Source organism: Salmo trutta, chromosome 21, assembly GCF_901001165.1.
Source record: "Salmo trutta chromosome 21, fSalTru1.1, whole genome shotgun sequence".
Classification (NCBI taxonomy): Eukaryota; Metazoa; Chordata; class Actinopteri; order Salmoniformes; family Salmonidae; genus Salmo; species Salmo trutta.
The window spans coordinates 6,028,119-6,167,355 of NC_042977.1; the positions used below are offsets into that span (position 1 = coordinate 6,028,119).

The 139,237-nt window shown below is 41.6% G+C and overlaps 3 protein-coding genes across 10 annotated transcripts; 2 read left to right on the top strand and 1 right to left on the bottom strand.

Annotated features, from left to right (window-relative positions):
• Nucleotides 1-4,482: 4,482 nt before the first annotated feature.
• Nucleotides 4,483-38,112, bottom strand: LOC115156570 (polycomb complex protein BMI-1-B). 3 transcript variants are annotated; one of them, XM_029704031.1, is made up of 10 exons: nucleotides 37,987-38,112; nucleotides 7,133-7,264; nucleotides 6,904-7,000; nucleotides 6,647-6,702; nucleotides 6,502-6,552; nucleotides 6,265-6,373; nucleotides 6,109-6,151; nucleotides 5,878-5,976; nucleotides 5,543-5,623; nucleotides 4,483-5,203 (listed from the first exon to the last, which is right to left on the bottom strand). In XM_029704031.1, exons 2-10 carry the CDS (start codon nucleotides 7,242-7,244, stop codon nucleotides 4,883-4,885), a joined length of 969 nt encoding a protein of 322 aa, XP_029559891.1. In that variant the 5' UTR covers nucleotides 7,245-7,264; nucleotides 37,987-38,112; the 3' UTR covers nucleotides 4,483-4,882. The 3 variants fall into 3 exon arrangements, with proteins under 3 accessions (XP_029559891.1, XP_029559889.1, XP_029559890.1); XM_029704029.1 differs by lacking the exon at nucleotides 37,987-38,112 and adding an exon at nucleotides 10,739-11,087; XM_029704030.1 differs by lacking the exon at nucleotides 37,987-38,112 and adding an exon at nucleotides 9,008-9,207.
• Nucleotides 38,113-49,552: 11,440 nt separating this feature from the next.
• On the top strand, nucleotides 49,553-109,500 carry LOC115156571 (anion exchange protein 2). 2 transcript variants are annotated; one of them, XM_029704033.1, is made up of 24 exons: nucleotides 49,553-49,839; nucleotides 63,829-63,987; nucleotides 76,400-76,550; nucleotides 78,737-78,984; nucleotides 79,176-79,321; nucleotides 79,673-79,959; nucleotides 82,688-82,824; nucleotides 83,488-83,571; nucleotides 84,426-84,606; nucleotides 84,893-85,028; nucleotides 85,167-85,365; nucleotides 85,612-85,717; nucleotides 85,975-86,159; nucleotides 86,354-86,573; nucleotides 86,771-86,974; nucleotides 87,150-87,298; nucleotides 87,602-87,796; nucleotides 89,489-89,695; nucleotides 90,203-90,292; nucleotides 90,388-90,554; nucleotides 95,820-96,073; nucleotides 107,569-107,738; nucleotides 108,080-108,253; nucleotides 108,460-109,500. In XM_029704033.1, the coding sequence occupies exons 2-24, from the start codon at nucleotides 63,931-63,933 to the stop codon at nucleotides 108,535-108,537; spliced, it is 3,825 nt and encodes a 1,274-aa protein (XP_029559893.1). In that variant the 5' UTR covers nucleotides 49,553-49,839; nucleotides 63,829-63,930; the 3' UTR covers nucleotides 108,538-109,500. The 2 variants fall into 2 exon arrangements, with proteins under 2 accessions (XP_029559893.1, XP_029559894.1); XM_029704034.1 differs by lacking the exon at nucleotides 83,488-83,571.
• An 8,533-nt stretch (nucleotides 109,501-118,033) lies between these two features.
• Nucleotides 118,034-134,857, top strand: LOC115156572 (nucleolar transcription factor 1). 5 transcript variants are annotated; one of them, XM_029704038.1, is made up of 20 exons: nucleotides 118,034-118,203; nucleotides 121,443-121,527; nucleotides 121,858-122,039; nucleotides 122,229-122,312; nucleotides 122,462-122,617; nucleotides 122,880-122,944; nucleotides 123,149-123,269; nucleotides 123,414-123,524; nucleotides 123,826-123,947; nucleotides 124,307-124,448; nucleotides 124,781-124,822; nucleotides 124,944-125,057; nucleotides 125,481-125,642; nucleotides 125,970-126,098; nucleotides 127,183-127,268; nucleotides 131,141-131,330; nucleotides 131,655-131,702; nucleotides 133,235-133,378; nucleotides 133,983-134,075; nucleotides 134,280-134,857. In XM_029704038.1, the coding sequence occupies exons 2-20, from the start codon at nucleotides 121,467-121,469 to the stop codon at nucleotides 134,355-134,357; spliced, it is 2,130 nt and encodes a 709-aa protein (XP_029559898.1). In that variant the 5' UTR covers nucleotides 118,034-118,203; nucleotides 121,443-121,466; the 3' UTR covers nucleotides 134,358-134,857. The 5 variants fall into 5 exon arrangements, with proteins under 5 accessions (XP_029559898.1, XP_029559896.1, XP_029559897.1 ...); XM_029704036.1 differs by having other exon boundaries at nucleotides 118,035-118,203; nucleotides 124,944-125,081; nucleotides 133,986-134,075; XM_029704037.1 differs by having other exon boundaries at nucleotides 118,035-118,203; nucleotides 124,944-125,081; nucleotides 125,970-126,080.
• Nucleotides 134,858-139,237: the final 4,380 nt, after the last annotated feature.

Consider the following 139,237-nt stretch of genomic DNA (forward strand, 5'->3'; position numbering starts at 1 on the left):
TACCTGTAGGAGGTAGACCTACTGTCAGAATGATGGATCTTACATGGATGTACCTGTAGTAAGTAGACCTACTGTCAGAATGATGGATCTGACATGGATGTATCTGTAGTAAGTAGACCTACTGTCAGACTGATGGATCTGACATGGATGTACCTGTAGTAAGTAGACCTACTGTCAGAATGATGGATCTGACATGGATGTATCTGTAGTAAGTAGACCTACTGTCAGAATGATGGATCTGACATGGATGTATCTGTAGTAAGTAGACCTACTGTCAAACTGATGGATCTGACATGGATGTACCTGCAGTAAGTGGACCTACTGTCAGACTGAAGGATCTGACATGGATGTACCAGTAGTAAGTAGACCTACTGTCAGAATGATGGATCTGACATGGATGTACCTGCAGTAAGTGGACCTACTGTCAGACTGATGGATCTGACATGGAGGATGTACCTGTAGTAAGGACCTACTGTCAGACTGAAGGATCTGACATGGATGTACCCGTAGTTAGTGGACCTACTGTCAGACTGATGGATCTGACATGGATGTACCTGTAGTAAGGACCAACTGTAAGCCTGAAGGATCTGACATGGATGTACCTGTAGTAAGTGGACCTACTGTCAGACTTAAGGATCTGACATGGATGTACCTGTAGTAAGTGGACCTACTGTCAGACTTAAGGATCTGACATAGATGTACCTGTAGTAAGGACCTACTGTCAGACTGATGGATCTTACATGGATATACCTGCAGTAAGTATATCTACTGTCAGACTGATGGATCTGACATGGAGGATGTACCTGTAGTAAGGACCTACTGTCAGACTGAAGGATCTGACATGGATGTACCTGTAGTGAGTGGACCTACAGTCAGACTGATGGATCTGACATGGATGTACCTGCAGTAAGTGGACCTACTGTCAGACTGAAGGATCTGACATGGATGTACCTGTAGTAAGTAGACCTACTGTCAGACTGAAGGATCTTACATGGATGTACCTGTAGGAAGTAGACCTACTGTCAGACTGATGGATCTTACATGGATGTACCTGTAGTAAGGACCTACTGTCAGATTGAAGGATCTTACATGGATGTACCTGTAGTTAGTGGACCTACTGTCAGACTTTAGGATCTGACATGGATATACCTGTAGTAAGTGGACCTACTGTCAGACTGAAGGATCTTACATGGAGGAGAGAGTCAGCTTTGGCAGTGCGGAGAGCCTACATGACAGAGCCTACATGACACAGAGAAGAGCAATCTTCAAGCCTGACTGGTTAGGGTGAAGAAGATCATTCTGAGAGAGATAGTGAGAGAGTTGGTCAGACAGCACACTCAAGTGTTTTGGAAAGAAAAGAAAGAAGGGATACCGGTCTGTTGTTTTTGACGTCAGAGGAGTCGAGTGTTGGTTTCTTGAGTATGGGAGCAACTCGGTCCATTTTGGAGTCAGAGGGGTCAGGGATGCGTTGATGAGGGAAGTGAGGAATAGGAGAAGGACTCCAGAGATGGTCTGGAGAACTGACACCCACCAAAGCATCGTTACCCATCGCGCCACAAAAGCCGCGGCCCTTGCAACGCAAGGGGAAACTCTACTTTAAGTCTCAGAGCGATTGAAACGCTATTAGCGCGCACCACCGCTAACTAACTAGCCATTTCATATCGGTTACATGTACATGCAGGGTACACTAAATTAGAAGGGTTGCAGCCAAGGGGTGAGGAGCGTCTGTAAAGTCTAAAGGGAGGGGAGCGAACTAGGATAGAAAAACACACACAGTTGCCAAAGCTGCAAAAGAGTCAAATGAGATCATCTGAAAATAACAAGGTAAAATACTCAAGTGAGAGAGTGGTGTGGAGCCTTCCTCTCTTCGTAACAGTAACACCTTATTCATGAGACTTTGAGTGTTGCAGTACCATTCATAAACCTCTTATATTCAAAAAATATATTCAACATCAGTGAAGAGTAGTTTTCAAATTAAAATATTTGTATAATGTGCAAATACACTATCCACAGTTTTAATGGTGCTCTAATCTGGATTGTAGCCTACCTGTTTACAAATGTATCGCTGGGATATTTGAGATGTTTTAAAAGCTCCTTGTCGGCTTTGAGGTATATTTTTTGCTTGAAATGCACTAAGGCCTGACTGAAAAAAAAACAGGGTTGAGGGTTCAATTGAAATCTTGATTCACATCGGCTTGTTAATTAATTCAATAAGATGCCACGCTATGGGACACATATCAAAGTATACAGGCTATTAGAGGCATCGTTGCCTACTATGATCTATTCTATAGCCTAGTTTAACAGTCAATTTGGGGTAATTCACTTTGAAACAATGACTGCATGAATAGGCATCATAGACAATGTGAACTATGCCAATCATAGCCGCAGGAAGTAGTGTGGGGGGGGCACCCCTACTTCCTATGGCTATGATGCCTATTCATGCAGCCATTATTTCAAAGTGAAATGATGTGTAATTGCAGGAATTAATGTGCAAAAGCTCTTAAAGCTGTCTAGTCTAGCCTTATGTTTTTGCATTTGCCAATTCATGTCACTAGGCTAGTTAGAGCTTTCAAAATCATAATCCAAATCACGATCATTATGAAGTCATTTTCTCCCATAATTCATTAATTAGCCTAATTCATTAATGCACAATAAATGTTGGCTAGTCTTTGACCATTCTAATTCATTAGCCTAAAATGTTATAAGGACTTACAGTTGCATTCATGTTCGAAGGTGATTTTTTGCGACAGTGAATTGTGAAACAGGCATGTTTTTCCCGAACACGTGGAGATGTCTGTAAAAAATGAAGCCTATTTTAATCCGTTATCTTAATTTAGCTTAACTTCATTTGGGTTTAGTAGAAAACCTTTTGTAGGCATTTCTAAATCATGTCAATTGAATCGATGTCCTATCAATAGCCTATGTCTCTCTCCAATGATATTGTAGGCCTTTCAACTTTTAAATTTGCCGCAATGCCTTGTGCTAAAATAACAATATATTCTAATAATACTGTATGTCATTGGAAATCTGGAATCTGATTGATTGATTGCTTCTGTGGACAGGTGTCTTTTACACAGGTAACAAACTGAGATTAGGAGCACTCCCTTTAAGAGTGTGCTCCTAATCTCAGCTCGTATAAAAGACACCTGGGAGCCAGAAATCTTTCTGATTGAGAGGGGGGTCAAATACTTATTTCCCTCATTAAAACGCAAATCAATTTATTACATTTTTGACATGCGTTTTTCTGGATTTTTTGTTGTTGTTATTCTGTCTCTCTGTTCAAATAAAACTACCATTAAAATTAATAGACTGATCATTTCTTTGTCAGTGGGCAAACGTACAAAATCAGCAGGGGATCAAATACTTTTTTCCCTCACTGTAGATGTTGGAACATTGCTGCGGGGACTTGCTTCCATTCAGCCACAAGAGCATTAGTTGGTTCGGCACTGATGTTGGGTGATTAGGCCTGGCTTGCAGTCAGCGTTCCAATTCATCCCAAAGGTGTTCGATGGGATTGAGGTCAGGGCTCTGTGCAAGCCAGTCAAGTTCTTCCACACCGATCTCAAACAATTTCAGTATGGACCTCGCTTTGTGCACGGGGGCATTGCCATGCTGAAACAGGAGGGCCATGCTAAAACAAAGTCGGAAGCACAGAATCGTCTAGACTGTCATTGTATGCTGTAGCGTTAAGATTTACCTTCAGAGGAACTAAGGAGCCTTGCCCGAACCATGAAAAACAGCCCCAGACCATTATTCTTCCTCCACCAAACTTTACAGATGGCACTATGTATTGGGGCAGGTAGAGTTCTCCTGGCATCTGACAAACCCAAATTCGTCCTTCGGACTGCCAGATGGTGAAGCTTCACTAATCACTCCTGAGAACGCGTTTCCATTGCTCCAGAGTCCAATGGCGGCGAGCTTTACACCACTCCAGCCGACGCTTGGGATTGTGCATGGTGATCTTAGGCTTGTGCGACTGCTTGGCCAATTAAACCCATTTCATGAAGCTCCCAACGAACAGTTATTGTGCTGACGTTGCTTCCAGAGGCAGTTTGGAACTCGGGAGTGAGTACTGCAACCGAGGACATTAGATTTTTTACATGCTACGTGCTTCAGTGGTCCCGTTCGATGACCTTGTGTGGCCTACCACTTCACAGCTGAGCCGTTGTTGCTCCTAGATGTTTCCACTTCCTAATAACAGCACTTACAGCTGACAGGGAAAGCTCTAGCAGGGAAGAAATTTGACTAACTGACTTGTTGGAAAGGTGGCATCCTATGACGGTGCCACGTTGAATATCACTGAGCTCTTCAGTAAGGCCATTCTACGGCCAATGTTTGTCTATGGAGATTGCATGGCTGTGTGGTCGATTTTATACAATGGGTGTTACTGAAATAGCCGAATCCACTCATTTGAACGGGTGTCAACATACTTTTGTATAGTGTATATCATTAATTGAAATGACCATTTAACAGCAGTACCTACTGCAGATTTCACCCTTAAAGCCAAAACAAGCAGGTTGTGTTTATTAAATTCACCATTACATGTATGCAGAGGGCAATAGGCAACTTTTTTTGGTGTGTTGTGTGTTGACAAATGAAGTTGACGAAGCCAAAACCACATTTCAATCAACTACAGTATTTGGCAATTCAGTTATGGGAATTATTGGAATGTCCAGGTTTGAAATAAACGCGATTTCTTTTTCACATTCCAAACCACATGGCACATTACTGGGCTAGCCATTTCAAACCCGATCTGCAGATGCCATTGAGCAAATTCAATAAATCTTTCCAGTCTTTCTTAGACAAATGAACAAATATATTGTCCACATAGGATTATATAAAAATGGCAAATGTTTGAAACAATAATAAAAGTATCTACAGTCTATGTTGGCGTGAATGTCCGGGAAAGTCGTTTTGGACCCGCTTTTGTTAAGATACCGTTTGTTGAGGTGCCAATGCTGGAGAGGTGGGGGAAGTGGGTAAGCGATGATGAGTGGACAATTCTGTGGCTCTGACTGGGCAGAGATGAGGATGAGGTGGAGGCAGCTTCAGGGTCATTGTTCAGATGCTTGTCACCCCCAGTCCCAGAGTCATAGGATACTCCTCCAGCATGTTGTGTGGTTTTGGTCCCATTTCTTGGGCTGCTCATCTTCATCTTCTTGCAGCCTGTTCGTACCCGGTATTTCAATGGCAAGGGACCATTCTAAAACAAGTGAAGATTTTCGTAAGTTTATGGTGTACAGGGGACTTTTCTGTGACTTATAACCACATTCTCAGATGAGCCTCCTCTGAGCATGTATTTTAAGAATGACATCATGAGCTTTAAACAAGCAATAGAGATATTTTTTTAATAAATGTGTAAGCTCTCCAAAATACATGTGAACGTATTGCTTGGTAGAGAATCGAATTCATGAATGGATGCACCACTTCACAACCTTAAACTTCCCCCTTATAAATAAGGAAAACAACACAGCATATCATTTCAAGGTCTTATTAGAAAGAAGGAATTTGCATTTGTTGAAGTGCAAGGGTAAATGCTTACCCTTCTCCAGGTGTAAATGTGTGCAATGTCCATTAATGTGTAGTAATCCTTCAATGGTTCATCTTCATACATAACTTCTATCTGTGAACAACACATTTTGAGAGAAAAGATTAGGTGTGATTAATCATTTATATAAACAGTGCGAAACTCTAGTAAAAATCGAACCATAATCAATCAGTTGTATACTGTATTTTTTTTTAAGAAACAAAGTCGATTCTACGTTTAACAAATCTACACAATGTCTATACAAATGCACAACATTTCAGATAGGGTTCATTGTTCACTGAATTTCAAATAATGACATTAATAATCATTGATTAAATATCCGTAGTCACCTGATAGGTGCGTGGAATATCCATTTTACTTCGAAGGAATTTCCTCAGATGCATTATGGTCATGGCTGCTGGACATTGTAAGTATCGCTTGTCAATCATCTTCAAACAAACAGACAAAAAAAAGATAAGTTGAGTGGAGACATGATAAACACTGCGTTACTTTCAGCCATCTGGATTGACCCTGTATTTAAAAAGACACCAATACGATTTTCTTCGGGTTAAAACAATCACCTCTGTCTTCATATCCTTGACTTCACCGTCCTCCTTTACCAGCCTAAGAGAAAAGCAAAATATACAATTGGAAAAAGAGCAAAGAAATAATTGACAAGCATGGGGGTTGGCTGCATTTTTTAAGCATGCTTTGTGGCGGTTTGAAAGCGGCCTTACTTGCTCTGATGAAAAAATTCGATGGACAGGCTGATAATCTCATCGTCGGCTATTATTCTCTTTTCTTCATCTGCCACCTCCCCTCGCTCTTCATTTGATCCATTTCCAGCTACAAAATAAGAAACCAACCAAGTATTAAAGTGTGCCAATCCTCCTCTTTCTAATGATAAAGCAACATGAACATTGAAGTTGCAATGATATGCTTGAGGTGCTTCGACATTGATTCAACTTGTTTACCATCAAGAGAAGGATGTGCTGCATAGAAATCCCTCCTTCGTTTCATTTCATCTGCAAGCAAAATAATAAATAATTCTTCATGTATTATGATGGACTTGACATGTTACAAACCAACTTGAGGGGATGAACGGGAAAATGTACTGACCTTTGAAAAGCCCAGGTACCAACCTGTAAACAATGTCTTGAAGGGTCTTGTCAGACCTGAAATAGAATATTTAAAAAATAATTTCAGCAAATTGTATGATTCATTTCTGAGCCAGGGTTTACTTGGAAAAGAGATGTCAATATTGTAATGTGGTTTCGATTTATTAAGCCCCAAGTCTCCACATTCATATTCGAGTTAAAAAATATTATAGAACTTTAATTTATTGCCTTACAAAATGACATATATAGGCTACTCACCTAATATTCAAAAGGGGTTTCGTTTTGTGAACCTGGACATCACAAATTGGACAGAATTTGCTGGTCTCCAGATAACAAACAATGCACATTTTACAGACTGAAAAGACAAAATAAAACAATTTGACAACACTGCATACTTTAAGCCAAACGAATCAGTCAAAACTGTGGGCATAGACAGCAACTTGCATGGTGTGGTATTTTGAATGAAATGCAATTGACGACAACTTACATGAGTGTAAACACTCCACAATGGTGGTTGCGTCGATAAAATATCCACCGCACAAGACACACATCAAATGTGGATTCAGCTCAGTAATCTTGATTTTTGTTGTTCTGTGCATTGTCCTAAAATGGTAAAATCCTACAAGAAAGGATAAACAAATTACTGAATGGATACAGCGTAGTTTCGCAATCTGTTCAGAACACGGGCGGTGACAGGCCTTGAGAATGTAAAGCATTTATGTTACTGTTTTAATGTCTACCCTGCGAAAAACGAACCTGGACATTATTTTGATGACTTTAAATAGGTTAAACCAATATTTATCTCGCAGGCCTATTTATTATAGAATTGTATGTACCCTAATATCAATTGACCCTTTTATAATTGCTACCATGAATTTTGTTTCCCGCTTCCATTTCGATTTTTAGAAGTCTTCACTTCAAGCCAAGCGTTTGATTTATTTAGAATAGCCTAACTATCCCAGAAGCACGTTACAGAAATGTTGATTTCGATGCGGGGTAAAAAAATAAAATAAAAAAGAAGCAAACTGACAGCACATGCATAAGGCTACCTTTTCAAGTCCGGAATGTGAGCAAGTTAATTGGTTATAGGGAGATTTGGCCGATGATCAACTTTTTCCAAAGCTCAATTCATTAAAAAAATTGCTAGGTCTATAACGCCAAGCGGCAATATATTTAATTGACTTAAACACAATAAACAATCATTATTTGCCCTATTATTGGCACACGTTATGCAGCCTAAATTTGGAGTGCAGCCTACACTCTTAGAAAAATAGGTTCTGGATAGAACCCCAATTAGCCACATTTCATAAGTGTAGACTAAGCGTGCAATCCCGCGCCCGGTTTCTTGACAGGTTTAGAGGAACGTTTCCAACTAAATGTTCATATCTTGTGCTCTTTTTTATAATGGATCAATATGTGTATTATCAATATATCTTCGTAGGTAGCCTATGTAGGATACACTTCAAAGACTGGGCCTATAGTTTACATTGCATTGATAATTTACCTAATTGCCCGAGAGAAGGACTTTCGATTATTTTCAATATTATGCGATCATGCGACTTCAATGTGATGCGTTGTCATTATGGCGCTGTAAAAGATTGTAAGTAAAGTGTGTCCTGCGACGCAAACAGTGGAGTGTGAAGTACTGGCTATGCCTACAAACCGCAAGCTTGATCCGAAACAAGACGCAATAGGCTCTTTCATACCTCTTATGCATGGCCATTCTAAAAGAAGCACACCATAGCGTATCTGACGAGCACACAATGTGTGTTGGAAAATTGAGTTAAATATATACATTCCTACACCTGTCTAGAAGCTGGGAGCGCGCATTAGGCATCTCCGTATGTGCACATCATGCGTTCCAAGACAATAACTCACTGTAGGCTAGTTGTCAAATTAAATGTTGGACTAACCAATCATAATTGTTAAATCATAGGCTTACATATGTATCTACGAATTGTAGGCTATTGTAATGACTTCCTTGGCTGTAGCATCTACCACGGGCAGCTGATAATCAATAATGTTGATTTATTAAAAAACCTAGCCTATTCATCACACATGTCAATGATTGCGCAACAGAGTAGACTCGACAGAATATGCAGCACACTCGAAAATGGTGATTATTTTAACTATATGACCAAGCATGAATTATGACGCATGTGTCACACTATGTTGGCGCATGTTCACGCAAACATGTAAGTGTGATCGCCAGACCTACAAAAATCGCATGTCTCATTCTACTCAGCTATGTGTGTTAACTAAACGGCGCGCAATGGCTCAGCCCTCTTATCAACTCTAAAAGTTAATTCCTAAAATATCTGAACATTTAGTTGGACAAATCTCTGACCCGTCATACACCTACCTGTCTATATCGGGGAGCTCACATTATGCACGTAATCTCCGAATGTCCCCACTATCACGCGCCTCAAGACAATAGCTAGTTAGTTCCCTGTGATGTGAAAACGTAAAGTCATGCTTGTCCTGTGCTGTTGAACTACGCACCACATTGACTGTATAGAGCTTAACATGGCAACAACGAAATTGTAGTCATAAACGAAAGAAATAATCAAGCCCCAAATTACGCAAAAATGCACTTTCTTTCTCAAATGCCCGCAACGCGAGCAGACGACTAGACATATTTAATAGTAATGCTTTCCATGCCTTATTTCATACAAGTTGTATCGATTTTCAAATATTATTATGGGTCAATCCCATTGTTAGGTCTATAGACATGACTGATCGAGTGCAGAAAATTATAGTCTGTTTTTAATGCATTTATGAAAGTTGACCAACAAGAAACACGACTGACCTTATTATGGGTGGGGAGAAATAGGAGTTTTTTATTTAAATAATGAATAAAACGTGAAACATTTTGTTATTTATATGTTTTAGGCTTACATGTGAGTTTTTGCCTCAGCCTATTGTGTCAAACTATAATGTCATCACCGGAATAGGCCTACATTATTGATTGTGATGACATAGATAATATGGGCAGGCCTAATAATAGTAGCCTCGAGCCGGCCTATATTCCCATGTCCACAGCCGAACGAACATAAAAATATGACCAGGTCCTATCTGAAATCCAAACAAATATAATTAGCCGACTATTATTTCATAGCTAGATGATGAGCAGCACGTAAAAAAATATATATATCCCCAGTAGGCCAAGGCATTTATCTTGATTTCAAATGAGATTCGAGTGGTGCTCTGAATTGAGACAACATTTGGCCAATTGGTGATCCGAGACAAACTCTTGATCTTGTGTAGGCCAGGCTAAATTGCATTAAACCATACTACGACGAAGATACATTTGAAAATTATATTGACATAGCCTAATGAACGTCGAGGACCACACACCAATTGCGCAAAAGGTCGAGAATGGATCTCTAGTAGCCTACTCATTATTGATCAACAGAGAAAGACAAAAATGGCATTGATCTGAACAATCTTGAATGGTACCCATCGCATTGTTAATTATGTTAACAGCATTGTAAATGATCCCGTGATGTCATTTCATCAAATCTATTTATCAAATGATCCACGGCAATAAACCATCAATCGTTAAACTTTTCACAACACTTTTCAAGTGACTGAATAACATAACAAAACATAGCCTAGGCGAAATCCTGTCAACTTAATTACTCACCTACAACGAAGCCCATTTCTTTTCAATGAAAGACAGAATAAACTTATCTATATTGAAAACAAACGTGGCAATTTTGCCACAACGAGAAATCATATTTGATACCACTTTCATGAAAACAGCCTAATGAGCCTGTTGAGCTTGGTAGAATACATACTTATGTGGATGCGTCTGTGCGGATCTGTTAACATTGGCTGCTATGAACAGATCTGCGACCATGTTTCAATGTTGTAAGTCACGCGCTCCAGAAAGAACACAAATATAACCATTGAAATAATATAACGTTCTACAATCGTGTGTGCTTTGAGTGTCCATATGCCCGTGTGGTCCACTGCCGATGTTCACTATTAACCAGATAGCATTGCAAATGCAAGACCACTGCAGGCTATAACATTTAACATAAACTTGTATTTTTGCAAGTTAAAAACTAAAAGTTCAGAAAATACATACCTAACGGTTTATATCCCGTATGTGATGGACAATGAAAGTTACAAGTCGATCAGAAAAAAAATGAATGCAACCCAAGCGGCCATCTTGGAACGAGCTACAAATGCTGTTCAATGGCAGTGGCGAAATTCTCAACAAATAGAAAAAGATCACCGCGCGGAGAGTCAGAAACTTTACACAGATTCCGAACAGTGCCGGTCCAAATAGGTTATCGGTTTGCTCCGTGCTCGACCCCTATGAAGCAGTAGGCTATGCATAGAGCGGCACTTGATAGCAGTAGAAACTGACAGTGTTCCCAAAATGGCTTGCAGGCTAGTTCGACCGCCCCGCTGTATCACGTGGTCTCATTCCTCTAGGGTTGTATGTTGATGGTACCAGTGACAGAAGTTAGCTAACTTTCATATATTGATGTGTGGTCACACACATTTCATGCACTGGCTGGGTCTTTAGTCCACAACTCGTGGTCTACATGGTTTAGATTGTTTCCCTCTCACTCAAACATATTTAGGTGATGGTTTAAGATTTGTAAAAAAAAAAAAATGTAAAAAATCGAAAATGATTTAAGCTACAAAATGATTTAGAATTAAGTTATTAATATTGCTTTTATTATCGTATTTTAACCGGCCTAGGCCCACTTCATTTTAATTCTAACAACTCTTTAGACCTTTTCCCTACATCTCTAATTATAGAGCCATTTAACACCATAAGAGTGTAGGCTAAGGAAAAACGTTTCTCCCCATGGCTACTGATCTGATTTTGGGAGTCTTTCCATGATGATACAGGCGATTACACTGAAGGGCACCGGTTAAAATTGTTACCATGTTAAATGTGTATGCCGTTAAACATTCGTGAGGACCATTTAGGCATAGGAGGGCCCAAATACTTTTGCTTAATACATTGAACACGCCGATTCCTGATTCTACGGAATCATTTTGGCCCACTCGTGATTAGTGTTTGATGAACTTCGCCTATAGTGGAATAGCTATAGCATAATGTTGCATTGCCAATACATTCTGGTACTCACTCGTTTAATGATGGTAGCCTATATAGTCTATAGACCTATTTATGAGAAAAGCCTGGGAAACGCGCCTTTTTCTGCATCCCCCATTAAAAATGTAAACCCAACATTCTTTCACAGACTCATTGTTCATTTTCATAATGCATGTGATTATTGAGGGATTATCGGGCCATTAGGCCAATCATTTAAATGGTTCTACAACTGAGTTACATAGCCTTTGGATGACGATGAGACTTCCGATAGTGCATGTACACTATGAATAATTACAAATGTCATAGTGCTTATTGACATAGCCTACAACGTTTATAACCACTCAAGACGTTGGTGTGTTTGTAACAGTTTTACAACATAATTAAATCAATGTATTAGTTGTAGCCTACGGCATTATATGCATTCTTAAAAACCTACAGAAAAATCTATTAAATGGATAACGCGGAAGTCCCCTGAGCTCGTGGGTAAAACGGTTTCAACATTCTGTCCTTTTGATGTGGAAATGGGGACACACTGATTGAATCAATACTGCTTTCATGCCATCTCAACAAAAAACAGAAACAATCATTACAGCCAAACAATCATAAATCATATTTAAATTGTTTAAATTGTATCCTATGTGCTCATTCATTAACCAGTAGGCTATGATTAGCGCATAAAAATAGATGCATCTTTGCCAGCCGGCATAAGCTACACAAAACAAAAAGGGGGTTCTTTGCAGTGTGATAGTAATCTACCAAGATTCGTTTTCATCCGAAGAACCCCTTTTGGAAGACAAGGGTTCTTTGTATGGCAAAGAGTTCTTCATAGAACCTTTTTCATCCTATGAACCGTTTTTGGAATGAAGGGTTCTTTGATTGTTTGGAAAGCAAGAAGGATTATTTGGAAGGCAAGAAGGGTTTTACATAGAACCCTTTTGAATCTGAATAACATTTAGTTTGTATTTTGTTTCTTTCTTTTAAATAGTGCCTTAGCATGAGTGTTTTCCTCAGTGTTTAAACTTTAACATTAGGAGTTTGAGTAATCTGATAAACATTTATAAAGATAGGTATGTACCTATATCGGAATATTTGTGCATGTATTGGGTATTCCCTTAATCATTTTACATATACAGTACTGACATAGTTGATTTCTTTGCCCTGATTTCTGTCTTTCAAATTAGTATTTTCTGTGATTTTATTGAGCAAAGTAGGAAAATAGAAGGGAGTATGAGTGAACCAGAAGTGTATTGTATGGTACACAGCGAATTGGCCAGTTTGACCTAATATAGATTTTTCAGTGTAACATTTCTAGTGTTGATTCAGGAGTTTAACTAACGTAACACTCAGTGGTGTAAAATATCCCCAGTGTTGGTGTTAATAACCAGAGTTGAAGGTATGATTGTGTAATTCTTACTCTGTGTTTAGTAAAACACTCAGAACCACACCCATCATTATCATATTTCCCAACATGCTCTATTGCAAGTTGATTTTCTTAATTGTTTGTTTCAATATCTGTTTTTGCATGTACATTGATTGGTTGATTAATATTACACTACACAAAGATAAATAGATTAAAAAAAAAAATCCAATCTGTTAGTAGTTGGATTTATTGCACCTGTTACTGAGATGGTTGTTCCAGTTTAGACTATTTAGGTAGTCCCTTTACTCAATCTTCCCTACCAAAGCAGTCATTCTGAATGCAGGTTGTGTGTGATTAAAAATTCCAATTGTTGGATTTCCTCACTCTGGCTGGATTCCAATAGGAATTACACATCACTTTGCAAGCCAGCATAATGTGACTTGCAGGCCTGATGTGGCCTGTAAACCAGGACATTTCTATCACCACTGTGTTAGGTTATAACTTGGCCCTCAAAGAAAGGCCTTATGATATATGTATTGTCATAAAGAGTTTAATTCGAAAGACTAATACGGCTGGTGAAACCGTTCATGGAGGGTTCTAAGAAGAACCCTTCTGTTACGAATCCCTTTTAGCCCTGCAGTCTAGGGGGGAGATGGATACGAGACCCGTAACATAAATCATGCAAATTATAATAGTGACGAGTAACAGTGAGAACCAAAAACCACAGACAACTTAAGTTTACCGTCAAACTCTAAAGGTTTATTGCTAAACACACGGTAATGGGGTGTGAGAAAAGGGGCTGAGCTGGACCCAAGCAAAGAAACAATAATCAAAAACACCCCTAAGCTAGACTAGCCTATTTCAAGAACAGTTAGCTAACTAACCAAAAATACAGTGGGTGGTCCGCCCAGTTCTAACTAGGGTACTTAGACAAAGTATTCCTACGGGTAATGTATGCCCATGGGCGACTTGTCTTGGTACCCCCTTTTCCCACCAAACAAACAAACAGTCAAACAACAAAACAATACTCACAGGATAACCAGACAAATGTGACATGTAGTTGCAAAACAAAAGAGATCAATAGAGATATAGAGATAGACAGAGCTGGGGACAGAGAGAGAGAGCGATTGAGAGAATGAACACAAAGATTGATCTCGGGAGAAAACAACTGACCGGGTTTTTAAACCAAGGGAAAGGGGATGTGATAGGTGGAGGGAAAAGGAACAGGTGTCTTCTGTTTGGTGACTGATTGGGGAGTGATGATTGTCACCTGTGAGGGGAGAAGGAGAGAGAAACGAAACACACAGGATACTTGTATCTGTAACACCTTCAAAGATAAAAAGGGTTCTTGGTAGAACTGTTACTTGGGGGTTCTAGGAAGAACCCTTCAAAGATAAAAAGGTTCTCGGTAGATTACAGAATCTCTGCTCTAAAGCAAAACTAGAGGGTTCAAGGAAGAACCTTGAGAGGTTAATGAGGTTCTTGATAGAAGCCTTTACAGGAGGTTCTATGAAGAACCTGAAAGTTTAATACTGTAATTTTGTTTTACAGCAGAGATGCTGTAATATCGCTGACTGTACAACCATTAGGAACGTATTCCTAATATTGAGTTTCACCCCCTTTTGCACGCAGAACAGCTTCCATTTGTCTGGGCATGGACTACAATGTGTCGACAGCGTTCCACAGGGTTGCTGGCCCATGTTGACTCCAATGCTTCCCACAGTTGTGTTAAGTTGGCTGGATGTCCTTTGGGTAGTGGACCATTCTTTATACACATGAGAAACTGTTCACACTCTCAAACCGGTGTGCTTGGCACCTACTACCATACTATGGCCTGTTCAAAGGCACTTCAATCTTTGGTCTAACCCTCAATGGCACACATACAGTTGAAGTCGGAAGTTTACATACACCTTAGCCTACTATATTTAAACTCAGTTTTTCACAATTCCTGACATTTAATCCTAGTAAACATTCCCTGTCTTAGGTCAGTTAGGATCCCCACATTATTTTAAGAATGTGAAATGTCGGAATAATAGTTGAGATAATGATTTATTTCAGCTTTTATTTCTTTCATCACATTCCCAGTGGGTCAGAAGTTTACATACACTCCATTACTATTTGGTAGCATTGCCTTTAAATTGTTTAACTTGGGTCAAACATTTCGGGTAGCCTTCCACAAGCTTCCCACAATAAGTTGGGTGAATCTTGGCCCATTCCTCTTGACAGAGCTAGTGTAATTGAGTCAGATTTGTAGGCCTCCTTGCTCACACACGCTTTTTCAGTTCTGCCCACAAACCTTCTATTGGATTGAGGTCAGGGCTTTGTGATGGCAACTGCAATACCTTGACTTTGTTGTCCTTAAGCCATTTTGACACAACTATGGAAGTATGCTTGCGGTCATTGTCCAATTGGGAGACCCATTTGCGACCAAGCTTTAACTTCCTGACTGATGTCTTGAGATGTTGTTTCAATATATCCACATAATTTTCCTGCCACATGATGCCATCTATTTTGTGAAGTGCACCACCCTCCTGCAGCAAAGCACCCCCATAACATGATGCTGCCACCCCCATACTTCACGGTTGGGATGGTGTTCTTGGGCTTGCAAGCCCCCCCCTTTTTCCTCCAAACATAACGATGGTCATTATGGCCAAACAGTTCTATTTTTGTTTCATCAGACCAGAGGACATTTCTCCAAAAAGTACGATCTTTGTCCCCATGTGCAGTTGCAAACCGTAGTCTGTTTTTTTTTTATGCCGATTTTGGAGCAGTGGCTTCTTCCTTGCTGAGCGGCCTTTCAGGTTATGTTGATATAGGACTTGTTTTACTGTGGATATAGATACTTTTGTACCTGTTTCCTCCAGCATCTTCACAAGGTCCTTTGCTGTTGTTCTGTGATTGATTCGCAATTTTCGCACCAAAGTACGTTCATCTCTAGGAGACAGAACGCGTCTCCTTCCTGAACGGTATGACGGCGGCGTGGTCCCATGGTGTTTATACTTGCGTACTATTGTTTGTACAGATGAACGTGGTACCTTCATGCGTTTGGAAATTGCTCCCAAGGATGAACCAGACTTGTGGAGGTTTACAATTATTTTTCTGAGGTCTTGCTGATTTCTTTTGATTTTCCCATGATGTTAAGCAAAGAGGCACTGAGTTGGAAGGTAGGCCTTGAAATACATCCACAGGTACACCTTCAATTGACTCAAATTATGTCAATTAGCCTATCAGAAGCTTCTAAAGCCATGACATCATTTTCCGGAATTTTCAAATCTGTTTAAAGGCACAGTCAACTTAGTGTATGTAAACTTCTGACCCACTGGAATTGTGATACAGTGAGTTAGTTATAAGTGAAATAATCTGTCTGTAAACAATTGTTGGAAAAATTACTTGTGTCATACAGAAAGTAGATGTTCTAACCGACTTGCCAAAACTATAGTTTGTTAACAAGAAATGTGTGGAGTGGTTGAAAAACGAGTTTTATTGACTCCAACCTAAGTGTATGTAAACCTCCGACTTCAACTGTACACAATCTATGTCACACTTGTCTGACAGCTTAAAAATCCTTCTTTAACCTGTCTCTTCCCCTAATGTTTTGTACACTCAGTGTATATAAGATAAAGATCAGATTCAAATACGAATAGTCTGATAGGTGAGAATATTATCAAGCGATTGTCAAATTGGGAATAAGAGTACAGTTTGCACAAGAAGCAGAGCAGAGTTCATGCCTTTCATGTAACTTTTTTCAAATCATCATTAGGAGTCGCATCATGCAGCCTTAGAATGTGTTAGAAATCAAAACATATTGCCTAAGGTTTATCAAAACTAAAGTTGCATAGATAACTCTAAATTAAAGTGTAGGTAGCAAAAACGTAACGACATGTAACATATGGATTTGCATTAGTATACACATCAAAAAGTCCCAATGCAAAGTTACCTCACTTTTCTATTATTCAGAATTCCAAAGTCTACTGGTTTCAATTACATTTTCAGCCAACTTACAATTTATTGTTACAAATCAGCTTGCAAGGTTACTAGCTAACTCAGTGATGTGTATTCATGACCAATAAACAATATATTTTATTATCTTTCGTCTCTTTGTGTTTCATATTTTTCCTGCAATTCGCAAGAAGCTGAATATATCTCAACGGAGAAAGATTCCATGCGAGCGAAACAGTGCTCCTCTGTCTCAGTATGTGTAGCCCATCTGTCAGATTTTGTCTGGTCAAAAACAGTATGACATTGTTGACACCAGTAGCATTGACTGCAAGGGAAGCCAGCGAGCATTTGGGCTCCCTTGATGGAAAAAATATATATAGCCAATCAGCGTTGAGCTAAACGGAGTGAGCTCAACTGTGAATGGTCCTGGCACACCAAAAAAACATGGGGTGCCAATCCAAACAAAAGCAAAACATAATTTACTAAAAATGTGTTGCATCTTGTTGTGTCGTTTTCCTCCGGTGACTAGCTAGCTAGCTAGCTAGCTAAAATCGTCCCTTTCCTAAATTAGACATGGATGGAGATTTGGACTTGTGGTTTTACTTAATTCTCTGTACTGGCAAATGATTATAACGGTGATTCTGATCCAACCATAAATTCATACATTGTGTCCCTGGTCTGAAAGGCTAATGTTAACTCGTTTTCCATGAAAGGAAGTTAGGCTAGCGAGCAAGCATTTTAGCTAGGAAGCCAAAGACAACAAAAACTAAAAGCATATAATCTATGACAGAGTCATAGACCGTTTCGGCAAGATGAAAGAGAGGAGGATGCCATGTTTTTTGTACCTGCACACACACACACACACACACACACACACACACACACACACACACACACACACACACACACACACACACACACACACACACACACACACACACACACACACACACACACACACACACACACACACACACACACACACACACACACACCAGTAGAATGGACAACCACGTGATATTTAGCTTATGTTGATTTGACTAAATAGTTTTTAGTATCTTTTAGTTGTCACTGGAATAGACTAAGCATAGGTGATTTGATTTGATATTGAAATGTTGAAGTTGAAATGGTGCTGGAATACTGGAGGCAGCTCCTGTTTCAATTTCGAATTGCATTAACTCTCCGCTCGTGGTTCTAAATCAATGGTTGTTTAGTAGACCAGAAATGTCAGAAACATTAACTTGCTTGACCATGCTGTAGGTCATGTATGTCACGTCCTGACCAGTAAAGGGGTTATTTGTTATTGTTGTTTGGTCAGGACGTGGCAGGGGGGTGTTTGTTTTATGTGGTTCGGGGTTTGTTGGGATATGTGTTTATGTAGAGGGGTGTTTGGTTAGAGTATTTCAGGGTTTTTGGTTATGTTTTATATTTCTATGATCTGTCTATGTTGTGTATTTCTTTGTGTTGGCCTGGTATGGCTCTCAATCAGGAACAGCTGTACATCGTTGTTGCTGATTGGGAGTCATACTTAGGTAGCCCTGTTTCACCTGTCCCTTTGTGGGAAGTTGTTTTTGCGTAGCTGTGTGTGTGTGTGTGTGTGTGTGTGTGTGTGTGTGTGTGTGTGTGTGTGTGTGTGTGTGTGTGTGTGTGTGTGTGTGTGTGTGTGTGTGTGTGTGTGTAGCCTGCAATACTGTGCAGCCTGCAATACTGTGCAGCCTGTGCAGCCTGCAATACTGTGCAGCCTGCAATACTGTGCAGCCTGCAATACTGTGCAGCCTGCAATACTGTGCGTTCGATCGTTGTCTTGTTTTGTTTTGTTCAGTGTTCAAATAAAGTTAAGATGAGCACTCAACCCGCTGCGCCTTGGTCCATTACGTATGACGACCGTTACAATGTAACTGTTTGTTACATGCAATATGCTTTGTGGACTTCAACAGTTGCTCTCAGGTTTTGTGATGAAACAAAGGGTTGAATTTATTCTGCCACTGTCTTCTTACTGTCTCGGCCTTAGGCCTATATATCACTGTGGCAAGGCATATAAACAAACAGGTTATAGAGCAAACCACGCAATTCTCATAACCCATAGGTTGTAATATGCTTTTTATCCCCAGGCTTGGCTTCCCCTAGTGATTTTATCCATGCACCGCTACTGAGCTAACTAGCCTGCTAATGTTAGCCCTACTAGCCTGCTAACATTAGCCCTACCAACCTGTTAACATTACCTTAGCACTGCGTGGGCCAACCAGTTGATATCAACACCTAGCTTACAGCTACATTAAAGTAAACCAAAGTTTTGGAAATACATAACGACTTCTAACCAGTTATCAAATAATGTTACCGGTATATGCAGATATCTTAGCCAGCAAGCAAGCCAACCAGCTAAAGTTAGCTATTTTAGCCTGCTAGCTAGCCTAGCCAGCTAACTAGCCTAGCAAGCCAACCACCACGGTCGACATAGCTATGTAGTAAGCCAGAGAACAACTAGTCTAGCACAGGCAGGAACCTACAGAACACAGCAACAAAGAAGCCAGCAAACAGGGCTGCCAGGTCTAGCTAAAAATTCTATCCCAATGACCACTCAAACCCATCCAAAAGACCTGAAAACGACATTTATTTTTTGCAGCAAGAGATTTGCCACATTTATCCAATAAACCCTTTTTCCACAACGTTATATCGAGCCAATTAAGAAAGAATAGCGACGTAACTTGTAACGTAAATTCGTTTTTCAACAAAATAATAATTAATTATAAAGACATTTGAATATGTCACAAGAATGCCTGGATATAGTCGTTAGCTGGGGTATATTGGCCATATACCACAAACCCCCGAGGTGCCTTATTGCTATTATAAAACTGGTTACCAACGTAATAAAATAGTAAAAACGTTTTTGTCATACTCGTGGTATACAGTCTGATATACCACGGCTTTCAGCCAATCAGCATTCAGGGCTCGAACACAATTTATAATAGTAGATAAATCAATTTTGCACATGTACATAACTATAGATAAATCCAACAGGAGAGTTTGAGTGATGAAAGTTGGACAGAGGATCTCGAAATCTCTGCCCAAGAAACACTTGGACGAACTTCAAAAATCAAATGTTAGGCTATTGTGCTGTTATTATGTGCTAGATTTGCGAGAATGGCTTGTCATTTAGAGTACCACAGTATAAGTCATAAAACTCATAAAACCTAGCGGTCAAACAGGGAAATGGTTCCAATCGTTTTTCCACTATTCATTTTTCTCATAGGGGATATTAGAAACAATTAAAATAAAGGCTGTATTTCGTGTAGGCTTACCTTGTCGTGACGTTTTTATAACCATGTAAATCTCTCTCAGGCAAGGTGACTTTTAGCAATATATTCGCCTCTATTTACCCCCAACAAAATGACATAATTAGCTGGTGATGTGGCTATCATAAAGACCTACAAATACCATGATGATCTGGACGAGACTGCCGAATCGAGGCAAACGTACGAAACTCTGGATTAACCTTTTCACAAGTGAGTTCCAAATATCTCTAACGGTCTCCCCAGTGTGATTTTCTTTCTGCACCTGATGTTAGAATGCACTCACTGTTCCAAAATGTGATTGTTATGCAACAGGAAAGTTAATTGGCGCTACCCTCAAACCAAGGCATGCTGCCTGCTAATTATCAATAGGCTATGTTTCAACTTGTCAATTTCAAATTCTTTTCTAGCAAATTGTATTTTCTATAAGAGTTTGAATCGAGGTGTGTGACACCTCTTCATTAATTCACATATAAGTAGCCCATTTCACTGTTGTGGACAATTTATGTTTAAAGCTTTACTGAGCTGGACAAACTTCTCTCTTAGATGAGAGCCCAAACACTTACTCAGTGTTTCTCCAGATCAAGTACGCAGACATTTGCACATCTCTAGTCAGAACAGAACCTGCACTAACGTTTTCCTCCTGGAACATTTTTACGGCTGGTGCCTGCATTGCCTTCATTGTTGTTTTTTCCTTACTAATAATAACTTTGGACATGTGTGCGTTCCTATCAAAGTAAGTGCCTTTTTACGTTATCATTATAGTTTCTGTATATCGTGTTGTCGTTCTACTGTAGCACACCGTATGTCTGTATGGAGCATAATGTATTTACTGTTTGATTCACGTTTTCAAGTACTGGTGACAGTAGTTCAACATATTTATTGTATCATATGGTAAGCTACAGTGGCAGATAAATGAATAGGCCACTTGATGGCCAACAGATGCAAATGTATCATTCTCCACATTTACTGGCAGTTTCATTGAGGACTTTTCCCCATAACAGAAGCACTAGAGGGAGTTCCATAACTTCCATTTAAAAATGTCCACTCGCGCATCCTTCGATACCCAAAAACTGAGCATGCGTAAAAAACTCAGCTTGATACAGTTTTCCAAAATGCAAAGTCGACATTAAAATGGAGTTTAAACCACTTTGGGCTCTAGTGTGCCCAAAGCCATGTTTCCGTTTTCGCCAGTATTTTTTGATGCGCGTCAGTTCCGGCTTGTTAATATGTTTCATGGAAAAAGGGTTGGAAAGAAAAAAAGGTGTCTCCATAAGGACAATCTAAATAGCCCATCTACAACTGGTACAAGTTTTCACAACATGCGTGCCTGCTGCTCTGACTCCTCTGTCTCCTTTCACTCACATGACCAATAGTGGACTCAACTGCCTGATGCAGCGCTTTCTCAACAAACACTCCTCCGGCCCCACCCACCCACCCACCCACCCACTCACCCACCCACCCACCCACCCACTCACTCACTCACTCACTCACTCACTCACTCACTCACTCACTCACTCACTCACTCACTCACTCACTCACTACCTGATAGTCAGCAGGTCACAGTGAACAACTTAGAAGTAGCCCAAAACCTGCTACCAGCGACCAATACATTGAAAAGCCATGTCAAAAAAAAAGCCATGTCAAAGGAATTGTCCATAGACCCCCGAGCATTGAAGGTCCCCAAGAACACAGTGACCATCATTCTTAAATGGAAGAAGTTTGGAACCACCAAGACCCTTCCTAGAGCTGGCCGCTCGACCAAACTGAGCAATCGAGGGAGAAGGTCCTTGGTCTGGGAGGTGACCAAGAACCCGATGGTCACTCTGACAGAGCTCCAGTTCCTCTGTGGACATGGGAGAACCTTACAGAAGAACAACCATCTCTGCAGCACTCCACCAATCAGGACATTATGGTAGTGGCCAGACGGAAGCTACTCCTCAGTAAAAGGCACATGACAACCCGCTTGGAGTTTTCCCAAAAGCACCTAAAGTCTCTCAGATCTTGAGAAACAAGATTCTCTGGTCTGGTGAAACCAAGATTGAACTCTTTGGCCTGAATCCCAAGCACCACTTCTGGAGGAAACTTGGCACCATCCCTATGGTGAAGCATGGTGGTGGCATTATCATGCTGTGTGGATGTTTTTCAGTGGCAGGGACTGGGAGACTAGTCAAGATACAGGGAAAGATGAATGGAAACCTGCTCCAGAGCGCTCAGGACCTCATACTTGGGCGAATGTTCACCTTCCAACAGGATAACGACCCTAAGCACACAGCCAAGACAACACAGGGGTGGCTTCAGGATAAGTCTCTGAATGTCCTTGAGTGGCCCAGCCAGAGCCCGGACTTGAACTCGATCGAACATCTCTGGAGAGACCTGAAAATAGCTGTGCAGCGACGCTCCCCATCAAACCTGACAGAGCTTGAGAGGATCTGCAGAAAAGAATGGAGATAAACTCCCCAAATACAGGTCGCCAAGCTTGTAGCATCATACCCAAGAAGACTCAAGGATGTAATCGCTGCCAAAGGTGCTTCAACAAAGTAGTGAGTAAAGAGTCTGAATACTTTTGCAGTGGTGAAAAAAGTACAATTGTCAAACTTGAGTAAAAGTAAAGATAACATAATCAAAAATGACTCAAGTAAAAGTGAAAGTCACCCAATAAAATACTACTTGAGTAAAAGTCTAAAAGTATTTGGTTTCAAATATACTTACAGTAAGTATTAAAAGTAAATGGAATTGCTAAAATGTACTTAAGTATCAAAAGTAAAAGTAACACTATAAATCATTTCAAATTCTTTATTTAACCTGTTGAGGACAGACGTTCCACTAGCGGAACCCCGAGCCAACAGCCAATGGCATCGCACGGCGTGAAATACAAAACCAACTAAAATACCACAATTCAATTTTCTCAAACAATCAACTATTTTACACCATTTTAAAGATAAGACTCATTAATCTAACCACATTGTCCGATTTCAAAAAGGCTTTACAGCGAAAGCAAACATTAGATTATGTTAGGAGAGTACATAGACACAAATAATCACACAGCCATTTTCCAAGCAAGCATATATGTCACATAAACCCAAACCACAGCTAAATGCAGCACTAACCTTTGATGATCTTCATTAGATGACACTCCTAGGACATTATGTTATACAATACATGCATGTTTTGTTCAATCAAGTTCATATTTATATCAAAAACCAGCTTTTTACATTAGCATGTGATGTTCAGAACTAGCATACCCACCGAACACTTCCGGTGAATTTACTAAATTACTCATGATAAACGTTGACAAAATACATAACAATTATTTTAAGAATTATAGATACAGAACTCCTTTATGCAATCGCTATGTCCGATTTTAAAATAGCTTTTCGGCGAAAGCACATTTTGCAATATTCTGAGTACATAGCTCGGCCATCACGGCTAGCTATTTTGACATCCGCCAACTTCGGGGTCACCTAAACTCAGAATTACTATTAGAAAAATTGGATTACCTTTGCTGTTCTTCGTCAGAATGCACTCCCAGGACTTCTATATCAACAACAAATGTTGTTTTGGTTCCAAATAATCCATAGTTATATCCAAATACCTCCGTTTTGTTCGTACGTTCAGGTCACTATACGAAGGGTAACGCGCGAGCGCATTTCGTGAAAAAAATGTCAAAATATTCCATTACCATACTTAGAAGCATGTCAAACGCTTTTTAAAATCAATTTTAATGCGATTTTTCTCGTAAAATAGCGATAATATTCCAACCGGGCAACGTTGTATTCATTCATTCAAACACTGAAAGAAAAACATGGCGAGTTCTCGTGACCGCGCATCTCCAGTCTCACTGTCCCCAGGCTGACCACTTACAAACTCTGCTGCTGTACTTCGCCCAGAGACAGCAGACACCCCATTCCACTTTCTGGCGGCTTTAGAGAGCCAATGGAAGTCTTAGAAAGTGTCACGTTACAGCACAGATGCTGTAATGTCGATAGAGATGCAACAGAAAAACAACAAATTGTCAGAAAGGGCACTTCCTGTATGGAATCTTCTCAGGTTTTGGCCTGCCATATGAGTTCTGTTATACTCACAGACACCATTCAAACAGTTTTAGAAACTTTAGAGTGTTTTCTATCAAAATCTACTAATTATATGCATATTCTAGTTTCTGGGCAGGAGTAGTAACCAGATTAAATCGGGTAAGTTTTTTATCCGGCCGTGTTGGGGCTAGGGGTAGCCTTAATCCCCCAGTTGGGATTGCTAGCAAGGCGGGAAATTCAAAACATCAAAAATCTAATAATTTCAATTTCTCAAACAATCAACTATTTTACACCATTTAAAAGATAAGCATCTCCTTAATCTAACCACATTGTTCGATTTTCAAAGAGGCTTTACGGCGAAAGTTAGATTATGTTAGGACAGTACATAGCCAAAAAAGTACAAACATCCATTTTCAATTCAAGGACAGGCGTCACCAAAAGCAGAAAACCAGCAAAAATTATGCACTAACCTTTGACAATCTTCATCAGATGACACTCCTAGGACATTATGTTATACAATACATGCATTTTTGTTCCATCAAGTTCATATTTATATCCAAAAACAGCATTTTACAGTGGCAGAATTTTTTTCTCCCTCAAATGCTTCCGGTGGATCAGCGTTACAATTTACAAAATTACTATTCGAAAACATTGGTAAATTATAATATTGTCATTCAAAGAATTATAGATTAACATCTCGTAAATGCTACCGCATTGCCAGATTTCAAAATAACTTTACTGGGAAATCACACTTTGCAATAAACGGGGTCCTATGCTAAGAACATGCTAAGAACAATAGGCTAGGATATACAGGTTAGCACCATCTAATATCAATAATACTATTGTTAATAATCCCTTACCTTTGATTATCTTAATCAGAAGGCACTTCAGAAATCCCAGGTCCACAACAAATGTGGTTTCTTTTGACAAAGTTCATAATTTATGTCCAAATAACTCCAAATTGTTCCATGTTGTTAGGCGTTCGGTAGGCTCCTCAAAATGTAGGGGGGAGGAGTCACGACGAAAAGTAAAAAAAAAAATCTATTTACGTTCGTTCAAACATGTCAAACATTGTTTAGCATCAATCTTTAGGGCCATTTTTAACGTGAAACATCAGTAATATTTCAACCTGACCTCTCCTGTGTCTTGAAAACCGTTTTTGAAAAATGTCTCACCTCACATGCACGCGCAGGTGCGCACAATAATGAAGTGACGACATCCCAGGGATGTCAACTTCTCTTCCTTGTCATCCTGTCTCTGTTCATCATAGACGCTTCAAACAACTTTATAAAGATCGTTGACATCTAGTGGAAGCCGTAGGAAGTGCGAAATGAATCCTTTGTCACTGTGTGATCTATTAGCAATGACTCGAAAATAGTACAGCCACAAAATTCTCATTTCCTGGTTGTATTTTTCTCAGGTTTTTGCCTGCCATATGAGTTTTGTTATACTTACAGACACCATTCAAACGGTTTTAGAAAATTCAGAGTGTTTTCTATCCAAATCTGTTAATAATATCCATATCCTAGCTTCTGAGTTGGTGTAGGAGGCTGTTAAAAATGGGCACATATTTTTTTCTAAATTCTCAATACTGCCCCCTAGCCCCTTGATGTAATGTCCTTAAAACAAGTCAAAATGAGGCTCAGTAGTGTGTGTGGCCTCCACGTGCCTGTATGACCTCCCTACAACGCCTGGGCATGCTCCTGATGAGGTGGCGGATGGTCTCCTGAGGGATTTTCTCCCAGACCTGGACTAAAGCATCCGCCAACTCCTGGACAGTCTGTGGTGCAACGTGGCGTTGGTGGATGGAGCGAGACATGATGTCCCAGATGTGCTCAATTGGATTCAGGTCTGGGGAACGGGTGGGCCAGTCCATAGCATCAATGCCTTCCTCTTGCAGGAACTGCTGACACACTCCAGCCACATGAGGTCTAGCATTGTCTTGCAAATCCCGGGGGGGACGGGGGGGACACGACCCCCCCATCCTTGGAAAAATATGATTTGTCCCCCCCAATATATCACTGAAACATAACTATGCAATTTAAATAATATTAATAATACGCAATGAAAGCAATTGTGCTGATTATAGACACTTAATAGTGCATTTTTAAGTTTCAAAAGATTGCGACCCCCCCACCCTTTGCCTCACAATGTTTTGATCCACTGCCAGTTCCTTAGTTGGCAAGGTAACAGAGGGGTCGTATCTACTGTCTGAAAGGCACTCATTGAACGTAACTGACGTGAGGTTAATCCAGTCAATCGCGCACACACACTAGCTGAATATGCAGAGCTAGTGCGCAAATATTAACTATTAAGCTAGCTAGTACCTATTCCATTTATGTGGCCTCGTCAAAGATGGAATCTTTGCTATCGTCAATTTATTCCAAGATCAGCATGCAGATGATGTAAGTTAGTGCTTCAAAGTCCCTGCGATAAGGTTAGCGATAAACGGAAGTCCAAACTGAACAGAACTACACTCTCTTCTACCATTGTCTTAAATATATTTAATGGTCTCGTTGCAAAAGCTAAATTGTCGCAAGGGAACTTTTATTTATTTATTTTATTTCACCTTTATTTAACCCGGGTAGCAAAGATTATAGCAAACACCACTGAAACGGAATTGGTGCTCGCTAGCTTTGCAAATTCAGCTATTGTTGGAAGCCAGCCAATATGAAACAAACTATTAAAATTACAAAAGGTTGCAGCATATGTTGTGTAAATGGTGAACTCATACAGCTGTCAACTCTTGTCATTTTAATCCGTTTCACATTTGCTAGCTACCTTTTAGATCGAAGCCCAAATAGAATGATAAAAGATAAGATGATAGAAGCCCATCTCCTACTGTAAATAACCTACACACTGTGTGTGTGTGTAGCCAAGCCAGCCAGCCAGATAGAAAAATGGCAGAAAAATAAAAGACGGACATCAGAGTATTTTTCAGTACACCAAAACGCAAAGTAAGAACCCTAGTAGCCTAATATCTCAAAGACTAGTTGATAAAATGTTCATAAGAAAGAAATGAAATTCTAATGGAAATGTTTCACAATGATGTCATTAGGCAGAGCAGGAAACAGATGGCACACAGACAGCAGAGTTGTGGACAGATATGCAGGGACAGACTGGCAGGGACAGGGAGTCTCAGGTAAGTTTGTTGAGTCTTTGTTTGGCAACATTATGAAAGGTTCTCCATTTTTTTGACTTGTAAAATAGGAACATAATTGGAAAATGCCATGGATACCCCCACTCTCAACTTAAACTGGTGACTTAACTAAGATTTGTTAAAGGCAATGGTATTGCTGTTGTGATTAGTTGTGTAGTTTTGGGTACCGGTAGTTAGGAGTACGGCAAACACCTTATTTCTTTGGCTCCTCAATATACATTTACCATATTACAATGTAGGCTATGTGTTACAGCACTACTTTTGGTGTCCCCCTCAGGAATTGCTCTTGAGAAAATGTAATGTAATTGTCCCCTCCAAAGTTGATATCAGATTTTCGCCCCTGCATTAGGAGGAACCCAGGGCCAACCGCACCAGCATATGGTCTCACAAGGAGTCTGAGGATCTCCTCTCGGTACCTAATGGCAGTCAGGCTACCTCTGGCGAGCACATGGAGGGCTGTGCGGCCCCCCAAAGAAATGCCACCCCACACCATGACTGACCCACCGCCAAACCGGTCATGCTGGAGGATGTTGCAGGCAGCAGAACGTTCTCCACGGCGTCTCCAGACTCTGTCACGTCTGTCACATGTGCTCAGTGTGAACCTGCTTTCATCTGTGAAGAGCACAGGGCGCCAGTGGCGAATTTGCCAATCTTGGTGTTCTCTGGCAAATGCCAAACGTCCTGCACAGTGTTGGGCTGTAAGCACAACCCCCACCTGTGGACGTCGGGCCCTCATACCACCCTCATGGAGTCTGTTTCTGACCGTTTGAGCAGACACATGCACATTTGTGGCCTGCTGGAGGTCATTTTGCAGGGCTCTGGCAGTGCTTCTCCTGCTCCTCCTTGCACAAAGGCAGAGGTAGCGGTCCGGCTGCTGGGTTGTTTCCCTCCTACGGCCTCCTCCACGTCTCCTGATGTACTGGCCTGTCTCCTGGTAGCGCCTCCATGCTCTGGACACTACACTGACAGACACAGCAAACCTTCTTGCCACAGCTCGCATTGATGTGCCATCCTGGATGAGCTGCACTACCTGAGCCACTTGTGTGGGTTGTAGACTCCGTCTCATGCTACCACTAGAGTGAAAGCACCGCCAGCATTCAAAAGTGAGTGACCAAAACATCAGCCAGGAAGCATAGGAGCTGAGAAGTGGTCTGTGGTCCCCACCTGCAGAACCACTCCTTTATTGGGGGTGTCTTGCTAATTGCCTATAATTTCCACCTGTTGTCTATTCCATTTGCACAACAGCATGTGAAATTTATTGTCAATGTGTGTTGTTTAAGTGTTCCCTTTATTTTTTTGAGCAGTATATATATATATATATATATATATATATATATATATATATATATATATATATATATATATATATATATATATATATATATATATGCACACACACTGCTCAAAAAAATAAAGGGAACACTTAAACAACACAATGTAACTCCAAGTCAATCGCACTTCTGTGAAATCAAACTGTCCACTTAGGAAGCAACACTGATTGACAATACATTTATACACATATATATTCAGTTTCCTATTCCAAATACCATAGGCTAGACAACTACATTGCATCCATTCATTTAATTAATCTGATTTTTGTCTCCAAACAAAATTACGAAGAAGACAGTTTATATTATCACTAGACTATCCACATAGACACCTATTGGAATAATCATTACCCCTAGAATAATGTGAAGGCTTCATTGAGACCACCTCAATTTCATTCAGGATCAAACACTAGACTACTGTGTTGGCTATATTGTTTGATATAATTTAAGACTCTAGATTTCAGGAAATGGCAGTTACCGTTTTTTCAAAAATGCACACTACTCCAACTTCCTGCTTAGGAATTCATCAGCAACACCTTGTCAGGAAATCGTAGGGAGAGCCCTGATTGTACATTAAAACACTTTTCTAGGTAGTTTCTGTAGAGCAGCCATTCCCATAAGTCTATAGCCTACTACCATTCATACTGAGCATGGTTACGAATCAGATTAATATAATAGTTTGTTTAAAACGTTTACATGCGTTGCAAGAACAATTTCCTTAATAATCCTGTTTACATGGACACATGTGAAACCAGGCTACCTGATGGGACTTGCAGAAAATCGGCAATCACAATAAACGTTCTACGACAGTAACTACGTTATTTTTGCGAAGTCTATTTGATTCTGAGTTCAGACATATTTATTTGTTGCCATGTGTTCAATAACATTCCATTTATTCCATTCCCGCCAGTACTATGAGCCCATCCTCCCCAATTAAAGTGCCACCGGCCGCCTGTGGTCTCTTACCATACCACTAACCACTTCCATATGATTTGGGTTATTTTTTGCATAAGTAGAAGCTCATATGCAGCTCCAGAAAATTACACAAGAGGGCAGTGCTAAACTAGGGTTTTGCCTTTGGAGGAACCTTCTGTCCTGGGAGTTGTATGTGCCTGCAAAAGTGAACTTATTGACATAAATGGCAGGTGGTATTTCAGTGTTTATTGTAGCATTGAGTTGCTAAATGTGTTAATTCGATATAAGTGGGGATACATGTCCGCATTGTACCCACAACTGCATCCTGCATAGGAATTACAGCAAAGATCAGAGGCAATATCACCATAACTGATCAAATTCACGGCACTACATAAGACTGTAAAAAGAATATGTACGAAGCCATCAATGAAGTCACCCCATTATTTCCTATGGGAAGTCTCGGTGGCGAATTTGAAAATCACAAAGTGTCATTTTAGCGTGTCGCCATCTTGCTTCATGGGGGAGTTTTTGGAAACATCTAATGCTCAGTTTTAGCTACTCCAAGAAGGGATGTTGCAGTGTTGTCCCCTCTAATTGAGTATCTCAAGTTGAAGGCCAACCTGGGAACTGCAGGCTGCCAGTAGCAACTGAATTATCCTTAACTTCTTGAAATAATCGGTTCAAGGACATACATCTAATAAGAAGAAGTTGAAATGTTTCTAAATACCATTTCACCTGTGTGATTCTTCCAATGATCTACAGTGCCCTCAGAAACTATTCATACCCCTTGACTTATTTCACATTGTTGTGTTATAAGATGATGCAGGCACCACTATGCTTGAAAATAGGGAGAGTGGTATTCAGTAATGTGTTGTATTGGATTTGTCCCAAACATAACACTGTATTCAGGACAAAAAGTGAATTGCTTTGCCAATTTTTTTGCAGTATTACTTTAGTCCCTTGTTACAAAAAGGATGAATTTGTTCATTTGTAAAAATGTCTAAAACATAATTCCACTTTGACATTATGGGGTATTGTGTGTAAGCCAGTGAAAGAAATAACTAAATGTAATCAGTTTTAAATTCCGGCTGTAACACAACAAAATGTGGAAAAAGTCAACAGATGTGAATACTGGGTCCCGGTTGAGGCAGAATGCATGCAATTTATATGTCTTACCATCTCTGGGGCTACGAAACAGAAACAAAAAGAGACAAATACAAAAACATGTAGTTACTGCTTATGTATTTAGAATGATGTTACCATTACTACATGTCATGAGAGTTGGAGGGTTTAGTATTGTTTTTGCTTCAAGTTTGGTCCTTGCTTTGCCCTTCGGTGGGATGAGATCTGAAAGCTCCAGCTCAAGACAACAGCAAAGCTCATAATATAGCAGTTGTCACAAACCGAGCCTTATATTTGGTTTAGTATAATACGGGATTTTCTGAACTGAAGCCATTACCCCCAACGAACTCAGCCAACATGTATACTCTAACACTTAGACACAAACAACCATTGCACATTGGCCATATATGCACACAGAATTTAACTACCTGTAATTTCATTCCCTAGTATATCTCTGTGCAGCCTTATGAATAAGTGGAATGGTTCAGTTGGTGTGGCAAATGGCATTTTAGGGCCCACATAACAGGATGTCAATTTTAGAGCATAAAATTCACAGGAAGATATACAACGAGCTGGGTAAAACCCATTTTGGGCAACTGTGGCTTTGTTTGGCATCAGCCTCCAGTTTATTTAATTGGATAGTTTATTTCCCTCCCCCATTGTTGATGTTAGTTAAACACTCTCACAATAACCCACTGTCAGTGTAGTATTTCCCCAAGACTCTTGAAGCAATGCAAACTATGAAAAAAGTATAAATTACTAATGCCACTAAACGTCCACATCCTTTGACCAGGTTGTGATTGCTGGTTCTTGTATGGGAAGGCAAATAAAGATTTTTGAGAGTTTCCCCATAAGCCATGGCTTTGGTAAGTAGTTGTTCTAGTGTGGTTACCACATCCCCTTTTGAAATGGGAGTGCACTCATGACATAAAACTTTGGAAAAAACCTTGTTCCACTCTGATGGCATGCATATAAGCATAGCTTTTAAGACATTTGACATCTCACAGAGTGTGTCATTATTTCCATGAAAATGCAATCAAGTGCTGACATTAAGTAGCCTAAAAGAATAAAATGAATTCATGAATATTCATTTCAGATCTGTAAAGCGATGTCACCTTCATTTTTGTTTAAATTCTCACAAGACTTTCATGACTGATTGATATCACCGTGTTCACCATATAAATGTTGCCATGTTTACATAGAATTTTTGCAACCAGGAAATGGCAGAGCGATTTCTGCATATTGCACCTTTTAAAGGCTACTTTACACTTTACCCTGCACGTTTATTCTATTAGTAAAGGGATCTTACTTTATCAATGTTATAATGTTATTAGTGGTGTAGGATAAATGTTAACTCAAAAATGTACCTTGGAAAGTGTGAGAGCCTCATGTAAATGGAAATTAAGTTGTTTTTAACGGTGTAATGGGACACCGTTAAAACAAAGAAAGCACACCAACCCAGGAACTGGAGGGTTATTTTATACCTGTGAGAGACCTGTCCCAATAACAGCCAATACTTGATAAACCTTGTTTCCATTGTCCTGTCCTCCTACACCCTCAAAAAAAACATTTTTATATCACGGCTCAGGCTAAGACCCAGATGCAGACACAAGAAGCGGATAGTACGAGTCTCAGATATTATTACAGTACAAGGGGCAGGCAATCGGTAGGTCAAGGCAGGCAAAGAGTCGTAATCCAAATCAGAGTCAGGCAGGCAGGATCAGGGTCAGGACAGGCAGAAAGGTTAGAACTTGGAAGACTAGAAAAAGCAAAAACTAGAGCACAAAGAACACACTGGTAGGACTTGACAGGACAAGACAAACTGGCAACAGACAAACAGAAAACGCAGGTTGGAGACAATCACAAGACAGGGTGTGACAATTTAGTGTTTGGGATGTGTGTGGTCATTGGCGAACAATCATTTCCCACAGGAGTCATATAGAACACAGCAGGATCTCACAGAATTGGGAATAATCACTTTTTACCTCAAGTTTATTTCCAGGTGTTTTATTAAATTAGTATGACCACGTATGGATAATAATGGTTGTGTTCTTCTTTCTCCCCTTGTGCTATTGAGTCTTCCCCTGGGAGTTAAAATCTTACCAATTAATCCTACGTTCTTGCTTTCTTTCTCACTCACAGACACAGTTACACATGCATATATATATACACATACATTCTGAACCCACCGTTATATAGTTGCCCTCTTCAGCTTTAAACAGTCCTGTGCATCAGTGAATGGCAACAGGAGAACCTCTCAGACACTAGCGAGATCTGCCTAACTAAAATCAACAGCCTTAACAGAGAGATTCATAGGGTACAGATCTCCAATCAGAGAAACTTACACAACTCTCATAGGAGAACACATTTATCTACACTTTTCTTTCAATTTTGTAAAAAGTACACAACTTTGGCCGAATAACGATTGATCCGGTTCAGGCTTGCATGTGGAAGAAAATGCAAATAAATATTTAGGGGTGAGTCTCTTGTGATCTTATCATGTTGTCATGTTTCACTGTAAGGTTGCAGAGGGAGGTGTTTAGTCCCAGGGTCCTTAGCATATTGATGAGCTTTGAGGGCACTATGGTGTTGAACGCTGAGCTGTAGTCAATGAATAGCATTCTCACATAGGTGTTCCTTTTGTCCAGGTGGGATAGGGCAGTGTGGACTGCAATGGACATTGCATCATCTGTGGATCTGTTGGGGTGGTATGCAAATTGGAGTGGGTCTAGGGTTTCTGGGATGATGGTGTTGATGTGAGCCAAGACCAGCCTTTCAAAGCACTTCATGGCTACAGATGGGAGTGCTACGGGCGGTAGTCGTGTTCTTGAGCACAGGAACTATGGTAGTCTGCTTAAAACATGTTGGTATTACAGACTCGGAAAGGGAGAGGTTGAAAATGTCAATGAAGACACTTGCCAATTGGTTAGCGAATGCTTGCAGAACACGTCCTGGTAATCCGTCTGGCCCTGCGGCCTTATGAATGTTGACCTGTTTACCCACCAGTCGTTTACCCGATGCCGACGTAAAGGCTAATCTGAAGATGGTGCTGGCTAAGGCTAAAATTGGCGAGTGTAGCGGGTATAGTGATATTGTTATCAACGTCGGCACTGTCGTTGTCACGCTTGTGTGTAGGAACAGACCAAGGCGCAGCGTGAGTATCGTTCCACATCTTTTATTTGAATGTGAAACTTTGCAAGACAAAACAATAAACTATAAACAAAACACAAACTGTGACGAGAGGTGCAACATGCATTAACTCAAAAAGAATCTCCTACAAACACAGGTGGGAAAAACAACTACTTAAATATGATCCCCAATTAGACACAACGATGACCAGCTGCCTCTAATTGGGGATCATCCAAAAACCCCAACATGAAAAAACAGAAACTAGAACCAAACAAGTCCAGTTTTATGCCCCCTCGGGCTCGTGCAGTGGAGGAGATCTTCGTGGGCTATACTCAGCCTTGTCTCAGGGTAGTAAGGTGGTGGTCTGTTGATATCCCTCTAGTGGTGTGGGGGCTGTGCATTGGCAAAGTGGGTGAGGTTATATCCTGCCTGGTTGGCCCTGTCCGGGGGTATCGTCGGACGGGGCCACAGTGTCCCCCAACACACCCCTGTCTCAGTCTCCAGTATCTATGCTGCAATAGTGTATGTGCTGGGGGGCTAGGGCCAGTCTATTATATCTGGTGTAATTCTCCTATCTTATCTGGTGTCCTGTGTGAATTTAAGTATGCTCCCTCTAATTCTCTCTCCTCTCCCGGAGGACCTGAAGACTCCTGGCTGTCCCCAGTCCACCTGGTCATGCTGCTGCTCCAGTTTCAACTGTTCTGCCTGCGGCTAGGGAACCCCGACCTGTTACCTTGTCCCGGATCTCTCTCTCTCTCTCACACACACACACACACACACACACACACACACACACACACACACACACACCTGTTGTCTCAACCTATGACCGCTTGGCTATGAAAAGCCAACTGACATTTACTCCTGAGGTACTGACCTGTTGCACCCTCTACAACCACTATGATTATTATTTGACCCTGCTGGTCATCTATGAATGTTTGAACATGTGTTAGATTTCAAAAAGACTTTACGGCGAAAGCACACCATGTGATTATGTTAGGACAGCACATTTTCCAGCCAAGGAGAGGACTCACAAAAGTCAGAAATAGCGATTCAATTAATCACTTACCTTTGATGATCTTCATCTGGTGGGACTCCCAGGACTGCATGTTACACAATAAATGTTTGTTTTGTTCGATAATGTCCCTCTTTATGTCCAAAAACCTCAGTTTTGTTGGTGCGTTTAGTTCAGTAATCCAAAGGCACAAAGCGCGCTCTCAACATCCAGACGAAAAGTAAAAAAAGTACAATAAAAGTTCGTAGAAACATGTCAAACGATGTTTAAAATCAATCCTCAGGTTGTTTTTGTCATAAATAATCAATAATATTTCAACCGGACAAAAGCTTCGTCAATAGAAAAGGAGAAACAAGAAAGGCGAGCTCCCGATCACGTGCTGGACTCATGTCTGGAAATGTCCACTGTCCACTCATTGAAAGTGCTGTATCTCCCTCATTTTTCAGAGTAAAAGCCTGAAACAATGCCTAAAGACTGGCCACGTGTAGAAGAAGCCATAGAGATCGTGAACTGGGTCCTAAGTCTTTGTATGGTGGATAGGCTTTCAATGGAAAAACAGCCTTTCAAAATAATAGTACTTCCTGGATGGATTTCCCTCAGGTTTTTGCCTGCCATATCAGTTCTGTTATACTCACAGACATTATTTTAACAGTTTTGGAAACTTTAGAGTGTTTTCTATCCAAATCTACCAATCATATGCATATCCTAGCTTCTGGGCCTGAGTAGCAGGCAGTTTAATTATGGCACGCTTTTCATCCAAAATTCCGAATGCTGCCCCCTACCCTAGTGAAGTTAATAACATTTGCCCTTGTATTTCAAGATTGAAAAATATAATAACAATTGCATGGACCGAGCTAGCCTTTAAGGTCCCTCAACGCTCAAAGACAGATTCAATGGCTGTAGCATAGCATATTCGACTGAATGATTAACTAATAAAGATTTGAGAAATTATGAATAATAAGCGCATGCTTTTACCTGATAATAGACTACTAATGATAATATAACAACTTCAAATATCGAGCTAGTAACGTTAATTAGCCTAGGTTAACTTAGCTGACCTTCAATTTAGGGAATTCAGCAGAGTTCTCTGAGACATTTTTACAACTCATTGAAACTCATGAGCAAATGTTACCAAAAATCATAATAATAGGCCTGCATTACGGTAGGCAGCTAATTGTTAAATTACACTTTCCATCCTTATCTTGGAAGGTCACTGTCTCTGAGTGAGACGCTAGCTAGCCAATGGGAGCATAGTAGAACGCCCCTCTGAATAACAGGGCGTGGTTTTGGCTTAACTGCGCTGGGGAAAAGAAAGACGCATCCAGAACCTATATACTAGGCAGTGTCAAAGGAAGGCCCAAAAAATGGTCAAAGACTCCAGTCACCCAAGTCATAGACTGTTCTCTCTGCTAACAAGCGGTACCGGAGCTAGGTCCAAAAGGCTCCTTAACAGCTTCTACCCCCAAGCCATAAGACCTCTAAACAATTAATCAAATGGCCAGACAGACTATTCCCATTGACACCCCCCTTTGTTTTTACACTGCTTCTACCTGCTGTTTATTATCTATGCATAGTCACTTTACCCCTACCTACATGTACAAATTACCTTGACTAACCTGTACCCCCACACATTGACTCGGTACCGGTACCCTTACTTTTGTATTTTTTCCTTTAGTTTATTTAGTAAATATTTTCTTAACTCTTATCTTAAAACTGCATTGTTGGTTAAGGGAATTGTAAGCAAGCATTTCACAGTAAGGTCTACAAAATGTGATCTTCTAATCTACAATTAGACACTACCGCCATGTCAATAGGCTCTTTGGAAGGGTTGCCAGAAAAAAAACTTTTATTGAGAGCAACCAACAAATGTAAACATCATTGGCACTTGGATTGGAACCGGTGCTTTGGTCAGATGACATGAAAATAGAGCTCTTTGGCCACGCACCACAGTGGTGGGTTTGGCGTAAAAAAATATCAAGATTTTGCAATGGCCATCTCAGTCTCCGGTTTTGGACATCATTGAAAACCTGTGATTTGAATTGAAGAGGGCAGTCCAATAAGCACCGATGAAGGATATCAAAGATCTGGAAAGATTATGTATGGAGGAATGGTCTAAAACCCTCTTCAATTCCCCTCCATTCTCATAAAACATTTTAGAAAAAGGCTCAGTGACATTGTTCTCCCAAGGGGAGGGTGGTGGAGTGTTGAAAATAGGGGTGCCAATAATTTTGACACCTATCTTTTTGAGATTACTTGTTTAACAAAGCAATTTCTCTGAGCCGTTGTATTAGTATAAAATAATATATAAAAAATGTTTAGCAAACAATATAGCTCAGTATTTGTATTAATACTTTTTTACTGTCTTTTTTGCTCATCTTTATCAAGGGTTCCAATCATTTTGGACCTGACTGTATATCAATGTTTTTCTTCTTCTGCCATGCTGAACTTTTGCAAGTTTTAAAAACCATACTTGAAAATGGGATGGCACGCTATTAAAACATGCCCCTTACGGAATCTATGCACACTGACTAACTTGCGCATGCATGTATCTCAAAAAAAGTATTAGCAACGTAGATGAGCAATTAAAGCATGAAATAGTGACCATACCTCTGCAATTATAGTTTGCCAACGCACTTTTGTACATCGCGCTGTAACATACAATTTACCTTCTTTCAGCGCCCCAAAAAGTAATACTTCCAGGTCAACTGTAATATGAATACCATTTTAAAGCACAATTTCTCCCCTTTCCAGCAAAATCAATGACGAGACCTTCATACTGCCCATCTCTGCATGATTGAAGAAGGCAATGAGCTCCGTTGGGTCTTTTTAAAGTGTAACCTACTGTGTGATAGGGAAAGGGGGAGAAGCCGTGTGGGGAAACTGCTTTTTTCACTTGATCTGTCCAACTTATCACCTCTAAAATGTAAATAAAACACTATAAAGGATTTATATAATGTGTCATTACATACCTATTTGAAGGTTTGTGTTGAATTTGAATCGGATATTTAGGGTGGCGCTAAAGTTATCTTCAGAAGTAAACAGTGGCTGTCCCGGCTTTTGAGAGTCATGATGGCTTGCAGAGATGACGGAAAAAATGAACGCATTCAGTTGTACAATTGACTAGGTATCCCCTCCGCCCTTACCCGGTCACTATCCCCTTCTTGTTTTTAATCTGAGAGAAGCGCTACACCTGGTGGAGAAAGGCTGTACGACAGAATGAGTTGAATTATAAGTGCTTTACGTTAAGTCATGACACGTCATTATTTAACGTACAACTTTTTTCCGATACTATCGGGCCATTACCATGTCAATCAACGCTTGAATAGAAACGTAGTTCACACCCCAGATTTTGATGCCAACACAGTCACTACGGTCCCATTAGTTTTCCTTGCAGCCTCGTTGCGCAAATTTGTATTTGTAATTTGTGGAGGTTGCGGATTGGAAGTCATGAACAGCCTAATTATAGACACAGACTTTTGGATGTCCATGTAAGTGGGTTTGGATACTGCCTGTTGTTTTGGTTGGTGATGGTTGTGGACATTTTTTTATTCCACCATGACCGGATAATGTAATTTTCATTAATCTATTAAATGTCATGTTCAAATCTGGATTGTGTTACTCCATGAATTGGTTTTAAATAATTTTGAGATGATTTGGGCATGAAATGTACTACATGCTTAACGGGGAAATACTGTACAGGTGTCTGCCAAAATAAAGGAAACACCAACTGTGACGTGGTGAGGTTGGACCCAGGTGCAGAGAAGAGACCAGACGAGGAATCAGTGGTTAAGGATAAACATGAAATACTTTACTGAGAAAAAGTAGCCACAGGATCACAGTACAGTAGAAAAACAACACTACGGCTCAAACTCACTCAGGAAACGACCACACACGCTAAACAAATCAAACTTCTGCAAAGAACCACAGAAAACACACCTCTTTTAACAGGGACACAATAATGAAATAAGACACACCTGAGTCCAATAAAAAAGTCTCTAGGGCGGTCTCTGCCGCCCTCTGGTGTCAGAAGGAACCATGACACCAACAATGTCTTAATAGGGCGTTGGGCCACCACGAGCCAGAACAGCTTCAATGCACCTTGGCATAGATTCTACAAGTGTCTGGAACTCTATAGAAGGATGTGAAACCAGTATTCTACGAGAAATTCCATAATTTGGTGTTTTGTTGATCGTGGTGGAAAACGCTGTCTCAGGCGCTGCGCCAGAATCTCCCATAAGTGTTCAATTGGGTTGCGATCTGGTGACTGAGGTGGCTATGGCATATGGTTTACATCATTTTCTTGCTCATCAAACCATTCAGTGACCACTCGTGCCCTGTGGATGGAGGCAATATCATCCTATGGGAGCAAAGCCATAGTAGCCATGACCCTAAGCATGATGGGATGTTAATTGCTTAATTAATTCAGGAACCACACCTGTGTGGAAGCACCTGCTTTTAATATACTTCGCATCCCTCATTTACTCAAGTGTTTCCATTATTTAGGCAGTTTCATGTACTACCCTACAAAGGCAAAATGCAGTAACTATGCCAACAGTGAAACTGAGAAAAATGGCTTTACATTTTCTTTGCTAGCCAGCCACATATGTTGTAGGTAGATAAGTGATAATGCACTGATGTAAAATCTTATTATGAAGTAACTGTTATGCATATCAACCATGACCACCGATTTGCCTTGGTTTTTAGGTGGATTTTGTAGTTACTATTTCACAAGCAATTTTCTCTGAAACGGAACATAATTCAACCAGGACACTTTGTCACAAGATAAAACAGATACTACAAAGCCTGATTTCTGTATTGTTGGGCAGTTCACATAGGGAATTGGTCTGGAAATGCTAATGTTACTAATTGTGCTTTATGTTTTGTAACTGCTGTTCTGGAGAAATGACATTGCATGATGTAAAGTCTGTCCCCTTGGTCACCAGTATTATCTAATGGAGCACCATGCCCTGAATACATTGCCCTGAGTGGCACCAGCTTGGCTCTGTCTGTCACCATGGAAACCACTCTCATGGCTTGAGATTTCCCCTCATTATCACTGTTTGTGTTGGACTGACGCTCAAGTGAGTGTGTGTGTGTGTGTGCGTGCGTGGACTATAACATTGACTGCAGTCAAGGCCATTCTACACAGGGTGAGAGCATAGACAATAGGATAATTTAGCGTCTCTGGTCTTTAACTAGTCAGTCATGACATCCATAGATAACACTTTTTTTTGCACTGAAAAATGCCCAAAAATCCCTGCTAGGGGGAAATGCAGGTTTTAACTAATTAAAAAACAAAGAATATGATCGGTCTCTGTGTGTAAAATAAAAAGTGGTTAATGTGAACCTAAATCAAACCAAAAAAATGTAAGGAAAGCAATCCAATGTTATTTGTTGCCTAGACTTTACTGCAAATGACACTCAAGCCTTGAGAAAAAACAATACACTAATATTGCAGTTAGCCACGACAGCCTTTATAATAGAATGCTTGTGACCACACACATCTAAATATTGCACTTGGGAAAAAAACATCTTAAAGTTGAATGAAACAAAACACTATAGTAGACATCGATCAAGTGCACAAGGCTACATGTGTGCAAAAACTTTCACTGAGTAAAACATATAATAATCCCCAATCACTAACACACAAGTGTTACTGTCAAGTTGAAAACAAAAGCAATATCTTTGGGCTATACTGCACGTTATTACATTGTACACTTTCTGCCTGTGGACATCTGCTCTACAATGTGCCAACAGAGCATGAGACCCTTTGTTGGCATAACTGATCTCCTTCAGGCAGAGAGTACACCTGGCATACCCCTTTTTAGTGTGTTGTGTTCCATTCACCTCTATAGTGGCATCCAGCTAAAGCCAGGCCCAGCTCCAGCTACACTTGATCCCTGAATCCACTTGTTTATCCAGCAGCGCCAATTTTCACCTAATTCTCTCATTCTGAAAATTAACCACATACTGTAGCGGGAAAACATTAGTTCATAGACAGTAGTTAGTTTGTTAGCTGGTTAACATTTCACACAGATTGCCAGGGTCCAGTAAGCAACTAACGTTATAACTTGAGGAACGGCAAGAAGTCGTATACCAGTTAATACTCTAGATAATTGGTTAGGTTACTAACGTTAGCTCATCTGATGTTGTAATGTTAGCTAGCTAACGTTAGCTGTCTGACTTTATTGCCCAGCTGATTTTCACACCATAAACTAAATTATTTTCTCAGCTAAGTTGCCTAATGTTGCTCAACATTTCTCTGGCTAGCTAACGAAGAATTCGATCCAGCTAGCATGTTACTTAACAACGCTAACAATTCTTGTTCCACCACACTTTCTCCCTCACCTCAAACTTTCCAAATGCCAGTTGTTTTTCGGTTCCAGCTCATGAAGTACACTTCATCACCTTCTCACCTACCTCTTCTTTATCGTTCAGGGACGCGCTGCTCTAACTGGCAAACTGTCTTTCCACTCTCCGCTGTCTTTCCAGAGCGCACCCTGATGCTGTAACTAGCAAGTTGGTTGTCTCTTCTCTCTTCAGTCGCTTGCTGTGCTGCATTCTGTTGTTAAGGAAACAAAACGCTCCAAACTTTTCTCCTCGGCTCTACACAAATCACGTAGGTTACCTATTTTGGATTTAAAACGGCAAATTTCGCCGAAAAGGTGACTAGTTTGCATTCCTGGTCGATGAAGGGGAGGAGACAGGTTAATGAAAGATGTTTATGCCTTGAGACATGGATTGTGAATGCGTGCCATTCAGAGGGTGAATGGGCAAGACAAAAGATTGAAATGCCTTTGAACGGGGTATGGTAGTAGGCGCCATGCAAACCGGTTTGTGCCAAGAACTGCAACGCTGCTGTGTTTTTCACGCCCAACAGTTTCCCGTGTGTATCAAGAATGGTTGGAACCATTGGAGTCAACGTGGGGGGTGGAGGGGGTGCAACTCAATATTAGGAGGGTGTTCCTGTACACTCAGTGTACATCAGAATGGCACAATTTGTCAGCCATTTTAGCTGGGGCCTGATTGAGACGTCAAATAAAGCTACAATTCCAGTATATTGATACAGTGCCTTGCAAAACTATTCAGACCCCTTGGATTTCTTCACATTTTATCGTGTTGCAAAGTGGGATTACAATTGATTTAGTCAACAATGTACACAAAATGATCTGTTGTCAAAATGGAAGAAAAATTCATAACTAAAATATAGTCGTTGCTTAAGTGTTCAGCCACTTTGTTTCGGCAAGCCTAAACACTGTGTGAAATAATAGCGGTTGACGTGATTTTGAATGACTAACCCTTCCTCTGTCCACCAAACTTACATCTGTAAGGTCTCTCAGTCAAGTTTTGTATTTCAAGCACAGATCAACTACAAAGACCAGGGAGCTTTTCGAAAAGCCTCATAAAGAAGAGCAATGATTGGTAGATGGGTAACAATAACAAATGAGACACTTAATATCTCTTTAAGTATGGTCAAGTTAAAAATTATGTTGTGGATTATGTGTTAAACCACCCACACATCAAAGATACAGTCATCCTTCTGAACTGAGCTGCAGGACATGAATGAAACTGCTCAGGGATGTTACCATGAGGCCATTGGGGATTTTAAAACAGCTACAGAGTTCAATGGCTGTGATGGGAGGAAACTGAGGATGGATCAACAACATTGTAGTGACTCAACAACAATGACCTAAATGACAGAGTGAAAGGAAGACTACAAATATAAACAGAATAAAAATATTCCAAAACATGCATCTTGTACGCAACAAGGTACTAAAGTGATACTGCAAATCCAACACATCAGAGTAACTGCCTCCTTATTTTCAAGCATTATGGTGTGCTTGACATCAGCAAATACTGGGGAGTTTTTCAGGGTGAAAAGAAATGGGATGGAGCTAAGCACAGGCAAAATTCTAGAGGAAAACCTGCTTCAGTCTGCTTTACACTAGGGACTGGGAGAGGAATTCACCCTTGAATAACATACAACACAAGGCCAAATCTATACTGGAGTTGCTTGCCAAGAATGTTCCTAAAAGGCCAAGTTACAGTTTTGACTTAAATCTGCTTGAAAATCTATGGCAAGACTTGAAAATGGCTGTCTAACCATGATCCCTAACATCTTGACAGAGCTTGAAGAATTTTTAAAAGAATAATGGGAAAATATTGCACAATCCAGGGGTGCAAATATCTTATAGCCTTACCCAAGAAAACTCACAGCTGTATTTGATGCCAAAGGTGTTTCTCAGGGAGCTGAATATTTATGCAACAACTATTTTAGTTATTACATTTTTATTAGTCATAAAAAAATGCTAAAATTGTACTTCCACTTTGACATTACAGAGTATTTTGTGTAGATTGTTGACAAAAAAAAGACAATTAAATCAATTTGAATCCCACTTTGTAACACAATAAAATGTGAAAAATCCAAGGGGTCTATGGTAGGAAATTACAAGATGATGTTATAATACTGTTTATGCATCGAATAACTTTGATGAGTGCTCTCTCATCTGTGTCTGTGTGACTGAGTTGGGCCTCTGGGGCTTAATGCTGGCAATTGATTTACGATGCCTTGGTGATAGAACCTATAGCATATAGCATTCCATTGAATGATTAGTGTCTGTGAAATGCTGGCCTGCCAGGGCCAGGTGAACCCTCCCTCCAGTTTCTCTCTCACATGCAGATGAACACTGGACTTGTTGCATTAGTATCTGTGTGTTAAGGAGTGCGAAACTGAGAAGATAACTCTGTGTAAACAAGCAGTAAATGACCAAGAGACAGAAACCTGGCGCAATGTAAGTCTTGTTGTCTGTTGCTTGATAGCACAATGTACCTTTGTATAATTCTACACATCTGTTGTTTGTCATGAACATTCAGGAGGATGTACTTTGCTATAAAGAGCTATAGCCCAAATCTGCTTGTTGGGTTCTCAGCGATCAGGTTCGAGTGGTCGTTGACCAAATCCATTATTGCAATTGTTAATCGATAATAAAGATTGATTGTTTGAAGAAATAACAAAGTCTCTCCCTCTTGGTTAGAATTTCCACCACAGGTCTGAATATGTTTGCAAGGCACTGTATATGGTATGGTCTGTGATGACAGCAGTGTTTCCAATCAATGAAAAAATAGGCCTGTCATATGTGAGTTGATATCTCATGTCAATGTCATACTGAGTCAAGTCAAGTCAGATCTATCTTAAGTGTTGGGTCACAACACACTTAACATCATTAAAAATGAATTGTCGTGGAAATTCTACACCATGTCTTGGAAATTACCACAAGGGACACTCAAAGTCAATCTTAAATGAATCATTGTTTATTATTAGCACGCTGGAGAGGTTCCAACCAACTTAATGCACCATAGTGAACGTCTGTCAGAAGTTCTAACGAGGCAGTTCCATTTGATTATTGTATATACTGCAGACAAGTCATATTTGCATGATTTAGCTTATTCATAATTGATTAATCAATAACGCTTGCTTCATAAATGTGACCGACCAATACTGGTTCAAGCATGTGACAGACCAATACCTCACAAGGCTTCTTCTCTCCAACCTGAGACCTTGAAACTGAGATATCCCTTTCTCTAAAAAAGGTTCTGGGCATACTGCCAAATTGCAGACACTGATAGTGAGGATTTGTTCAATCAGTCACTTGCATGAACACAGAAATTGGTTTATAGAAACACAAACATAGAACATAAAAATTGGTAAATAGAAAAGCACCAAAAGAACAGTTTCCATCACAGAATAAAACTGATCCTCCTGATTCCTGCTTACAAGCAAAAACTATTCCTGCTTACAAGCAAAAACTATTATATTCCAGTCTGTTTTGCTAGCACAGACTGGAATATGTTCCGGGATTCATCCAATGGCATTGAGGAGTATACCACCTCAGTCATTGGCTTCATCAATAAGTGCATCGACGATGTCGTCCCCACAGTGATCGTACATACATATCCCAACCAGAAGCCATGGATTACAAGCAACATCCACATCGAGCTAAAGGCTAGAGCTGCCGCTTTCAAGGAGCGGGACACAAATCCGGACGCTTATAAGAAATCCCGCTATGCCCTCAGGCGAACCATCAAACAAGCAAAGCCTCAATACAGGATTAAGATTAAATCCTTCTACACCGGCTCTGACGCTCGTCGGATGTGGCAGGGCTTGAAAACTATTACAGACTACAAAGGGAAACCCAGACGCGAGCTTCCCAGTGACGCAAGCCTACCAAACGAGCTAAATGCGATTTATGCAAGCTTTGAGGCAAGCAACACTGAAGCATGCAATAGAGCACCAGCTGTTCTGGACAACTGTGTTATAATGCTCTCGGTAGCCGATGTGAGCAAGACCTTTAAACAGGTCAACATTCACAAAGCTGCGGGCCAGATGGATTACCATGACATGTACCCAAAGCATGCACAGACCAACTGGCAAGTGTCTTCACTAACATTTTTAACCTCTCCCTGACCGAGTCTGTAATACCTTCAGTTGAAGTCAGAAGTTTACATACACCTTAGCCAAATACATTTAAACTCATTTTTTTTATATAATTCCTGACATTTAATCCAAGTAAAAATTGCCCGTTTTAGGTCAGTTAGGATCACCACTTTATTTTAAGAATGTGAAATGTTAGAATAATAGTAGAGAGAATGATTTATTTCAGCTTTTATTTCTTTCATCACATTCCCAGTGGGTCAGAACTTTGCATACACTCAATTAGTATTTGGTAGCATTGACTTTAAATTATTTAACTTGGAGCAGTGGCTTCTTCCTTGCTGAGTGGCCTTTCAGGTTATGGCGATATAGGACTCATTTTACTGTGGATATAGATACTTTTGTACCGGTTTTCTCCAGCATCTTCACAAGGTCCTTTGCTGTTGTTCTGGGATTGATTTGCACTTTTCTCACCAAAGAACGTTCATCTCTAGGAGACAGAACGCGTCTCCTTCCTGAACGGTATGACGGCTGCGTGGTCCCATGGTGTTTGTACTTGCGTACTATTGTTTGTACAGATGAACGTGGTACCTTCAGGCATTTGGAAATTGCTCCCAAGGTTGAACCAGACTTGTGGAGGTTACACTTTTTTTTCTGAGGTCTTGGCTGATTTATTTTCATTTTCCCATGATGTCAAGCAAAGAGGCACTGAGTTTGAAGGTAGGCCTTGAAATACATCCACAGGTACACCTCCAATTGACTCAAATGATGTCAATTAGCGTATCAGAAGCTTCTAAAGCCATGACATCATTCTTTGGAATTTTCCAAGCTGTTTAAAGGCACAGTCAACTTAGTGTATGTAAACTTCTGACCCACTGGAATTGTGATACAGTGAGTTAGTTATAAGTGAAATAATCTGCCTGTAAACAATTGTTGGAAAAATTACTTATGTCATGCACAAAGTAGATGTCCTAACCGACTTGCCAAAACTATAGTTTGTTAACAAGAAATTTGTGGAGTGGTTGAAAATCGAGTTTTAATGACTCCAAACTAAGTGTATGTAAACTTCCTACTTTAACTGTACATGTTTCAAGCAGACCACCATAGTCCCTGTGCCCAAGAAAGCGAAGATAATCTTCCTAAATGATTACCGCCCCTTAGCGCTCACGTCGGTAGCCATCAAGTGCTTTAAAAGGCTGGTCATGGCTCACATCAACAGCGTCCTCCCGGATACCCTAGACCCACTCCAATTCGCCTACCGCCCCAACAGAGCCACAGGTGACGCAATCTTAATCGCATTCCACACTGCCCTTTCCCACCTGGACAAAAAGAACACCTACTGTATGTGAGAATGCTTTTCATTGACTACAGCTCAGCGTTCAACACCATAGTGCCCGCAAAGCTCATCACTAAGCTAAGGACCCTGGGACTATACACCTCCCTCTGCAACTGGATCCTGGACTACCGCACGGCAAGCGGTACTGGAGGACCAAAAGGCTCCTCAACAGCTTCTACCCCCAAACCATGAGACTGCTGAACAATTAATCAAATGGCCACCGGACTATTTACATTGACCCCCCCTCTATTCGATGTTTATTATCTATAAATAGCCACTTCACCCCTACTTACATGTACAAATTACTTCGACTAACCTGTACCCCCGCACATAGACTCGGTAGTGCATATAGCCTCATTATTGTTATTTTATTGTGTTACTTTTTATTATTATTTTTTACTCTATTTTTTTTGGTAAATATTTTCTAAACTCTTTCTTGAACTGCACTGTTGGTTAAGGGCTTGTAAGTAAGCATTTCCCGGTAAGGTCTAGACTTGTATTCGGCGCATGTGACAAATAAGTTTTGATTTGATTTGATGTTTTTTAGCTAGATGTTTGATTTTCCTGGATGTCATCCTTTTCAGTGACCTACTGTTTCTTGTGTGTAATTCTAAAAAACAAAAAAAACTATTGCTTGTTCTCAGCAGTATACCTAGTATACAATCTGAATACATGAATGTTTGAATGTTGTTTAACGTCTAATCAATAGTTTTTACTATTTCAAATATCTTATTTTCACTGTACACATAGCCTTTATGCATCTCAATCTGGTTTCTAGTGGGATAGAATCAGTAGCTACAATCCATATACAGTACCAGTCAAAAGTTTGGACACACCTCTCTCTCTAGGTTAGTTGAAGTAATTTTCTACAGGGTAGAATAATAGTGAAGACATCAATACTATGAAATAACACAAATGAAATTATGTAGTAATCAAAAAAAGTGTTAAACAAATCAAAATATATTTTATATTTGAGATTCTTCAAAGTAGCCACCCTTTGTCTTGATGACAGCTTTGCACACTTGGCATTCTCTCAACCAGCTTCATGGGGTATTCACCTGGAATGCATTTAATTTAACAGGTGTGCCTTGTTTGAAGTTAATTTGTGGGAATCCAATTTGTAAGTCGCTCTGGATAAGAGCGTCTGCTAAATGACTTAAATGTAAATGTAAATGAAATAATTTCATTCTTAATGCCTTTATAGCCAATCAATTGTGTTGTGACAAGGTAGGGATGGTATACAGAAGATAGCCCTATTTGGTTAAAGACCAAGTCCATATTATGGCAAGAATAGCTAAAAAAAAAGCAAAGGGAAACGACAGTCCATCATTACTTTAAGACATAAAGGTCAGTCAATGCAGAACATTTCAAAAACTTTGAAAGTTTCTTCAAGTGCAGTCGCAAAAACCATCAAGCGCTATGATGAAACAGGCTCTCATGAAGACCGCCACATGTAAGAAAGACCCACAGTTACCCCTGCTGCAGAGGAAAAGTTCATTAGAGTTACCAACCTCAGAAAAGGCAGCCCAAATAAATGCTTCACAAAGTTCTAGTAATAGACACATCTCAACATCAACTGTTCAGAGGAGACTGAGTGAATCAGGCGTTCATGGTCGAATTGCTGCAAAGAAACCACACTATAGAACACCAATAATAAGAAGGGACTTGCTTGGCCCAAGAAACATGAGCAATGGACATTAGACCAGGGGAAATCTGTCCTTTGGTCTGATGAGTCCAAAGAGGAGATTTTTGGTTCCAACCGCTTTGTCTTTGTGATATGCAGAGCTGGTGAATGGATGATCTCTGCATATATAGTTCCCACCGTGAAGCATGGAGGAGGAGGTGTGATGGTGTGGGGCTGTTTTGCTGGTGACACTGTCAGTGATTTATTTAGAATTCAAGGCACACTTAACCAGCATGGCTACCACAGCATTCTGCAGCGATACACCATCCCATCTGGTTTGCGCTTAGTGGGACTATCATTTGTTTTTCAACAGGATAATGACCCAAAACACACCTCCAGGCTGTGTAAGGGCTATTTGACCAAGAAGGAGAGTGATGGAGTGCTGCATCCGATGACATGGCCTCCACAATCACCCGACCTCAACCCAATTGAGATGAGTTGGACCGCAGAGTGAAGGAAAAGCAGCCAACAAGTGCTCAGCATATGTGGGAACTCCTTCAAGACTGTTGGAAAAGCATTCCAGGTGAATCTGGTTGAGAGAATGCCAAGAGTGTGCAAAGCTGTCATCATAGCAAAGGGTGGCTACTTTGAAGAATCTCAAATCTAAAATACATTTTGATTTGTTTAACACTTTTTAGGTTACCACATGATTCCATATGTGTTATTTCATAGTTTTGAAGTCTTCACTATTATTCTACAATGTAGAAAATAGTAAACATAAAGAAAAACCCTTGAATGAGTAGGTGTGTCCAAACTTTTGACTGGTACTGTATAACCTTGTCCGCATTTTCGAAACGTAGGTCATTGTCAGATTTTAAATAGCTGCAGTAGACAGTGTGTGTATGCAAATGTCTTTCGGCATGTGTCAATGTGTCATGTTTCACACTGTGTTTAACATTGAGTGAGTCTGTGTGTGTGTGTGTGTGTGTGTGTGTGTGTGTGTGTGTCCCTTATTGTCGAGTCATCTCCTACGGTCACATGCTTGTCAGAGGGCTAGAGGAGAAAGACTAACCGAGGGGGGATGGAATTTGGGGGAGGGTTTAAAACATTAGTTGGTGCTCAATGGTTGCGAGTGTAGAGTGTGCGTTTGTCAGGGTGAGTGTGTGCGTGTCGTGTGTTAGGGGGAGTGCAGAGACAAGACAGGAATACAGCACTAACCACAATCTCCCTCACTCTCTTTTGCGCTGCCTCTCTCTTCATCCCTTACACACACGTTCTCTCCCTCTCCATCTCTCTCTCACAAACAGATGCACACACTCCCTCTTCTCGGTGTTCTCTCCCTCTCACTGCCTTTCTGAATTCAGTGGGATTTGACTCTGTCACTATGATGTTTGCTGTTGCGAGAAGCTCTCTGCAGTGAGCACGCTGAGGTAAGCTCTGTCACTCTCTCTCACACACCTTGGTCACGTCGTCTGCTGCGAGCTCATAGACACACCGTTCAGACTTAACTCACTTTATACTCCTTGTCTTTTGAAGTGTTGTACATTATACACTAGCACTGTCTAGTGGGGATTCGCGGCAGTTATACTTATTGTTATGCTGCGGTTGAGACTCCTTGCTGTAGGCCTACCTACACTTACTGGGATAGGAGCACCCATTGTATAAGAGCATCCACTTCAATTATTTCAAAGTATGTGTTGCCTCTTTTAGCTCCTCTCCCTTAAACTCTACTGTCTTTCTCTGTTTGGGTTTCGGTGCCCGTTGTGAAGAAGAAATATCCTCTCTCCTTTGTAAATGGAAGCCTCTAAGAAGCGGTTGTAATGTTATCATGTCACACACTGTAGCGCGACACAGAGGAGGTTTTGTTAGAGTTTTGTCTTGCCACTGTGTGTGTTTGTGTGTGTGTGTGTCTGTGTGTGTGTGTGTGGGGGGTCTCTGTGTGTGTGTGTGTGTGTGTGTGTGTGTGTGTGTGTGTGTGTGTGTGTGTGTGTGTGTGTGTGTGTGTGTGTGTGTGTGTGTGTGTGTGTGTGTGTGTGTGGAAGGGGGTTGTGGATTCCTATCTCTTGAGTGAAGTGAAAGCAGAAGAAAAAATGGCAAGTGTTACTGACTTTTTTTATGACTGTTTCCTGTTGGATGGTAAAACATATTTCTCTCCATTTTGTGCCTATGAGCACTAGCTGAGTAACTTGAGTCTGCATCACTACTCACTCAGCAGGTCACTACAATACAGCTGTGAACACACAACATGTACTGAAGGGGGCGATGAAAAATCACGTTCTTTTGCAGCTTTCAATATGTCCTAAATCGCTCAATGTAGGCACTTCCTGTCTCTTTCTTTTCAATAAATGTCCCCCTCTCCCTTTTTTTCTCATTCTTTGAGAAGAGAGGAATGATAAGGTCTTGAGTTAGAGATGGTATCTAACTCATGACATCCACTATTTTGGAGAGATCAACGTTACCGCTTTGTGAAGCAAAGGGACATCTTTATGAATGATAATGACCAGTTAACGGATCATAATTATTCGTTTCTTGTCATTTTCTCTAGTCTATGGAGTGTCTGTACTAGCCTCTAATCTTTGGAGACCAAACTCTTATTTTACATAGTAAATCTTGCCGTTATAGAATATGCTTAAACTTTGATTTTTGTGTGTGTGTGTGACCTAGGCCCGTATTCTCAAAGCCTCTTAGAGTAGGAGTGCTGATCTAGGATCAGGTCCCCCGTTCATTTAATTATGATCTAAAAAGCCAACTTCTACTTTGAGACACTTTAAGAATACAGGCCTAAGTCACACAAACCAAAAATTACATTTTAAGCATATTCTATAACGGCAAGATTTACTTAATATGGGCCCTGATGAAGATCCATCTTGGATAGAAACGTTGTTGCAAAATTGGTGGTAGAGGAATAGCCCATGGGTCTTTATGTGTCTCTGCCTTATCATGACAATTTGTTTACCTTGGCATGTCTAGTGTCTTGCTGCTCTCTTGGGTCGCTAATACTCAAAAAGAACACTGCATTGCATAACCATAATAATACAACCTTGGTACTGCTAGTTAGCCACTTCGCCAGCAGGCAATAATTTACTTCTCCAGCCACTGTTCAATACTGGACGTATGCAGCTGGTGCAGTCACTGGCTGTTCAAGTGGAATAAGTGGCTCATGATGTTTCTGCATTCTTTCCATCACAGAGTGCTCAGCCAAGCTGAAAGTCAACGGAGGGGCATAGCAACTACAGCACTGTACGTGTGTGTTCGCACCTGCTTTTGTTTTTGGCTAAGGCATGGCATGTTCACACCGATTGTGTGTCCCAAATGGCATCCTATTCCCCATATAATGCACTACTTTTGACCAGAGCCCTGTGAACCCCCGTCAAAAGTAGTGCACTATGTAGGGAATAGGATGCCATTTGGTACGCTGTCCAAGTAAATCTAGAGGGCAGGCCAGGCCGGTCAGCTAGCTCTGATCAGCTTTGACAAAACTAGGCATCGTCAATTACCCAAGATGGTGGGAATGACGTGTACTGCAGACCTTATGAGGTCATGACCTTTATTCCACATGCACTAGTGGTTGCAGACGCTATTGAAAACTCTGTTTCGACAGGACAGGGATGGGAAATGGTGTAGACCAGGGAAACACTTTGAATGAACGAAATTAAAGCCCCAAGATACTTGGAGAGTGGTTCTTATCGGCAACCATCAAAGCAGTTACGCTTTTCAATCCATTGAAGGAAATGTTGCGTGTCTTTGTTGCACCCATATTTAGCCAATTTTACATCAGGGCTCACAATCCGATAGTCTGCCCCAGAGTGCGTGAATATCAGATGTGGTTTGCTGCTGAGTCACTGTCCTCTGTTACCTTGAGTCATACCGGTAAATGAGAGGAGCTGGGGAGACGTTTTCCATTTCCACTTCTCTGATATAGCCTAATCAGGTGTCCTACATACTGAAATATATATGGTAGTTGAATATATAAGCTGATGTACTAGCTGATGTTCAAAAATAAGAAGGGGATTCGCACACAACAGTTTTGTCAATTTGTGTGTTCGAATCACCCTTACATTTTTTTACTCCATTATTTATTGGTTGTATTCACCAACCAGACTACTTACTTTTTCTAAGTTTAAGGACAATTCCACAATAATGGAATTACTCTTTGACTCAGATTTGTATGCCAAACAAAAACCATTGATTTCAAACTTTATCAAACTGTGCAACTCTATGCATAAGGAATATTATGAACAATATACAAAGAACATTTCACAAAAACAGATTTACTGTAAAAACTGCAGATGCGACCACGTTTAAATATCTGTTCCGAATTACGATTCAATGATGTCAGCAGAAAGAATGGGGTGTCAGCTATGACATAACACCTTGAATTTGAAAAAAAATATTTGGGTTATTGAACTACAGTAGGTGAAGTGGATTTACATCTGGTAATGGAATTACATCATGGGTCCCTGAGCTGAACTATAGAGAAATGCATAATTATGGATATTAATATAATTTTCTTCATGGTGATCCTCGTATCCTGAATAGGTATACAAAGGTAGAAATATGCAATATCCCTCTTTTGCATATTTGGGTATTATTCTATTCTATTATTGTAATGAGCTCCGCCCCCAAACAAGACCACATTTGTTGGTCCAGACCAGACCAAATCTGAAACAATCAGACGTCCCTTGTTTCATAAGTTTTGACATCACATTACAGCACAGTAGAGTTCAATACAGTACAGTACAGCACAGGAAAGTAGATATGTTCAGTACAGTTGCATAAAACATCTTCATGAGGACTAATTTTCCCTTACCTAAGGAAATTGTTTAAGGGTGTGGCATATAGAGCCCATCTAACATTTCCTTAGGTAAGAGCAGAATTTAAGGGTTTTAAGGTAGTTTGAAGGCATGTACTGCAGAAAGAGTCTCTGGTTAACATGGAGATGACCTGATTCACTGACTGAATCACATTTATTTTGGGAGATCACAAAATAGAACTTCTACACTCAAAACTGGAGAAATAAATTGATTCAGAAGATCACAAATCACATTTCTTTTAGTAAATTTTTTCTGAACTTCTTTTTATTACTTTCTAGCACTAGCATGCTAACTTACAGAGTAGGTAGCTAGCCAGCTAGCTTTATAGCCATGGATTGTGCACCTTCCAATGTTTAGCTAAGTAGCCAGCTAGCTGGTGAAGGTTTTCCTTTTGAAACCAGGGCAGAGGAAAACAACATTCACCTCCACAAATGCTGTTTACATTGATATCTATACTGAATGAAGCACTTAAGGGACCTCATGGGCACCCTTAACTTTTTCACTTAATTTAAGTGGGAACTTCGGCAAAAAAAAAAATTGTGCAGCTGACTAAAGTGAAGGAAACTTGAATGGAAAAGATAAGGGGAAAATGTACTTAAGATGCTTTGTGCAACCGGGCCCAGTACAATAAAGTAAATTATACAGTACTCTACTCTAGTGTGCTGTACTGTACTGAACTGTACAGTACTGTACATTTCTTTACTGTACTGTACTGTTCTCTACTGTTCTCTACTGTACTGTGCTCTCCAAACTTGTGAAACATAAACAACTATGATTGGTTCAGATTTGGTCCGGCCAGGGCGGATTGACCACATTTCAACTACTTTTCAACGTCCATGGATGATCGGTGCTCAGTGTTTGAGGATGCTTGTTACGGTAAATGGAAAGAGGGTAGGTGGTATGTGTCAGGGTAGGTGTCAGTAAGAGCCGGGAGAGGTGGCATTAACTGGAGAGGAAAGAGAGAGAGGGAGCAGCAGAGAGAGAGAGAAAGGGAGAGTGAGAGGGAGGGGTTGTCCAGACTGTTTTAACAGCCTTGCTTTGACCACCAGATGACAGAACGAGAAAAGAAAGTTATGAGCTGAACATAACAGTATGCCAGTGTAAGGGAGGACACTAACAGGTGGCCCAACTGTGGTTTGTGACTACTATGATTTCCCATTGTAGCCATTTCAATTGCAGTAATCCCGTTAGATTCTTCTATAATTCTGTTACCAATTTGGTAACAGGATTACGAGTTATAATCACGTAATAATTCATAAAGAAACTTGATATCAGTCAAAGCACTAACTAATTGGTAGGTATACCTTTACTTGTTACTTCTGTGAACTTTCATTATCCTCCCTCCTCATGAGGGCGAGAAATTAGAAGATATCTTACAGATATGTGGGGTTTTGGTAACGGAATTACAAGGCACAAGCCAATGTTTCTTAAACGTACAAAAGGCGAATGATTTATCCAAAACAAAATCTAATTGTTTTTGATATTAGTTGGCAGGGGTCTTAACTCCAACATTATTATTTTTTTGATGTATTTATAATACCTTTTAAAACTATTTCAAAGCCTGAAAAATGCATATATGCCTTAATTTCTCAAAAATATAGCCAGACTCTTAGCTTTCACTTGACACCCAATTTGACATGCTACTATGAACTCTACGATGGTGCTCATGGATCCTTTTAGATGGAAATGCCCTTAAGTGCAACGTTACCTGCTTTCTTCAAGCTGATATACAGTACCAGTCAGAAGTTTGGATACATCTACTCATTCAAGGGTTTTTCTTAATTTTCACTATTTTCTACACTGTAAAATAATAGTGAAGACACCAAAACTATGAAATAACACATATGGAATCATGTAGTAACCTAAAAAGTGTTAAACAAATCAAAATATATTTTAGATTTGAGATTCTACAAAGTAGCCACCCTTTGCCTTAATGACAGCTTTGCACAATTGGCATTCTCTCAACCAGCTTCACCTGGAATGCTTTTCCAACAGTCTTGAAGGAGTTCCCACATATGCTGAGCACTTGTTTGCTGCTTTTCCTTCACTCTGCCGTCCAACTCATCCCAAACCATCTCAATTGGGTTGAGGTCGTGTGATTGTGGAGGCCAGGTCATCTGATGCAGCACTCCATCACCCTCCTTCTTGGTCAAATAGCCCTTACACAGCCTGGAGGTGTGTTTTGGGTCATTGTCCTGTTGAAAAACAAATGATAGTCCCACTAAGCGCAAACCAGATGTGATGGCGTATCGCTGCAGAATGCTGTGGTAGCCTTGCTGGCTAAGTGTGTCTTGAATTCTAAATAAATCACTGACAGTGTCACCAGCAAAGCACCCCCACACCATCACACCTCCTCCATGCTTCATGGTGGGAACAACACATGCAGAGATCATCCGTTCAACTACTCTGCGTCTCCCAAAGACACGGCGGTTGGAACCAAAAATCTAAAATGTGGACTCATCAGACCAAGGGACAGATTTCCACCAGTCTAATGTCCATTGCTCATGTTTCTTGGCCCAAGCAAGTCTCTTCTACTTATTGGTGTCCTTTAGTAGAGGTTTCTTTGCAGCAATTCGACCACGAAGGCCTGATTCAGGCAGTCTCCTCTGAACAGTTGATGTTGAGATGTTACTTGGACTCTGTGAAGCATTTATTTGGGCTGCAATTTCTGAGGCTGGTAACTCTAATGAACTTATCCTCTGCCGTAGAGGTAACTCTGGGTCTTCCTTTCCTGTGGCGGTCCTCATGAGAGCCAGTTTCATCATAGCGCTCGATGATTTTTGCAACTGCAGTTGAACAAACTTTCAAAGTTCTTGAAATTTTCCTCATTGACTGACCTTCATGCCTTAAAGTAATGATGGATTGTAATTTCTCTTTGCTTATTTGAGCTGTTCTTGCCATAATATGGACTTGGTCTTTAATCAAATAGGGCTATATTCTGTATACCACCCCTACCTTGTCACAACACAACTGATTGGCTCAAACGCATTAACGAAAGAACATCCACAAATTAACTTTTAACAAGGCACACCTGTTAATTGAAATGATTTCCAGGTGACTACCTCATGAAGCTGGTTGAGAGAATGCCAAGCGTGTGCAAAGCTGTCATCAAGGCAAAGGGTGGCTACTTTGAAGAATCTCAAATATAAAATATGTTTCACAATTTTTTGATAACACATATGGAATCATATAGTAATTTCATAGTTTTGATGTCTTCACTGTTATTGTAAAATGTAGAAAATAGTAAAAATAAAGAAAAACACTTGAATGTGTAACTGTCTCCAAACTTTTGACTGGCGGGGCAGGGCAGATTGGCCCGCATGCGTCGCACCAATAGCGTTAACCCGCTTGGTGGGAATTGTAACGAGGCTCATATGAGGGTTGCTACACTGCCCCATTCGAACACAATGGCCTCAGGGTTGCCATCCCACTTCTGACACCAATGTAGCTAATTTAGGGGGTAGTCCCAACCAGGACTCAAACCCGGGACCAGCGACTGTCAAGCCAACACCTTTACACCAAGAGGTCTGAAACCTCTTGAGGTCGCTAGGTGTTGAGTTAAGGTCGCTACATCACCCCCCACACTTCTCTATACCAAGTCCCTCACGTGTGCACTCCTCTCCGATGGCTTCACGGGCACCATCACACTTCTGACACCAATGTAGCAAATGGCAGGACAGGGATGCGAACCCAGGTTGCTGGCTTGAAAGGCAAACATCCTACGCATAGCGCAAATAGGGTTAACCCACTTGGTAGGAATTGCAACGTGGCTCATATAGCGAGGATCACTACATTATGTACTTTGAAGAGAGTGAAGTAAAGAAGTAAATTAACTGTAAGGAAAAGACAGTGCACTCATAGCTATGACCTGAAAGAAGAAGGTCAGTCCTCTTGCGTTTCATGCCCTAAGAACTACAGTAGAGTAGCTCCTGGCCTACCACATATCTTTAGAGTACCTGTAACTTTCCCAAAACCGTATGGTCCGTTTTGGACCAAAAGTGCCAAAACTTTTATCAAGTCTGACCAAACAATATTAGTTAAGGTCTTCGATCCATACGCTCACGAGTCACACGTTAACAATCACACTAATCTTTTCACACAAACATTTATTAGCCCTGTAATCCCTAGTGGGTTTCCGAATGCTGACCTTGTAGCCTTTTAATAATCGTCCCACCACCTGCAGGTCCACCACAGATGTACCTTAACATACCACCGACCACTAAAACAACGACAACAAAGGCAAGAGTAGGTACGGCACCGTAATCTCCCATATGCCTTTTGCCTTTCTCATTGTTGGCTGGCGAGTCATTGGTGCTGTTTTTCCACTAAGCGCTTTGATATGATTAAGCCCTTTGAATCGATGAGGGGTGTGGTGCTAGGGAAGAGGGTCGTCACCAAAGAAAACCATGGTCCCTTTGTGTAGACGTCTGCTCTCTAGGGTTTATACAGTCAAAAATGGTAGTCAGAGATTTCACTTCAGTAAACGCTGACATGTGTAGTATGGTAATTTGTGTAGTTTTAGGCTTAGTGCATTTTTTGTGACCTCACGATCCTGTCTAAAATCACAGCTGTTTTCAGTGGATTTTGAAAAGGCGTGAATAATCCTTGCTGTGCAATCGGCAGAGGAGATTATAAATTAGAAGCTTTGTGTATTGATATGGAAAGCTAATAACGCATTTTCTGCTGGAACTACTAGTGTTTCTTCTTTGGTGTTATTCTAACTGTTTTTGTCCTAGGAGAAGTATCGATTTGATTTCAGGGAGAGATGGGTCATGATTGAGTCTTCCACTTTAATGAAATGAAGGTTGAACTGAACGAACCAATAATGTAATCAGAGACTGAGACACACACACACACACACACACACACACACACACACACACACACACACACACACACACACACACACACACACACACACACAGCTACTGCTTCTATATCTGGAAGTAATATTGAGATTTATGAGGTCCCCTAATTGCTCTTTTACATGTGCCCTATGTATATCTGTCTCTCTGTGTGTGTCTGCCTGCTTCTGTGTCCTTTGAGGGCTTTCAGCTTCACAAGTTTCACCATAAAATGGACCACCAAACCTCAAACAACACTTTGTAGTGAGTGATGACAAAATCTCAACATGATTCTCTAATGAACTCCCCTGTGACCTCACATGATTCAGCACTATCTGTACTGTAGATCCACAATTCCCACCCCCACTCAAATATAATAATATGATTATCACATATTATACATATGCGTAATATATGAGTATCATATCATTCCCAACCACACTCTTAGAAAAAAGGGTTCCAAAAGGGTTCTGCTGCTGTCCCCATAGGATAACCCTTTTTGGTTCCAGGTAGAACCCTTTTTTGGTTCCAAGTAGAACTCTTTTGGGATCCATTTAGAACCCTCTGTGGAAAGGGTTCTTCTACATGGAACCTAAAATGGCTCTACCTGGAACCAAAAGGAGTTATTCAAAGGGTTCTCCTATGAGGACAGTCGAAGAAATCTTTTTGTTTCTTTTTTTTCCCTAAGAGTTCATGAATTGTCATAGGATACCTCTAATGAACATCCTCCATCCCATTCCTCCTCCTCAGTTTGTGGCTGTGTTTTCCGAAGGCGGTGACATTGCAGCAGTGACCTTGATGTAAACCACACTGACAGTCTCGTCCTGCAGTGGCGAGACTGGGGATATATTCCTTATCACTCATAGGGAGAGTAGTGTCCTCTCAGTTCAGTGCATGTAACGGCTGGGGGATGAGGAGAGGAAGCACCCTGTAGACTATTGAGATGCATCCATGGAAATCAGAGGGAGATATGGGTCCCATTTTGATTACACGAAAGTGAGAGAAATTTAAACAACATCTTTATTTTCATATGCCTCTATATGTAAATGTATACATTTAGAAATGCATATCCTTATTTTCAAATGTTAAACGAGACCAACATACTGTCAATACTTGGTCATATTCTACATATAATCACAAGAATGATGGGGAAAATGCTGAGCATGTCAATTCACTCACTGAAATGGTTTGGGCTAGTGATTAGGGGGATTTCCAAGTGGACTCTGCCTACACAATATGGCAACTAGAGCCTGTCCGATATGTTTCTTTGGGTCTGATACCGTTTCCAATTTTGGGGGGACAACTTACCGATACTGACATATCTGCCGTTATACGGTTTTACAGTGGAGAAATGAAAAAGTGTAATTTTCCCACACTGAATTCTCCAAAATTGCCATCCAAAAGAGCAATTGTCTAATAACTATGCTTCAAATGTTGATTTCATATATTGTGAAAATGACATCATGAGAATGGCCACAAGTGTTCAGATAAGCATAAGATTAACCTTTTTTTAATTCTATTTATAGAATATTAGTTATCGGTTGAATTGATAATATAGGTGAACTGATATATCGGTCAGGTTCTAATGGCAACCCCACTATCTGACCACAGCCAGAACACAATCTGGCAATCCTGACCTTCAAGCCCTGCATTTAGATGTTCTGATGTCATTGAAGGGAATCCTTCAAGATATTCTCTAAATATGTTATCTAAATACCAGGTAGCAATCTGGCAACCCTGACCCTTACCCTCAACCCTGACCCTCACTGCTTCTAAAAAGAATACAGACTCATAATAACTGTAAATGTTATTCTCTTCTGTAGACAAACACTATCCACTATCAGAGAAGCTCTCAACTGTTTATGGGTGTTTATGAATGTTATCTAACTTCTATTAGATGAGGAGCAGTGCATAACCTACCAGGACTGGGACAGTGTTATTGGGCTGGCACCCGTACCATTGTTGGCGCCAATGTGACCTACTGGGTTCGTGCCCGGGTCGGCTTTCCGCCTGAACACTGTTAGCCCACTGAGCTAAGTCTTATGCGTTAGCTCGGAAACGTAATTTAAGTCTTCAGGTCTCAGGCAAGGTTACTTATCACGCAAACCAGGTGACCACTAATAGACCTTGGTAACACCAGCTGTGTTACAAGTAGAGGTCGGCCGATTAATCGGAATGGCCGATTAATTAGGGCCGATTTCAAGTTTTCATAACAATCGGTAATCGGTATTTTTGGCCACCAATTTGCCAATAAAAAAAATATATATATATATATTTTTTTAATTTTTTTTATTTTATACCTTTATTTAACTAGGGAAGTCAGATTAAGAACACATTCTTATTTTCAATGACGGCCTAGGAACGGGGGTTAACTGCCTTGTTCAGGGGGGATTCGGGGATTCGTTTTTGCAACCTTCTGGTTACTAGTCCAACGCTCTAACCACCTGCCTTACATTGCATTCCACGAGGAGCCTGCATGGCAGGCTGACTACCTGTAACGCGAGGGCAGCAAGAAGCCAAGGTAAGTTGCTAGCTAGCATTAAACTTATCTTATAAAAAACTGTCAATCTTAACATAATCACTAGTTAACTACACATGGTTGATGATATTACTAGTTTATCTAGCTTGTCCTGCGTTGCATATAATCGATGCGGTGCCTGTTAATTTCTCATCGAATCACAGCCTACTTCGACAAACGGGTGATGATTTAACAAGCGCATTTGTGAAAAAAGCACTATCGTTGCACCAATGTACCTAACCATAAACATCAAAGCCTCTCTTTAAAATCAATACACAAGTAACGTAATTTCCGGACTATTAAGCGCACCTGAATATAAACCGCACCCACTGAATTTTAAAAAAAATATTATTTTGAATATAAATAAGCCGCACATCTCTATAAGCCGCAGGTGCCTACCCGTACATTGAAACAAACGAACTTTACACAGGCTTTAACGAAACACGGCTTGTAACAAAAATAAATAGGCTTTAACGAAACACGGCTTGTAACAAAAATAAATAGGCTTTAACGAAACACGGCTTGTGTCACGTCCTGACCAGTAATAGGGGTTATTTGTATTGTAGTTTGATCAGGACGTGGCAGAGGGTATTTGTTTTATGTGGTTCGGGGTGGTGGTTTGTTTAGAAGGGTGTTTGATTTATTATTTCCGGGTTTTGGGTTATGTTCTATGTTTTTTGTATTTCTGTGTTCTCTCTAGTTTAGTATTTCTATGTCTAGGTAATTGGGTGTTGGACTCTCAATTGGAGGCAGGTGTTTTTAGTTGCCTCTGATTGAGAGTCCTATATATAGGTATGTGTTTTGTTTGTGTTTTGTGGGAGATTGTTTCTGTGTATAGCTTTAAGCCTTACAGGACTGTTATTTGCTGTTGTTTCGTTTTGTGTACATGTTTATTTTTGGTTTCACCTTCTTTGCCAACTAAATAAAAAAAGAAGATGAGTGCACATTTCCCCGCTGCGTCTTGGTCCGCTTTATCCGACGACAACCGTTACAGCTTGTAACAAAAATAAATAGGCTTTAACGAAGCACGGCTTGTAACAAAAATAAATAGGCTTTAATGAAACACGGCTTGTAACAAAAATAAATAGGCTTTAACGAAACACGGCTTGTAACAAAAAATTTAAAAATAGCAGTAAACAGTAGCCTACCAAGAAAGTCATTGGTCACCATCTTCCTCCTCCTGTGCACTGAAACCATCTCCTTCGGTGTCGGAGTTGAATAGCCTCAGAATTGCTTCATCCGATATTGGATCGTTTTCATTGTCGCTCTCGTCACTTTCATCCGGAGGCAAATCCCCCGCTGAGCCCTCTTCAACACGCAGCAGTCCAGCCTTTCGAAACCCGTTGATGATAGTGGATTTTTTGACAATGCTCCACGCTGTCAGGACCCACAAATTTGAAAGCGGGAAAAATCCATATATTAGCCGCGTCATTGTTTAAGCCGCGAAGTTCAAAGCGTGGGAAAAAAGTTGCGGCTTATAGTCCGGAATTTACGGTATATATTTTTAAACCTGCATATTTAGTTAATATTGCCTGCTAACATGAAATTGTGATTACTGCTCTTACGTTCATTGCCTGGCTCGTTGCGAACTAATTTGCCAGAATTTTACGTAATTATGACATACCATTGAAGGTTGTGCAATGTAACAGGAATATTTAGACTTAGGGATGCCACCCGTTAGATAAAATTCGGACCAGTTCCGTATTTCACTGAAAGAAAAAAACGTTTTGTTTTCGAGATGATAGTTTCCAGATTCGACCATGTTAATGATCAAAGGTTCGTATTTCTGTGTGTTTATTATATTATAATTAAGTCTATGATTTGATAGAGCAGTCTGACTGAGCGGTGGTAGGCACCAGCAGGCTCGTAAGCATTCATTCAAACAGCACTTTAGTGCGTTTTGCCAGCAGCTCTTCACAATGCATTGCGCTGTTTATGACTTCAAGCCTGTCAACTCCCAAGATTAGGCTGGTGTAACTGATGTGAAATGGCTAGCTAGTTAGCGGGTGCGCGCTAATAGCATTTCAAACATCACTCGCTCTGAGACTTGGGAGTGGTTGTTCCCCTTGCTCTACATGGGTATCGCTGCTTCGAGGAAGGCTGTTGTCGATGTGTTCTTGGTTCGAGCCCAGGTAGGAGCGAGGAGAGGGACGGAAGCTATACTGTTACACTGGCAATACTAAAGTGCCTATAAGAACATCTAATAGTCAAAGGCATATGAAATACAAATCGTATAGAGAGAAATAGTCCTATAATTCCTATAATAACTACAACCTAAAACTTCTTACCTGGGAATATTGAAGACTCATGTTAAAAGGAACCACCAGCTTTCATATGTTCCCATGTTCTGAGCAAGGCACTTAAACGTTAGCTTTCTTACATGGCACATATATTGCACTTTTACTTTCTTCTCCAACACTTTGTTTTTGCATTATTTAAACCAAATTGAACATGTTTCATTATTTATTTGAGGCTAAATTGATTTTATTGATGTATTATATTAAGTTCAAATAAGTGTTCATTCAGTATTGTTGTAATTGTCATTATTACAAAAATAAATAAAAATCGTCCGATTAATCGGTATCGGCTTTTTTGGTCATCCAATAACCGGTATTGGTATCGGCGTTGAAAAATCATAATCGGTCGACCTCTAGTTACAAGACACTGCCTTACCAGCTTAGTTGATTTGCTTGCTTGGAAAAAAGTGTATTAAAAAACGGGGTTTTCCACCCTAAATTGGATGTTGTGGTCTTGCCAAGGGGGGTACATCATAAGCTCCTCTGAACCCTTCAGGACACAGCAATTCTTAGCAGTGTTTTCATGATGAAGCTATCACCTATGTTTTCATAAAAAAATACTTAACTTTTAGCTTAACTCAGAGCTACAGTAGAGAAATTGATTGCTTTTGTTATATGCCGCTGTGTTGGCCCCATTCAGAATCACAATACTGTAAGCTTGTTGTTCACTCACAAGGGATTGTCGATATGGTTAGAGCCACGACTTTTTCCAGACCCTGAATCTTACCCTACTTTCTCCTGGTCTGGTGATGTGGCCCTAAATGTGTAAATGGCGTCATGACAATGGCGTTGCCTATGTCGTTATTATGGAGGTATAATCATCATGTAGGACGTACAAGGAGATCACTAACCAAAAGATAATTTGGGTGATTGACGTAGCATTTGACCCAATTTACCAATAGTCACTTGACTAAGACCAACAATACCATTCCTGTCCTTTTCGCAGGTTATGCTACCCAAAAGTCCTCCGTTGACTAAGAAAGAGAGTGAAAAGGGCTAAGGACTGCGTCGCAACATACTGCCCTGACCTTGTGATCCACACGGAGCCATGAGCAACCCTAAGGATGCCAGCGACGCCAACGCTATGGCCACAGCCACCTCAGCTGTGAGTTTAAACCTTACATCTATCTATTAGTTATTCTATACACAGGTTCTATACACACAAAATTAGCTATTTATTGATGTATTTCTTTTTGAACTAATTAGTCAGGTAATGCTTATATCCGTGGTTCTGTGGTTGCCATGGCTCTGTGAAGAAGCCTACCCACATGAAAAAATACCATTGTGTGTACTATGGTAGGAATACTATAGTATTCACTGTAATGTTTTTGCAGACTGAAGTCTGACAAAAAATGTCAGTGAATACTGTTGTATTTATTATATAAATACTGTAGTATTTTTTGTTGTTGTATATTCTATAGTAGTATGCTGTAGTATTTACTGTAGCTTTTTTTTGTGTACATTACTGTAGTATTTTTAATAAATTGTTTTGTTTTATTATCTTTAACATAGAAGTGTGAGGCTTTCTCCTTGAGGAAACCTAGTGGAGAAACACTAACAGATCTAGCAAATATTCCATAATCTGTAGGTAGGTAGGTAGGTAGGTAGGTAGGTAGGTAGGTAGGTAGGTAGGTAGGTAGGTAGGTAGGTAGGTGGGTAGGAAGGAAGGACTAGGTTATGAACAGAGAGTTCAGGGCTTCTGCTCTTTTCTATAATCACAGGGAACACTATATGGTCTATACTTGACATGTAGGTTTCTCAGTTAAGGTTGGCACAAATTGGAATGCGGAGGATGGGAATGGCAAGGTATATGCTAATTAAATTACTATTTACTATAGTTAAAAAAAAATGTTTTGCTGACATTTCTGTAGCATTTACTAGTGTTTTTTTGTGAATAATAATGTAGAATTTACTATAGTATACTACAAAATTCTATACTAAGTACTAAACATGATCGAGGGATACTACAGTGTGTAGTATTGTATACTACAGAAATCTATAGTAAGTACTGTGATATTCTATAGTAAACTGTAGTATTTCTTTATGTGGGATATATCAATAAATAATATCCCGATATGTAATGGTATCTGTAAATACTGTACATATAATTTAAGCGTTTTTTGTTGCATTTAAAAACAATGTACAAATGTATTGGTTTTATATAACCTGTTGTGAATTGAGCTATAGTATCTGGTGGTGACCTATGTAGTTGTATTGTATTGGTTTTATATAACCTGTTGTGAGTTGAGCTATAGTATCTGGTGGTGACCTATGTAGTTGTATTGTATTGGTTTTATATAACCTGTTGTGAGTTGAGCGATAGTATCTGGTGGTGACCTATGTAGTTGTATTGTATTGGTTTTATATAACCTGTTGTGAGTTGAGCTATAGTATCTGGTGGTGACCTATGTAGTTGTATTGTATTGGTTTTATATAACCTGTTGTGAGTTGAGCTATAGTATCTGGTGGTGACCTATGTAGTTGTATTGTATTGGTTTTATATAACCTGTTGTGAGTTGAGCTATAGTATCTGGTGGTGACCTATGTAGTTGCAGAACTGACGATGGCAAGTTTACTTGGCTTGATTAGCTATAGCTAGCTAGCTAGCTGGCATATGTAATTTGAATGATGCATCAACACAGAACCGTTTTTTTGTTCCACCTGCCCTGGCTTCTGGAAGGATTTGTACTGTGGTGTGAGGCGACGACAGAGGCTCGCCTCTTAAAAGACTGTTCCTGATTACGAGGCCAAACTGGGGTGGTCTCTTGGGCGAAGGTGCCGAAGCATCATCCAGGTTGGTGCTACACATTTGGTGGTGGATGTTCCAGCCTACCTACATAGGAGTAGCTGTGAACTTCAGAGAGAGATGCCTGGTGGAGAGTTCCGGGCCTGCCTGTCTGACGTTTCTCTTTCCCTGGCTGTACCATCAATGCCACCTCCACTCAAGCTACTCCTTTACCGAACTGCTCCCATGAACTGCCAGCCCCCTGAATTTGTTTTTATTTTGAGATTCTGTATGAAAAGCGCTATATAAAATACATCTTATTATTATTATTATTATTATTATTATATTGCACCAGAGGAAGCTGTAAAGCCAATTTAAAACTCTTCCAATATATTTCAGGTAGACATACTGTATACTACTCACACACTTTGTTAATATTTCATATTCAAAATATTTATTTGACTTCGTTACCCCCCCACTAAATTTGTGAAGAAATTGCAATAAAGGGAGAACCATGGACAGTAGCAATCGTTTTGATTTACCTTCTATCACAGATACATTTTTAAATGTTTTTTGCACACCAAATTAACAAAATAGTAAAAAATAACTTACCAGATTTTCCAAATCTTTTAATTGAATTTAGAGAAATATAATCTATATTGTTCTGTCATTAATTATGTCATTAGATGTTTAAATGATCACTTTACTTATCTTTATTTTGGTGTTTCGGTGTGAAATGTCAATCATAGATATAATTGGAGGACTCCAGATGGATATAACTCATTTTAGTATAGACATTGCCATTGAGGGCTTCCACCATTTAAAAGTAGTCAACTGGGTTAGTATTCCTATGTGTTGGGAGTGAATAGCCAATGATCAGAAAGCATTGTCTTCTTCAAATTGGTTTGTATTGGTTTGTAAACCAAAGACTAAGGTAATATCCAGGAGCCAAGACCAAGATTTATACCAGGACATTGGACCCAAGATCCAGACTCAGACCCAGTGAGTTGAGACCGTGACAAGTTAAAGCCCGAATATATGTGGTCTTGAGTGGTCTCAAGACCAACTAGATTAAGAGTCAATAGATCCTTTCTTCAATTGTAAGAAACTCATGTAGAGTAAACTTGAGTACAGTACAGTAGAGCACAGTACAGTAGGGTACAGTATAGTAGAGTTCAGTATAGCACATCATACATGTCTCTGTTTTGGCCAAGTAGACTGAACTAAAATATAAACGGAACATGTAACAATTTAAGATTTTAGACTTAGTTACAGTGTATATAAGGAAATCAGTCAATTTAAATACATTAATTTGGCCCTAATTGGTGGATTTCATATGACTGGGAATACAGATATGCATCTGTTGGTCACAGATACCCTAAATTGAGGTGATGGTGGTGGATGGCATGACAATGGGCCTCAGTATCTCGTCACGGTATCTCTGTGCATTCAAATTGCCATCGATAAAATGCAATTGTGTTTGATGTTCGTAGCTTATGCCTGCCCATACCATAACTCCACTGCCACAATGGGGCATCTGTTCACAATGTTGACATCAGAAAATAGCTTGCCCAGGCGACACCATTTGCCATCTGCCCGCTACAGTTGAAACCGGGATTCATCCGTGAAGAGCACACTTCTCTAGTGTGCCAGTGGCCATTAAAGGTGAGCATTTGCCCACTGAAGTCACTCACGACAGTCAGGTCAAGACCTTGGTGAAGACGACGAGCACGCAGATGGGCTTCCCTGAGACGGTTTCTGACAGTTTGTGCAGAAGTTCTTCAGTTGTGCAAACCCACAGTTTCATCAACTGTCCGGGTGGCTGGTCTCAGATGATCCCGCAGGTGAAGAAGCCAGATGTGGAGGCCCTGGGCTGCCGTGGTTACATGTGGTCTGCGGTTGTGAGGCCAGTTGAACGTACTGCCAAATTCTCTAAAACAATGTTGGAGGTGGCTTATGGTAGAGAAATTAACATTCAATTCTCTGGCAACTCTGGTGGACATTCCTGCAGTCAGCATGCCAATTCCACGCTCCCTCAACTTGAGACATCTGTTGCATTGTGTTGTGTAACAAAACTGCACATTTTAGTGGCCTTTTATTGTCCCCAGTAAAAGTTGCACCTGTGTAATGATCATGCTTTTTAATGGTTTGGCCTACAAACTATTATGGAAATATGTGACTCTCACGAACACGGTGTTGTTCTCCATTTTGCTCTACGGCCCCCACAAGCATCTTGGGACTTGAATGAAGTAGGTACAGCCAATCTGCCAACTTCTGTCTGTAGCGTCCGAACAGTTTGGGCTACACACTAATATGACAAACATGTACATGTCGGTTGTTTTGCTTAAGGATGCCCACAGGCCTCACAAGACTCGTCTGAAGGTCTCCTGGTACCAGTTGAAAAATGTTATGGAAGTACAGTATACTGTATACAGTCTATGGAGTGCCACAAAGAACGGGTTAAATACATGTGTGTGTGTGTGTGTGTATATATATATATATATATATATATATATATATATATATATATATATATATATATATATATATACACATACATACATACATACATACATACATACATACATACATACATACATACATACATACATACATACATACATACATATATATATACAGTTTAAGACGGAAGTTTACATACACTTAGGTTGGAGTCATTAAAACTTGTTTTTCAACCACTCCACAAATTTCTTGTTAACAAACTATAGTTTGGGCAAGTCGGTTAGGACATCTACTTTGTGCATGACACGTAATTTTTCCAACAATTGTTTACAGACAGATTATTTCACTTATAATTCACTGGCTTTAGAAGCTTCTGATACGCTAATTGACATTATTTGAGTCAATTGGAGGTGTACCTGTGGATGTATTTCAAGGCCTACCTTCAAACTCAGTGCCTCTCTGCTTGACATCATGGGAAAATCAAAAGAAATCAGCCAAGATCTCAGAAAAAAAATTGTAGACCTCCACAAGTCTGCTTCAACCTTGGGAGCAATTTCCAAATGCCTGAAGGTACCACGTTCATCTGTACAAACAATAGCACGCAAGTATAAACACCATGGGACCACGTAGCCGTCATACCGCTCAGGTAGGAGATGCGTTTTGTCTCCTAGAGATGAACATACTTTGATGTGAAAAGTGCAAATCAATCCCAGAACAACAGCAAATGACCTTGTGAAGATGCTGGAGGAAACAGGTACAAAAGTATCTATATCCACAGTAAAATGAGTTCTATATCGCCATAACCTGAAAGGCCGCTCAGCAAGGAAGAAGCCACTGCTCCAAAACCGCCATAAAAAAGCCAGACTACGGTTTGCAACTACACATTGGGGACAAAGATCGTACTTTTTTGAAAAATGTCCTCTGGTCTGATGAAACAAAAATAGAACTGTTTGGCCATAATGACCATCGTTATGTTTGGAGGAAAAAGGGGGAGGCTTGCAAGCCCAAGAACACCATCCCAACCGTGAAGCACGGGGGTGGCAGCATCATGTTATGGGGGTGCTATGCTGCAGGAGGGACTGGTGCACTTCACAAAATAGATGGCTTCATGAGGCAAGAAAATTATGTGGATATATTGAAGCAACATCTCAAGACATCAGTCAGGAAGTTAAAGCTTGGCCGCAAATGGGTCTTCCAAATGGACAATGACCCCAAGCATACTTCCAAAGTTGTGGAAAAATGGCTTAAGGACAACAAAATCAGGGTATTGGAGTGGCCATCAGAAAGCCCTGACCTCAATCCTATAGAAAATTTGTGGGCAGAACAGAAAAAGTGTGTGCGAGCAAAGAGGCCTACAAACCTGACTCAGTTACACCAGCTCTGTCAGGAGGAATGGGCCAAAATTCACCCAACTTATTGTGGTAAGCTTGTGGATGGCTACCTGAAACGTTTGACCCAAGTTAAACAATTTAAAGGCAATGCTACCAAATACTAATTGAGTGTATGTAAACTTCTTACCCACTGGGAATGTGATGAAAGAAATAAAAGCTGAAATAAATCATTTTTTACATTTACATTTTAGTCATTTAGCAGACGCTCTTATCCAGAGCGACTTACAGTAGTGAATGCATACATTTCATACAATTTCATACATTTCATACATTTTTTTCTGTGCTCTATATTATTATTCTGACATTTCACATTCTTAAAATAAGGTGGAGATCCTAACTGACCTAAGACAGGGAAATTTTACTTGGATTAAATGTCAGGAATTGTGAAAAAGTTTAAGTGTTTAAATGTATTTGGCTAAGGTTTATGTAAACATCCGACTTCAACTGTATATACACACACACACACACACACACACAACACCGTTCAAAAGTTTGGGGTCACTTAGAAAGAAAATTAAAACATTGTCCATTAAAAAAAACATCAAATTGATCAGAAATAAGGTGTGGACATTGTTAATGTTGTAAATGACTATTGTAGCTGGAAACTGCAGATTTTTTATGGAATATCTACATAGGCATACAGAGGCCCATTATCAGCAACCATCACTCCTGTGTTCCAAAGGCACGTTGTGTTAGCTAATCCAAATGTATCATTTTATAAGGCTAATGATCATTAGAATACCCTTTTGCAATTATGTTAGCACAGCTGAAAACTGTTGTTCTGATTAAAGAAGCAATTAAACTGGCCTTCTTTAGACTAGTTGAGTATCTGGAGCATCAGCATTTGTGGGATCGATTACAGGCTCAAAATGGCCAGAAACATAGACCTTTCTTCTGAAACTCGTCAGTCTATTCTTTTTATGAGAAAAGAAGGCTATTCCATATGAGATATTGCCAAGAAACTGAAGATCTCGTACAACGCTGTGTACTACTCCCTTCACAGAACAGCGCAAACTGACTCTAACTAGAATAGAAAGAGGAGTGGAAGGCCCCGGTGCACAACTGAGCAAGTGGATAAGTACATTAGAGTATCTAGTTTGAGAAACAGACGCCTCACAAGTGACCCCAAACTTTTGAACGGTAGTGTATTAAATAAGCTCAGCAAAAAAAGAAACATCCCTTTTTCAGGACCCTGTCTTTCAAAGATAATTCGTAAAAATCCACTATAAACAAAAAAAAGGAACTATATACAATTAATGAACATGCACCGGTCGTTAAGACACTAACAGCTTACAGATGGTAGGCAAATTAGGTCACAGTTATGAAAACTTAGGACACTAAAGAGGCCTTTATACTGACTCTGAAAAACACCAAAAGAAAGATTCCCAAGGTCCCTGCTCATCTGCGTGAACGTGCCTTAGGCATGCTGCAAAGAGGCATGAGGACTGCAGATGTGGCAAGGGCAATGAATTGCAATGTCCTTACTGTGAGACGCCTAAGACAGCGCTACAGGGAGACAACACGGGCAGCTGATTGTCCTTGCAGTGGCAGACCACGTGTAACAACACCTGCACAGGATTGGTACATCTGAACATCACACCTGCAGGACAGGTACAGGATGGCTTGTAGGCCTGTTGTAAGGCAGGTCCTCACCAGACATCACCGGCAACAACGTCAACCTATGGGAACAAACCCACCATCGCTGGACCAGACAGGACTGGCAAAAAGTGCTCTTCACTGATGAGTGGGGGTGATGGTCGGATTTGCATTTATCAGGGGTGATGGTCGGATTTGCATTTATCATCGAAGTGAGCGTTACGCCAAGGCCTGTACTCTGGAGGGGGATCGATTTGGAGGTGGAGGGTCCGTCATGGTCTGGGGCGGTGTGTCACAGCATCATCGGAGTGAGGTTGTTGTCATTGCAGGCAATCTCAAAGCTGTGCGTTACAGGGAAGACATCCTCCTCCCTCATGTGGTACCCTTCCTTCAGGCTCATCCTAACATGACCCTCCAGCATGACAATGCCACCAGCCATACTGCTCGTTCTGTGTGTGATTCCCTGCAAGACAGGAATGTCAGTGTTCTGCCATGGCCAGCGAAGAGCCCGGATCTCAATCCCATTGAGCACGCCTGGGACCTGTTGGATTGGAGGGTGAGGGCTAGTTTCATTCCCCCCAGAAATGTCCGGGAACTTGCAGGTGCCTTGGTGGAAGAGAACTGGCAAATCTGGTACAGTCCAAGAGGAGGAGATGCACTGCAGCACTTAATGCAGCTGGTGGCCACACCAGATACTGACTGTTACTTTTGACCCCCCCCCCCTTTGTTCAGGGACACATTATTCAATTTCTGTTAGTCACATGTCTGTGGAACTTGTTCAGTTTGTCTCAGTTGTTGAATCTTGTTATGTTCATACAAATATTTACACATGTTAAGTTTTCTGAAAATAAACACAGTTGACAGTGAGAGGACGTTTATTTTTTTGCTGAGTTTACACAGTTTTATGATGTTGCCGTTGACATGTGGGGTTGACCTGTTAAGAAAGTGATATTGTTTACCGGTTGAAAGTACAGTGCTCGGTTAAATACTGCCTACGACTCTGATAATTTTTTGATCTGTTAGTTTTAACATCGACCTGTGTAATAGGCATGACAACAATTGTTTGAATGTTTGTTCATTTAGTAGAAGGCAACATGAGTTCCCTATATATAAAATGTAGGAGTGATTATATGGATGATATGTTTTTGCTGGTCCTGTAGTTTTGATACATCAATGGCCCTGGTACAATATATTAGCCATCCATTTGTTTTTGGTGGACATTTATATAGATATTGTCTGTGTGGTTAGTTCTGTTGCAGAATTGGTAAGTTGTAAAAAACAATTGAAGGACTTTAAGCAAGTAAAATGGATGCCACAAACATTTGTGAATACTCACCGAATTCCCTTCGGAATCTTAGGAAACTTACTACACCTCTGGCTCCATACATCAAAGGAAAAAAAATTGAAGCCGTCCAATAGGAACTCCTTGGCTGAGGTCAAGGTTGGCCGAGGTAAACAAAAATCTGCACTGTTGTTGATATCAGGCATGCCAAAACTATCAGTCATGTAGAAGTACCAAGCGACAGAGTCTTCCCTGTAATAAAGAAAGCAGAAGATGCAAAAGCTTCCCAATATCCGCCAAATACCCTAACTTGCAATTCTAGATCTCTGCTAAACAAAGTGGATGAGTTTGAACTTTTACTCATATGATCCAGGGCTGAAATTGGTTGTGTAACGGAAACATGGGCACATGACAACATTTCAGATAAGTCCCTAAACATAGAGGGTTTTCAGGTGTTCATGTAGGTCAGAAATCCTAGCCTAAATATGAGAGGAGGAGGAGTGGCCATATATGTGGACGATAGTCTCCAGGTTAAGATACGCACTGACCTTGAAAGAGGTGAGTTTGAGCGTTTCTGGATTGTTGTTGGAACACTTTACCATCCTCCATGGGCTCTATTGAAAATAAACTGCAACAGCAAGCTATTAACTATCTCATTAACACCATTAACTCTGTGAAGCTGAAATCACCTGAAGTAGTTATTGTCCTATGTGGGGATTTCAATCATCTACCTACCAAGGCCCTAACCATAACCCTTAACTCCCAGCCCGATCTAAAACAGGTTGTCAAAAATAAGACCCGTGGAGACTCCATGATTGATCTGATCAGCACCCCTACTGCACCACTCCCACCAGTGTACCTAAACATGGGAAGGAAATGCAATACAGAGTAGGGCTACAGGTTGTTTGAGAGAAAGGAGGCCCTAGCCTGGTGTCTGGCCATCACTGACTGGCCAGCTGTCTACAATGAGGAGAACATGGATGAAAAGTTGTAGATCTTTAACACCAACATACAAATGGCCCTTGATGTATGCATGCCCATTCAAAATAATAATTAAAAAAACAGCCCGGGACAAGCCATGGATGACAGAACAACTAAAAGTGTCCATCAAAATATTTGACAGATGGGGGGAAAACTGAGAAATAGAAAAAAGCGAGAAACGCTGTTCAAAAGCTTATCTGAGGGCAATGAAAAACTACTACACAAATTAAATTCAAGCCCTTAAAAAGAAGAACCCAAACGAGTGGTGGGACTTCAACATTAAAGAGCTTGGTTGTTAAAAATCATTTAGAGGGATGATACAGATTGACGATGTGGAAAATGACAATGTTGCTGAGGTCTTGAAAAACGTATTTGCTGAAGCATGGCAGGAAATACATCCTTCACTGTTTTTCCTCTTCCTAGGCCTGTTGGGGAAGGAGAACTATGCAACATTGGACAAATGAAACAAGCTCTTTCAAGACTCAGTCCTAAGAAAGCGTGTGGTCCAGATGGTTACTCAAGGAATTTTCAGAAGTTCTAGCACCAGTGGTCACTCACTTAGTTAACACCTCCTATCAACTGGGCTCTGTACCTACAGAGTGGAAGACCGCTAACATCTGCCCCATTCCTAAGGTCTCCAGTCCTGGACAGAAAAATGATTGGAGACCAATCTCTCTGACATCCTGTCTAGGCAAAGTCCATGAAAGGCTCATTGCCAAGAAGCTCATACCAGTTGATCTTGAAGAATGCAACAAAAAAAAACAGCATGCATTCTTGCCTAAACACAGCACAACAAATGCGTTGGTCAGAGCCTCACACACCTGGCTTACAGAGACAGATTCAAAGCAACCCATAATGGTCCTGCTTCTGCTGGCGGACATGCCAAAGGCTTCTGATCGTGTCGACCATGCTAAACTCCTCCAGCATCTGGCCAGTCTGTGTCTGTGTCCAAAGTTACTCACCTGGTTTCACAGCTGTACAACAGGGAGAACACAGAGGGTGATAGCAAATGGAATGTACAGCTCATGGCCAGAGGTAACATCTGGGGTCCCAGAGGTTGGGATCGTCTCGTCTTACCTCTTCCTGCTTCACGTGTCCACTCGGAGAGAGTCATCTCTGAGGATACACTGGACACTGGCTATGCCAATGACATTGGCCTGTCCTGTGCTTTAAGGCTAGCAAACATTGAAAATGGAAGAGGAGGCTAAGCAACTGGAGGAATGGACGACAGAGAACAACATGCTTCTTAATGGGAAAAAGTCTGTCGAACTAAGAATCTGCTTCTCACAAAATCCTCCCCAACCGGCTCCACTAATACTGGGTGGACAGGCTGTTCCAGTTCTAACAAGCACAAAATACCTTGTCTTCTACTTGGACAACCAACTTAGTGGGAACCAACACATTGACCAGGCAGTGAAAAAGGCTTCAAGGTGTTTCCACTTCCTGACTGTAATGGCAAGAAATGAGACCATGCCTGGAGTATGCCAGTGTGTTGCTGGTGGACTGCACAAAGAAGCAGCAAGCTGCACTGGATAGGGTACAGAAAAGGGCAAGCAAGATAATAACAAAAAACAGAGACATCCCACTGACCCTTCCACCACTAACATTCATGGATAGAGCAAGCAGAAGATTGGTCACTGACATGCACCAACCTGACCACCCTCTACATGATCTCCTACCACAGAGAAGGGGAGACAGCACTGTCAGAATCCTCCACAACCAGAACCAACTGTCCATCATTAATGCAAGGACAAATAGACAAAATTTTAGCACTGCCATCAGACTTTAACAACCAAATACTTTTAAACTGTAATTTTTTTAATGAATGTAGTATACAGTCTTTTTTAAGCTTTTATCTAAATGTATCTGGTGACTGGTAAATGTCAGTCACCTGGCATTTACCTGTGGCCATGTCTCCCTCTAGTGTTGCCTATGGTAATCCATTTTTTATTTTTAAATGTAATCTTCATTTAACTAAGCAAGTCAGTTAAGAACAAACTCTTATTTACAATGACGGCCTACCCCAGCCAAACCCTAAAACGGACAGCGCTGGGCCAATTGTGCGCCGCCCTATGGGACTCCCAATCACGGCCGGTTGTGATACAGCCTGGAATCGAATCAGTGTGTGCAGATCGGTAAAAAACTATATAAATATTTAATCAATTTTGAAATCAGGCTGAATCACAACAAAATGTGGAATAAGTCAAGTGGTATGAATACTTTCTGAAGGTGCTGTAAATCCATTTGACATGTTTGAAGATTAAGTATTGTAATTAAGGCTTGAAACATTTTCAGAAATGATTGAATCAGACAGCTTTTTGGGCACATTCTTACCACAATTGTGTGAGTAATTTGTCATCTTTACATATCTGGCACACCCTGCTCCTTGGGTAGTGTATTCTACATCACTATGAACATTTTAAGATATTATTGGGCATACTACAATTATATTTCATACAGGTATGGTAATGCAGAGTTAATCCAATAAGATGCAATTGAGCTGTATCTCTCAAACATGTTTAACACCCTGTTCTAGCTGTGTGTTTAACACCCTGTTCTATCACCAAAGTTACAATCCAAAAACATAGCTGCCCCACTACATGAAATTCTACAGCTAAGCTTCCAACATTTTGATATCAATGGCACAATAAGGGCTATTTTTAAACAATAGTTATAGCTGGTGCTTTCTAAGTTGGTTTTATTATATATCATTTGAAAGTTAATTTCATGACCTTTCAGTACCACTTGTCAAACAAAGATTAAAACGTATCAGGATTTACTTTTTAAAGCAATTTATACAGGTAATTCTGATATGTACCCTAGAGGTCAAATGTCAAGGTTCTATTGACCTGAACATTCCAAAAATGTGTCTGATTGATAGCTGTGAATCTAAGCTAAGCTTTCCAATTATATATGATTAAAGGGTATACGTGAGCAATAACTTGTTGTATACTAACATTGTTTGTTATAGGGCAATGCACAAAAAATATCAAATCTTATGTAAATATGAATCCATGACTATGATGAAATAATCACTAACCTGGAACTACCCATCGACCACCCACCCTCCCCGGTCAAGCCACCGGCCCTTTCTAGGCGGAGTGAAGATGATGATGAAGAGCAGGACCTGAACAAGACCCTGGGGGTGCAGCTCTTCCAGCAGATCCTCCACCCACCGGCCCGTGGACCCCCAGAGAAACACCGTGCTTACAACGAGGAAGACTTTGAGTGTGAGCCACCAATGTTTTACTTGTTAACCTTCATATCTATTAAATCACTGTTTTATGTACCATAGAAAGAGTATCAGTTACCGTGTACAGCTTGACATCACATTCTGGTTGGAAGTAGTATTGAGTATGGGCCATGCCTGTACATCAAATATGTATCTTTCATCAAATCAAATCCAATGTATTTATATATCCCTTCTTACATCAGCTGATATCTCAAAGTGCTGAACAGAAACCCAGCCTAAAACCTCAAACAGCAAGCAATGCAGGTGTAGAAGCACGGTGGTTAGGAAAAACTCCCTAGAAAGGCCAAAACCTAGGCAGAAACCTAGAGAGGAACCAGGCTATGAGGGGTGGCCAGTCCTCTTCTGGCTGTGCCGGGTGGAGATTATAACAGAACATGGCCAAGATGTTCAAATGTTCATAAATGACCAGCATGGTCAAATAATAATAATCACAGTTGTCGAGGGTGCAACAAGTCAGCACCTCAAGAGTAAATGTCAGTTGGCTTTTCATAGCCGTTCATTGAGAGTATCTCTACCGCTCCTGCTGTCTCTAGAGAGTTGAAAACAGCAGGTCTGGGACAAGTAGCACGTCCGGTGAACAGGTCAGGGTTCCATAGCCGCAGGCAGAACAGTTGAAACTGGAGCAGCAGCACGGCCAGGTGGACTGGGGACAGCAAGGAGTCATCATGTCAGGTAGTCCTGAGGCATGGTCCTAGGGCTCATGTCCTCTGAGAGAGAGAAAGAGAGAAAGAGAGAATTAGAGAGAGCATACTTAAATTCACACAAGACACCGGATAAGACAGGAGAAATACTCCAGATTTAACAGACTGACCCTAGCCCCCCGACACAAAGTAGTACAGCATAAATACTGGAGGCTGAGACAGGAGGGGTCAGGAGACACTGTGGCCCCATCCGACGATACCCCCAGACAGGGCCAAACAGGAAGGATATAACCCCACCCACTTTGCCAAAGCACAGCCCCCACACCACTAGAGGGATAACTTCAACCACCAACTTACCATCCTGAGACAAGGCCGAGTATAGCCCACAAAGATCTCCGCCATGGCACAACCCAAGGGGGGGCGCCAACCCAGACAGGAAGACCACGTCAGTGACTCAACCCACTCAAGTGACGCACCCCTCCTAGGGACGGCATGGAAGAACACCAATAAGCCAGTGACTCAGCCCCTGTAACAGGGTTAGAGGCAAAGAATCACAGTGGAGAGAGGGGAACCGGCCAGGCAGAGACAGCAAGGGCGGTTCGTTGCTCCAGAGCCTTTCCGTTCACCTTCACACTCCTGGGCCAGACTACACTCAATCATAGGACCCACTGAAGAGATGAGTCTTCAGTAAAGACTTAAAGGTTGAGACCGAGTCTGCATCTCTCACATGGGTAGGCAGACCATTCCACAAAAATGGAGCTCTATAGGAGAAAGCCCTGCCTCCAGCTGTTTGCTTAGAAATTCTAGGGACAATTAGGAGGCCTGCGTCTTGTGACCGTAGCGTACGTGTAGGTATGTACGGCAGGACCAAATCGGAAAGATAGGTAGGAGCAAGCCCATGTAATGCTTTGTAGGTTAGCAGTAAAACCTTGAAATCAGCCCTTGCCTTAACAGGAAGCCAGTGTAGGGAGGCTAGCACTGGAGTAATATGATCAATTTTTTTGGTTCTAGTCAGGATTCTAGCAGCCGTATTTAGCACTAACTGAAGTTTATGTAGTGCTTTATCCGGGTAGCCGGAAAGTAGAGCATTGCAGTAGTCCAACCTAGAAGTAACAAAAGCATGGATTAATTTTTCTGCATCATTTGTGGACAGAAAGTTTCTCATTTTTGCAATGTTACGTAGATGGAAAAAAGCTGCCCTTGAAACAGTCTTGATATGTTCTTCAAAAGAGAGATCAGGGTCCAGAGTAACGCCGAGGTCCTTCACAGTTTGATTTGAGACGACTGTACAACCATCAAGATTAATTGTCAGATTTAACAGAAGATCTCTTTGTTTCTTGGGACCTAGAACAAGCATCTCTGTTTTGTCCGAGTTTAAAAGTAGAAAGTTTGCAGCCATCAGCTTTTGATGCCCATTAAAAGACAGACAACGCTGCTCAACAAATATCATCTCAATGGAGACAAGGAAGTATGTCACAAAATGACTACTTGACCAGACACGGTTTATTTCTCCTGTCTGCAGACCACCGCCACTCCTCCCACCACATCCACCACCCGTTGTCCAAACTACCCCCAGAAAGGAGGAAGAAGAAGAGCAAGAAGAAGGAAGTGGGATGGAGGAGAGGATCCGGGCCTGGCGGAGCACCCAACATAGAGGAGGACGAGGAAGAAGAGGCAGATGAGTCCTACAGCCAGAACGATGGAGAGGGGGGGCAGACCACCACACCCACACCTGATACAGACACAGACACACACAACGAGGATGTGCAGGTAGAGTTGCAAGCTTATAATGGTTTACATTATATTACAGTGGTTTATAGTATACACTGTATTTGTTACAGTATATTAGTTTTATAGTATACACACATACATATAGTACATACTGTACACACACACTCAGCTACTTTCTTTTTTATTAGGTAGGCCTCCTCCTCATTGACCCCAATCTTTCCTCTCTGTAGTTCTTCGTGTCTGAGGATGACCCTGCCAGTGTCACTCCTGCCCCAACGCACAGCAAGGCTGGCAGTGCCACCCTTCCCAGACGCCTCACCATCGTACCTGAGACTGCCCTGGGTACCAACCTGCCAGAGGATGCCACACCCACGGAGTAAGTGAGAAAGATGCACACAAACACACATACACATGCACAGACTGACATACACACACACACACACATACACACACACACACAAACCCCATGGAGGCCATGTGCTTGATGTATTTGATCCCATCACCTATTCCGCTCCAGCCACTACCACAAGCTTGTCCTCCCCAATTAAGGTGCCACTAGCCTCCTGTGACACACACACAAACTGATAAAGCAATTTACACACATTTGCAAACACATGCATAGAGTTAAGTGTGCGCACAGAGAAACACACAGTCAAAGTACTTTATCTGTCTGCCTGCCTGTCCATCCGTCTGTCTAATTACTTGTACGTCATCATTGTTGTCCCAGTGAGCCAGTGGACTCAGTGTTGGCCCCCAACAAAGGGAGGAATGGCCTATCCTCCAGCCCCTCCCGGGAGTCCCACAACCCTTCCACACGGGGCTCCACGCCTCCCTCCTCCTCCGTCTCCTCTTCCTCCTCCAGAACACCGCCCCCTGGCAGCCGCAGCTACGACCTGCAGGAGCGCCGGCGTTCGGGCAACATGACGGGCGGGCAGCAGGAGCGCCACCAGTGCCAGGCCACCGACGACAGCGAGGCCCAGATGCTGGGGTCCGCCGACCTGGATGGCATCAAGAGTGAGTTCTAATCAATGAGTCAGTCAGTCAGTCTACAAATCAATCAATCAATAAATATAATTTTTCCGACCTAGAACCCCAAAGATCAAGCAGTACCACGTGGCAAGGAACAGCTATCTGGAAAGAGGAAAACTTTACAGGAACTATACTCAGAGGGGTATGATTTTTGGAGCATAGAATTACATCATGTAATTTTTAGAATTAAAAGAATTGCATTTCCATGACACAGGGGGCTGATTCACACTTTGTGACATAATAGCAGCATGTCATGACTAAACTGTTTTCAGCATGATTTCAATGACTTCACAGGGGATTCATTTTAGTATTACTATGACATCATTGCAGCAACTTTTTAATGACTTTACAGGAGACTAAATGTATATATTACTGTGACATCATTGCAGCATTATTTCCATGACTTCACAGAGGATGAACTTTGATATTACTGTGACATCATTGTGGCATTATTTCCATGACTACACAGGAGATTAATTTTGATATTACTGTGGTGACATCATTGTAGCATAATTTCAATGACTTCACAGGGGATTCATTTTGATAATACTATGACATCATTGCAGAATTCCAGGCCTACACAGGAGATTCATTTTGATATTACCGTGACATCATTGTAGCGTTATTTCTATGACTTTACCTGGGATTAACTTTGATATTACTGTGATATCATTGCAGCATTTTCATGACTACACAAGGGAATACTCTGAGTTGGTATTCATTTCATAAGAAATGAATAGCCAACTTCGTCTTAATTTTTTTGTAATACAGAATAATAAAACATACCTAAAAGCTGCTGTGTTGTTAAATGTAAATGTTACCAGGTCAAAAATCCCGACCTCCGGTTCGCTATGCTCCCACATAGGGAAATAGAGCCTGCAAGAAGAGCCCTGTGGCTTCAGGCTATTCAGCGTGGGAGAGTGGGAAATTGTGGGGACCCAGTGTCCAAGTAGGCTACCTGTAGCTATGTGTGTGGAAAACATTTCATGACAGGACAACTTGTTTAGTATAGTCTGTTTAGCACACTCACTATTTGTAGCTGTATAGTCTGTTTGTTTGTGTTGTTGGTCTTGACTAGCTTAATGTTCTGGTTGGTTGGTAGCTAGCTAGCATTTAGTCATGTGGCTAATGTAGCGCCATCATGAAAAGGGGCATGAGGGAAGCGCTACAATATTATGTTTTTCTAAGTAGTGAGAACGGTTGTAATCAGGGAATGTTGAAAAGTATCTTTAGACATGTACTTTACTTAAATGTAGTTTGGTAATTGACTAAAACAAGCAGACAACAAGAAAATTGCATTTGAAATTTTTTTTTTGCTGAGAGCCAAAGGTAACCATTGGTTGTTTTCCCCACAGGTGGGTGGGGTGGCAACTTTGTATTTAGTACTGACTGGGACTATACCTTTGATATTACTTTGACATCATAGCAGCATCATTTCAATGACTTCCCATATGTAAGAATGCAAGAATGATGTCATAGTAAAATAAGTTCTACAGTACTATGATGTCTGATGTCACAGAAATGCCATGTTAATCTATAGGGTATTTGTCAGTAACTTTCATGGATAACCTATCCAAATGAAATCATCACTAGGAAGAAACAATAATGACTTGACCAAGACATGTTTTTATATCTGGATTGTCCTTACCCTTATGGAAAGCTTACAAAACCTTGATATTTAGACACAAAAAGCCCATTCTCCACAGTCAATTTGCATTTGTTATCTTAAATCTGATCCTAATACGGAATTTATTGTTCTGTGTACAAGCAAACAAGGCCGTCCATCCCACATGCTCACTGTGCACCGTTGGAATGTGAGCATTTTCAAAGAGCCCATAGCTGCCCACTACCAGAGTTCTTTTCCAGTTTTCCATTGTTTGTTTCATGTTCAGATAAAAGTCTGTGAGCGTGTGTGTGTGACGTGTGCCCATATGTCATTCTTTGGAAAACAATCATTCATTTTGGAAGCGTGGTTTGGTTCTGTGTTTTGAAAGTCAAAACGTTGCAACTGTGCTTTTCTTTGAGTCAGAGGCAATTTCTTTGTGAGTATCCATGACATCATATATAATTACATAATTATTATATTGTTATAACTTATAATAGAATATGCAAGTTTGTCAATAAGATCAACATGTTAAAAATGTGTATCAATGGTTTGCTAACCATTATCTTAATGTGATAGCCATGAATGTGCCTCTATTTGAGCAATGTGAAGTGAGTGAAGAAATGTTGGCTCGTTGATGATGGTGGGGTTAGTCTTGACAAATGTTAATTTGTTTTCTTAAAACTTTAGTCTCACAATGATTCCCTGGAAAGCTTTTCTATTGTTAAACCAATCCTGAAATGTTATTTTCTAGAAAAGTACTCCTGTGGGAATCTGAGTGTGTTCTCACCGTACTTGTTAAAACGCACTGCAGGTGGCAAAACTAGTTGCAATGACGTTATTCTGAAGTCTTTTGTGAAGTCATGGTTTGAATGTAATAGGAGGTATTTTAGACAACATTTCAGCGACCACAAAAATACATATTTAACTGTTTGTAACCTGGTCAGATAAACAAAATATGGTGTCTTTCCCAAATGCTTTGATGTTGTCATGAAAAAAGACGGCTTTACCTGATCTCAACAAGGAGAAAATCAGTTTGGGACCAGAAAATAACTTTATCTCTACTTTTCTCTGTCCATCTCTCTTTCTCTCTGTCCCCATGTTCCTTAGGTCACAGGTTCGAGGATGTGCCTGCGGTGCACCGTCACCTGGTCAGGAAGAGCAACAAGGGTCAGGTGGTGCACATCAGCAAGGACCACAAGGAGCCTAGTGCCCCCTGCGGCAAGTTGGACCGTACCCCACATGAGGTGGGTACCATGGAACAAGAGGATAATGAGTTTAATGGGTAGTGATTTTGGCCCAATTCCATGTTTTGCTACCGCTTCACTGGAATGGTCTATCATAGACTTCCGTAACATTGTTGTATGCTATTACACTTAATTTGACCCCCACTGGTGTAGGCCAGTAGTGTTACTGCTGGTTATAAGTAGCAGGCAATGACGTGAGTAGCACACCTCAAGTTGTTTTTATGATGGAGAGTTTGGGTTAAGAAGTCAATGTCTCACCTGTACATTAACTCCCTGCTTTGGTACTTAATAAGTCAGTCAGGGAAAGGTGAGACGTTAAAAATGAACTTAAGAACGCCTTTCACACGCCACAAGTAAAAGAGGAGAGGTAACACGACACAAGGGGGCTCTAGGAAGTAAGCGAGGGAGTTAAGTTTGTTGTATTAGGGTAGCCAGGTAAACATAACTCTCTTCTCTCTGTGTGTGTGTGTGTGTGTGTGTGTGTGCGCGCGCGCATGCACGCGGGTGTGATAGAGTGAACGTAAAACAATGGACAGACCATTTCACATGCGCTCTCTTGTTGAGCCAGTAAATGTGTGTTTGTGTGTGTGTGTTAGTGTGTGTGTGTGTAAGGTAAGCCTGCCCTATTAGATTTGTCAGTATCTCTGCTTCTCACTCACCCAGCCAGTACTTGAGTATCGGTCCACCTCGCGTTCGGACAGAATGGTTCGCTTGGAGTTCGTGGGTCGTATGGCACGGCACCAGAAGGTAGGGTCGTTTTGAACCAGTACAACCTGGTTTTAGCCCAGGTTACTTTGGATTTGCTGTGTTAGCCTTCAGATTGGTTTGGACTGCACTTACTTACCTTCTAACACCACACCTATACAGCATGGTGTGTTTGTAGACACTTGATGCATGCTGGATGCTGCCATAATATCTTCATGCACCTGTTTTAACGTGTTATTGTTGTTCGTGGGAGCTTAGTCTGGTTGATACAGCACTTCTTTTTGATGTGGAAACTTTTGGATTTCTTCTTGGTCTCAGAGTAATAACACTAGAAACACTAATAAGTATGGTCCAATGTACTACATTTCTTTTGGTTATTGAGACACATGAGTTGGAACTCACCTAAAATTGGAAAATGTGTGTGTGACTTTCTAAACCCCCCTGTTTGTCTACAGAAAGACCCCGTGTTCCACCCAAATGTTTGCTGTGTGTTTTTGTGTGTTGTGTCTGAAGTTGGATTCGAGATTAGATGGTTTCTAGATTAGATGTTTCAGATCAGTACTACTGTGTACAATAAAGAATAGTGTTCGGCACAAACATCGATAATTCATTTGATATCGATTTGTGCAAGGCATATTATGATATCGGTCTATCATTCCTGTTAAGCTACTGTATTATGTAAAAAGGATTGCTGAGAAACCATCTCATAGACCTTCGCACAGGCTCTCAACGTGTGATTGCCTGCTGATGGGCCTTCAAGGGGTTCACATTGTTTTCAAACTGATTGGGATATGTTAAAAGACTTCCAAAACATTCACACCTGGCCCAATGGACAATCAGGAAGCAGTTGTCTGGACTATATATATATTGATATCGTATAAAAAAAAATCTCCCAGGTATTTGTGGAGCTGAACGAGTTGGTGATGGATAAGAACCAGGAGTTGCAGTGGCGGGAGACGGCCCGCTGGATCAAATTTGAGGAGGACGTGGAGGAGGACACGGACCGCTGGGGCAAACCCCACGTTGCCTCGCTCTCCTTCCGTAGTCTTCTGGAGCTCCGCAAGACCATCTCCCACGGTGAGAGAAAGAGGGGAAGTGAGGAAAGAAAGGGGGGAAGGGAGGGACTAGGTGGGAATAAAGAGGGCGAGGGGGGAGAAGGAGTTGGGAAAGGAGAGGGTGAAAGAGGGAGGGGAGTGGGTGAGTTAGGAAAAGAGAAAAAGGAGTGATGAAGAGAGAGGGGAGGAAGAGATTGGGGAGGAAGGGAAGAAAAGGGAGGAATAAATAAAAATCGAGGGATGAGAAAGGCAAGAGAAGGAAGTAGCGTTTGTGGCATTAAAGGGACACATTGGGGGGTGTTTTTTAGGTGCGGTGCTGCTGGACCTGAACCAGCACACCTTGCCTGGCATTGCCCATCAGGTGGTGGAGCAGATGATCATCTCTGACCAGATCAAAGTGGAGGACCGGGCCAATGTCCTCAGAGCCCTACTACTCAAACACAGGTATGTCTTTTTTTCTTGCTGTATGCAATCCTTTATCTACCCTGCTACCTTACGGTATTCACAGTGTTTATATACATCATTGGTACTTCTACACAAACTCAGTTCAGACGTTCTCTCTCTCCTCTTCTCTGCCCGCAGTCACCCGAGCGACGAGAAAGAACACAGCTCTTTCACGCAGAACATCTCTGCCGCCAGCCTGGCCTCCCTGATGGTGAACCACCACAGCAGCAGCAACCACATAGGCCAAGCCGAGCCCTCTGTCACTGACACCGTCATGGGTGGAGGAGAGGCCGCCTGCATCCTTCCAGACACCCGCATTGACATGGAGAAGAGCGAGGTCTTCACTTGAAAGTGTGGCTGTGTTTTTGGGAGTGTGTGGGGTTGAGTTTGTCTGTGTGTGCAGGATGTTTGTGAGTCTGAGCGTTTTTGTGAGCTCTGTTTGTGTAATAGTGTGTTGTTTGAGTTGTGTTTCTGGGTGGGTGTGTGCATTCATCTTTATCCACTTGTCTAGGTGATTGTTTATGTTTTGTTTTGTCTGAGTGTGTGTGGGTTTTTGGTGTCTAAACTACGTTTTCTTCTACAGAAAGACAATCCTCCCAAATTGGGTATGCACAGGTCCAAGTCCAAACATGAGCTCAAGTTGCTGGAGAAGATTCCGGAAAATGCAGAGGCCACAGTCGTCCTCGTAGGTATGCCTTACTATTCAAATAAAATAAAATGTTATTTGTCACATGCTTCGTAGACAAGCTGGTCAGCACATGCTTTGAGTACGTGTCCTGGCTAATCAGTCTGCGGCCTTGTGAATGTTGACCTGTTTAAAGGCCGTACTCACATCGGCTATGGAGAGCGTGATTCTTCCGGAACAGCTGGTGCTCTCATGCATGTTTCAGTGTTGCTTGCCTCGAATTATTAAAGTTCAATTACATTTAATAACTGTCTCTCGCAGGCACCGTGGCCTTCCTGGAGCAGCCATCCATGGCATTTGTGCGTCTGCAGGAAGCTGTGCTGCTGGAGTCTGTGCTGGAGGTGCCCGTCCCTGTACGTTTCCTCTTCCTTCTAATGGGCCCGCCCATCGCCAACATCGACTACCACCAGATCGGCCGCTCCATCTCCACACTTATGTCTGACAAGGCGAGTTAACCATTGGGTAACCCATACTGCCCTGTGTGGCTCAGTTGGTAAGAGCGTGGCACTAGCAACACAAAGATTGTGGCTTCAACTCTCACAGGGATCACATACAAAAAAACGTATGCACTCACTGTCCTGTAAATCACTTTGAATAACTCTGATTAGTGGCATATATTATTGTTATTATTTTTCCGCAGCACTTCCACGAGGCGGCGTACCTGGCGGACGAGCGGCAGGACCTGCTGAACGCCATCAACAGCTTTTTGGACTGTAGCATTGTGCTGCCGCCGTCTGAGGTGGGCGGCGAGGAGCTGCTTCGCTCAGTGGCCCGCTTCCAGAGAGAGATGCTTCACAAGAGAGAGGAGCAGCAGGGCAAGAAGCTCAAAGTCAAAGAACCCAAGAGCCCAAAGGATAAAGGTAATAGTGACAGGCATACACTGATACACTCAGATGTGCACAGACATATACTACAGAGAGGAACCGAAGGTCAAACTACTGGCCAAAAAGCCCAAAGGTCCCATAGACAAGGGTGACAAAGACACGTACTGGAGGAAGGAGCTTGAGGGCTAACTGACCAGCAAATAACCCTCTCCCTCCCTCCCTCCCTCCCTAAGCTCTGCAGGCGTCCTTCAAACCTGGGGATGACCCTCTGCGCCGGTCGGGCCACCTGTTTGGGGGGCTGATCAGTGACGCCGCACGGCGCTACCCCAAATATGCCAGTGACTTCCGCGATGCACTCAACCCCCAGTGCATGGCTGCCATCATCTTCATCTACTTCGCTGCTCTGTCGCCCGCTGTCACCTTTGGAGGACTACTGGGTCAGTCACTCAGAGCCCCATTGGGGGAGGGAAGAAAGGAGGGGAGGAGGGAAAGAAGAGGGACAATTACTAAATAGAAATGAAGCTTAAAAGAGTGATAGAGTCTATAGTTGGCTGTATCATTTTGAGTTGGTACTCACTTTCTCCATCCCTTCCTTTCTTCTTCTTCTTCTAGGTGAGAAAACGGGGGGGTTGATTGGCGTGTCGGAGCTGATCATCGCCACGGCGATGCAGGGGGTCATCTTTTCCCTCCTGGGGGCACAGCCTCTGCTGGTGGTGGGCTTCTCTGGACCCCTCCTGGTTTTTGAGGAGGCCTTCTACTCAGTGAGCAACTACCCCAATTCTTCTATTTTGTTACTCCCCCTTCTCCCCAAATTTTGGTCACTCCCCTGGCAAGGATTTACAAGTAATAAACTGGTTTCAAAATTAATGGATTCCCAGTTGAAGGATTTCCTGCTTATTCCTTCCTAATTCCAGAAATCTTTTAACTGAAAAAAACTATAAACTTTGGGAAAGTTTCAGTGATTTTGCAACCCTAGCTGGTGCAAGGAATATGGTTGCAATGTGTGCATGATAATGTCACTTTCTGAACATAACCCAAAGTTGCCTCGTGGTTCTGTATTGCAGTTCTGCAATGCCAACCACATAGAGTACCTGACGGGCCGGGTGTGGATTGGCTTCTGGCTGGTGCTCATCGTGGTCATCATAGTGGCCTTTGAGGGCAGCTTCCTGGTCCGCTTCGTCTCGCGCTTTACCCAGGAGATCTTCTCCTTCCTCATCTCCCTCATCTTCATCTACGAGACCTTCTCGAAACTGGGCAAGGTGAGGTTTAGAGGAGGAGCGCCCTTTAAAACCTGTTGAGCGGAACGCCTCGCCAATATCCAATGGTAGAGCGTGGCGCGAAATACAAAAACCTCAAAAATGCTATAATTTCAATATTTCAAACATACGACTATTTTACACCATTTTAAAGACAAGACTGTCGTTAATCTAACCACATTGTCGGATTTCAAAAAGGCTTTACAGCGAAAGCAAAACATTAGATTATGTTAGGAGAGTACATAGCCAAAAACAATCACACAGCCATTTTCCAAGCAAGCATATATGTCACATAAATCCAAAACACAGCTAAATGAAGCACTAACCTTTGATGATCTTCATCAGATGACACTCCTAGGACATTATGTTATACAATACATGCATGTTTTGTTCAATCAAGTTCATATTTATATCCAAAAACAGCTTTTTACAATGGCATGTGATGTTCAGAACATGCATTCCCACCCAAAACTTCCGGTGAATTTACTAAATTACTCATCATAAATGTTGACAAAATACATAACAATTATTTTATAGATACAGAACTCCTTTATGCAATCGCTATGTCAGATTTTAAAATAGCTTTTCGGTGAAAGCACATTTTGCAATATTCTGAGTACATAGCTCAGCCATCACGGCTAGCTATTAAACTCAGAATTACTATTAGAAAAATTGTATTACCTTTGCTGATCTTCGTCAGAATGCACTCCCAGGACTGCTACTTCCACAACAAATGTTGTTTTTGTTCCAAATAATCCATAGTTATGTCCAAATACCTCAGTTTTGTTTGTGCGTTCAGGTCACTATCCAAAGGGTAACGCGCGAGCGCATTTCGAGACAAAAAAAATCTAAATGTTCCTTTACCGTACTTAGAAGCATGTCAAACGCTGTTTAAAATAAATTTTTATGGTATTTGTCTCGTAAAATAGCGATAATATTCCAACCGAACAATAGTGTATTCATTCAAAGAGGAAAAGAAAAAACAGCACGGTCACGGGAACGTGCATATCCAATCTCTTTGTCACCAGGCAGACCACTGACAAACTGTGCTAGTATACTCTGCCCAGAGACAGGAGACACCTCAATCCACTTTCTGAAGGCTTTAGAAAGCCAATGGAAGCCTTATAGAAAGTGCTTCGTAACCCCACATATACTGTAGTTTCGATAGAGAACCAAAAAAAGAACTACAAATTCTCAGACAGGCCACTTCCTGCTTGGAATCTTCTCAGGTTTTTGCCTGCCATATGAGTTCTGTTATACTCACAGACACCATTCAAACAGTTTTAGAAACTTCAGAGTGTTTTCTATCCAAATCTACTAATAATATGCATATTCTAGTTTCTGGGCAAGAGTAGTAACCAGATTAAATCGGGTACGTTTTTTTCATCCGGCCGTGAAAATACTGCCCCCTATCCACAACAGGTTATAAACACTGGGCTGGAGCTGATTGGGCTTGCTTGTCCACTGGCCTACAAGTTCATAGCTTTCATTGCTAGCATACCGCTGCATGCATTATGACTCCGTCAAGAGCATTTGAAACGGAAGTCATCTATCGCACACCTGACACAGAGGAAATGGTGCAGGAATGTATGAGACTCATGAGAAAACTGTCTGTCTGTGTGTTTACCTGTGTGTCTGCCTGTGTGTCTGCCTGTGTGTCTGCCTGTGTGTCTGTCTGTCTGTCTGTCCACCCAGATCTTTCAAGAGCATCCTCTCCAACGCTGTTACCTGGTCAACGACACATGGATATCATCATCATGCAACAACACTGTGGTTGGCGTGCCTGGCAAGGTGGTGGGGGAGCCCAACACAGCCCTCCTGACGTTGGTGCTAATGTCTGGAACGTTCTTCATTGCGTTCTACCTGCGCAAGTTCAAGAACAGTGCCTTTTTCCCAGGCAAGGTAAGTACAGTAAGCCTGGGCTGCCTGACCAGAGCCATACAGTATTGGCCCTTAAAAATACTTATTCAAAATGCATTAAAGGTGCACTATGCAGAAATTGCTCTGCCATTTCCTGGTTGATAAAATTCTAATAGTTCACCTAATTTCAGTTTATGTGACAAAATAAGCAAGTATAGTGTAGAGAATCATTGTACCATCTAAACTGCTGTGAAAGATATTTTCCATAACCCCCAAAATTTTTATTTTCAGGTGTTTGAAGTTGGTGTACAAAACTGAAAGTAAAAGACGCAGAAACGAAACTTAAGACTGGAAGCATAGAAATAGTGAACATAGAACAGATCTACCGCTTTTTAGACTTGCTTTTGATAACAATGACCAATCTATGACTCTCATTTCTATGTATATTTTGTCGGGTCGCCCCAAAAGTTCCATATTGCAGCTTTAATGCGTGTGGCAGTAAGCAACAATGTTCTATTCAATCTGACTTGTGCATGTTCTTTGTCTCAGCTCCGTAGGATGATTGGAGACTTCGGGGTTCCCATCGCGATTCTCATCATGGTGTTGGTGGACTACAGCATAAAAGACACCTACACCCAGGTGAGATATAGGTCAAGATCAAATGTCAAGAGAGAAATCAGAAGTGAGAATAGCCCAGGCTAACTTTTTCCCTTTGACCACTCCACCCTATTCAGAAGCTAAGCGTGCCCACAGGCTTCTCGGTGACCAGTCCTGAAAAGCGGCGGTGGCTGATCCCCCCGCTGGGCTCAGACGGACAGTTCCCTGTCTGGATGATGGCCACCAGCATCTTACCTGCCCTGCTCGTCTTTATCCTCATCTTCATGGAGACACAGATCACCACGTAAAGCCGGGTGTACACTACAAGGCCATGATTTAGCTGTCCCAGATACGTTTTTGAAATCGGAGACAAAATCCCCATGTCGTTGCTTACACAGGGTGCGCGGCTGTCACCGATGCTCGTTTAATATGAACGGGTCAGAGACGCAATCTGAGGGCTACTGATCTCGTCTTTGAGCAGTCCCAAACGTCCCAATATTTTCAAACATGTTTGATTTTAGAAGCAAAAAATCTGCAATGCTCTCGTAGTGTGAGATGTGCATATTATAGAGTAATTCAACCCGTTACCTCTGCACCCTCATCTTACATATTATAGAGTAATACAACCCGTTACCTCTGCACCCTCATCTAACATATTATAGAGTAATACAACCCGTTACCTCTGCACCCTCATCTTACATATTATAGAGTAATACAACCCGTTACCTCTGCACCCTCATCTTACATATTATAGAGTAATACAACCCGTTACCTCTGCACCCTCATCTAACATATTATAGAGTAATACAACCCGTTACCTCTGCACCCTCATCTTACATATTATAGAGTAATACAACCCGTTACCTCTGCACCCTCATCTAACATATTATAGAGTAATACAACCCGTTACCTCTGCACCCTCATCTTACATATTATAGAGTAATACAACCCGTTACCTCTGCACCCTCATCTTACATATTATAGAGTAATACAACCCGTTACCTCTGCACCCTCATCTTACATATTATAGAGTAATACAACCCGTTACCTCTGCACCCTCATCTTACATATTATAGAGTAATACAACCCGTTACCTCTGCACCCTCATCTAACATATTATAGAGTAATACAACCCGTTACCTCTGCACCCTCATCTAACATATTATAGAGTAATACAACCCGTTACCTCTGCACCCTCATCTAACATATTATAGAGTAATACAACCCGTTACCTCTGCACCCTCATCTAACATATTATAGAGTAATACAACCCGTTACCTCTGCACCCTCATCTTACATATTATAGAGTAATACAACCCGTTACCTCTGCACCCTCATCTTACATATTATAGAGTAATACAACCTGTTACCTCTGCACCCTCATCTTACATATTATAGAGTAATACAACCCGTTACCTCTGCACCCTCATCTAACATATTATAGAGTAATACAACCCGTTACCTCTGCACCCTCATCTTACATATTATAGAGTAATACAACCCGTTACCTCTGCACCCTCATCTAACATATTATAGAGTAATACAACCCGTTACCTCTGCACCCTCATCTAACATATTATAGAGTAATACAACCCGTTACCTCTGCACCCTCATCTAACATATTATAGAGTAATACAACCCGTTACCTCTGCACCCTCATCTAACATATTATAGAGTAATACAACCCGTTACCTCTGCACCCTCATCTAACATATTATAGAGTAATACAACCCGTTACCTCTGCACCCTCATCTAACATATTATAGAGTAATACAACCCGTTACCTCTGCACCCTCATCTTACATATTATAGAGTAATACAACCCGTTACCTCTGCACCCTCATCTTACATATTATAGAGTAATACAACCCGTTACCTCTGCACCCTCATCTTACATATTATAGAGTAATACAACCCGTTACCTCTGCACCCTCATCTTACATATTATAGAGTAATACAACCCGTTACCTCTGCACCCTCATCTTACATATTATAGAGTAATACAACCCGTTACCTCTGCACCCTCATCTAACATATTATAGAGTAATACAACCCGTTACCTCTGCACCCTCATCTAACATATTATAGAGTAATACAACCCGTTACCTCTGCACCCTCATCTTACATATTATAGAGTAATACAACCCGTTACCTCTGCACCCTCATCTTACATATTATAGAGTAATACAACCCGTTACCTCTGCACCCTCATCTAACATATTATAGAGTAATACAACCCGTTACCTCTGCACCCTCATCTTACATATTATAGAGTAATACAACCCGTTACCTCTGCACCCTCATCTAACATATTATAGAGTAATACAACCCGTTACCTCTGCACCCTCATCTAACATATTATAGAGTAATACAACCCGTTACCTCTGCACCCTCATCTAACATATTATAGAGTAATACAACCCGTTACCTCTGCACCCTCATCTAACATATTATAGAGTAATACAACCCGTTACCTCTGCACCCTCATCTTACATATTATAGAGTAATACAACCCGTTACCTCTGCACCCTCATCTTACATATTATAGAGTAATACAACCCGTTACCTCTGCACCCTCATCTTACATATTATAGAGTAATACAACCCGTTACCTCTGCACCCTCATCTAACATATTATAGAGTAATACAACCCGTTACCTCTGCACCCTCATCTTACATATTATAGAGTAATACAACCCGTTACCTCTGCACCCTCATCTAACATATTATAGAGTAATACAACCTGTTACCTCTGCACCCTCATCTAACATATTATAGAGTAATACAACCCGTTACCTCTGCACCCTCATCTTACATATTATAGAGTAATACAACCCGTTACCTCTGCACCCTCATCTAACATATTATAGAGTAATACAACCCGTTACCTCTGCACCCTCATCTAACATATTATAGAGTAATACAACCCGTTACCTCTGCACCCTCATCTTACATATTATAGAGTAATACAACCCGTTACCTCTGCACCCTCATCTAACATATTATAGAGTAATACAACCCGTTACCTCTGCACCCTCATCTTACATATTATAGAGTAATACAACCCGTTACCTCTGCACCCTCATCTTACATATTATAGAGTAATACAACCCGTTACCTCTGCACCCTCATCTAACATATTATAGAGTAATACAACCCGTTACCTCTGCACCCTCATCTAACATATTATAGAGTAATACAACCCGTTACCTCTGCACCCTCATCTAACATATTATAGAGTAATACAACCCGTTACCTCTGCACCCTCATCTAACATATTATAGAGTAATACAACCCGTTACCTCTGCACCCTCATCTTACATATTATAGAGTAATACAACCCGTTACCTCTGCACCCTCATCTTACATATTATAGAGTAATACAACCCGTTACCTCTGCACCCTCATCTTACATATTATAGAGTAATACAACCCGTTACCTCTGCACCCTCATCTTACATATTATAGAGTAATACAACCCGTTACCTCTGCACCCTCATCTAACATATTATAGAGTAATACAACCCGTTACCTCTGCACCCTCATCTAACATATTATAGAGTAATACAACCCGTTACCTCTGCACCCTCATCTAACATATTATAGAGTAATACAACCTGTTACCTCTGCACCCTCATCTAACATATTATAGAGTAATACAACCCGTTACCTCTGCACCCTCATCTTACATATTATAGAGTAATACAACCCGTTACCTCTGCACCCTCATCTAACATATTATAGAGTAATACAACCCGTTACCTCTGCACCCTCATCTTACATATTATAGAGTAATACAACCTGTTACCTCTGCACCCTCATCTAACATATTATAGAGTAATACAACCCGTTACCTCTGCACCCTCATCTAACATATTATAGAGTAATACAACCCGTTACCTCTGCACCCTCATCTTACATATTATAGAGTAATACAACCCGTTACCTCTGCACCCTCATCTTACATATTATAGAGTAATACAACCCGTTACCTCTGCACCCTCATCTTACATATTATAGAGTAATACAACCCGTTACCTCTGCACCCTCATCTTACATATTATAGAGTAATTCAACCCGTTACCTCTGCACCCTCATCTAACATATTATAGAGTAATACAACCCGTTACCTCTGCACCCTCATCTTACATATTATAGAGTAATACAACCCGTTACCTCTGCACCCTCATCTAACATATTATAGAGTAATACAACCCGTTACCTCTGCACCCTCATCTTACATATTATAGAGTAATACAACCCGTTACCTCTGCACCCTCATCTTACATATTATAGAGTAATACAACCCGTTACCTCTGCACCCTCATCTAACATATTATAGAGTAATACAACCCGTTACCTCTGCACCCTCATCTTACATATTATAGAGTAATACAACCCGTTACCTCTGCACCCTCATCTTACATATTATAGAGTAATTCAACCCGTTACCTCTGCACCCTCATCTTACATATTATAGAGTAATACAACCCGTTACCTCTGCACCCTCATCTAACATATTATAGAGTAATACAACCCGTTACCTCTGCACCCTCATCTAACATATTATAGAGTAATACAACCCGTTACCTCTGCACCCTCATCTAACATATTATAGAGTAATACAACCCGTTACCTCTGCACCCTCATCTAACATATTATAGAGTAATACAACCCGTTACCTCTGCACCCTCATCTAACATATTATAGAGTAATTCAACCCGTTACCTCTGCACCCTCATCTTACATATTATAGAGTAATACAACCCGTTACCTCTGCACCCTCATCTAACATATTATAGAGTAATACAACCCGTTACCTCTGCACCCTCATCTAACATATTATAGAGTAATACAACCCGTTACCTCTGCACCCTCATCTTACATATTATAGAGTAATACAACCCGTTACCTCTGCACCCTCATCTAACATATTATAGAGTAATACAACCCGTTACCTCTGCACCCTCATCTTACATATTATAGAGTAATACAACCCGTTACCTCTGCACCCTCATCTTACATATTATAGAGTAATACAACCCGTTACCTCTGCACCCTCATCTAACATATTATAGAGTAATACAACCCGTTACCTCTGCACCCTCATCTTACATATTATAGAGTAATACAACCCGTTACCTCTGCACCCTCATCTAACATATTATAGAGTAATACAACCCGTTACCTCTGCACCCTCATCTAACATATTATAGAGTAATACAACCCGTTACCTCTGCACCCTCATCTTACATATTATAGAGTAATACAACCCGTTACCTCTGCACCCTCATCTTACATATTATAGAGTAATACAACCCGTTACCTCTGCACCCTCATCTTACATATTATAGAGTAATACAACCCGTTACCTCTGCACCCTCATCTTACATATTATAGAGTAATACAACCCGTTACCTCTGCACCCTCATCTTACATATTATAGAGTAATTCAAGTCATCTCTCTCCCTACCCCCTCACTCTTTCTCTCCTTCACTCAATCCCTCTCCCTCCATGTTCCTCTCTTTTTATACACTCTTTCTCTCTTTGGTCTATCTCCTTCCATCAGGCTGATAGTCAGTAAGAAGGAACGGATGCTGTTGAAGGGCTCCGGCTTCCACCTGGACCTGTTCATCATCGTGGCCATAGGTGGGGTTTCGGCCCTGTTCGGTCTGCCCTGGTTGGCCGCCGCCACCGTGCGTTCTGTTACTCACGCAAACGCCCTTACCGTCATGAGCAAGGCGGTGGCCCCCGGCGACAAGCCCCGTATCCATGAAGTGAAAGAGCAGAGGGTGACGGGCTTCCTCGTAGCTCTGTTTGTCGGTAGGCATGATCCCTCTAACTTAGCGCCCAGGACTAAATCGAGAGTAGGGTCGCACATTTTTTTCTCCCAAAAATCACATTTTCACATGTGAAATAGTTGTTTTCACATGTTGGGTTAAGATTTCACGTGAGACCATATTTTCACGTGAGTAGAATAACATGTTTTCAATCACAATCACTGTTGGAGCCTACATAAAGCTGTCCCAACAGCAGAGCTTTCTTTTTAGCACTATGAAGTGAATCCTTACCACAGCTACACCTGGCTATCCAGCAGTCTCATTTATTGCCTTTTCAACAAACATAGCTGACAATTAGATGTACAAACTACAACGCTGTCATGACGTGGCCCTTTCTGGGTGTAGATCGTGGCTTCTCCCCCCCTCACTCTCTCTCCTTAACCAGGTTTAGCACCTCAGGTCATAAATACAGGGTAGAACCTACCATGCAGTATTCAGAGAGAGAGAACGAAGGACTTCACTTAGCCAAACTCCTAAATCCCCAAAATGGGAGAATTAAACATTTGTTCTAGTTTTGAGAATGTGGGAGTGATCCGTGGACACTTAAGGGATAGCTATGTTGAGTTCATTTGGTGATCTCATTAAGGACAGGAAATTTCTAAGACCAAAACATGCCGGGTGATGCTGGTGTGTGAAGTGGTTTAAACTACAACTCTACCAAAGGACAAGACTATACCACGTTGTCACGTCCTGGCCAGTATAGGGTTAATTAGTATTGTAGTTTGGTCAGGACGTGACAGAGGGTATTTGTTTTATGTGGTTCGGGGTGGTGTGTTTTTGTTAAAGGGCATTTGGTTTAAGTATTCCGGGGTTTTTGGGTACTGTTTGGTGTTCTGGTATTCTATGTCTAGTCTAGTATGTCTGTTTCTATGTCTGGTTAATTGGGGTTGGGACTCTCAGTTGAAGGCAGGTGTTGTCTATCTGCCTTTGATTGAGAGTCCCATATATGAGGGTGTGTTTGTGTTTGATGTTGTGGGTGATTGTTCTGTGTTAAGCTTAGCTTGGCCAGACTGTTTTGTTGTTCGTTCGTTTTCGTGGTTTGTTTGTTATGGAGTATTATTTTGAAAGTTAATAAATCTAAAAATGAGCATACACGTACCTGCTGCATTTTGGTCCTCATTCACCGGCGACAACTGTGACACACGTGGAGCATTGGCTACACGGCTGGAAATGGTTCAACTCTGAGACTATCGATCCCTACAGAATAAGAGTGAATCTTAGACACAAATTACTAGTCTGCAGCTAGAAATTACGTAAACCTAGGACGAGAATACAGACAACCACCAAAGCATCTATTCTATTCTGCTCTGAAGTATCCATTCTAACCACCTACAGGACGTTCGAGGATTCCAACAGAGAACAACGACATACGGGCATAAATATACAGTTGAAGTTGGAAGTTTACATACACTTAGGTTGGAGACATTAACACTCGTTTTTCAACCACTCCACAAACTTCTTGTAAACAAACTATAGTTTTGGCAAGTCGGTTAGGACATCTACTTTGTGCATGACACAAGTAATTTTTCCAACAATTGTTTACAGACAGATTATTTCACTTATAATACACTGTATAACAATTCCAGTGGGTCAGAATTTTACATACACTTAGTTGACTGTGCCTTTAAAAAGCTTTGAAAATTCCAGAGAATGATGTCATAGCTTTAGAAGCTTCTGATAGGCTAATTGACATAATTTGAGTCAATTGGAGGTGTACCTGTGGATGCATTTCAAGGCCTAACTTCAAACTCAGTGCCTCTTTGCTTGACATCATGGGAAAATCAAAAGAAATCTGCCAAGACCTCAGAAAAAAATTGTAGACCTCCACAAGTCTGGTTCATCCTTGGGAGAAATTTCGAAATGCCAGAAGGTACCACGTTCATCTGTACAAACAATAGTACGCCAGTATAAACACCATGGGACCATGCAGCCGTCATACCGCTCAGGAAGGAGACGCGTTCTGTCTCCCAGAGATGAACGTACTTTGGTGCGAAAAGTGCAAATCCATCCCAGAACAACAGCAAAGGGCCTTGTGAAGATGCTGGAGGAAACAGGTACAAAAGTATCTATATCCACAGTAAAACAAGACCAATATCAACATAACCTGAAAGGCCGCTCAGCAAGGAAGAAGACACTGCTCCAAAACCGCCATAAAAAAGCCAGACTACGGTTTGCAACTGCACATGGGGACAAAGATTGTACTTTTTGGAGAAATGCTCCTCTGGTCTGATGAAACAAAAAATAGAACTGTTTGGCCATAATGACCATCGTTATGTTTGGAGGAAGAAGGGGGAGGATTGCAAGCCAAAGAACACCATCCTAACCGTGAAGCACAGGGGTGGTAGCATCATGCTGTGGGGGTACTTTGCTGCAGGAGGGAGTGGTGCACTTCACAAAATAGATGTCATCATGAGAATGGAAAATGATGTGGATATATTGAAGCAACATCTCAAGACATCAGTCAGGAAGTTAAAGCTTGGTCGCAAATGGGTCTCCCAAATGGACAATGACCCCAAGCATACTTCCAAAGTTGTGGCAAAATGGCTTAAGGACAACAAAGTCAAGGTATTGGAGTGGCCATCACCAAGCCCTGACCTCAATCCAATAGAAGATTTGTGGGCAGAACTGAAAAAGCGTGTGCGAGCAAGGAGGCCTACAAACCTGACTCAGTTACACCAGCTCTGTCAGGAGGAATAGGCCAAAATTCACCCAATTTATTGTGAGAAGCTTGTGGAAGGCTTCCCGAAAAGTTTGACCTAAGTTAAACAATTTAATGGCAATGCTACCAAATACTAATTGAGTGTATGTAAACTTCTGACCCACTGGGAATGTGATGAAAGAAATAAAAGCTGAAATAAATCATTCTCTCTACTATTATTCTGACATTTCACACTCTTAAAATGAAGTGGTGATCCTAACTGACCTAAGACAGGGAATTTTGTACTAGGATTAAATGTCAGGAAGTGTGAAAAACTGAGTTTAAATGTATTTGGCTAAGGTGTATGTAAACTTCCGACTTCAACTGCATATACTTTGCAATTACTCTCGAATGAGCGGCCGTTCATGTACAAACGATTAGCATTTCAATTAATATAATTATAGACTGTGTGTAATGAATCCATTTGTCTTTCCCAGTCTTTCTCAGTCCCACACCCTTCCCTTTGTCTACCAAGCCGTCATATTGGCTTAGCCCACTAGGGACTTTTCTACCATTGTTAGTAACCAATATCTACTGTTTGTTTGTGATGTATTTCTGTGATTATTTAGTTAGTAAATAATGAATTAAGCCAGTTTGTATATTCCTGATTCCTAATTTACACTTGGGTTTGTGCAGATAACCAAGAATATTATGACGTTCAGATGAGACTGATAGAAGGTAAAGAATAATTCATGATTGACTGCTATTGTCATGGTTGTCGTATGGTAAAGTGGACCAAGATGCAGCGGGTTGCGTGCTCATCATTATTATTTATTAAAGAGAACACGAAAAAACAAGAAAACACAACAGTTCAACAGTTTTGCAGGCTAAACAAAAAGCAGTGCAAAAACAATCTCCCACAAAGGGACAGGTGGAAAACAGGTTCCCTAAGTATGGCTCTCAATCAGAAACAACGATGTACAGCTGTTCCTGATTGAGAGCCACACCAGGCCAACAAAGAAATACACAACATAGAAACCCTAGAATACAAAACAAGAACATAAACCAAAAACCCCGGAACACATAAATCCAACACCCCTCTACATACACACACACCCCGAACCATATAAAACAAATACCCCTCTACCTAAATACATAGCCCAAACCACATGAAACAAACACCCCCTGCCACGTCCTGACCAAACTACAATAACAAATAACCCCTATTACTGGTCAGGACGTGACAGCTATTGATATAAAAGATCTTCAGATTTTTAAGAGTGGATTCGGGAGATAGCCGCTCTATATAAACTAATGCTTCCGTGGTTCCTTCCCGGATTCCTAATGAGCTAGTTATTGCCTGATTCATTTAATCAAATAATGAAATGTTAGGTAACCGATTTGAAAATAGCATGTCATCTCATTTAATCATACTAGAGACACGACAGCATAAAGGAACGATGAGCGGATAAGAGGCTATCCATAATTTAGATTAAGACGTTAATTAGCGAGCTAAGACAGACGTAGTCAATTTAACTATTTGTTCAACACTTTTGAAATGTACAGCGACAGAATTCAGAACATGGGCCGTTCTTACATTATTCTCCCTGTACACCAAGTCAGAACTGTAGGATAAATAACAGGGGCATATAAGCAGACAATGGAAGCTCTTACAATATTTGATGATGACATTTTCTAAAACAGGTGTCGTGGAAATTCTACACAGGGACACTCAAAATCAATCTTAAATGAATCATTCTTTATTATCAGTGAGCTGGAGAGGTTCCAACCAACTCAATGCACCAAGTATACATGTCGATCAGGACCTTCACCCGGGGCAGTCCCGTTAGTTCTCATATATATATATATATATATATGACAAGTTATATTTGAATGATTTAGCTTATTCATCATTCATAATTAATTCATCATTAACGTTTTCTTTATTCGTGTGACCGACCAATACTGGGTCATGCATGTGACAGACCAATACCTCACGAGGCTTCTTCTCTCTAAGCTGAAACTTTGAAACTGAGATATCACTTTCTCAAAACAAGGTTATGCGAGTAGTGTCAAATTGCAGATACTGATAGTGAGGACTTGTTCAATCAGTCACTTGCATGAACACAGAAATTGGTTATTAGAAAAGCACCAACATAAAATGTTCCATCACACAGGCTATAGGCTACATGTGCACCACCAAGTCAGAATAGTAGGCTAAGTTATGAGGGGGAAAGGGACCAAATTATTAGGGTGAGGCACATGGGCTAGTAACAGCTTGCTACACAACATACACTTAGCATTACTTTCTTAGCTACAGTATACATATCTCCCTAGCATATTACATAATTTATGCAGCAGCATACATTTTTGGACTCACCTTGCTGTTCTGTGCTCACTTGAACAGGAAGGTGACGTGGCGGTCCTTCTTGTTGGCAAATTTTGTCATCAAACTTTGTCATCAAAGTCTGGCATTCTCTGGATTGATGGTGCTTTCAAGACAACTGGGAATTCTGAAAAAAACAAGGTTGAATCATGACGTCAGTGATCTTCAGGTCAGAGCTCTAGAAAGAGGCCAGAGTTGGAATTCCGAGTTGGATGACCGTTCAAAATGTGTTTTCCCAGTCGGAGCTCGTTTTTCTCACTGAAGTCTGAGATTTCCTAGTTCCGAGTTTCCAGTTCTTGTCACGTCCTGGCCAGTATAAGGGTTAATTAGTATTGTAGTTTGGTCAGGACGTGGCAGAGGGTATTTGTTTTATGTGGTTCAGGGTGGTGTGTTTGTTTAAAGGGTGTTTGATTTAGTATTTCCGGGGTTTTGGTTTATGGTCTAGGTTTATGTATGTCTATGTGGAGTCTAGTGAGTGTATGTCTATGGGTGATTAATTGGGGTTGGGACTCTCAATTGAAGGCAGGTGTTTTCTCTTTGCCTTTGATTGAGAGTCGCATATATTGGGGTGTGTTTGAGTTTGTGATTCGTGGGTGATTGTTCTGTGTTGAGCCTTATGCTTTGCCAGACTTGTTGTTGTTGTTGTTGTTGTTGTTGTTGTTGTTGCTGCTAGTTCTCGTGTTTTGTTATTTTTGGTATTCATTTTGAAAATAAATAATCATCAAGATGAGCATACACATACCTGCTGCGTTTTGGTCCTCCTTAACCGACGACAACCGTGACAGAATCACCCACCAACTATGGACCAAGCAGCAGAGGAAGGAACAGAGGGACTTCGAGTTGGACTGGCGGGAGAAGTGGACCTGGGAGGAAGTTCTGGACGGGGCCGGACCTTGGCACCAGGCTGGGGATTATCGCCGCCCGCAGTGGGAAATTGAGGCAGCCAAGGCAGAGAGGCGGAGGTACGAGGCCATGGACGCGCTGAGGGAGAAGCACGAGAGGCACCCCCAATAAATTGTTTTGGGGGGGCACACGGGTAGTTTGGCTAGGCGTAGGAAGAGCCGGAAGCCAGCTACCCGTGGTTATATGGAGGAGCGTATGGGGTGGAGAGCGCTATGTTTCGCTGAGGAGCGCACTATCTCACCCATACGCACGCACAGTCCGGTGCGAGTTATTCCAGCCCCTCGCAGGTGCCGTGCTAGAGCGGGCATCCAGCCTGGTAGGAGGATGCCTGCGCAGCGCATCTGGTCGCCGGTACGCCTCCGAGGACCAGGCTACCCAACTCCCGCTCTACGCACGGCTACCATCAGGCCCCTGCACAGCCCAGTCTGCCCTGTACGAGCACCCCGCTTGTACAGGGCTACTAGTTCCATCCAGCCAAGGCGGGTTGTGCAGGAGGTAAGATCTAGACCGACTGTGCGCCTCCATAGCCCTGGGTTTCCAGCTCCTGTCTCTCGTGCGGACCCGGAAGTGCGTCAACCCAGTCCGACTCGTCCTGTTCCCGCTCCCCGCACTAGCCTTCAAGTGCGTAAACCCAGCCTCGCCAGTCAACAGTCATCAGAGCTGCCCGCCAGTCAACGGTTGTCGGAGCTGCCCGCCAGTCAACAGTCGTCGGAGCTGCCCGCCAGTCAACAGTCGTCGGAGCTGCCCGCCAGTCAACAGTCATCGGAGCTGCCCGCCAGTCAACAGTCATCGGAGCTGCCCGCCAGTCAACAGTCGTCGGAGCTGCCCGCCAGTCAACAGTCGTCGGAGCTGCCCGCCAGTCAACAGTCGCCGGAGTGGCCAGACTGCGCTGAACTGCCGGAGTGGCCAGACTGCGCTGAACTGCCGGAGTGGCCAGACTGCCCTGAACTGCCGGAGTGGCCAGACTGCCCTGAACTGCCGGAGTGGCCAGACTGCCCTGAACTGCCGGAGTGGCCAGACTGCCCTGAACTGCCGGAGTGGCCAGACTGCCCTGAACTGCCGGAGTGGCCAGACTGCCCTGAACTGCCGGAGTGGCCAGACTGCCCAGACTGTCTCGAGCTGCCAGAATTCCCTAGACTGTCTCGAGCTGCCAGAATTCCCTAGACTGTCCCGAGCTGCCAGACTGCCCAGACTGTCCTGAGCTGCCAGACTGGTCAGACTGCCCCGAGCTGCCAGACTGGTCAGACTGCCCCGAGCTGCCAGACTGGTCAGACTGCCCCGAGCTGCCAGACTGATCAGACTGCCCCGAGCTGCCAGACTGGTCAGACTGCCCCGAGCTGCCAGACTGGCCAGACTGCCCCGAACTGCCAGAGTGGCCCGACTGCCCGGAACGGCCAGAACCGGAGCCACCTCCTGATATAGGTGGGTTGGGGAGTGGGGGTGTAGCACAGTGCCGTCGTTGACGGCAGCCACCCTCCCTTCCCTCCCTTTAGTAGAGGGGAATTTTTGTTTTGTTTGGGGTTGTTGTTTTTGTTTTGTTTTTTGTTTTAAAGGTGCTTCCGGGGTTAGCACCTTTAAGGGGGGGTACTGTCACGTCCTGGCCAGTATAAGGGTTAATTAGTATTGTAGTTTGGTCAGGACGTGGCAGAGGGTATTTGTTTTATGTGGTTCAGGGTGGTGTGTTTGTTTAAAGGGTGTTTGATTTAGTATTTCCGGGGTTTTGGTTTATGGTCTAGGTTTATGTATGTCTATGTGGAGTCTAGTGAGTGTATGTCTATGGGTGATTAATTGGGGTTGGGACTCTCAATTGAAGGCAGGTGTTTTCTCTTTGCCTTTGATTGAGAGTCCCATATATTGGGGTGTGTTTGAGTTTGTGATTCGTGGGTGATTGTTCTGTGTTGAGCCTTATGCTTTGCCAAACTGTTTGTTGTTGTTCGTTCGTTAGTTCTCGTGTTTTGTTATTTTTGGTATTCATTTTGAAAATAAATAATCATCAAGATGAGCATACACATACCTGCTGCGTTTTGGTCCTCCTTAACCGACGACAACCGTGACAGTTCTTTTGAACACGGCAGAAATCATGCTGGATTGACAGCATGGCCAATGTATAAAACCTTTCAGGCCCATGGTGTTGTATGTGAATGTTTATCCTTTTTAAGCTTGGAAAAGAGACCCTTAAACCCAGTGTTGTGTCTTTACTATCCTTAATGTGATGACAATTTCTTTATCAAATAAATTAACTATGTTTAATTATTACAATGATTCAATTAATCCTGTAACAATTAACTCATTAGCAATCTTGGGCACCACGGAAAAAGTTGATTTAACGAATTACCGTTTTCCGAATTAACTCTTAAAGATATAAAGATTCCATCAGTCATTAATGAATTTACCTTCAGTCTCATTCTGAATGTCGCAAAATCTTTGGATATCTGCACAAACCCTAGAATAAATGATGAATCAGCGATATACAAATTGGCTTAATTATTTATTTACTAACTAAATAATCACACAGAATTACATAAACACACAAACAGAATAGTTGAGACATTGATAACTACATAATGCAATGAAAAGTCCCTAGTGGACTAAACCGATATGACGGCTTGTTACACAAAATGGGGGATTCAAAAGAGAGGGAAAGGGAGGGGCATGTAAGAAAGAGCGGGAGAAAAAGACAAAGGACTTCGCTAACGTACATACAGCTGAGATCTATGCTCATGGAAATGCGAATACTTTGCACATGAAAGAATTGCAATGTACATATTGACGTGAGTATGTCTTTGGTGTCTCTGTTGAAATCGCTAGTCCGTCTGGGGAGTAATTCGACAAAGTCTCTGGTTTGTTCACCAGAGATCAAAGTCTTTCGTAGTTGTAGCTCTGTTATAAAGGGTTGTTTGATAGGGAAATGTTCTTTAGTTTGAATCTTTCAGAGTACCACCCGGTGGTTCTCGGTCAAATTTACTAGACTAAATTACTTAAACAGCTGCAGACTGAATGTTCCTGTGTAGTCTTCATCTTCTTCACTCGAGAAAGTTTCAGAGTTTCTAACCATTTTGTACCTTTCAGCTCACGCTGTCCGTGTACTGGTCTTGTAGAGTCTAACCATTCATGACGTGTGGTTCACACTGTCCCCCTGCTTGGTCTCTAGTTTTAAACCATTTCTCATCCATGTAGCCACTGCTTCACGCTGACTGGTCTATAGAGATTTTCTTCTTCTCTGTTGAAAATTTCAGAGTGTCTAACCATTTCGTACCTTCCAGCTCACGCTGTCTAATGTAGAGCTAGAACCATTTTACACGCCCATAGCAACCCGGCAATGTACTGATCTCTAGAGATTAGAATTTCTTAACCATTTCAGCAATTCACCATTTCAGCACCCAAGGGGCTCGTCCTCACGTTCTCTGGTCTAATGTACATTTTGTCACTGGTCCTTTTATGCACTCTGGAAAAAGGGGCGTTCCATGATGCCGACATGTTTGTGCTCACGTGGGTGTGGTCACTGACTTGTTAAGACTTCATATGAAAAACAATTCTCTCATTTAGAAGGCTAACGTCACATTACATCTTCTCACAAATAGTTTCATAGTTAATCATATAAGTTCCACAACATCTAGATGTGAATCTGATCACTGGAAAATATAAACATTCAAAGATACAGTTATGTTGTTCTACTGTTCTTAGTTACATCACCAATTAGTAATGAATTTGACATGATTGTTCTTTAAGTACCCACGGACCCTTCCAACTGCTTGGATTACAGAAATATTGTTTCATTATCCAATCTTGGATGTCACAGTACTACAAAATTTCTCTCTGTTGTAAAGAAGGGATTTTTAACTTCCCTTTCATTGTGTGGGAGAGAGAGAGAGTTCCTGCAGTTATTTACAACATCATAAAACTGTGGTGGGAGGGGGGGGGGGGGGGGGTCTGGTGCCTATGATCCTCACCCAAAAGAGCAAGTCATAATACCAGACTTGGACTACACCTCACCCAAAAGAGCAAGTCATAATACCAGATTTGGACTACACACCCTCTCCACTGAATAGCAGGCTAGTGATTGCTTTCCAACGCTTGCAGTTAGCCACTAATTCCTTCCAAACCACTCATTGTTGAATTTACGATGTCCAACTTGTGTAATGTTGTGTAATGTTTATGCCCAATGGCTGATGAGCGCTGATACGTTTATCTATAATTTCTTGAAAAGGATTTGCCAGTAGATTGTCGACTTGATTCATGATGATGACTGCTTGTGTAGCTTGCTAGCTAAGATTTTGAAAGTATGATGTTGACATGATCAGTCCAATCAAAGCTATGGTAGATATAATGTGATTTGACATAATTTTATCCGTGTCCAATGACCATGAGCCTTCTTAGATGGGCACTTCTAATGTAACTTTATGGCAGCACCCAAGGGGGTTGAATTTTCAAGCTTTCCCTGTAGATTTTGCGGTGACTTAGTGTCCCCATAAGTGACAGGAAACTGAGCCAATCATGGTGCAACTAGAGAACATTACCAACCCCTACGCACTGTATTTTCAACTGGCTGCCCCAGCACCACAGATAGCACTGAGCTAGGCTGAAACACCTGCATTTTGGAGCTGCCTTACTCAAGAAAGTGAAAAAGAGACCATGTTTGTATGCGACTTTATTAACTCAATTATTTTTTTTACATTGTTGCCAAGTGATATGTGACACGTATTAATGCCAATATAACAGACAACAACAAAAAAACAGGTCTCTACCCCACCTGCCATGAATGACGGGTCACCACTGGGCAAGGAGAACACTTTGTTCAAGTTTCAATTAAGGATTGCCACTAAACTCTAAACACCTTAAATAGTGTCATATTGTTATTATATGGTGCCATCCTCTAGTGAGTGAGATGCTTTTCTGCCATTAATATTAAGCAAAACTTCTGATGTCGAGAACCAAATTCTTAGTATTGCAAACAATATTGAAAGCAAAACATATACCCAAAAGTATTGACAGCAAAACAAAATATTGCAAGGAAATTATTTTGCAATGCGAGAACAAATTAATTGTAAATGTATGCAAAAAAATGTTTGCACTGAAATATTTTTTATGATAACATGACTAAACAAAATGTCTCCCTCTTTTCTGCAATCTTTGTTTATGTTATGGCCTTTTTCTAGTTGCAAGATTTGGCACATTCATTCAAGCAACAGAGCACTCTGCAGCCCACTGCTGGTTTGTCTCTGAAGATAAGCAGGGTTGGGTCTAGCCAGTTCATGGATGGGAAACCAGATGTAACTTGAAGTTGTGTAAATTCTACAGGCAAAAAAAAAAACACTTAGAAAATGTACTTGTGAAACTTCACTTGTCTGAAAATATGAAAATGTCAACGACAATTGTTTTATTTTTCACAAGTGATTTGTTCACATGCTTATACATCTTGGAAAACCACGTTTTTTTTCATGTGATTTTTTAAAATGTATTTTTTTTGTTGAGATCCAGACACATGCTTCAAATAAATGGTGTGTTCATTTCCTAGGAAAAATGTTCTTCTCACGTCTGTTCCCCTGGCTAGGTTTGTCCATTGTGATCGGAGATCTCCTGCGTCAGATCCCCATCGCTGTGCTCTTTGGGATCTTCCTCTACATGGGCGTCATGTCCCTCAACGGTATCCAGCTCACCGAGCGCATGCTGCTGCTTTTGATGCCTCCCAAGTATCATCCTGACCACACTTATGTCCGGAAGGTCAGTACCACTAAACCACAACAACATCTATGTTTGCAAGGTCAGTACCGCCCAAATCCCAACCATACCTAGGGCTGCAAGGTCAGCACTGCTTGAATCCCTACCACACCTATGTCTGCAAGGTCAGTGTATTGCCCAAACCTCGACCACACATACGTCCACAATGTCAGTACTACCCAAACCCCAACCCCACCTGAAAATCCTGTGCTGCAGAGTAGCTGATCAAACTTTTATAACAACACTGGTTCTATCTTGTAAAAGTGTCCTTAGGATCTGAAGGGCTTTGAAAGCCAACTATTGACTCTGACTAGAACTGCTACTCTAATATGTGTGTGTTCCAGGTGAGGACCCTGCGCATGCATCTGTTCACGGGGATCCAGCTGGTGTGTCTGGCGGCGCTGTGGACAGTCATGTCCACCGTGGCTTCGCTGGCCTTCCCCTTCGTCCTCATCCTCACCGTGCCCATCAAATGGTTCCTATTGCCCCGCATCTTCACCACGCGTGAGATGCAGTGTGTAAGTCTAACCACACACTCCGTCTAGCACTGTTGCCACCGCCTAAAGGAGTTGGGTTTTTATTGGTTTTAGTTTACAGTGGGATGTTGCTTCGGGGGCCTTTGTCTGGGAAATAATCTGTCGGAAAGTCTGGTATCCTATGCAGCTGAACCCTGGCAATAACCTTGACCCTTGACTTTTACTCCGGCTCTTTCTTTGTGTCTTAGTTGGATGCAGATGACGCAGAACCTAAGTTTGATGAGAGGGAGGGCCAGGATGAGTACACAGAGATGGTGCCAACGTGATGGACATTCTGCCAACCAATATACACCTTAGCCCTACAGTATACTCCAGGAAGTTGCTCCAAACCCACCAAATCCTTTGTTTGTTCACCTGATATTTTATAACGCACCACTGATGGTTTGAAATGTTTTCCTCATTTTATATCTAATTGTTTTGAAAGCTTTTTAGGATCCCAACTCCCAAATAATGTTTTTTGTCTATTTTCACTACATTGCTTTTTGGAAGGTGGATTTGTCCTTGGAAATAATTTGAGTTACAATGTCAATTCCTGTTTTTAGGTATCTTTGGGGTGTGTTTTAATGTCAGGTGGGAGTTTGAATTGCTATGTGTCAAAGACTAGAACCCAATTCCAAGTCTCCACCTTCTGCTCAAAGTGTGCATCGGAATTGGGCATTTAGCAGAAACTACATCCGCTGAGGTCATGACCTAAGAAGAAGCACTTTATTACGATAGGATCAGTACAGATGTAGTATACATCTTATCACATTGTACTGATACATATATACAACATAGTCATAGACAAACATTTACCATTCAGTCTAGTTCCCACGGTTAGGCGTATCATTGCAGTAGTCTTTTGAATGTTACATATTTATTATTACTATGGTACATTTTTCATTCAAGAGTGGGTAAAATGTACACTACATGGTTCTCAATTGACATGATTTTACATGGCCCTCCAGTATGGCAAATTCATTTAATTCATTTTGTAGCTTCACTGAGAAGCACTTACTATAATGCACACTGACAGAAGTAAAAGCAACAAAAACTTGATAAATCTAATGGTCCCCCATCAAAAGGTCAACTAGGCCACGTTCAGTTAATTGTTGTTTTCAATGAGGATGGTTTCTGTGCCCATTCCAATTGCCTTTAGTCCAATACAATATGTTTAACTTGTACTGTACCTCAAATTGCTTAAATACAAGAGTAGAAAAGCTTTGCATTGTAGAGCAATCAACCAATCATTTGCAGTGTGTGTTTTTGGGGCCTGTCCAACTCTCTTTCGGCAAATAGCATGTGACTGTGACACCATTATAACTTTATGTATAATACGGTGGTATTTGTATTTATTATGGATAATACGGTGGTATTTGTATTTATTATGGATCCCCATTAGCTGCTTCCAAAGCAGCAGCTATGCTTCCTGGGATCCAGCAAAATAAAGGCAGTTTATACAATTGTAAAAATATTACAATACATTCACAGAATTCAAAACACACTGTGTGCCCTCATGCCACTTCTCCACCACTACCACATATCTATAATACTAAATCCATGTGTATGTATAGTGCGTATATTATCGTGTGTGTGTGTGTGTGTGTGTGTGTCTGTGCCAATGTTTGTTTTGCTTCACAGTCCCTGCTGTTCCATAAGGTGTTTTTTTGTCTGTTTTTTAAACCTAATTTTACTGCTTGCGTCAATACCAATTTGTAAGTCGCTCTGGATAAGAGCGTCTGCTAAATGACTTAAATGTAAATGTAAATGTGGAATAGAGTTCCATGTAGTCACGGCTCTCTGTTGTACTGTGTGCCTCCCATAGTCTGTTCTGGACTTGGGGACTGTGAAGAGACCTCTGGTGGCATGTCTTGTGGGTTATGCATGGGTGTCTGAGCTGTGTGCCAGTAGTTTAGACAGACAGCTCGGTGCATTCAACATGTAAATACCTCTCATAAATAAAAGTAGTGATGAAGTCAATCTCTCCTCCACTTTCAGCCAGGAGAGATTGACCTGCATATTACTAATATTAGCTCTTTGTGTACATCCAAGGGTCAGCCGTGCTGCCCTGTTCTGAGCCAGTTGCAATTTTCCTAAGTTGTGGCAAATTTTCCTTCTGTAGCACCTGACCACATGACTGAACAGTAGTCAAGTTGCGACAAAATTAGGGCCTGTAGGACCTACCTTGTTGATAGTGTTGTTAAGAAGGCAGAGCATCGCTTTATTATAGACAGACTTCTCCCCATCTTAGCTACTACTGCATCAATATGTTTTGACCATGACAGTTTACAATCTAGGGTTACTCCAAGCGGTTTAGTCTTCTCAACTATCACAGTCACAAGCTATTTGCCACTCTTGAATTTAAGCAATTTGAGGTACAATACAAGTTAGACATATAGTACTGGACTAAAGTCATTTGGAATTGGAATGTTTTATACAGTATATGGATCCACCTCTGGGTAGCTGAACGTTTTGTACGTGTAGGTGGTAACCAGATTTGACACTGTTGTTTAAAAGCAGCCCTTATTCAAATTGATTCATTATTTGCAATTGAATGAATACAACCCTAGAAATAAAGTAGCACTACAGTACCCCATTGTGTATATTTGGGATGATAGACAGGGGAAGCCTTCATTAATTCATTTGGCAATCTGTGCCTAAGAAAGTAAATGTGTCAACAATTGCAAAAAATCCTATCCTGTGGGACTGACAAACCACATTATATTATTTGAAGAGCACACACTGTAAGTCGCTTTCTACCGATTACTTGCTGCTTAGATCTCGTCATTGTGCTTCTCCAAATATGTTAAATATGTTATGTCCCATTACCTACATAGTCTATCATACATGAATACACTACATACCACAATTTACTTGATTTTCACTGTTGTGCACTCCTAGTTGTATAGTCTTGGTTTTACTGTCTGAACAAGAGTATGTACAGTATGTCAGCTTTAATGTACAGTAAACAAAAGTAGGAGACATTCTATTCAATACAAATTAAGGTATTTCTAAGTATGCACATCTTGTTGGGCCCCAGTAGCTAATCATGTCTATAAAGCCAATGAGGATTGTCCATTAATAACAGCTGTTTCCATCTTAAAATGTCACTGAATGTGTTGTAACATACACAGTCATAATACACGTTATTGAGATTCTGTTTACTTTCTACCACAAAGTTAAACACTGAAAAATTAAGAGTTATTTGCAAGTATTTCAAAAGTGTATAGTAGGAAGACTGTGTCTCATTGAATCACTGCAAAGGAAGAGCAGTGGCTGACATGTATGTGTATGTTGTCATCATGTGGTCCAAATTGCCTCCTTTGCAGATTTGCTTGCTGTTGTTACAGTTTTCAATTTGTGTGCTTTGTCAAGTTCACCAGGTCATATCATCTTTCCACTCAAAATACAATGTGAGAGAACATAAGATACCACAAATATTTTAGCATATTTCTAGATGCTAGCTTTGCAACATTGCTTTGGGATAATTAACTGCAAATAGTATAGCATGAGTGAGAAATAAAGAAGAAAGAAAATATATTACATACAAATATATCCATATATTTTCTTAGGAAACAATCATGGTTCAAGTGCTTTGGTTTTAGATACACGTAATGCTCGGGCGTAGTGGGAGAGGAATCAAACGCAGGAAGCAGCGATACAGGGTAGTGGCTTTTAATGAGCCAAATGGCGAAAACACAAGCCACCCCAAACAGCGATGAGAGCGCACACAAAACAAAGTGCCCCAAACACAGGGGAAAACACAGTCGGTGCAAAAACCACGCACTAGCGCAAAAACACAATCAGCGTGTACACAAGCAAACAACAGAGAAACAATCCTGCACAAAGAGCAGGCGGGCCAGCTAGCTCATATAGCCCCGCTAATCAACACAACTACGGACAGGTGCAAACAATAACAGAAAGGGGGAAAACAAAAAAGGAATCAGTGGCAGCTAGTAGGCCGGTGACGACGACCGCCGAGCGCCACCCGAGCAGGAGGGGGCGCCACCTTCGGTGGGAGTCGTGATGTTAAAATAGACAATCTGCCTTGCTCTTATCCATGTCAAATTTGTGGAATGACAAAAATGGACTGATTTTAAATGTTATTTTTTATATATGTAAATGTCTATTAATGATGACATGAAACTGAAAGTTGTGTTTTCTTTTCTATTTGCAAGGATGTGTCTGTCCCTGTACAAAAGTACGTGTACAGTGGTTAAGGGAGAGATACCTAAAAATTATTCATTTAAAGTAGACATTCATATTAAGGATAGGCCATATAAATGATGTATGGTACACTTTCTTCTTGTCATCATCATACTGTATGATCACCTAAACACCCCAAAAAGAACATGTGTATCAGTCACTAACCGTCAAAGTTTGAAATAAAAAAACTATGAGTCCGTGGCAAATCAAACTGGATGACGATAAACGGAGTACGTAGGCATGGTGATTTCTGGTATATTCCTAAAACTTAAGTTGAAAATGATGCTGTCGCTGCTTCCTGTTGACAAGACATATTGATAAATAGCCCAATGTCAAAACACAGTTTTAAAGTGTCCAAATCAATAACCAATATGCAGAAACAGTTCGTGATAATTGAAAACATAGAGACATGAAATGTACTATTGACACATACATGTGCAACAATAGTCATCGTATTACTTAGATATTTTTTTCAACAATCACCTTATAAACAAACTGCACACACATTGTCAAGTGGCAATAAATCACTAATCGATTGAAACTACCACAGCTCAAAAAACACACGGAATCTGGGAATAATGTGTACGTCACTGGTTAGATGAAAATTTGTAGAAGACAGATGGCTATACTGAACAAAAATGTAAACGCAACATGTAAAGTGTTCGTCCCATGTTTCATGAGCTGAAATAAAAAATCCCAGAAATTGTCAAAATGCACAAAAAGCTTATGTCTCTGAAATTGTGTGCACAAATGTCTTTACATCCCTGTTAGTGAGCATTTCTCCTTTGCCAAGATAATCCATCCACCTGACAGGTGTGGCATATCAAGAAGCTGATTAAACAGCATGATCATTACACAGGTGCACCTTGTGCTGGGGACAACAAGAGGCCACTCTAAAATATGTATTTGACACAGAACATAATGCCAAAGATGTCTCAAGTATTGAGAGAGTGTGCAATTGGCATGCTGACTGCAGGAATGTCCACCAGAGCTGTTCCCAGAGAATTTCTCTACCATATCCGCCTCCAATGTCATTTTAGAGAATTTGGTAGTACGTCCAACTGGCCTCACAACCGCAGACCACGTGTAACCACGGCCGGTGCAGGACCTCCACATCTGGCTTCTTCACCTGCGGGATCGTCTGAGACCAGCCATCTGGACAGCTAAAGAAACAGTGGGTTTGCCCAACCGAATAAGTTCTGCACAAACTGTCAGAAACCATCTCAGGGAAGCTCATCTATGTGCTCGTTGTCCTCACCAGGGTCTTGACCTGACTGCAGTTCAGCATCCTAACCAAATTCAGTGGGCATATGCTCACCTTTGATGGCCACTGGCACGCTGGAGATGAATCCTGGTTTCAACTGTAGCGGGCAGATGGTGGACAGGGTGTATGGCGTTGTGTGGGCGAGCGGTTTGCAACAAACACAATTGCATTTTATCAATGGCAATTTGAATGCACAGAGATACTGTGACGAGATCCTAAGACCCTTTGTTGTGCCATTCATCTGCCGCCATCACCTCATGTTTCAGCATGAAAATGCATGGCCCCATGTCACAAGGATCTGTACACAATTCCTGGAAGCTGGACATTTTCCAGTTCTTCCATGGCCTGCATACTCACCAGACATGTCACCCATTGAGCATGTGTGGGATGCTCTGGATGGACGTGTACGACAGAGTGTTCCAGTTCCCGTCAATATCCAGCAACTTCGCACAGCCATTGAAGAGAAGTGGGACAACATTCCACAGGCCACAATCAACAGCCTGATCAACTCTATGCGAAGGAGATGTGTGAGACAAATGGTGATCACACCAGATATAGACTCGATTTCTGATCCACACCACAAACTTTTTTTGGTATCCGTCCCCAACATATGCATATCTGTATTCCCAGTCATGTGAAATCCATAGATTAGGGCCTAATGAATTTATTTAAATTTACTAATTTCTTTATATGAACTGTAACTCAGGAAAATCTTTGAAAATGTTGCATGTTGCATTTATGTTTTTGTTCAGTGTACATTTTGAAGTGTTGCATTTTGATTCAAGTGGGTCGCCAACGAGGTAAGTGTTTTTTTTTGTTAATTACTTCCATCGATATCATGCTGAAATCCAAGGGCATCATGCAGCCCAAAAATATGAGGAGGCACAAAGTACATGAGGATGGCTTAGGGGTGTTCCGGAGGGGGGCTACTTCCTTCGTCTAGGAATTGGAGAATTTAGCATTTTTTAAACACTTTTTTGTTGTTGTTGAATATCTTACCATACATGTTGAGCTGCTTGTATTCTCCTGACTGATGGTTATTTTTTAAAGAAACTAAATATGCTTCTCTGCACCTCTGCTAAAATCTAGGTAAAATATTGAAAGGACTGTGAGTCTTATTGAGTATATGTAGTAATTACTTGCTTTTCTGAAGTCTAACGACCTTGCCAGCAGATATGCCAGCTAAGATAGTAAGACAAGCTAGCTACTCTAACTTGATTGAAAGCCTGAGCTGGCTTCTTGGTAGCTAATTATGAGGTTGGGAAATTGGGACCCTATCTGGAGTAGCTAAAGCCAACTTCGTAAAGTTGCTAGGTGGCTAGTAGTATTACAGAGAAACAACAAAAACAAAAATCGTATAATTTTTTTTAAGCATTTCAACAAGACAAATCTGAGGGGCACGTGTCTCTGTACCCCCTATGGGCAAGGCACCTCTGCTGAAATCAATAGAACGGGGGCGAACGTTTGCGGTGTAGCGCTGTTTAAATGTACACTATTTAGCTTGGAATAACCTATTCATGGTTGATTAGATTAACATTTGTAGAAGGCTTCTATCTATAGTTTGGAATGGCGGATCAAGGAAAAGAGAATAACCACTTTTTCTGTTAATTAACTTCAACGAATTACGACCCGCCATAGGATATCAACAATGACAACAGTTGGCTGATATTTACGTGTATTGGTGTGTGGCCACTGGCCAGCGACTTTTATGTTTTAAGCAATTGATCCTGTATCATTGTTTTGACTATAAACTTTTACACTAACATAACCAATCATAACCTGAGGCAAAAAGGATGTGTAATTCCCCCCAATTCCATGTGGTCAAAATGTCAGCTTGTGTAATGTAGTAGCACACACTGTTCACACCATGGAAAGTAAAAAAATACATACTTCTCAATAGTTTAACCATTTAGAGATGTCAAAAATGCTTCAAAGCACAATTTAACCAGGCGCTCTAGAATAGTGTCCATATGGTCTGTGCAACAGGCTAAATGTTTGAAGTTTCTAGGAATGGGTTCATAACCTTTAATTGCATTGCCTGAAATACCATTGCCTGCTACATTGGCCTTTACAATTCAATTGTTCAATGTTCACTATCTCAGCTTTTTCACATGACATGCCACAGGCCTACTGTTATTATTACATTCCATTCTCAACTAGATGATGTGGGATTCCAGTGAAGGTCTTCTCCTTTCCCCGTCTATTCGGCCAGTTTCAATTAATTCTGTGGCAGTGAGTGTGCGTGTCGGCTGTGTTGGTGAGGAGGGTGCAATTGGGCCCGCAATTCTGGGCGTTCCTGCATGTGGGCATTCCTGCTTCTGCATATTTATACTTCTATTTGTAATTTTTTCAGTTAGCACAGCTGGCTAAGCTGTCCTACAGTAGGTGGCATTAATTAACAATAACATATAAATCCCACAAAAGAAGGGTTGGGGGCAACAATGGTAGCTAGCTAGCTGTACAATGGTAGACAGTCCCGCTTGTCGGGAACTGTTTTCCCGCAGTTCTGTTAACGCTTAGCCAGCTAGTCCTAAGGAGGACTCTGGTACACAACAAGTGGGAGGCAGGGACGACACTGTGTGCTAGCTAGTCAACTAGCAACCTAGCTAGCACACAGTGTCGCTTACTATCAAGCTAGGTAGTACACGGTGTCACCCAAGCCTCCCGCCTGCTATGCTATGCTAGTGGGAGGCGGGGACAACCAGTAGGCAGTGTCCTTCGCTCCCGCCTGCTGTGTACCAGAGAAATCTGAAACTAGCATGTTAGCACACGGTGTCGCCAACTAGCCCATGGTGTCGCCCCAGCCTCCCTCCTGTAGTGCTAGTGGGAGGTGCGGGCGACCGGTAGACAGTGTCCTTCCCCCCCGCTGGCCGGGCACTGTTTTCCCGCAGTTCTGTTAATGTAACCGATGTGAAATGGCTAGTTAGTTAGCGGTGGTGCGCGCTAATAGCGTTTCAATCGGTGACGTCACTCGCTCTGAGACTTGAAGTAGGGTTTCCCCTTGTGTTGCAAGGGCCGTGGCTCTTGTGGCGCGATGGGTAACGAGGGGCGTGGGTGTCAGTCGTTGATGTGTGCAAGGGTCCCTGGTTCGAGCCCGGGTTGGGGCGAAGAGAGGGACGGGAACCTACACTGTTACATTAACAATGGCAGGAGTGAAGGACACTGTGTTCTAGTTTAGCCAGCTAGTCCTAAGGAGGACTCCGGTACGGGGCAAAACCGCGTGCTAACTATTAAGCTGCTGTGCCCCGCCTGTCGAGTTTTCTCCAGGAGGCGGGGGCAACATATATGGCATTGTGTGCTAGCTAGCAAGCTAGCACACGGTGTCGCAGCCTCCCGCCTGCTGTGCTGACATGAAGCAGGGGCGACCGGTAGTGTCCTTCGCCCTCGTATGTCGAGGGTGAGGGCAGGTTGGAGCGAAGGACACTGTCTACCGGTGAAAAAACTCTGATACTTTTATTGCCCTTTTGACCCACATTCAAAAGTGTTGTGCTTGTGGGGAGGGGGGGACAATGGGGCGATCAGGGTGGGTGTTCTTGCACAAACCAATGGGATAGTCGACATGGGGGTGCTCATGAAGGAACCAATTGGATGCTCAAGAGGAATGCTCCGAATTGCGGGCTGCAGTTGCACTGGGTGCTCGAGGGGGGGCGTTCATGCAGGATCCAAGGGGGAGGGTGCTCGTAAAGGTGACACAATGGGACTCTAAGATCACATGCAGGAACGCCCTGAATTGCTGGCTGCAGTTGCAGACTATTGGTGTTGGTAGCCTACTGAGGAAAAAGTGAAGTATGTCCATTGTCTAGAGTTGTCATTTCAGAATAGGCATTAGCAAACAAGACCTTGGATATTATCAGGACACATGCATGCAAATATATGGCTTGCTACTGCTATAAGGCTATAGGCTCCTTGAACGTTTCATTTATTTTCCCTTGCCTTTCGAATCCGAGCCTTGAATGAAACTTTCCATCCATCCTTGGATCGCTCAAGTCCCATTGTGGCTTGTTATTCCGAGGATAGGCTAATCGGTTTAGCACGTCATGGACTCTGGCTAAAATGAAGGGGGTGGCAGATAAATGTCTAGTTACAATTACGTATTTTAAATAATAACACACTATTGATAATCACTATAAGAATAAAATACAATCATGAATTGTCAACAAATATTGAAATGATTTTAAATTGATAAAATGTGTAAACTAAATGCGTTATTCATTAAAGATATTACAGAACCACAATCAAACAATTTCTTATGAAATACTGCCGTCTTTGTCTCCTTTTTTCTCGCATGTTTTCCCTTGGAGTTCCTCCCCCTGCGGCGCTGGGCGGGGTTTCATACCGAAACAGACGCTTCTTTTGTCGGATCCGTTTCAACCTGACTCCCTGGTGTTTACGGCTGAAAAATAGACACTTAAACAGCCCTAAAATAATTAACACGAATACCTTGATTTTTAGTATCAACGCTGGTTTCTAACTGTCACGAAAGGTGAGTGAAAAGTTGTGTTTTGACGACGTTATAAGCGATTTTCAAGTCGTGTCTCCCCCAGTCTTTGTAACACTCATGGCGGCTCTGCAGTGAGAGCTTTGGGGCAAGAGCAAACAGATGCGCCCGCTCGCGTATCTGTTTTTCAGGAAATCCTCACTTTATAAGCGTTTCTGAAATGTGCACTTACTCTTTTTGGTAGCTTATAAAACCACATTGACAGTTAATTGTACAATCTCCTCCAAATTATACCATTAAAACGACTTTTCACAAAATAACGAATTATACTACCAAAATGCACGTGTCCTACACATCCAGGCTGCTAATAAGAAATTAAGTCGACTGAGCGTTTTTTTATTTAACATTTCGTTGTATAATATATTATTTTCAAAAATGTGTTTTGGTAAGAATACTTTTCGTGCCAGCGGAAGCTGCGTTTTGACTCCTGCCGGAGTAGGGCGCCATTACTGGGGTAGAAAGCAGAAAACGGTCGGTGTTCCCAAGACAAATTTACAAGGCTATGAGTAGCCTTGACTCAAAAATAGAAGTACATTACATTAACAATGCCACGGCCCCTCGAAATATTTGAATGCAGTATATGATGAGCATTGTATATATTTTCATAGTTTTAGGCTGTTAAAAGATATTCCCAAAATGTATCGGTAGATGTGAAATGCATGCATGTGGCAAGTTTTTTTTGTGTGCAATGTATGCCTATGTTTTCGAATAAGTTTGGAGGATCTGTTGTGTGTTCCGAAGTTTGACCTTGTGAGCGGGCCATAACACTAGCCTATACACCGAGAAAGCGGCGCCTCGGTCGGGTGCACAGCTGCGCCACCGAGCGGGGGTAGTCGCGCACTTTCTGGCAGTTCGATTCAGCCCGCCGCCATGGAATGTTAAAGCTGTTCCAACATTCTATTCCCTTCTCTAAAACGCTCCCTCCGCCTAGGCTATCTACCAAGGCTAGCCTATATACCAAACCAGTCGCGGTTAGTTAGGCATTCGGTCAGGGGCCTGATGAAAATAAGCAGAAAAAGGCCAGCTTGGCCGCGGAACTAATCGGCCCCTAGCCCCTGATCATGACTCCGTGCCATTACATATTGTCATTGGACCTAGGTGTCTTCTGTACGGGAGTTATGTTAAGAGCCCTGTAGCTTGGTCTGAACATTAACACACGCTTGCGGTACAGTTCTGGAAGCATAAGGACCTTATTTTCATATCTGCAATAAAAAATAGTTCTGCTGCCATTGAAAAACCACACGATGAAACAATACATTGATCGGTCCTACAATTATCATATTGTGTGCCACTGCCCTGAAGTAGGCTACGCAATGTTGTTCTCTCATATGATAAAGGTTGGATGGATAGGATGGACTTGGGCCGAGGGTCCATGTAACGCTTATTAGTCTAATGATCTAATACACTCAGGTTTGATATGTTAGTTTCAATTTCTTAAGTTCTCTATTTTCTGATCCACTTGTTTAAATTGAATAATATAAAGCAGTATTTAATTGATACATTTTCTACACTGTAAAATTGAGATTATGATATTGTTTTGATAATTTAGAAAATTATCTTTATTCCTTTGAAAATGAAGGGTACTGTCACTGACTGCGAAGACATGGAGTTGTGTGCATCAGTCCCTACAGGCTTCCCTTCAAATTCACTACAATGTTATCCTCAATCCCCTGCATATGCCAACACCTTGCATAGAGAATCTAACAGCTAGGCCTAGCCAATATGTCGAAATGGATGGTTCATTTACAAATCTGCCTAATGACATGGTGTTTTACGTACAATTCCAATGAAGTAGCCCAATAGGCCTAAACGTATTATCTTGTGAATGTAGCCTGATGCACGGATTGTGTCGAAGGATTGTGGAGACGATGCCCCTGTTTTGGGATAACCTATGCAGCCTTCATTCCTCCCATCCTTGAAGACATCACCGATAGATGCGTGAAAATAGATTTTATGCAAGGCTACCAAGTCATGTCAGATCAGTGATTATTTCTATGATCATTGGTCACCAGTGATCATATATATATATATATATATATATATATCTCAGCAAAAAAAGAAACATTCTCTCACTGTCAACAAACTTGTGAAAATATTTGTATGAACATAACACGATTCAACAAATGAGACATAAACTGAACAAGTTCCACAGACATGTGGACTTGAATTGCTTCTTTTCCCACAGACACGTTTGCAGATTATCCCTGCTTCACTCCTCACACAGCCGTTGGATAGGCCTATAATGCTGATATGCTATAGTCTAATTTACAGTCCCTTGCCCACTGTATCTTACAGGTAATGGGTACTCAATTTAGTGGGCTGCTGAAGGTTTTGTCTGGGTTTGGTGTATAATGGGCTGCAAAATAGCAGTGATGCAAATTTGGAGGGCAGGTCCATATAGGACATTATTTACTAAATAAACTAAAGTAAAAAAAGTAACAATAAAATAACAATTAACAAGGCTATATACAGGGGTTCTAGACTATGACTATGTAAGGTGTTCACCTAGGCTACGCAGTAGAACTTTGCAGCGAATTCGGAGGGCAGACTGACAGGGACTCAGTCCCAGGTCTCTTCGCGGTCAGTGACAGTGCAAAGAGTTTCTTCATTTGGTTGTGCTTATAACGCATCATGGCCGTTTTAAGAGTGTATGCCTATAGTCTGAAGTTGACCAAGGGGAAACCTGTGTGCACAGTGACGCCTGTTATACCAAACATTAGGAACACCCCCTGGCAACTGTGCATGGCCTATTGGTTAGCCTACTTGTAGTAAAGACGTTTCACCTTCTACAGCTGAATAATTGGCACGACGTGCACCCTCTCCGTGTCAATGTTTTTGAACATATTTAGTCGTGGACATAACCATAGGATAACGTATTAGAACCCGTGGTTGGAACGTCAAAAGTCAGTTCTTGAATTTGAGAAATCTTGTGTAGATCAATATCTTTACATATTGGAATATCTGCCTACATGTACAAATTACCTCAACTAACCTGTACCCTGCACACTGACTTGTACCGGTACCCCCTGTATATAGCCTCGTTATTGTTATTTTATTGTGTTACTTTTTTATATTTTTTTTACTTTAGTTTATTTGGTCAATGTTTTCTTAACTCTTCTTGAACTGCACTGTTGCTTAAAGGCTTGTAGGTTAAGCATTTCACGGCAAGGTCTACACGTATTCGGCACATGTGACAAATAAAGCTTGATTTGATTTTGTGGTAGGAATCGGGTCAGTTGAGCTGCACCATGAACGGCAGCAGCAGTGTGCCCTCTGCCTCCCAGACCATTCAGATAAAAACTGAGCCAGGTAGGCCAAATAATCAAACTACCATTCATCAACCACAAGCTATATTATTTCTTCTATATTATTTCTTATTTTTTCAATTTGGGTGTATCCTTCCTTCATGCTTATGTAATTAGATATAGGAGTATGTTTTTATCTTGTAATATTGTGTTGAATTCTGGTTGACTTTGAAAGATCAATGTGTTTGACATTTACTTAGGTATGTCTGTCAGTTGTTTATCTATTCCAGGGTCAGCTTGAGGTTTATTGTGTCTACTAAAGGGGCCAGTCCTAACAAATGAAACACATGCTCTTTGATGTTGCTTGATGGTTGTGTGTTTGTCTATGTTTTAGTTGTGGATGCATGGAGTAAGGAGGACTGCCTCACTCTTTTGGAGAGGATTCAGAGCCTGTTGCCTGATGGTGATGCCATGAAATACAAAACCACAGAGTCCCACTTTGACTGGGAGAAGGTCTGCTTCGGAGACTTTACTGGCGACATGTGCAAACAGAAGTGGGCGAAGGTGTCTACTGAGGTTAGCCAATCACAATTTCAGCCAATCACAAAAGCAGAACATCTATTTTCTGTGTTGAATCTGTGGAGGGAAGAGTGTCACAGAAATTGCAGAAAAAAATGTCTGTGGTCTCTATCTACTGGCAAAATGGCACTATGAAAATGTTTACAACAGAATTTCCATTTTTTATCTATTTGATACTGTCTTCAGGTGCGGAAGTTTAGGACTATGACAGAGCTCATAGTTGACGTCATTGAGTTTGTGAAGAACCCTTACAAAGGGAAGAAATTGAAGGTAAAGACTCAGATTATACCTTGTACTCATGACATTCCATGAAATACTAGGGTTATTTGGAGGAGAAGACTTGATCATTCACAATACTGTTGCCAATCTCACGCCTGCTACCATATGAATGACAATTATTCTGTTTTCCACCCTATTAGACACACCCAGACTTCCCAAAGAAACCCCTTACACCGTATTTCCGGTTCTTTATGGAGAAGCGAGCTAAGTACGCCAAGATCCACCCGGAGATGAGCAACCTTGACCTCACCAAGATTCTGTCCAAGAAATACAAGGAGCTCCCAGACAAGAAAAAGGTGATGGTCAACTCTGCCATGCTCTTTCATTATGCCTTTGGGATAATCTTTATTTAATTCAAAGCCGCTCTCGCATCTAAACATGACATCACTGTATAGAAAACTGAGTGGTTTGTGAATACACTTACCTGAACTAATTACTTAATTTTCTTGCTTCAGATTTGATAGCTTTCTGTACAGCTATACTTCTTCAATTGTAGCAGCTCTGTTAGTTTTTCAGTTAATAGCTAATTGACTGAGGGTTACTCTCTGTTCCCCACAGCAAAAGTACATCACAGAGTTTCAGCGAGAGAAGGAGTCCTTTGAGAAGAATATGGCCCGATTCAAGTGAGTGGCATTTTCTGTCTCGTTCAAGCCGGTTAACAAGTTACTTAGTGTTCAGTGGCCAAATTAACTTCCTCTGCTGAATAATAACCAACACTTTCCAAAGCTGACTAATTTCCCTTGAAAAAACACGCAAGTGATCACTCCTCTATCTGTTTGTTGAAAGTGTATACCACCCATAACGTCTTTGCTCTTGTTCACGTCCAGAGAGGACCACCCGGAGTTGATAGAGGAGAGAAAGAAGTCGGACCTCCCTGAGAAGCCCAAGACGCCCCAGCAGCTGTGGTACAACCATGAGAAGAAGACCTACATGAAGCTCCACCCTGATGTGAGTGTTTGCAGAGGACCCATCCAGCTAAGTCTGGGATTTCACTGATTGGAACTGTTGAGTGTTGTGCTTCAAAAGAAAATGTCCCTGTTGGAATCCTTTGTGGTGAATGATGAATGCCTTTCCTTTCTCTGGGGTTACCAGGTGAGCCAAAAGGAGCTGAAGGAGGCTCTAAGAAGACAGTGGTCCCAGCTCTCAGACAAGAAGAGACTAAAATGGATCAGCAAGGCCCTGGAGCTGCAGAAAGACTATGCGGTAAGAGGTTAGAGGTGAAGGGTCAAGAGTAAATATTCAATAGTATAGCACCTTATCAGGACACAACTTGGTAATCCTTTACTACCTTTTCCTGGTAGAGTAAACCAGCACATTTTCCACTTCATCATGTGTGATATACACTGCCTAGAGAGTAACATGCACATTCTAAATAAATAGTATTTAATCCCTTTTCGAAAGTCACAATCGATTACAATTTCACAGATTAAGTCTTGATGAGGAAATTGTCCATCATTTCTCATTGTCAACCAAAACGTTTGATTGAATCTATGGTTCTCTACAGGGTAGTATGAAGGTCTACCAAGAGGCCCATCCAGATGCTGAAGAGCACGTCAAGTCCGTCCTCACCAAAGCTGAGCGGCAGCTCAAGGACAAGTTTGACGGCAGGCCAACCAAACCACCGCCGTAAGTTGCTTGATCGGAGTCACATTATTTGAATGAAAGACCAGTGGGCAAGTGGAGAGAGGGTAGAAGAATGTATAGGGGCACAGAAAAGCGACTGAGGTGGCGCTCAAACCCCCCGTCGCCAGGAAATATGTGGTCCAGTGTCGGCAGCGCTACCACTGCCAGACCCCTGTGGTCTCTAGGCAGTTCTGTAAAGACCAAAATTGATTTTTGCCCTCATTTTTTTTATCCAGAGATTATGGGTAGGAGATCCTTTATTTATTTGCAAACAGTAAGTTAGCTCTTGGTTTCTGTGGGGTTTAAAGACCTGTGGTGTAGTTGAATTCTATGGCGCTGAGCTAATGGTTTTCGGTCTTCAGGAACGGTTACTCCCTATACTGTGCCGAGCTGATGGTGAACATGAAGGATGTTCCCAGTACGGAGCGCATGGTGCTGTGCAGTAAGCAGTGGAAGATGATGACACAGAAGGAGAAGGACATGTTTCAGAAACGCTGCGAGCAGGTCAGTCTTGTTCAGCTCTGTTCATGAGGAAATGCAATGAAACACCAGTATTTTCCTCTTTCATTTCATAAACAAGTCCTGGACTAGGTCCTCTGCTTCTTTTTAATAGCTGCTTCAAGTATTTTGGCCTCTATTGGTTTCAATTGTTTGTTTTTTGCTGCCATGTCATGCTGCTTCTGGGAAACCTTGCAGAAAATATAGAGAAATACCTGTTTATAGCTGTAGAAGTGTTGTGAAGGTTTGAAAGGGTTTCTGTCATGATAAAAGTTTGTCATTCACAAATCTGAGCAATGCTCTTTCTTTCACCCTGCTGCTGGTGTTTCTGGCTACAGAAAAAGAAGCAGTATGAAATTGACCTACAGAGGTTTCTAGAGGTAAGTAGAACTGAATATAACCATATCCGTAGTACTGTACATATCACACTACACATGCTTAGCTGACCTGAGTTTTAGAAGTGGAAGTCTATGAAAGCCTCTGTCGGTTCTGTTTCCCCAGAGTCTCCCGGAGGAGGAGAGGGACCGCGTGATGACGGAGGAGAAGCTGGGGGGCTCGCGGCTTGGCGTGGGGGCTGCTGGCAGCCCGCATGGAGCCAAGTCCCCCTCTGCCAAGGTGGGTCTCACAAAACTACAACAGGTATGTCACCACCTATCAGCCACTTGGCAAGTTGGGATATAGCTTTTTAAGTTACAGTAAATGCTTTTTTCACCTGGTCAGTCACAAGTAAGGTTTACTAAGTATTTCATATGTTGGATCATGGGGATGTTTGAGCTGTTAAGATACAGTGAGGGTGGGTCGTTTACATTTTAAAGCAGTGGAGGCTGGTGGAAGGAGCTATAGGAGGACGGGTTTATTGTAATAGAAAAATGGAACAGTCTCAAACATAGTTTGATATTGTTCCATTTATTCCATTACAATGAGCACGTCCTCCTATTTATCCTCCCACTAGCCTCCTCTGTTTTAAAGGTGTACTAAGTACACAATGTATATGTCACCTGCATTGACGCCAGGTTTGTCTCTATTGCATTCCTTCAGGAGTGCTGTCGCGAAGCTGAGCTGGAGCACTGGGTGCACGCTGGCCTGACGGCGAAAGAGAAGCGCGACGGCAAGAAGAGGACCAAAATCCCTGAGACGCCCAAGACTGCCGAGGAGATGTGGCAACAGAGCATCATAGGAGACTACCTGGCCAAGTACAGGGTGAGAGCAACATTTTGTGTCCGCAAAACAGCCCTAGATAAAAACATTTTTTTATAAACTCTAGGTCCATAAACATTTTTATAGTTTTCTATTTGGTTTTAGTGTTTCACATTTATATTAAAGTAGTTATCTTTCCCAACAACATAACTTAAAAAAAAATTGAAACACGGTATACCTTGGTGGGTCAAATCAGATTGGCTCGTGGGCCAGTTGTGGCCTCGGGCCGCCAGTTGAAGACCCCTGCCGTACTGCATCTAGGGATGCGCTTTAATCCATACAGAGCTAAGGTGGGATAACAATTCTGTGTCCCGTGTCTTGTGGTTACAGAGTGACCGCAAGAAGGCCCAGAGTGCCATGGAGTCTGCTTGGAAGGCCATGGAGAAGAAGGAGAAGATCCCGTGGATCAAGAAGGCGGCTGATGACCAGAAGCGATACGAGGTTCAGTACCGGCCCGTGGTCAGTGACCAGACGTTTTGACCGCTGTCTTCTTCGGTTGTGCTGAAGAAATGTCAAAATGTTGGTTGCCCTCCCCACCCCCTGCCCCTTCTCTTTCCTCTCTCTCCACCATCCCTCTTGGTCGCACACCCTCCTCCAAGCTACCCCCGACGGAGAGTGGAGTTGGTGGATCCATCCCGTCTGAATGCATTTGAGTGATCTCAGTTTTTCTCGTTCTTCTTTGTTTCTTCTGCTTTCTGCCATTGTACCAGAGTCTTGACATTTGTGTGTTTGTTTGCTGGATGTCACTGTTTGCACACTGTTGAAGTATGTAATGTGAGGGCCTCCCGAGTGGCACAGTGGTTTAAGGCACTGCATCGCAGTTGCTAGCTGTGCTACTAGAGATCCTGGTTCGAGTCCAGGGTCTGTCGCAGCCGGCCGTGACCTGGAGACCCATGGGGTGGCGCACAATTAGCCCAGCTTCGTCTGGGTTAGGGGAGGGTTTGGCCGGCAAGGATGTCCTTGTCCCATCGCACTCTGGCGACTCCTGTGGCGGGCCTGGCGCAAGCACGCTGACACGGTCGCCAGGTGTACAGTGTTTCCTCCGACACATTGGTGTGACTGGCTTCCGGGTTAAGCAGGTATTGTGTCAAGAAGCGGTGTGGCTTGGTTGGGTTGTGTTTCGGAGGACGCATGGCTCTCGACCTTCGCCTCTCCCGAGTCCGTACGGGAGTTGCAGCGATGAGACAAGACTGTAACTACCAATTGGATGACATGGAATTGGGGAGAAAAAGGGGTAAAAAAAAGTATGTAATGTGTATTTCTATTGATTATCCATTCAACTGTCCCTGTGTGTAATTTTCATGAGCCATACCATTAACCATATTGCTCACCTGGGTCAAATACTTGATTTAATTTTCCCGATACAATGGAACCCTTGGGATAGTATTCCAAGTATTTGACATGTCCAGTACACCCAGGTGTGTGTGTGTGTGTGTGTGTGTGTGTGTGTGTGTGTGTGTGTGTGTGTGTGTGTGTGTGTGTGTGTGTGTGTGTGTGTGTGTGTGTGTGCGCTTGTGGTGTAATGACAGTTCTTGTCCCACAGAGGGAATTGTTGGAGTCTAGAACGCCCCAGTCAGGAGCAGGCCAGAGGAAACCCAAGTTTGAAGGGGAGCCCAAGAAGCCACCAGTGTGAGTATCCACACGCCGGCTCTTTTGAGTGTTATTGCTATTACTGGTGTCTTTTTATCATATGGTTTCTTTTCTTGGCTTATCCTGGCCCGTGTTCTTTTTCATTTTCTGTCTCTTTGCTCAGTCCCTTTTCCCCAAATGTCTTATTTTCTTATTTTTCCACACCCTGTCACTATCATTGTTTTGCTCATTTTTCATGTCGTTCACCGCCTTATTCAGGCATTTTATGTCTAGAAGCTCTTAGATTCACTTACTTTTGTGTGTTGCTAATTGTGTAGGTCCCTTGTATGTCCTTTTTATCAATTTATATAGTGCCTTCAGAAAGTATTCACACCCCTTGACTTTTTACACATTTTGGTGTTACAGCCTGAATTTAAAATGTTTTGAGTTTTTGTTCACTGGCTTACACACAATAGCACAAAATGTCAAAGTGGTTTTATGTTTTTCAAAATGAAAAGTTGATATGTCTTGAGTTAATAAGTATTCAACCCTTAAGTCAATAAGTTATTGCAAGCCTAAATAAGTTCAGGAGTAAAAATATGCTAAATAAGTTGCATGAACTCACTCTGTATGCAATAATAGTGTTTAACATGATTTTTGAATGACGACTTCATCTCTGTACCCCACACATAAAATTATCTGTAAGATCCCTCAGTCGAGCAGTGAATTTCAAACACAAAGAACAGGGAGGTTTTCCAATGCCTTGCAAAGAAGGGCACCTATTGGTAAATGGGTACAAATAAAAAAAAGCAGACATTGAATATCCCTTTGACCATGGTGAAGTTATTAATTTCACTTTGGATGGTGTATCAATTAACTTAGTCAATGCAAAGATACAGGCGTCCTTCCTAACTCCGTTGTCGGAGAGGAAGGAAACCGCTCAGGGATTTCACCATGAGGTCAAAGGTGACTTTAAAACAGTTAGAGTTGAAGGATGGGTCACCCATTGAGCATGTTTATTTTTGTCCAGTATACATATTTACAGTGCCTTCAGAAAGTATTCACACCCCTTGACTTTTTCCACATTTGGTTGTGTTACAAAGTGGGATTAAATGGATTTAATTGTAATATTTGGTCAACAATCTACACAAAATACTTGTGTAGATTGTTGACCAAATATTACAATTAAATCCATTTTAATCCCACTTTGTAACACAACCAAATGTGGAAAAAGTCAAGGGGTGTGAATACTTTCTGAAGGCACTGTAAATATGTATACTGGACAAAAATAAACGCAACATGCGACAATTTCAGACTTTATTGAGTGACAGTTCATATAAGGAAATCAGTCAATTGAAATAATAAATGGGGCCCTAATTTATGGATTTCAAATGACTGGGAATACAGATATACATCTGTTGGTCACAGATACCTTAAATATGTTTTTATCCAGTCAGTATCTGGGGTGACCAACATTTGCCTCATGCAGTGCGACACATCTCCTTCGCATAGAGTTGAACAGGCTGTTGATTGTGGCCTGTGGAATGTTGTCCCACTACTCTTTAATGGCTATGCGAAGTTGCTGGATATTGGAGGGAACTGGAACACACTGTCGATCCAGAGCATCCCAAACATGCTCAATGGGTGACATGTCTGGTGGGTATGCAGGCCATGGAAGAACTGGGATATTTTCAGCTTCCAGGAATTGTGTACCGATCCTTGTGACAAGGGGCCGTTTATTATCATGCTGTAACATGAGGTGATGGCGGCGGATGAATGGCACGACAATGGGCCTCAGGATCTCGTCATGGTATCTCTGTGCATTGAAATTGCCATTGATAAAAATGCAATTGTGTTCGTCTGTAGCTTATGCCGGCCCTTACCATGACCCCGCCGCCATCATGGGGCACTTTGTTCACAACGTTGACATCAGCAAACCGCTCGCCCACACGACGCCATACTGTACACGTAATCTGCGGTTGAGAGGCCGGTTGAACGCCAAATTCTGTAAAATTATGTTGGAGGCGGCTTGAATTAATATCAATTCTCTGGCAGCGGTTCTGGTGGACATTCCTGCAGTCAGCATGCCAATTGCACACTCCCTCAACTAGAGACATCTGTGCTGTGTGACAAAACTGGACAATTTAGAGTGGCTTTTTATTGTCCTATATTTGCAAAGGAAATTATCCCCCCTCCCTCGCAGGAGGCCTTTTGGTAGCCCGTCATTGTAAATAAGAATTTGTTCTTAACTAACTTGCCTAGTTAAATAAAATACAATTTTTAGAGAAATAAGCTTTTTGTGCATATGGAACATTTCTGGGATCTTTTATTTTAGCTCATGAAACATGGGACACTTTACATGTTGCGTTTTCATATTTTTGTTCAGTGTATTTAGATGGACCTATACCATTCCTTTGGTCATGGATTGCAGTTTGTATCAGGGATGCGACAAATGGACAACATTTAAACTGCAATTATTTTTTATTGTTTAAAGCTGCAATATGTAACTTTTTGGGCGACCCCACCAGATTCACACTTCTCATTGAAAGCAAGTCCAAAAAGCGGTAAATCTGTTCTATGTGCGCCATTTCTAAGCTTCCCGTTTTGAAGTTTAGTTTTTATGTCTTTTACTTTCGGTTTTGTACACCAGCTAAAAATACAATATTTTTGGTTATGGAAAATATATTTTACAGTGGTTTAGATGGCACAATTATTCTCTACACTATACTTGCTTGTTTTGTTACATAAACTGAAATTAGGCAAACTATTAGAATTTTTGCAACCAGGGAATGGCGGAGCGATTTCTGCTTAGTGCATCTTTAAAATAAGACATTTTCATTAAATTCCGTGTCAAATCATATTGCCTGGTGTGACCGCTAGGGGGCGGCATCTGGAATCTGCTTTGGGCAGGTGACATTTTATCCTGAAGACAACCGTTAATTCACGTTGACTTCCTTCCATTTCATTGTGTGCATTAGCGACTCGCAACAAAGAGTAAACAGCCAAGTGATCAGTTTCTCTTCTCCCTACATTCTCCTTTCCTTCCATTTACATTTCTCTCACTCAATTTCCATCTGACCAGTCTTGGCTAGGTTTATTTTAGGATTTTTTGCAAACTGCTATAGTGTGCCATTTTTAGAATAGGTTACAACCCACATAACCTTAGACAGGTTCCAGACTGAAATATGCAACAAAAACATTGTTTTGATGGAGGCAAATTGTGTATTCATTATTCTAGGGGCCTACTTTGTTTCATGTTTAACAAAATCCTGCCCACTAAGTTTAAACTCACAAATGAAACACAGGGCAAAATAAAACAAACACCAAATGTGGGTATTTACTGGTTAAAAGGGGAAGAATTGTAGCTTTCTAATGCTGCTAGCTGTATGTCTCGACTCCCACTATAAAGAGAATAACACCCCGTTGGAATGGGAGTAATGGTGAACAGTGATATTGATGAGAGACGCACCTTTCAGTAGCGCGAGTTGCGGCTCAAATGGGCTTGGCAGTCCTTCATTTGGCCACATATCAACTGCAATCATTTCTGTAATCGGCGCTTTGTATCTGTGGCAAATCATTTGAAAGATGCTGCATATCCCCTCTTACTAATATTTCAGCATTGTTGCGTTAGGTAGGCCTATTTTGTTAAATATTCCCCTTTATGATGAGGAGTGGGACCTGTTAGTGGTCATTTTGTGATAACTGCACTGTGATTTAAAAAAAAAAAAAATATAGATAGATAGATAGATAGATAGATAGATAGATTTTATTTTTTTAATTTATTCTGTTTAGGGATTTTTTTTCTTAATGTTAAGTATTACATTTAATTTAAATGTTCACACCTTTAGTTTGTATTGAGTGATCTGTGGATGTAATTAATCTTGAATTAAACCATTCTCCCCGTCGCTCTCTCCCTCTCTCTCTCTCTGCAGGAGCGGCTACCAGATGTTCTCCCAGGAGCTGCTGACCAACGGCGAGCTGAACCACTTCAGCCTGAAGGAGCGCATGGTGGAGATCGGCAAGCGCTGGCACAAGCTCAGCCAGAGTCACAAGGACAAGTACAAGAAGCTGGTGGAGGAGCTGCAGATTGAGTACAAGGCCGAGCTGGAGGCCTGGGTCAAGGTAAGGGAGGGTAATCTTTGGGGTCAAAGAATGACTATTTGTTAGGCAACTTTCTGAACAGTGGACACCGAAGGTCGCCTTGCCTGAAAATAATCAAATAAGCATTAAAATATCAAACAGAATGAGAGATCGCATAAGGAGACATTGAAAGAAGACGCAAACTTATAACCTGTGTTGTATTCTTCTAAAATCATTAAACAGTTGAAATGATAGATCAAATGTTAACATCAGAGGCTTTGGAAGAAATCAGTCTTAACAGAATTTATTTTGTCATTTCTTCCCCCTTACTATTTTTTTCATCTTTCTTTCTCTTTTCCCCTTCAGTCTCTCTCTCCCCAGGAGCGAGCGGTTTATAAAGAGTTCTCCACCACAGTGAGTTGCACTCTCTCAAATATGTTCTTGACATCCCAGTCAACCCTCATTCAACATAGTACTTCATATACAATGCCACAAACATGCATTCATGCTATAACCTTTCAAATCAAATTGTATTTGTTACATACGCCGAACACAGCAGGTGTAGACCTTACAGTGAAAGGCTTACTTACAAGCCCTTAACCAACAATGCAGTTAAGAAAAATAAGTGTCAAGTAAAAAATAGATAAATAAAAGTAACAAATAATTAAACAGCAGCAGTAAAATAACAATAGCGATGCTATATACAGGGGGTATAGTCAATGTGTGGGGGCACAGGTTGAGGTAATTGAGGTAATATGTTCATGTAGGTAGAGTTAAAGTGACTATGCGTAGACAGAGTAGCAGCAGCCTAAAAGAGCGGGGGATGGGGGGGGTTCAATGCAAATGGCCTGGGTTGCCCTTTGATTAGCTGTTCAGGAAAGGGGGATACCTAGTCAGTTGTAAAACTGAATGCCTTCAACTGAAATGTGTGTCCTGCATTTAACCCAACCCCTCTGAATCAGAGATGTGCGGGGGGCTGTCTTAATCGACACCCACTACTTCTCCGGCACCCGGGGAACTGCCTTGCTCAGGGGCAGAACAACTGATTTCTACCTTGTTGCTGGATCAAATCCCCGAGCTGACCTTTCGGTTACTGGTCCAACGTTCTAACCACTAGGCTACCTGCCGCCCCAGGAGTCTTATGGCTTGGGGGTAGAATCTGTTAAGAAGCCTTTTGGACCTAGACTAGGTGCTCCTGTCCCGCTTGCAGTGCGGTAGCAGAGAGAACAATCTATGACTAGGGTGGCTGGAGTCTTTGACCATTTTTAGGGCCTTCTTCTGACACCGCCTGGTATAGAGGTCCTGGATGGCAGGAAGCTTGGCCCCAGTGATGTACTGGGCTGTACGCACTACCCTCTGTAGTGCCTTGCGGTCGGAGGCCGAGCAGTTGCCATACCAGGCAGTGATGCAACCAGTCAGGATGCTCTTGATGGTGCAGCTGTAGAACTTCACACTTCTGCTATAACCTGTCATACTCCTGGTATAACCCCTAACACTAATGCTATAATAGTTGTATTCCCCATTCACATCCTTCATATGCCATAGCTACAGCTACTCTCTTCTCTGCAGCTGGAGTACTAAAAGCTGACACCAAATATATTTCATTTAGATGAAATTAAATTGCCTTGTTCTGTCTTTGTAGCCTGATGTGACTGCGATAGTGACTATCTGTATGCACAAGCGGGCATTTAACATTACTGCATTTGAATGGGGGAAAAAATGTAATCATATTAGCATCTAGCTACTAATCATCATTGCTTTGAACTTGAACCGTGTTTGTGTGCTGCCCACCCTCCATCTTTGCCGCCCTGTTCTTCCCTCTTCGTTCTCTCCCTCACCACCCACCCACCTTCTTCCATCCTCCTCCTAATTTTCCCTCCTTCCCAATCTCGCCTCCACCCGTCTCAATTGCCCCCCCCCCCCCCCCCCTTGCTCCCCCCATGCAGAAACGGCGGAGCACCACCAAGGCGCGGGGCGCCCAGGGGGCCAAGGTGTGTATGATGGCGACAGTGAAGGGGAAGGCGGTAGGTGCCAGAGCCGCAGCAGCAGGGGTCGGAGGGGGCAAGCGGGCCATGGCGTACCGGGCCAAGGTAACTCCGCCGCTCTCGCTAGACTGCTTCTCTTTCACACACAAGCATTAGTCACACTCACTCACTTACACACAGGCAGCGGCATGGGTGGTGGTCAGACTGTGGTACCCTGGGCTGTGTGTGTGGGCTCCTGCAATTTTAATGGTTTAGGATAAGTTAAAGCAGGGGTTCCCAAACTCGGTCCAGGGGCCCCCCCGGGCACTAAACAGTATAATTATTTGAATCAGCTGTGTAGTGCTAGGGCAAAACCCAAAATGTCAGGGGGCTCCCAGTACTGAGTTTGGGAAACCCTGAGTTAAGGTAGATCATCAAGACTTGGATTCCTCTGAGCTTTAGTAGTCCCTACTGTGATTAAGGCTCAGTCTGCGGCAGTTGGAGTATGACACTGGTTACTCTTACATGCTTTTACGTCAGTATGTTTTTAGTTTGTGTGTTTTAACCTGTTATCTTAGGGTGTTTGTGTGCGTGGTATTTGTTATGCTATCGTGTTTGTCCTGTAATTGTGTATTCCATGTGCTGTTATAAGTGTGTAGGCCGTGCACGCCTGTGTCCCATTCTGTAAACGTGTGAGTTTGCGGTAAAGGCGTGACCCTGTGCTCTCCAGCAGGATACGTCCGACTCGGACGAGGATGATAAGACGGACTCGTCAGACTCTGATGATGAAGAATCGTCCGGCAGCTCCGACAGCGACGATGAGGTAAACGGCACTATGCTTTAGTGTAGACTTGGGTCAAATACATAAGCAAAATATTCTAAAGTATTTGAGGTGTGCTTAGTTTACCTGAGTTTGCATTTTGAGTGATCTGATTGCCTAGTACAATGGAACCAATCGAATAGTCCAAACACAGCACTAATAGTAAAATGGATTTGACCCAGATGTTCTACTGTCTCTGTCCTCTAGAATGATGATGACGACGACCCATCCGAGGGCTCCAGCAGCTCTTCCTCAGAGGACAGCAGTGACTCGGACTCAGACTAGCCCCCCCCCCCCCCCAAATAGGAGGGGCTGTGCGGGACACACCTCCTCGCGAGTCAGGCGCAGTTACACCGGCGTCATCAAATCGCTCCCACCTCTTTCTCACAAGGAGAAATGAGACTGGAGAAAGCGAGACGAAATAAAAGGAATGGAAAAGTCATGCTCCCCCTGTTGACCTGGAGCACTTTTATTCAACTGGAACGAGATCTTTTACAGGGGCTTTGTTACACGTTCAATGCCTTTCTAGGTGTTTATTATGAACTTGTTGCGACATTTTCTTATTTTAAACTTAAGGAAATTTCTAATTAAAGCGGTTGAGGCTTTTATGTTTTTGAACAAGACTGGTTTCTACAGTTTTTGACTGGGAGGGGCATATTGAGGAGTTTGCCGTTTTTTTGTCGTTGGGTCTAACAGTCCGTGCAGAGGGAGGACTGTTGCTGCTTTCCCTCCATTGAAACATCCGGTCAAACCCTCTAAAATAAAATGCACTTTTTTGTCGTGAATTCTTCGTGTGATTTCAACCGTTAATTGATGTATATTTGATTGTACTGGATTTATAGAGCTTTAATGTAAGAAGTATGCTCAGCTCTGTTACTGACGGGGTAGGTTTGCAACCGAAATGGCAGCCTATTCCATATAGTACACAACTTCTAGCCATAACTTATGCTGCGTTCATAACCAAGTGGCACTTGAACGTGTACTTATTAGTGGGAAACTAGTCTCATCATCCCTGAGCTCTGACTTTTCACACATGCGGACCTCTGTCACCTAAGGAAATTACATGCTACAAAACGTAAATGCATCCAACTGATATTTGACTTGACTGGTAATTACTAGCTTCCGACTTGGGCATGAACGCAGCATTAGACATTTCTATGAAGGGACGATCCACAAAATACAGCCATACTTTTTCCCACTAACCTTGGCAATAGTCGATTTCCCTAAACAATTGTTAGTACCTGTATGTACTAAGCTTCAGTATTTGACATTGCAAAAGTATCCCTTTCTGAACACATCTGCAAAAAAACTTTTTGGGCAACCTGACCAAATTCACAAATGTGTGTTACAGATCCATCACTCACTGAAAGCAAGTCTAAGACGCGGTAGATCTATTTCTATGCTTCCCGTTCTTCAGTTTTTGCATAGCAGTTTCAAACAGCTGAAAATATATTTCTCAGCAGTTTAAATGGTACATTGATTCTCTACACTATATACTAGCTTGTTTTGTCACTAACAAATTAGTTAGGCAAACTATTAGAATATTTGCAACCAGGAAATGGCAGTGATAGCTGCATAGTCCACCTTTAAATTCTGATGCATCAAAATTCAAAACTAAGTCATGCAATTTTCCATTAAAAAATCATTACAATTGCTCATACTGTCTTTATGTAAAATGTACATAATTCACAAAACAAAAATGACATGTTGCTTTTATAGACATTTCAATATATATAAACAAACAATCTCCAAACTTGTCTTTCCCCAGATATAATACACATACAGCCACACATCCCCTGTACCAGGAGTGATACCAATAAATACAAACACTCAAGCACCTGTGCATAGTGCTTTGTAAAGACTTGCAACAAGCATTCAGAACAGCCCATGGATCCTTACAAATGCATTCATTAATAAACCCCGTAAGGTCTGTCCACAACTCCGCAGAAATCTAATTAGCATAATAACATCCCCATAAAAATCTGTCATTTATACATTGGATGCATCTCAATCCACCGCATCCGTGGTGAGAGCTAGAGCCGTGTTTGTCAGACCATGAGACATCCCGAAAATCGATCTTCTCACAAAATTGTCTGTGGCATCCGAACAGTTTGGCCTACATACTATTATGAATCCTCTATGGAAAGATGACTCTCGCGAACACGTACATGTCGGTTGTTTTGGCCTCAAGCTTTGTCTGAAGGTCCCCTGGTACCAGTTGAAAAAATTTACGGAAGTATATACGGACACTGTTTAGTGCCAAAAAAGAAAGGGGTTAGATGCACGTAAACATTTTTGAAAACAAAAATCCTGATCTTTCAGATAAAGGACAGACACTTCAGAACAAACTTCCTTTAGATTTTTTTTGGGGGGGGGGGGCTAGCTGTTTCATGTTGTGAATGTTATACAATGTGTTTGCATGGGCTAATAGTAGTAAGGCCCAATTTCTTTCTTCTATCAAATAATTTACTTTTTTTTCTCCATACTTCAAGGGGTCTTAAGCCAAAATCAAATAGTAAAATGATCCTTGGTATGACCTTAAAACAATTGCATTTAGCTTTGCCTGGGGAGTGCCAAGATGAAGGCACGGTAACTTCATCACAGCGCCCTCTATCAGTCATCTAGTGTAAATCCTTGGCGTTACCCTATTCCCTTCCTGATCGGCTACATAAACTGAGAGCAAAGACAAAACACCTAGTAATACTGGGGTGAAACCACAATTACAAATCCCACAAGCCATTTCTGCCTACCTTACAAAGTCCAAGTGTTTGGGGTCGTGTAAAAAGGTAATGGACTGTCTACAAATTTTTGTATCGCTTTGAGACAAAAACTTGAAATAAAATGGGTCATTGTCAGCAAGTCCAGTATCAAACACCAATTTGCAATTTGTCCACTGCATAACTTAACGCATTACCTCAATCATGCAAAACCTAGGTCAGGGTTCCATTTCAAATGCCACTGAGAAAACAAAAGGTTCTCAGATTAACTGTATCCACTTGTCTATTTCATAGCAATACACTCACTGTACTATGGAACTGACAATACATCTAATTTAACTAGACTGGTGTCTAGCAATTCCCCACTGGAAAACTTGTTTTATTGTCAACGCAATGGTGGAAACTCACTTAAGGAATTACAAATTCCTCTCTGAATGTCATAAGTAAAGTACCAAAGACAAAACGAAGAGACCAAGTAGAAAATAGACGATCCAACGTGCATTGCTTAGTTCTGGACACTGGAAAAGCCATTCTAGTGAAAGACAAAAATATATAACACTTTTCATTAACTTCATTTATCCATGTTCATCCCTCATTTACATCCTACAGACCATTCGTTGCACACAAGTATTAGAAAACACAATGAAGAGGCCCCATTTGTTAGTCTCAATATCACCCAGTTACATTTGATCCGAATGAACAGTTGCGGTTCTGACGTCCATAGCGAACCTGTTACACAGTCCCAACCAACCAAAGTAGTCCCGACATGCGTTACAACTGCAGTTCAATAAAACATAATTATTATTATTATATATATTTTTAAAGGGACTTACTTTTTCATACACCACCAGAACATTGTCATCTCCATATGACTATTATAATAATAACAACAACTTACTTCCCACTCGTCCACACCAAACCATGATCAAATCTAGAACTATAGAAATACGCTGGTCAAAATCTAAAATCAACACAACTATTTTGTCATGCTTTTGTGATATATTAGAAATAGTCCGTAGATCAACAGCGCCTCTTCAACCTCAGGAGGCTGAAGAAATTTGGCTTGGCCCCTAAGACGACTACTAACTTCTACAGATGTTACCATTGAGAGCATCCTGTCGGGCTGTATCACCACCTGGTACGGCAACTGCACCATCCGCACCCACAAGGCTTTCCTGAGGGTGGTGCTTTGAGCCCACGCATCACCGTGGGCACACTGCCTGCCCTCCAGGACATCTACAGCAACCAGTGTCACAGGACCTCAGCCACCCGAGCCACGGCCTGTTCACCCCGCTACCATCTAGAAGGCGGAGACAGAACAGGTGCATCAAAGCTGGGACCGAGAGACTGAAAAACAGCTTCTACACTACATTTACATTTTAGTCATTTAGCAGACGCTCTTATCCAGAGCGACTTACAGTAGTGAATGCATACATTTCATACATTTTTTTCTCCGTACTGGTCCCCCGTGGGAATCGAACCCACAACCCTGGCGTTGCAAACACCATGCTCTACCAACTGAGCCGCACATGACCAAAAGTATATGGACACCTGCCCATTAAACATTGCATTCCAAAATCATGGGCATTAATATGGAGTTGGTCCCCCCTGGACACTGATGTTGGGTGATTAGGCCTGGCTCGCAGTCAGCGTTCCAATTCATCCCAAAGGTATTAGATGGGGTTGACGTAAGGGCTCCGCGCAGGCCAGTCAAATTCTTCCACACCGATCTCGGCAAACCATTTCTGTATGAACCTTGCTTTGTGCCCGAGGGCATTGCCAAAATAGGGAAGGGCCTTCCCCAAACTGTTGCCACAAAGTTGGAAGCACAGAATCGTCTTGAATGTCGTCGTATGCTTCAGCGTTAAGATTTCCCTCCACCGGAAATAAGGGGCCTAGCACAAACCATGAAAAACCTCCCCAGACCATTATTCCTCCTCCACCAAACTTTACAGTTTGCACTATGTATTTGGGCAGGTAACATTTTCCTGGCATCCGCCAAACCAAGATTCGTCTGTCGGACTGACAGATGGTGAAGCGTGATTCATCACTCCAGAGTGTGGCTCAGTTGGTAGAGCATGGTGTTTGCAACGCCAGGGTTGTGGGTTCGATTCCCACGGGGGACCAGTACAGAGAATTTTTTAAAATCAAATGTATGCATTCACTACTGTAAGTCACTCTGGATAAGAGTGTCTGCTAAATGACTAAAATGTAAATGTAGAACGCATTTCCCCTACTCCAGAGTCCAATGGCAGCAAACTTTACACCACACCAGCCGAAGCTTGGCATTGCGCATGGTGATCTTAGGCTTGTGTGTGGCTGCTCGGTCATGGAAACCCATTTCATGAAGCACCCGATGAACAGTTCTTGTGCTGACGTTGTTACCAGAGGCAGTTTGGAACTCGGTAGTGAGTGTTGAAACCAAGGACAGATGATTTTTACGCACTA

Excerpts from the sequence above, each read along its gene's own strand:
- LOC115156570 (XM_029704031.1), bottom strand. The coding sequence starts at position 7,244 with ATGCACAGAACAACAAAAATCAAGATTACTGAGCTGAATCCACATTTG. Across the intron at positions 7,001-7,132 it reads TGTGGAGTGTTTACACTCAT|TCTGTAAAATGTGCATTGTT; the intron begins GTAAGTTGTCGT and ends TTGTCTTTTCAG. Across the intron at positions 6,553-6,646 it reads GGTACCTGGGCTTTTCAAAG|ATGAAATGAAACGAAGGAGG; the intron begins GTCAGTACATTT and ends TTTTGCTTGCAG.
- LOC115156571 (XM_029704033.1), top strand. The coding sequence starts at position 63,931 with ATGAGCAACCCTAAGGATGCCAGCGACGCCAACGCTATGGCCACAGCC. Across the intron at positions 63,988-76,399 it reads TGGCCACAGCCACCTCAGCT|CCACCGGCCCTTTCTAGGCG; the intron begins GTGAGTTTAAAC and ends TCCCCGGTCAAG. Across the intron at positions 107,739-108,079 it reads ACCACACTTATGTCCGGAAG|GTGAGGACCCTGCGCATGCA; the intron begins GTCAGTACCACT and ends TGTGTGTTCCAG.
- LOC115156572 (XM_029704035.1), top strand. The coding sequence starts at position 121,467 with ATGAACGGCAGCAGCAGTGTGCCCTCTGCCTCCCAGACCATTCAGATA. Across the intron at positions 121,528-121,857 it reads TCAGATAAAAACTGAGCCAG|TTGTGGATGCATGGAGTAAG; the intron begins GTAGGCCAAATA and ends TCTATGTTTTAG. Across the intron at positions 124,823-124,943 it reads ACCTACAGAGGTTTCTAGAG|AGTCTCCCGGAGGAGGAGAG; the intron begins GTAAGTAGAACT and ends CTGTTTCCCCAG.